The sequence below is a fragment of the Macaca fascicularis genome, chromosome 1, assembly GCF_037993035.2.
Source record: "Macaca fascicularis isolate 582-1 chromosome 1, T2T-MFA8v1.1".
NCBI lineage: Eukaryota > Metazoa > Chordata > Mammalia > Primates > Cercopithecidae > Macaca > Macaca fascicularis.
The window spans coordinates 200,129,109-200,230,255 of record NC_088375.1 but is presented as its reverse complement, the minus strand read 5'-3'; the positions used below and the strand labels follow the sequence as shown (position 1 = coordinate 200,230,255).

The 101,147-nt window shown below is 47.8% G+C and overlaps 4 protein-coding genes and 1 long non-coding RNA gene across 11 annotated transcripts; 3 read left to right on the top strand and 2 right to left on the bottom strand.

Annotated features, from left to right (window-relative positions):
* The first annotated feature begins 791 nt into the window (after positions 1–791).
* GJB4 (gap junction protein beta 4) lies at positions 792–3,373 on the top strand. Its single transcript, XM_045375105.3, has 2 exons — positions 792–839; positions 1,984–3,373. The coding sequence occupies exon 2, from the start codon at positions 2,302–2,304 to the stop codon at positions 3,100–3,102; it is 801 nt and encodes a 266-aa protein (XP_045231040.2). The 5' UTR covers positions 792–839; positions 1,984–2,301; the 3' UTR covers positions 3,103–3,373.
* An 18,863-nt stretch (positions 3,374–22,236) lies between these two features.
* GJB3 (gap junction protein beta 3) lies at positions 22,237–27,028 on the top strand. The gene is made up of 2 exons (XM_005544030.4): positions 22,237–22,448; positions 25,408–27,028. The coding sequence occupies exon 2, from the start codon at positions 25,433–25,435 to the stop codon at positions 26,243–26,245; it is 813 nt and encodes a 270-aa protein (XP_005544087.1). The 5' UTR covers positions 22,237–22,448; positions 25,408–25,432; the 3' UTR covers positions 26,246–27,028.
* A 4,286-nt stretch (positions 27,029–31,314) lies between these two features.
* Positions 31,315–84,746, bottom strand: LOC102127326 (uncharacterized). Of its 4 annotated transcripts, none has more exons than XR_006693062.3 (4): positions 84,689–84,746; positions 33,521–33,620; positions 32,934–33,041; positions 31,315–31,927 (listed from the first exon to the last, which is right to left on the bottom strand). It is a non-coding gene; the product is annotated as an uncharacterized lncRNA (long non-coding RNA). The 4 variants fall into 4 exon arrangements; XR_006693063.3 differs by lacking the exon at positions 84,689–84,746 and adding an exon at positions 66,372–66,433; XR_001486128.4 differs by lacking the exon at positions 84,689–84,746 and having other exon boundaries at positions 33,521–33,723.
* On the top strand, positions 33,841–36,564 carry GJA4 (gap junction protein alpha 4). The gene is made up of 2 exons (XM_005544029.4): positions 33,841–33,910; positions 35,043–36,564. The coding sequence occupies exon 2, from the start codon at positions 35,060–35,062 to the stop codon at positions 36,059–36,061; it is 1,002 nt and encodes a 333-aa protein (XP_005544086.1). The 5' UTR covers positions 33,841–33,910; positions 35,043–35,059; the 3' UTR covers positions 36,062–36,564.
* An 11,292-nt stretch (positions 84,747–96,038) lies between the features above and the next one.
* On the bottom strand, positions 96,039–100,756 carry SMIM12 (small integral membrane protein 12). Of its 4 annotated transcripts, none has more exons than XM_065525341.2 (3): positions 99,309–100,756; positions 99,011–99,058; positions 96,039–96,977 (listed from the first exon to the last, which is right to left on the bottom strand). In XM_065525341.2, the coding sequence occupies exon 3, from the start codon at positions 96,970–96,972 to the stop codon at positions 96,694–96,696; it is 279 nt and encodes a 92-aa protein (XP_065381413.1). In that variant the 5' UTR covers positions 96,973–96,977; positions 99,011–99,058; positions 99,309–100,756; the 3' UTR covers positions 96,039–96,693. The 4 variants fall into 4 exon arrangements, with proteins under 4 accessions (XP_065381413.1, XP_045231052.1, XP_015294206.1 ...); XM_045375117.3 differs by having other exon boundaries at positions 100,689–100,756; XM_015438720.4 differs by lacking the exon at positions 99,011–99,058 and having other exon boundaries at positions 100,689–100,756.
* Between the last annotated feature and the right edge of the window lie 391 nt (positions 100,757–101,147).

Below are 101,147 nucleotides of genomic sequence, written 5' to 3'. Positions count from 1 at the left end.
TAGGAAGTGCTCGATAATGCCTGTGGGAAATGAGGCAGAAGGCCCCTCCCTAGCTGCACATTAACCTTCATCGTCCCAGCCGGAACACAGGTCCCAGGCCCCCCACCAGCATATGTGGGGTCACACTCCAGCTTCCCTGGAGGCCTTCTCCAGGACCCACAGAGGAAGAACAGCGATGCTGTGTCTGGCCCTGTACTAACTGGGGCATTTCATGCTGCTGACCTGCATTCCTTGCCTCCACCAGGGCTGTGGGTGCCCTGGTCTAGAAAAGTCATAGTTGACCCCTCCCATCCCCTACACAATCCAAGAGCTTCCCAGGCTCCAATCCCAGAAATATCCCACCACCAGAATGGGATGCATTCCTGCACTAAATTATGGTTGCCCCTTTCCGTAGATGTCAGCTGCTGAGGACCTCAGAATCAGACTTCCCAGGAAAAGGGCAGGAGAGAGGGCAAGGAGGCAGGGCAAGGAGGCAATGGGAAGGGGACACGGTCAATCCCACTGGTGCGGTCCTAGGCCTGAGCATAATGATGTTGGGCTCCTGAACCCCACAGAGCAGTCTCACCCACATACCTGCCTGCCTGGGAGCCAGGCCCAGCCATGCCCAGCCAGGCTAGAGAGGAGGCGTGGGCCAGGAGAGAAGAGCCACAGGTGTTTGCTCTGAATATGTGCCCGGGGAAATCCAACCTCCTGCCTGCCCACCCAATCACTCTCGCTTGGCTCATTGGCCCAGAAAGCCCCACCCAGCAGGGGAGTGAGGAACAAAAGCTGCCTCCATGAGGTCCTGAGGCAGACGGACAAGCCTAAGGACAAGGGAGGAGCTACTGGACCCAAGAAGGGTGAGGACTGAATAGGGCAGGAGGCTGGCCGGAAGAAAGCAACCAGCTGAGCTGAGGATATCCAAGGGATCTCAGGCTGTGAGCTGGGCTTTAGGGAGGCAGTCAGAGGCTCAGGGTCCCTAAAGGATCCCCAGGGAAGTGCCAAGGAGGAGAAGGAATGTCCTGGCTGACCTAAGGGAGGACAGAAGATTAGGGAAGAGGGGGGATCAGGAAGTAATGGGTTTCAGTTCAGTTTAACAAACATCTATTGTGTGTCCACTGGGCCAGGCCAGTGCTGGGTGCTAGGGAGACAGAGGTGAAGAGCCTGCCCTCTAGCAGCTGACAGTATGGCAAAAAAATAAGACAGGTGAATAGACCATTTGGGTACAGGCGATACCTCTTGCTTGGAAAATGTCCCAGGCACACGATGTCTGAAGAGGCTGAGAGCAGAGTCAGTGATTGGGGACAGGGAGGGAAGAGGGTAGGAGGAGGGGAGGGTTTGGAGATGGAGCCTGATGGGGACTCCAGATAAGGGGGTGTGGAGGTCGGAGTCCACAGGACAGGGGCCTGAGAGGAAATAATGGAAATGCGGCTAGCAAACAGCCACTAAATGGACAGAGGAGGGGGTGCCCTGAGAGAAAGTAAATGGGGAGTCCAGACCATGCCAGAATCCATCCTGGGTCCTTCCTAAAGCTGGAATGGTTAGAATTCCAGAGGAACCCACTGTGGTCAAGACAGTCAGCCCTCAGGCCCCAGCATCAATACATGGGTTGGCAGGGATGATATCAAGTCCCCATGATTCCAAAGCACCTCTCTTTAGTTTGGGAGGGAATGCCAGGGCAGAGAACCTTCCTGGAGCCAGAGGCAAGGAGTAAGGTTGAAGATTGTTCTGGGATTTACCAAGGGGCTGATGTGAACATCCCCAGCACAGGGCCAGGCTCTTGTTGGTGTTCAGTAAAAATGGGATGGATCTGACAACTGATAAGGGTACGTTCCCACCCTTCCTGCCCTGGCCCAGCCCTGACAGCTGACGGGAGAGCAGATCATCCAATTCAAACCTTCCCACAATCTCTTTAGAAGTCATGGGCTGAAACATGGGGTAATAGAGGTTGGCTGGCATGTCCATGCAGGATGATTGTCTTCACATGTATCTATTACCTTGTAGAATAAAATAGATCCTGATTTTGGAACCCGAAGGCCAAAGTGCAAGACTCTGCTACTTCCATCTGTGGACCCTTGGGTGGGTATCTCTGGGCCTTCACTTACTCTTTGTGAAATGGGGACAGGGGCAATCCCTACCCTACCAAGTCATTGGGAGTGAGGACATGATGACACGGTGATTGTGAAAAGATTTTTTCCATCGCACCAGCATTAAGCGTGCCCATCTCCAGGTTCCCCCAGGCCTCAAGGCTCCCAAAGCCTGAGTGGGTGGGTAGCACCCAGGTATAGATCTTCCACGTGCAGTACCCAGGACACAGCCAGCATGAACTGGGCATTTCTGCAGGGCCTCCTGAGTGGCGTGAACAAGTACTCCACGGCTCTGAGCCGCATCTGGCTGTCTGTGGTGTTCATCTTTCGCGTGCTGGTGTACGTGGTGGCGGCGGAGGAGGTGTGGGACGATGAGCAGAAGGACTTTGTCTGCAACACCAAGCAGCCCGGCTGCCCCAACGTCTGCTATGACGAGTTCTTCCCCGTGTCCCACGTGCGCCTCTGGGCCCTGCAGCTCATCCTGGTCACGTGCCCCTCGCTGCTCGTGGTCATGCACGTGGCCTACCGTGAGGAACGGGAGCGCAAGCATCGCCTGAAACACGGGCCCAATGCCCCGTCCCTGTACAACAACCCGAGCAAGAAGCGGGGCGGGCTGTGGTGGACGTACTTGCTGAGTCTCATCTTCAAGGCCGCTGTGGATGCCGGCTTCCTCTATATCTTCCACCGCCTCTACAAGGATTACGACATGCCCCGCGTAGTGGCCTGCTCCGTGGAGCCTTGCCCCCACACTGTGGACTGCTACATCTCCCGGCCCACGGAAAAGAAAGTCTTCACCTACTTCATGGTGACCACAGCTGCCATCTGCATCCTGCTCAACCTCAGTGAGGTCTTCTACCTGGTGGGCAAGAGGTGCACGGAGATCTTCAGCCCCAGGCACCGGCGGTCTCGGCGCCGGGAACGCCTACCCGACACCTGCCCACCGTATGTCCTCTCCCAGGGAGGGCACCCTGAGGATGGGAACTCTGTCCTAATGAAGGCTGGGTCGGCCCCAGTGGATGCAGGTCGGTATCCATAATCTGCGAGGTCAGCAGATAAGATCACCAGATCCCCCCACCTGAGGCCACCCAGGAAAACAGGCAGGGGCAGGGGCATCCTTACCGTAGCAGGGTGGTGAGGACGGTGGCTGTGGGGGCTCAGGAAGCTCACCCAGGGGCCAATGTGGGAGGTGGCGGGTAGTTTGGTCCCTGGGTCCTGAGCCTCAGGGGAGGGAGGTTGATGGCTGGCGGGGATTTTGTATATGGCAATAGTGTATGTCAAACCTCTTAATAAATACGATTTTCCCAGTACTTTGCAGACCAAATGGGGAGTGGCGGATAGGAAAACGGGGGTGGGGGGATTAGGTGGACCTCAGAGAGGATGCCAAGGCAACTCGGTGAGCACCTGAGCACCAGAACCTCAGATCCAGGCTCACCCATCACCCCCCAGCACACACAGAGTGTGCCCCCAGGACATGGTGGGGAGTGCCTAAAGGCAGAAGGTACTCCAGGGGCCTCTTGGTTCTGCAACCAGCTGACCAAAGCCGGAGGAGATGAACCCCAGGGGACTCTGTGCCCAGCAGGAGCCGGTTCTCAGTGAGCGCCCATCACAGGAATGAGCGTGGGTTGGGCCTCCCTAGCCCTGCCCAGCACGGGTCCCAGATAGGTGAGTCCCCTCTGACAGTGGGAGGGGCAGGGCTGAGAGCAAGCCAGGGATGGGGGTCTGTCAAGGTGCCCAAGAGGCACATCCTACAGGCCAGGGCCCATTGAGAGTGTCTGAGCTGAAAGGTCCCTCGTGGATCCTGGAGTCTATGGAATTTCATGTTCTTTTTCACTGATACAACTTCCCCATCCCATACTCCCCCACCCCACAACCACTCAGACTTTGGCAACTCCCAGAACCACACCTCCACCCTAACATGCCTCCGAGCCCCACCAAATGCCCACTAGACAATTTCCTGGGAGGCCCCCAGCCGTCTCATGCTCGCCACTCCCAAGCTGACCTCAGCAGCTCCCCACAGACTTGCCCCCTGAAAGATGCCCCACCCCATCTCATGCAGGACACAGCTATTCACCCAACTGCCCAAGCCAGGGGAAGGGACAAGCCTGACATCCTTGTCCCTCATACCCCACATCCCCACTGGCACCAAATCCCACTGATTCCAGTCCCTAAATGTCACCTGAATCTGCTCTTCCTCTCCTTACAACAACCTAACTACCTACTGGACCTCCCCCATCTGCCTCCGCTACAGGGATGGAGTGATTTACCCGTCTATGCAACTGACCATGTCATTCCTCCTGCTTTAAAACTTCTTCCACCATCACCAGCCCCATGTCCTCAGCATGGCCCCTGCTGACCTGCCCTCCTCATCCCAGCTTCCTCCTCCTTTCTACCTGCCAGTAATACCAAAGGGCTCCTGATTCCCCAGGCAGACACGTCACATGGTGTCATTCTTCGTGCCTTTGTCATGCTATTTCCTCTGGCTAGAATGCCCTTCCCACCTTCTCTGTGACCCTACCTCAAAACTCTAGGACAGCTTTACCCATCTCTCCAAGTGCCAGCCTCACTTGTCCCTCTGCCACTCTCCCCAGATCGGAACTGTTACTTCCCCTGAGTGTCTCCCTATCAGTCTCTGAGCCCTTTACGGGCAGGTCACTGAGTCATCCAGGTCCCTGCTGCCTTCAGTAAATGCTTGTTGGATGAGTAAATAGTCTGTGAGCTGCTTGGGGGAAGGAACTAAGTCTTGTTCATCTGAATCTTCCACCACACCTAGCCTGCGGAGTTCAGCAAAGCATTTGTTTGCTTGCTTTGCTTTGTTTCTGTTGTTTAACTAGAGCCAGCATCAAGGTCTCACCTTTAGGTAAGCAAACTTGAGTCTAGAAAGGGGAAGAGGCCCTTCAAGACCACACAGATCTGCTGAGTCTGTCAGGGGCTGTGTCCTCTGTGGTCCACGGGTAGCCTCCACACCCACCCCTGATTACGGCATAAGATCAAAGTCACCCGTCTTTAGGGCAAGGCTCCCTGGGAGCAGAGCCAGAGGCAGGGGTTTGCGTGCATGTGAAGGAAGGAGCAAGGAGAGTGGGGGACGGAGGGGCCGAACTGAGCAGGGATGTAGACTCAGGAAGATGCAGCCTTGGCCCGATCCCTGTGGGATGAGGGGGCTTCAGATCATAAGTCTTGCCACATTTCAGTCAGTCATTACTTCAGGCGCCCCCAGTGGCAGGAGGGTTGGCAGGAAGGGGTAGGTGGCTCTGGCTCAGTCAAAATCAATTCTTCAGGGGTAGCCATAAGCCATCAGCAGCCAATATTCACAGCATTTGGGGAATGGATGTCCCCCAGTAAAGGGGACATGGGCAGGGCACCAATACCATCTACTAGACTCCTGACTCCAGGAAACAAGAATAACTCCCACTTCCAAGCCAGACCAGAGCTGGACCACCAGCCCGAGAGAACAGGGGGGCACTCCTGACCAGTTCAGAGCCAGATAGCCCCACACTGCTCAGACCACAGTAGCTCCCAAGTCCAGGCCAGGGGACCCCACAATAGTCAACGCCCCCAAGATTCCAGATCCATCCTCCAGGGGACAGCTGCTGGGTCCAGCTTATGGTGAGCTCACTCCAGGACCTGACAGCTCCCATGGCGACCTCTCGTTAGATGCTGTTCCCAAAGGTCTCGAGTCCTGAGCCACTGAGCCAAGTGGGGACTTTCAGAGGAGCCTGGGACTAAGGACCACTTCAACCATCAGGCCATCTTATCCTCAATCCCACTTACAATGTCAAGACTCACACTGCTCTCACCACCATTCACACCTGTCCACCTTCACCTTCTTGAAAAAAAATCCCTCTTTGCTTCCTCTTCTGCCCTCTGTCCTGCCCACATCATTGTGACCTATCTCTCCTCATTCATTGGAGACTGAGCCTATAGCCCAAGGCCTTCTCCTCCTGCTATTCTCCCATGACCCAAGGCCTCAGGGGTCACCTGTGCATCATCCTGTCCTTTCCATCCCGTGACTACCTTTGCCACAGCATTTAGCTACCCACTAGCAGGACCCCACCCAGACCTGGTCATCACCCAGAACTTTTCCACCTCTAGAGCCTTCCATTCCTGGAAATATTTGTTCTTTATTATTCACTTTTATGTGAAAGCTCCATATGAGGTGTTAAGGAGTCATCTGGGAAAAATCAGACATGGTCCCTGACCTCATGGAGCTTACATTCTAGAGAAGAGGACAGCTACCTAACTCATGGCACACTGGGGAAGCTGGGGAGAGAGGAAAGGGGATCTAACATCCAGGCATCCAGAAAAAGGCTCCCTGAGACATCTAGAGAAGGAGGATTTTGCCAAGCAAGCAGGTGGAATTCCAGACAGAGGGTACAGTTTATGCAAAGGGAGAGCATGCCGGGTGACAAAGATGGGGAGAACCCAGAAGCGCTCAGGCCGGGTGAGGGGCTCAGGTAGGAGTCAGGCTGGAGTAGACAGAGGCTGGATCCTCGTAGTGCTTTCTTTGTAAATCTCTGCTAATGACTTTGGACTTTATCCTGAGGACAACGACAAATCCCTAGAGAGATGGCCTGAACTAGGGTGTGCACCTTGGGGATGGAAAGAAGTAGATGGATTTAAGAAATGTTTACAAGATAGAATCCAAAACATGTGGTGATTTAATTGGGTGTGGGGATCAAAGTGACACCCAAGTTTCTGGCTATGAATGGTGGTACCATTTACTTGAGTGGGGAGGTGTGGATGACTTCAGTTTCAGACATGTTGAATCTGAGATACAAGTAAGATATCCTGGTTTTTCCCTCTCCTTCACGGATGACCTCAGCCCCTCAGCGCCTAGTGTCTTCCATCTGCTACTACATTTATTAGTAGTGACTCCACTTTCGACACCTTGACCTCTCAGTTCCTTGACTTCCTTGATTTCAACAATCTTTTTATCCACCCTTCCAACCCACCCACCTGCGTGTTTGCACCCTAGGCCTGTCTCCACCAAGAGCTGCATCATCTCCCATCTATGTGGCTCACCCAACCTGGTTCCCATTCCAGCAATCCTTCTGCCCCATCCACTGACCCACCACTATGTTCCCCCATCCCTTCCCATTCTCCCTGCCCTCCTTTCTCAGCTTAGACTCCACAGACCCCCAGCTAATCACCAGTTCACAAATGTCCTCCACTCCCTCACCTTCCCATGCCTCTCTAGTTCTCACCTGGCAAGACCCTAACTGCAGTTAAACCCAGACTCTCCACATGGCACCTGTTCCTGAGCACCTGGAGGATAATACAACTGGACTGACTGGTCTCCATTTAAACTTCTGACCACAAACTTCAAGTGGACACTCAGCACCTCTAAGAAATTCTATATTTTCCTAAAACTTTATCCCTACTCTCCAAAATGACTCTATCATGCCTTCTCCTCTTTCCTCAAACAGACGCCATTCTCCTAATCCTCCATTTAAGCTGATAGGCATCACAGAGTGCTGGGAATAGAAGCAACCGGCCAGCTTAGCTCAGCCCACCACCACCACATCTGCTAAACTCACAGCATGAGCGGCTGTTGGCCTTGCCTCCTCCCCTGTAACATGGACAAAGCGTCCCTGCTCCTGGGACACTCCCCTCCACTTGGACAATGGACCCCTTCACCCCTCACCTGCTCTAGACTGTGCTCCACAGTTGGTGCCTCTCTCTCCTGCGTTGCCATTTCCCTTTCTACAAATGTACTATAATAATTTCATCTCTCTCTTTTTTTGAATTCTCTCTTGACACTCCATTCTTCTCCAACTGCTACCTCATTGCCAAAACAAAAGTCTTCTATACTTGCTGCCTCCACTTCCTTGTTGCTTTAACTTGTTCCAGTCAGGACTGCTCTTGTCAATATCCCCAAGGGCCTCCAAGCTGCCACACCCAGTGGTCCATTCTTTGACCTGGCCTAACTCCCTCAGAATCATTCAGTCATGGAGAGCTCCCTCCTCAAACATTGTCTTCTCTTGGCTTCCAGGCAGCATCTCTCCTGGCTTTCCTCCCACCTCGCTGATGGGTCTTTCTTGATGTCCTTCAATGCCTCTCCTTCCTCTTCCTAAGCTCTAAATGCAAGATGCCCAGGGCCCAGTTCTCTACCTTCTTTCCTCCTCTCTATACATTTCCCCTTCACTGACCTGATCCAGTACCACCTATAAAACCATCCATAAACTGATGGCTCCCACATTGATGTGTCCAGACCTAACTGTTCCTATGAGGGTCAGACTCCTGTATTCAACTTCCTATTGGTCATCTAAAACAGAACTCCTAATTCCCCTAATCGAGAACAGATTTAAGCTTTCTCCAAGCCTTCCCCACCTTGGAAAATGTCATCCCCATCCATCCAGATGCTCAGTTCAAAAACCTGGAATCTCTTTCCTCATAATCATATTGGCACCATTAGCAAGTTGTATTGGCTATCATTCCAAAATGCCATATTCAAAATCCAATCACTTGGTGACTTCATATCCAACACCCCAGTCTTTCCAAGTGCTTCAGTCCCAGGTGAAGGCACCTTATTTCTACACCTGGACACCTACAGCAGCTGATCTCCCTGCCTCCACTCTTGTTCCCCTAAAATTCTTCTTCCACATAACAGCCTGAAATATCTTTCTAGCATGTCAGTCAGATCAGTGGAGTCACTCCCTGACTTAAAATCCTCCAAGTGGCTTCCCATCATGGCCAGAAAAATAAATTTAAGCCAAACTCTACCATCACCTGCAAGGTCTTACAGGGTCAGACACTGGCTACTGCTCCAAACCAACTTCCGTTCACTCTCCGCTCTTGCCATGCTCCACCCACACTGGCCTTCTCCCATCTTGGGGTCTTTGCACCTGCCCCGCTGACAGGGCTCTTCCCCTCCAGCTTGATATGTCTGTCTCCCTAGCATTCACATCTCAACTCAGACATCCCCTCTTCCAGGAGGTCCTTTCTGACCCACCTCTTCACCCACCACACACCATCACTCTCCATTGTGTGACCTCATTTTATCTTCTTTAGCCCTTACTAGTACATGAAATTTTTTTACATATTTATTATTTTTGTTGCCTCACTGGGATGAGCTCCTTAAGAAGTGGGACTCTGTTGTCTTCACCCTTCTATCCTCCAGCACCTAGAACAGTGCTTGACACATAGTAGGCACTCAATTAAAATGGGTTGACACTGATGATGAGCACCCAGAAGGAGACGTCTAGTAGGCTGTTGATGTAAGAGGGAAAAGGACTAGTCAGGAGATATCTATTTGGGAGTTGTCAGCATAAATGCCTGAATATAAGACACAATTTTGCTCCAAAATTACCCTTTAGGAAGGAAGCTTTTGTCTTTCATTCAAGTCCTTACAAAGTCCCCTGCATTTGGGAGGCATGCTCTCAATTATTGCATTTTGAAACAACAAAACGCTCTTTGGGGAAAACTCATTAGCCTGAAATAACCTCAATCAATGAAGTTCTGGATATTCATGGTGGTTGCTTGGCAGAATTAGAAAAAAAAAAGGTGAAGGCAAAAGCATTTCACATATATTGGATCATTATTCCCAAGGGCAGGACTTTACAATTGTAAGTATTGTCTTTGTAAGCAAACCCATTTTAAAAAATCACTTTAAAACAATAAAGGAAGTGGTTATGTTATGGAGATGACAAATACCTACTGGAAGATTTTTTTTTATTTATGCAACCTAATATTAAGCAGCCAGACTTTTATGGCAAAGAATAAAATCTCCAGCATCATACACTGATTCAAAAAGCACTATGTCTCAAATAATTTAGGCAGAAATAAAGTTTTTGTGTTTTGTAAAATGTTGATAACAACCAAAGCTCTAATGATATGGACTCAGATGTTAGAGAAAAATGTTAAGAATTTAAATAAAATTACTTCATAAAGCACGAGGAGAGAAAAACTAATACCTCTTACTACATTGTTTTATACAATTTGTGATTTTTAAAATGTATAACAAACTAAGTGAATAAAGTACATTTTATTTCAACCACACTAAGAACTTATGTATCCAAGTCAGCCCACACACATTTTTGAGGCTCTCCTCAATGGGAATATGGGGGGTTACGTTTTATCTGGAGACATATCTGGGCCTCTATGGTAGTTGGGGACTTGAGCCTTGGGAGTGGGTAAGACCATACAGAGACTGGGGGAGAGATGAGAAGATACCCTAGGATGGAGACTTAAAGGTCAAATAACATGGGGGAAGACAGCTCCAGGAAGGGTAAGTAGAGATCATCCAAGCCACGGGAGTATGATGTCGTAGAGGAGGAAGATGGTGTCGCAGAAGCCAAGAGAAGTGTTTCTAGGAGAAAGTGATCATCAGAGCCAAACGCTGACACGGGCCAAATCAAATAAGGACTGAAAAGTGTTCGTTCCATTCACAAGATGGTCATGGGTACCTGTGCAGGAGAATGGGATGTAGAAACCAGGTCCCAGGGCAGTGAAGGGACAGTGAGGGCCAGGCACATGGAAACAGGTGTGAACAACTGGCTGGTGAATGTGGCTGTGAGAAGAATAGGAAATGAGAGGGTGTTTGTTGGCAGGAGAATCAGCGGACCAGCGAAGATTTTTTTAATGATAGGAGAGGCTTGAGAATGTTTAAATAATCATGGGATGAATCCAGTAGAGGAGGGTCAAGGTCCCAAAGAGAGATGGAAGGAATGGGATCCAGAGCCAGAAGGAGGCTCAGACTTGGAGACTTGGACTAGAGAAGGAGGGTTGGCTATTGTATCAGGAGGGAAGAAGGAAATGGTGAGACGGGGGCAAGCCTTCCTATGCTCTGACCACAGCCTCCACCCCAGCCCCCTCACTTAGCTCCTCCCTCAACACCTGTTCATGACCCCATAGGCACTTCCAGAGCTGACCCTGTGTCCTTCTCCCAATCTACCAGCCTCCCTGCCCTACATTCCCTTCCTTCTGCAGCCAGCCTAGGCCTGAGGTCCACAGTGTCTTTATTATCACCCTCAGCTCACATGGGATCTGCCTTCCCTACTAGACCACAGGCTCTCTGAGGGCAGGAACAGTATCTGCCTGGTTTGGCAATGTATCCTCAGACCTCGCACCATGGCCAGTACACAGTAAAAGGGTAATGAATATTTGCTGAGATGGTGACTGGAATGAATTGCTGTCTCACAGCATCCCCGCTACCCTCTGCCCCTCCTTCCTTAGCAGAACTCCGGGCCCCGATCAATCCAACAGGGCTTCTCTATCTCTCCATCCTGTGTTGGACTCTGCTAGAGTAAACCACGCAACCAAATAGAGTGAGGCCACTGCAAATTCTTGCTCTCCAGCCTAACCTGGGCGCTCGATGCCACCTAACGAATTCTGCTTTGGTCTCTCTGCTGTTGTACATGGTGGCAGCTTCCTCAATTTCTCCATTCTCCTCAAACTTTCTAGCACATTCCATCTTATTGACATCCTATTTCTTAAAGAAAGTAGAAGCTATCTGGGAAGAATGCTCTCTTCTCGACTGCCACCAAACCTACAGACCAATGCTCATCCACCACCTCCCTCTCTCCTTTCCTACAGCACAAAGGGGTGGGCCGACTGTTAACTCTCTAAACTCTTGACCTGTGCACAGGATCCTCTTTCTCCCCCACCTCTTTGCTTTCTTCTGCATCTCTGACACCTACTTCTCTCCTGGATCTCTCAGCATTTAAGCATGCTCAGATCTTTCCCATCCAAAAGCAAAAGCAAAACCCTTCCTTGACCCCATGTTCCCTGCAGCAACCTCCTTATCTCTCTCCTGGCTTTCACAACTGTGCCTCCTGAAACTGATGTCTACACTTACTGTCTCCACTTCTTCACCTCCCACTCACCCACCCACCAGCTATGATCTGTCTCTGTCCTCACATGCCACTCAAACTGCCCTGCCTCTGCCAAGTTCACCTATGATTCGTTTGTCAGTAAGCCCAGTGGATGCTTTCCAGCCCTTGTCTGTGCGATGAGGCATTTAGCAGGGTAGATGGTCTTCCTTCTTTAGCCTCTTCCCCAGGCCATTGAGTCCTTCCCCATTCTGCCCACTCAGCACTTATCTTCCTCTAAACTGGGGTTCTAAAGGCACCTGCCAGGCTGATGCCCAGGTCCCTTGTCCTCAGGGTGTCCTCTAGGTGAAGCCAATCAGCATTCTTCTGCAGATCATTTCAATCATTTCTAAGAGAAGAGTGTCATGGCAAAACTTGGAAGGGAGGAGCTCAAGCTAAGAGTAACTTTGTGCAAAAGCCCATTAGTGCAAGGAGAGAAGAAAGCCAACAGTTAGAGAGGAGCAGAAGTGAAGTAGGCGGGAGAGCAGCTCCAGATGCACCCCAGACCTAATTCCAGGTACCCCTGGGGCCCCAAGGTCCCCCTGCCCTTCCCATGTTTCTTTAAACCAATGAATTGCCCTCTGTGCCTGGAACTAACTCAAGCTGCATTTCTGTCACTTGCAATTAAGAGTGCTGACTAATACACCCAGGCTTCTGGGACACCACTCATCTGGTTTTCCTGCCACTGCTCCGGCCGCTCCCTTTCAATCTCCTTCAGTCCACCTCTTAATTAGGAAGGTCCCTGGGGCTCTGTCCCAGGCCACCTTCTCTCCTCAGTCTCCCTGCCCTCCCTGGGCGATTGCAATTACATCCTCTCCCATGGCCTTGACCACCATCCCAACACTGTTGACTACAAAATCTGTATTTCCACCCTTCTTTTTTTTTTATTTTCATATTGTAATAGAATATCCTTAACATAAAAATTACCATTTTAACTGTTTTAAGTGTACAATTCAGTCACATTAATTACATTCACAATGTTGTGCAGCCATCACCACTACTTATTTCCAGAGCCTTTGTTGTTGTTGTTGTTGTTGTTGTTGTTGTTGTTGTTGTTTTGAGATGGATCTTGCTCTGTCACCAGGCTGGAGTGCAGTGGCATGATCTCAGCTCACTACAACCTCCGCCTACCGAGAGCTGGACTCCAGGCATGCACCACCACACCCAGCTAATGTTTTTGTATTTTTAGTAGAGACGAGGTTTCTCCATGTTTGTCAGGCTGGTCTCGAACTCCCAACCACAGAAGATCTGCCTGCCTCAGCCTCCTAAAGTGCTGGGATTACGGGTGTGAGCCACCGCGCCCAGCCTTTCAGAGGCTTTTTATCACCCTCAACAAGAGCTCTATCCATACCCATTCGACAATAACCTCCATTCACCCAGCAACCTCTGGTACCCTTGGTAACCTCTAACCTACTTCCTGTCTCTGTGGATTTGCCTATTCTCAGCATTTCAAAAAAGTGGAATCATACCATATTTTTCCTTTGGTGTGTGGCTTATTTCACTTATAATGTTTCCAAGATTCATCCATATTGCAGCATGTATCAGAACTTCATTCACTTTTCTGATTGGATAACAGTTCGCTGTGTGGATAGACCATATTTCATTTATCCATTCATCCACTGATGGACATTCGGGTTCTCTCCACCTTTTGACTGCTGAGAACAGCGCTACTAAGAACATTCGTGTACAAGTATTTGTTTAAGTTTCTGTTTTCAATCTTTTTGCGTGTATATCGAGGAGTGACTTGCTGGGTCCTACGGTAATTCTGTGTTTAAGTGCTTGAGGAACTGCCACACCGTTTCCCAAAAAGGCTGCACTGTTTTACATTTGCACCAACTCACACAAGGGTTCCAATTCCTCTTCTGTTTCCTGAGGCCCAGTCCCATTCATCCAGCTGCCTCTGGACATCCAAACACACATGTCTCTTGGGAAACTCAGACCCAACCATAGCAGGGCATCAGGAGGCAAAGGACATTTTGGCTGTGTGAAAACAATCAGTCCTGAGGCTTGGGGATGGGCTAAGTGCCGGGGATTAGGTGAAGCTTGGGGATGCATGTGGGATGGGGTGAAGCTTCTGTTGTGCACTTTTATCACAATAAGAAATCGTTTTTAAAGGCCATGTCAGAATGTTCCAATGGCCTTGTCAAAAATGGCTGCATCCACTATTTACAGTAGCAAAGACTTGGGACCAACCCAAATGCCCATCAATGACAGACTGGATAAAGAAAATGTGGCACGTATACACCATGGAATACTATGCAGCCATAAAAAAGAATGAGTTCATGTCTTTTGCAAGGACATGGATGAAGCTGGAAACTATCATTCCCAGCAAACTAACACAGGAACAGAAAACCAGACATGGCATGTTCTCACTCATAAGTGGGAGTTGAACAGTGAGAACACATGGACACAGGGAGAGGAGCATCACACAGTGGGGCCTGTCGTGGGGTGGGGGGCAAGGGAAGGGAGAGGATTAGGACAAATACCTAATGCATGCAAGGTTTAAAACCTAGATGACGGGTTGATAGGTGCAGCAAACCACCATGGCACATGCATACCTATGTAACAAACCTGCATGTTCTGCACAGGTATCCCAGAACTTAAAGTAAAATTAAATAAATTAAAAAATAAAAATAAATAGCTGCACCAGCAACTTGGATGGAGTGGAAGCCATTATTCTAAGTGAAATAACTCAGGAATGGAAAACAGAATAGTGTATGCTCTCACTTATGAGTAGAAGCTAAGCTGTGAAGAAGTAAAGGCATAAGAGTGACAGAATGGAGTTTGGGGAATTGGGGGGATGGTAGGAGGGGGTGAGGGATAAAAGACTACATATTGGCTACAGTGTACACTGCTCAGGTGATGAGTGCACCAACATCTCAGAACTCACCACTAAATAATTTATCCATGTAACCAAAAACCACCTGTTCCCCAAAAACTACTGAAATAAAATTTTAAAAAAGGAAAAAAATGGTCGCAGCAGAACACATTTACAAACATACAGATCATTTAGCAAACTCCAGGCACAAGGACCCTGTTGTTTTCTTCTGCCCCTCCCAATATGCTCCTTTCCTAATCCTTAACAGCTCAGGTAATGGCAAACTATCTTATCAGGTGCTTATGTCAGGATGTCTCTAATTTGTAGAGACAGTGAGGCCGGGAACAATATGGCCCTACAGCTCAGATACAATCTAAGCTCTATGCCCTGAAATCTATTGCCGTCACCTCTGCAGCCCAGGATCAAGGCACCAAAAGCTCCCACATGTCAGGCGGCAGACTGATTTCAGGGCCTATTGCACACATCTCACCTTAAGCTGGCTTCCCCAGACATCCTGATGCCCTACACTCTTGCAGCTCGAACCGCAGTCCAAGCAAGGAGCCTCCTCCCATCCAGAAGGAGGGAAGGAGCTGGGTGAAGACAGACAGACTACAGCCAGCCACGCAGCCCACTTGACCCCTGAGCACCGGGGATTCTGACCTGGTGGCAGGAAGGAAAGGGGAAAAATGAGGCTCAGCCAAAAAGGGCTTCCTGGAGGAGGGCAGCTGATCAGGGAGGAACTTCTGGCAAGTAGGAGGTGGCAATGCTGAGCTAGAAGGAAACTGATGACACGGCTGCCATGCACTGGCCTGGGACAGGAGCTTACCATGCTTTGGGGGTCTTATTCACTCGTGTGACAAGTATTCTTTGTCTACTAAGTGCCAGGCACTGTTTTAGGCACCGGGAATATAGCAGCAAACACAACAGAAAGAAAATGGCTGCCCCACAGATTTCTAGTGATATGAGAGACAATAAACAAAAACTGAGAAGGGAATTACGATTTTAGATGGGGAGGCCAGGGAAGGTCAGTAAGTTTATTTCAGAGAGAAGAAAGAGCAAGTGCAGGGACACTGAGACCTGGAAACGCCTGGCACATACCCAGGATACAAGGAAGCCAATGAGGCAGCACAGCCAGTGAGCCGAGAGACGTGGAAATGAGGACGGAGCCTACGGGTGAGGCCTGAGAAGGACTCGGTCGTGTAGGGTCTTACAGGCCATCCTGGTGCCGTCGGCTGTCAGTCTGAGTGAGTCGGAAGCCAGTGCAACATTTTTAAGCAAACAGGAGCAAGATCCCTCTGGCAGCTCTGTTAGCAGCAAATGGATGGGGCAAAGGCTAAAGCAGGAAGACCAGTTACAAGGCTACTGCAATCATCCAGGAAAGAAATGGTTCTTGATTTCATTTTACCCCAGTAGTATCAATGGAGTCAGCGAGAAGTGGCCAGATCCTGTAAATATTTTGAAAGTAGCACCAAAATGATTCACCGACATTGGATGTGGGATATGGGAAAAGAGGATCAACGAAGACTCTAAGGTTTGGGACCTGAGCAAGTCAATGAGTAAAACTGCCATTTAGTAGAATAAGTGAGAGAAAAGGTCAGAGAGGAAGAAAAGGGGTAGGTTGCCAGATGAGCAAATTTCAGATAAACAATTTTTTTTTTTTTTTTTTTTTTTTTTTTTTTTTTTTTTTTTTTTGAGACAGAGTCTCACTCTTCACTAGGCTGGACTGCAGTGGTGCAATCTCGGCTCACTGCAACCTCCACCTCCCTGGTCCAAGCGATTATCCTGCCTTGGCTTCCCGAGTAGCTGGGACTACTGGTGCACACCACCACACCCAGCTATTTTTTTGTATTTTTAGTAAAGATGAGGTTTCACCATGTTGGCCAGGATAGTCTCAATCTCTTGACCTCGTGATCCACCCGCCTCAGCATCCCAAAGTGCTGGGATTACAGGCATCAGCCACCGTGCACAGCCAACAATTTTTTAATGTGTGTACTAGCTGAAATTCAGAATTAACTGGGTGTCATGGTTGTGTTTTTGCGTTGTTCCCAAATCTGGCATCCCTAGTAAATAAGGAGCTTACCTACTAAACATCCTAGGAGAAAGCTGACTAACAGCTGGACATAAGAGTGCCGAATTTAGAGGAACGGTCTGGGCTGGGGATACATATTTAGGGTTTGTCAGCTGAATTTTCATATTTTAAACCCTGAGACTGGATGATGTTGCCATGTGAGTGAGGGAGGACAGAGAAGAGAAAGAGCACAAGGACTGAGCCCCAAGGCAGCCCAGTACTTAAAAGTCAGGAAGATCTGGAGGAACCAGCAAAGGAGACTGAGAAAGAAAGCACAGGAAGGAAGGAGAAAAGTCAGGAGAGTGTGACGTCTCCGAAGCCAAATGAAGAGTGTCAAGGCAAGAGGAATCAACTTCATTCAACGCTGCTGAGGGTTCAGGGAAAGATGAGGACTGAAACTTGGCCATGGGGTTTAGCTATAGGGACTTTGACAAGAGCAGTTTTGGTGTCATATAGGAAGCAAAAGCCTGATTAGAATAAGCTCAAGAGAAGATGAAAGAGAAAAAATGGAGATCATGAATCGGTACAAGTCTTTTGATAGATTTTGCTGTAAAGGAGTGGAAAGAAATGAGGCAGACGCTGGAAGGAGAAGTGGAGTTCAGGTTAAGGTGTTTTTTTGTTTTGTTGTTAAGATGGAGAAATACCTACATGGTTATTATAACAGGAAAGATCCAGTAAAGAGCAAAAAGTCAGTGATGGAGGAGAAAGAGAGGGGGTGGAGGGAGGTGCCTGGTGGGTAAGAAGGGGTGTGTGCACATTAGAATGGTTGGCTCCTGACAGCTGCTCAACGAAGTCACGTATTACCTCCATTCGAGGAGCAAGGTGTGTGGGCAGAAGTTTCGAGCAACTCTAGGTGACTTGGAAAATAAGCAACACTCCAGCCCAGGCCCCGGAAGACCGTCTCCTCCCTGCCTGCAGCCCCAGACATGCCTGAGCAGGGCTCGAAAGCCCCCATCCCTCTGCCTGACCTGTTTCCCATGGCTTCTGCCTGCCCCACCTCTCCGCTCATGGGAGGAAAGGGCTTACGCCTCTGCTGCAGACACACAAAGACAAGGAAAACTCCAGTCTGAGAGGTAGGGGGCGGGGGTCTTCCCATCCCAGGAAGCACCTGCCTGAGGCCTGGGCAAGAGCTCTAGGTGGAGAGGGTGGCCTGGGAGCAACACCACCTGGGCCAGGGCCAGGGCCAGAAGAGGTACAGGCTCAGGCCCTGCCACCTCCACAGAGCAGGTGTAGGCCCTGAGGGCAGCTGCCAAGCCCTGGTGCAACACAGCTTTGTCCTGAGGCAGGGGGATGGCCTAGATGGCCTCCTACACATTCCCCTACTCAGGGAGCAGAAATTTAGGGTGGGACCACAAGGCATTAAGGTCCTCAGAGCCATTCTCTCTGGAATGGGGAACTCTTCCAGCTCACTCCAGAAAAAGCAAAGGCCAATTGTTGGGGGCACTACCTCATGTCAAGAGTGAAGAGCCGGCATCTGGCAGGGTCAGAATGACAGGACCTAGGTGATAAAATCACCTGGTCACCAGAGCAGAATAACCCAACCACACATATAGACACCACTACACTCCACCACCTGACACACAACCACACACGCACACAGTCTCCCACAGCAGCCCAGCCATCTCCACCATCACACACATTCACAACCACGCAGGCACACAGCCTCCCACACCACCCCAGCCATCTCTGCCATCACACACATTCACAACCACGCACACACACAGCCTCCCACACCACCCCAGCCATCTCCACCATCACACACATTCACAACCACATGTGTGCACAGCCTCCCACACCACCCCAGCCATCTCCACCATCACACACATTCACAACCACATGTGTGCACAGCTTCCCACACCACCCCAGCCATCTCCACCATCACACACATTCACAACCACAAATGCACACGGCCTCCCACACCACCCCAGCCATCTCCGCCATCACACACATTCACAACCATGCACATCAAAGCCTACACACACGGCCCACATACCACCCTTAACACACAGATCTCCAGGCTCACACACACAGAAACAGAACTCGCACATAATCTTATGTGCACCCAGTGTTTACGAATAGTGACTGAGAATCTGTACATTCCTGGCCCTGGTAATGTGGCAGGAACATGACCAGCAAGCTCCCTGCTCTCCTGGAGATAATTTCAGAGACGGCTGTGAAGAGTGTCTGCTGAGGAAGTGGGGCAAGGAACCTTTGGGGCAGGGGTAGGGGAACCAGGGAACACCTCTATAAGAAGGTGAGACCTGAATAAGGAGGAGGAAGCTTCCAGGTAAAGAGCCAGCAGAAGGCAGTCCAGGCAGAGGGAACAGCAAAGGCGAAAACCAGAAGGCTACCCTGAATGTGGCTTGTTCAAGAACCAGAAAGAAGACCACTACAGCGCCCAAGGGGATGAGAGATAGGGGGAGACGCAGGACTAGGTCGCCTGGTGTCTGGGGGTTCAACGTCGGGTGGATATCAGTCTAAAGTTAATGATAAGTCACTATAAGATTTTAAGAGGGAAGTGGCATGATCTATTAGGTTGGTGCAAAAGTAACTGCCGTTTTTACCATTACTTTCAATGGCAAAAACCACAATTACTTTTGCACCAATCTAATAGATCATTAAAACACTACTTCGGCTAGAAGCAACCATGGGAAAAGATGTTATTGCAATCCTCAGAGTGGTGAAGGCATTTCTAGTGACAACAAAACCCAAAGGCCATAAAAGATGATTTTAATACACTGGACTACATAAAACATGTTTAATTCTGTATGGCAAAACCGCGCCATCTATAAAGTCAAATTACAGGTGCCAAACAGTAGAGGCGGAAGGAATCCTTTCTATTTGTATCACAGACAGAGGGCTTGTTTCTTTAGTGTGTAAAGAGCTCCTGAGCAAAAAATAATAAAAGTCAACCATCCAATAGAAAAATGGGCAAAGGCAAAGGACTGTTCACAGGATGACAAAAAAAGCGGCTCTTAAATATACGAAAAGATGCTCAATCTCACTCATCCCAAGAGACATGCACAATAAAGGATAATGAGCTATCACTGACAAAGATCATAAAGTTTGATAACACTCTCTATTGGTAAGGATATGGGGATACAGGCACTCCCTTGTCTCTTGGAGTGCAAACTGAAACACCTGTGAAGACGATTAGGCAACATCTATCAAAATTTTAAATCCACATACAACTTTAAGGCAAAAATTCCACTTGTAGGAATATACCCTATAAATACAATTTTCAAATGTGTTAAATAATGATTATCCAAGGATATTCACTGCAATTGTGTTTGTAATAGAGTGAAACAAAAGACTAGAAACAGCCTTAATTTTCATCAGAGTAAGACTGATTAAATATATTGTAGTACATATACTATTCAGCTGTTTTTAGAATGAGAGAGCAATATCAACTGATGGGAGAAACGTCTCATATTTTGTTAAATGAAAAAAGCAAAGTGCAGAAGAGTGCAGATAGCATAGCATACTTCCATAGGTTAAATGTGAAAAGAATATATAGTTGAATATGAACGGGCGATTTGAAAATGAAAACAAGAAACTAGGGACCCTGGTGTTCAGGTAAGCAGCTCCAGTTACAGTCTGGTGTTCAGGGAGAAGTCACGTCTGCTGTTGGAAATGTGTGAATCATCAGTGAGTGGGATGGTGTCTAGATCCCCAGGACTGGGTGAGCTCATCTGGAAAGGAAGAGACTGGTCCCTGGGACATGCCCACCTTAGAGGCCAGGATGTGAGGCCTGTGGTATCAAGAAAGCACAGGGAAGAAAGTGTTTCTAGAAGGAAGGAGTGGCACATTGTCCCAGGTGCTTCTGAAGGTCAAGGGGCATGGGGACAGAGGTGTGATTGCTGGATTTAGCATTACAGAGATGCGTGGAGACCTTGACAGGCCGTTTTTAGTGACATGGTAGGGACAGGAACATTGCTCAAATGAGTCAAAAAATGACTAGGAGGGGAGGCAGAGGGGAGCAAGTCTTGCTCTGACAGGGAGCAGAGCAGCAGGCGGCAGAGTCTGGGGCCCCACACCATCATGCTCACTCCCACACCGCCCATGCACAGAACACGGCACACGCACCTGGGCCACCTGGCACTCCTCAATCTCAGCAAAGATTTTCAAGGACCACAACCCCAGTGAGTACAAAGGGAGCCTCTGCTCTGTGACTTTTCTGTATCTGGAAGCAACACTGCTGAGGCCTCCAGAGCTGGGCCTACTGCTTATTATCTGTGTGACCCTGAGCAAGTCACCTCACCTGTGTGTGCTTCAGCTGTCTCCTTCATAAAAGCAGGAAGGATTGGACCTTCCTCATCTGGATGCTGCGAGCATGTGGGACAGTGTCAGGTACAAAGATGCCGCTGGGCTCCCAACTCAGTGCTCATTCCCTACCAAAATGAGTAGGAGGAGGGTGACCATAATTGATGCTCCTAACTTTGGGGCATTTTTTAAAGTAAAAGGGGACATTGTTAATGATGCCAGCACTGCAGGCATAAACCAATACAGTCCTGGGCAAACGCCGTGTGGAGCCACCATAGTGCCAGCAATATCACCTCTGTGGAGGCAGGACTCGGGCCTCACCCTAAGATCCAGGGACTCCCAGGGAGGCTGGCAACCCTGGGGTTTTCCAGAAAAGGCTGAAGCGCTGCAGGCTCTTATTAGTTCCCAGTCATGACACGCTAGTGAATAAGACAACGCATCCTTATCCCCAGGGCACAGCCCAGCCCCACCCCAGCCGCAGACCCACCTGCTTTGGCAGGGGCTAGTTATTGCAATGGCATTTGTAATAGAATGAAATAAAAGACTAGAAACAGCCTTAATTTTTATCAGAGTAGAACTGATTAAATATATGACAGTACATATACTATTCAGCTGTTTTTAAAATGAGAGAGCAAGGCAGCTCTATATCAACTGATGGGACAAATGTCATATTTTGCTAAATGAAAAAAAGCAAAGTGCAGAAGAGTGTTGATAGCATACTTCCATAGGTTCAATGTAAAAAAGAGGACTATATAGTTGAATATGAACCGGCGATTCGTGAATGAAAACAAGAAACTAGGGACCCTGGTGTTCAGGTAGGCAGCTCCGGTTGCAGTCTGCCCTTCTGAGTCACTCCAGGCGGTGACCTCCCCCACTCCGCCCTCATTCCTGCACGTCTTTCCTGGCACAGGACTCACTGTGCCCCTTCCCGCTGTGGGTACAAGGTCTGCCCCCGACCCCGGCTCTCCAAAGCGCACCGACCTCCCTGGAGGCCGAGGTGGAGGGCCCGTCGCACCGGGGGACCGGGCTGGGCCGGAAGCGGGCAGGGTACCCGCGGCAAACTAGCGTGGGCGAGTCCTGATTGCGGTCGGACCTGCAGCCGCGGCACTTAACAGTTTGCAGAGTGCTTCCCGCCCCTGATCTCATTGGAGCCTTCGGATGGCCCTGCCCACGATCACCGATGCCCCCATTTCACGCCTGAGGAAGCGGAGGCTCAGACGGGCCACCAGCCCCTCCGGAGGCTGGCCCGGGAGCACCTGGCAGCGTGCGGTCTAGGAGCCGGCTCCCTCCTGCTCCCTCCTCCGCACCGCCCGAGGTGTGCCCGCCGTCCGTGTGCACCACTGCTGAGCCCTGCCCCGGCGCCCTCGCCTCTGCCGTGGGCCCCGGGGACGCGGGCTCAGGCCTTCGCGTTGGCCAAGCCGCTGCAGGTAAGTGCTGGACCGGGCGGGGCCAGGCGGGGCGGGACCCTCAGGGGCGTCGAGCGCTCCCGGTGACCCCCTGCGGCAGGGCTGGGGCTTGAGCCTGCCAGTGCGCTGGGATGGGGCGCGAAGACGGGATGCGGGGACTCCTCTCCCGTGCCTCCCAATCTGCCCTCTCACCTCTCAATTCTGGGCCCATTAGGGGCCCCGGCTGCGGGAAGGTTCCGAGACACCCCCTCGCCAAGTCCGCAAGCTCCCAAGCTGCCTGGGATGGAGGGAAACTGGGGAGGAAAGGGAGCTTTATCCTTAGGGGACATTGTGGGGTGGGAGGCAAGGCTGGGCACAGTACAGTCTGGGGGTCTGGGAAAAAACGGTTGCGCTGGGAGCTGGCTTTGTAGGGCAGCTGGGGGAACCAGAACTGGCTCCACCAGTCCCCAGCCTAGACTTGGGAAGGAAATTCTTTGCCTGTGAGGCTCCTCCCTGGGGTGTGTCAAGAGGGACTGGGCAGACAGCGCCCAAGGGTGGAAGGTGGGGGCCCAGGAGGGAGCTGCACCCCGGTGGGCAGCCATGGGAGGGTGTCAGGTGGAAGCAGCCGTCAGGGTCCCTCTCCTCTCTCCATCCCGACAGACGGGGCTCCAGCCTCCACTTCAGTTCCTGTGAACTCCCACCACGTGAGTGGCAGACCTGGGAGGGAACAGTCTCAGGATTCTCACCACAGCCCGGGAAAGTAGGAATTATTTCCCTTTAGAGATAAGTAAATAGGGTCAATGAGATTAGGAAATTCTTGGAAGTCGCCCAGCTACTAAGTGGCCCAGCCGAGGTTTGAATCCAGGTGGAACTCGGTGTTCAGTGCTATCCCACTGCCTTCCCGCACCACCAGGGCTTGGAAGGAGCAGAATAGGGGAGAAGAGGAGGCTTTCCAGGAATGAGGTCTTCCCAATCGCCCCATCCTGCCCAGACTGTGATTCCCAGAGGAAACACAGCCAGGAGAGCCAGGTGCTGAGAAGGAACTCCCTCTCTCCTTCTCTCCAGTGTAGGGAAGTCTTTCCCCCAATCCCCCGACCAGGCTGCCCCCAACCAGGATCCTGCCCACCCTCCTGTCCCCTCCCTCCAAGTTGCCTAGCTGAGAACTCAGCATCCATTTGTTTACCCATTCAGCATTGAGTGCCTACTATGTGCCAAGCACTGGGCACTAAATATAAAGCAAGTCCAAGTTGACATTCTAGAGGGGGAGCCAGATAATAAATAAGACCAAAAAAAAGGACAAAGTATTTAATTTCAGATAGTGACTAAGTGCTATAAAGAAAACAAAGAGGGCTGGAAAAATTAGCCGGGCATGGTGGTGCACACCTGTGGCCCCAGCTACTCAGGGGGCTGAGGTAGGAGGATCCCTTGAGCCTGGGAAGCAGAGGTTGCAGTGAGCCAAGGTTGCACCACTGCACTCCAGCCTGGGTGACAGAGCAAGACCTTGTCTCAAAAGAAAGAAAGGGGACAGGAACAGAGAGACAGAAGCAGGGGCTCTTCAGACCCAGGGTAATCTGGAGAGGCCTCTAAAGAGATGAGGTTTGAGCAGAGGCCTGTGTGATGAGAAAGGTCTACCCATGTGAGGTTCTGGAGGAAGAGCATTCCAGACAGAAGGAATCAATAAAAAGCCCCCAAGGCTCTTATTCCAGTGTGGCAGGGTGAAAATGTCGAATCTGGGGTTTTGCTAAGCCTAGCAAGAAGCTAGTAGAGTCTTAAACAAGGGAGTGGCATGAACTGATTTAATGGACTCTAGGGGCACAGGGGGAAGGTGAAAAGCTAGTAAAGAGGTCATAATACAGGCCAGAGTAATGGTGGTTTGGGGCAGGGTGGTGGCCTCGCAGGCATCACACTTGCTCAGAGGTGCAAATCCGCTCCAGGGGGAGTCACACGCACACAGGCCCACACACAGGCAGGTGGGGGCTCTCACACCCACAGCAGCGCAGAAACAAGGCATGCTCAGGCAGACCCACCCATTCACACCCTCTGAGTCACTCCAGGACTGGGAGGAAGATATGTGAATTGAGGCCTGAACAAAGCACATCTTTCCACCACAAGGCCCTGGCAACCAGCGTGGCTGGGGGTGGCTGGGCTTCCCCAGGCCCAGCGCAGGGAGCAGGGAGCTGCCTCTAGATACTCCCTGGATCCAGTGTCCTCCCAGGAGTCATATAAGCCTCCATATAAGGAGTCATAAGCCTCCATGCATCCCCCACCTGAACTGGTCTCCCCTCTTCACCACCCAGCAGCTATGAGACCTTGGGCTCGTTATTTCTCCTCTCTGAGCCTCAGTTTCCCCTCTGTAGAATGGGACTCATAACCGCAACTTCACAGTATAGTAGTGAGGCATCCACAAAGTAAGCGTTTCAAGAATCTGGTCTGGGGCAGGAGTCCATCGGAGAAGAGAAGAGGAGGTGGTGGAGAGCACAGGCTCTGGCACCCAACAGCCGGCCTTGAATCCACCTCTTATTTTAAGTGAGTTACTTGACCTCTCTAAATTTCACAGTAATGAGTAGCCAGCATTTATGGGGCACTTACTACGTACTACTTGTTTTGCAATCGTTCAATGATCAGTTTCATCTGTAAGTGAGGAGCACTGTAATAACCACCTTATGAGGTCATTCTAAGAGATTAAATGAGATTCTGCTCATAAAGTGTTTAGCTTCGTGCCTGGCTCAGAGTAAACACTCAACAAATGGTGATTGTTATTATCAGCAAAAGCACATTTGCTTCCTTCCAGCATACTAGTTCTGTTGCCTTTGGGTAAGTTATGTAACCTTGCTGTGCCTCAGTTTCCTATCTGCAGCTTGGGAGGAATAATAGTTCTGAACTCAGAGGGTCGTTCTGAGGATTGAACAAGTCAGAACTCAGAACACTGCCTGGTACATAGTAAATGCTCAATTAAGTCACCTATTCATTCACACGATGGTTTTTCCTCTAATTCTCTCAGGTAGGCACAGCCCCCACCAGACGCCATGGACTGGAAGACACTCCAAGCCCTACTGAGCGGCGTGAACAAGTACTCCACAGCGTTCGGGCGCATCTGGCTGTCAGTGGTGTTCGTCTTCCGGGTGCTGGTGTACGTGGTGGCTGCAGAGCGCGTGTGGGGGGACGAGCAGAAGGACTTTGACTGCAACACCAAGCAGCCCGGCTGCACCAACGTCTGCTACGACAACTACTTCCCCATCTCCAACATCCGCCTCTGGGCCCTGCAGCTCATCTTCGTCACGTGCCCCTCGCTGCTGGTCATCCTGCACGTGGCCTACCGTGAGGAGCGGGAGCGTCGGCACCGCCAGAAGCACGGGGACCAGTGCACCAAGCTGTACGACAACACAGGCAAGAAGCACGGAGGCCTGTGGTGGACCTACCTGTTCAGCCTCATCTTCAAGCTCATCATCGAGTTCCTCTTCCTCTACCTGCTGCACACTCTCTGGCATGGCTTCAACATGCCGCGCCTGGTGCAGTGCGCCAACGTGGCCCCCTGCCCCAATATCGTGGACTGCTACATCGCCCGACCCACCGAGAAGAAAATCTTCACCTACTTCATGGTGGGCGCCTCCGCCATCTGTATCGTACTCACCATCTGCGAGCTCTGCTACCTCATCTGCCACAGGGTCCTGCAAGGCCTGCACAAGGACAAGCCTCGAGGGGGCCGTGGCCGCTCATCCTCCACCAGCCGAGCTTCCACCTGCCGCTGCCACCACAAGCTGGTGGAGGCTGGGGAGCTGGATCCAGATCCAGGCAATAACAAGCTGCAGGCCTCAGCACCCAACCTGACCCCCATCTGACAACAGGGCAGGGGGTAGGGCAACATGGGGGCTGCCAATGGGACAGGCAGGGCGGTGTGGCAGGGTGGAGAGGTCCTACAGAGGCTGAGTGACCCCACTTTGAGTTCACTAAGCTATGCAACTTTCCTTTTGGCAGATATTTTTTGACACTGGGCACTGGGCTGTCTACCCGGGTATAGGTAACCCACAGGCCCAGTGCCAACCCTCAAAGGACACAGACTTTGAAACAAGCGAATTAACTATCTATGCCTGCAAGGGGCCACTTAGGGCGCTGCTGGCAGGGCTTCTAGCTAACCCAGGAAGGGGTCATCAGGAGAGGCTTCCCTGAGGACACAATGTGTAAGAGAGGTGAGAAGAGCTCCCAAGCAGAGACAACGGCAGCACAGAGGTCTGGAGGCCATACAAAAAGAGATGCTCGCCCTGGGCTAGCCTCAGCGGACCTAAGGCATCTCCACTCCTTCCGGAGGAGCCGCCCAGATTCCTGCAGTGGAGAGGAGGTCTTCTCCCAGCAGCAGCAGGTCTGGAGACCTGAGAGTGAGTCTGACAAGAGGTTCTGGAGACACCCAGGGGTCCTCCAGGTCATCACTTGGCTCAATGGAAGCCCTCTTCCCCCAAATCCTACTCCCTCAGCCTCAGGCAGTGGTGCTCCCATCTTCCTCCCCACAACTGTGCTCTGCCTGGTGCCAGCCTTTCAGACCCTGATCCTAGGGACTCGGGTGGATGCGCTGATAGCACATGCTCAAGACAGTTTCCTTGAAATCAATAAAGCCTGTGTTTTCTACAGGTTGGCTCTGCCCCTGGTTCTCCCACACTCCCACCCACTCACAGGACCCTGAAGGTAGGGAAGGTAAACCCTCAGAAAGGGAAAGAGTTCCACGGCTGGGGGTGGAGCTAGGGTGAGAGCTGTGGCAGTGGCTGCAGCTGGGGCTGGAGCTAGAGCTGGGTTAGGCTGGGGCTGAGGTTGACAGCGGGAAGCTGGGTTTGTATTAGAGGAGGAGGCTGGAGTGGAACCTACTGATATATATGTTGGGATTCTAGTTGTGGCCACAAGAGTGCGCTGTGCTCCCTCTGCAATAGCGCTTCCAGCCTTCGTAATTAGACTTCGCCCTGAGTACACACACAATCACTGCCACTCACTATAAATAAACCACACTCCCTCCTCTGTCATCCAGTCACTGCCATCACAACACACATCCCCACCCTGTGTACACACAATCCTTGCTATTCATACTGTCACTCCTTATGTGCACTCTCAACAGGGCATGTCGTCTGCACTCAAGCATGCCATCCCAGCCTCACCCCGCATTTTATTCGGCTCATTCCATTTTCCCCGAGCATTTTCGCTGAACCAGGGCCCTGGCAGGATGCTGGGACTGTACAAGGAGGTAGGACCTGTGCCCACAGAGCTAAGAGACAGGAACACAGGCTCATCTCCCGCTCTAACCAACCCCTGGGGTGACTCACGGTCCTGCTCCCGGTGCTGTGTCATAACCTGAAATTTAGGGAACACCAATACCCAAGGCCAGATGAGAATGGAAAGCAAAAGGGGGTGCAAGCCTATATTAACCCAGAGGAACACTTAGTGGCTATCAGAGTCAGGGCCGGGAGCCAGAAATTCAGGAGCCAGTGAGCCAAGTGCCACAGCCAGCAAAGAGAGGGAGGTCATGACGGAGACAGAACAGCCAGTGGTTCACCTGTGCTCTCACAAGTGTCCATCAGAGAGTGAATAAGCCAGCCAAGTTTAAAGGGCCCAGGGCTGGCTGACACTGTTCCTGCACCCCCATGACTGATTCATAGCTTGACCATTCCCTGAGCACAGCTTCACCACGCTACATCTTGGGCAGGCCTTCAGTACAATCAGGGCTTGCCATCAGTACAATGGGAATTTTATCAATCAGGGTCCTAGCAAAAAACAGATGGCACATTCAAACCAAGTAACTTTAAAAGGAGTTTCCTAGAGAGACTATTTTCAAAGGTATGGCTACTGCAATACTCCGGGGCTAGTACCAGGGTAACAATGGACAGGATGCATCCAATCCCAGCAACCAAGTAAATCCCCCAACTTCACTTTCCCATCTGCTTGCCTGCCGGTGGCTCCCACTGACCTAACCCAACCGGAAGTCAGAGGGCAAGTCAGCCTCCCACTGCACAGGGCAGCGTGTAGAGTAGACCTGAGGGACACAGGGAATAGAGTCAGCATGACACCCAGTTGTTCCTACACAGAGGATTGTTGTAGAGGTAGGAGACACTGGAGGTAAAACATTAGCACAGCACTAATGTATCTGATAAATTCCCAGGTATGACTGTGCTCAGGAAAGCCTCTGCCTGATGCACTGGAGGTCAGCCTCTGCTCGGGCTGGAGGGTTGCAAAGGTCTCAGGGAGGGGTGATCTCCACCTACTTGCCGACATGCATTCCAGCATCTTCCTGAGTGGTTCTGGCTGCCTGGCCAAGGGTGGCTTGGAGGTCAGAGTAACCAGAGAACATCACTGGCTATTACTGCAGAGAATTAACACTCAGCAAGGACTGAGCTTCTAGTCAGTCCACAGAGCTGAGACAGGAACACAGGCTCATCTCCCGCTCTAACCAACCCCTGGGGTGACTCACGGTCCTGCTCCCGGTGCTGTGTCATGACCTGAAATTTAGGGAACACCAATACCCAAGGCCAGATGAGAATGGAAAGCAAAAGGGGGTGCAAGCCTATACTAACCCAGAGGAACACTTAGTGGCTATCAGAGCCAGGGCCAGGAGCCAGAAATTCAGGAGCCAGTGAGCATGTCTCTGAGCATTCCGGCCCTGCACAGCCTGCCTTTGACCTGGAGTTGTTCTGAGCAGTGCAGTTCACTGATCTCATCCAGTATGTGTTGGGTGACTACTGTTCACCACCAAGTCCCAGGGCACATCATGTCACCACAAGGTGGACCTCACGTCCCCTTGACCTTCTCAGGGTACGTGCCTCTACCTCCTCCTTCCCCACCCAGAGGATTCACTGCAAACTCCCTCCAATCACGCATATGAGGGATTAGGATTTCATATAGTCTTCAAATCTACATCTACTGTGTAAGGTCACAGACACCCTGCAGCCCAAGATAAACAGGACATTCTTTTGTATTCATTCACCCTAGTCCAAGTTCCCATGTGGACTGAATGTTTGTGTCTTCCCAAAATTCATATGCTGAATTTCTACCCCCCAGTGTGATGGTATTAGGAGCTGGGGTCTTCAGGGGTCATTAGGTCATGGGATGGACCCTCCTGAATGGGATTAGTGCCCTTATAAGAAGAGATAGGAAAGAGATTATTTCTCTCTCTCTCTCTTCTCCATGTGAGGATACAAAGAGAAAATGGCCCTCACCAAGAACTTGACCATGCTGGCACCTGAATCTCGGACTTCTGTGCTCCCCAGCTGTGAGAAATGAATGTTTGTTGTTTAAACTACTCAGTCTTATAGCAGCCCAAACTGGCAGTACATCATCTCTCCCCGGGATGACTGCTTCCATCTCTTGCTTCCTGCCTCTGACTCTGGGAAGTGGACTCTGAGGAAGGGTTAAGAGGGTGCACTGGGGAGTGACTCCTATAAGTGGAAAAGGGGAGGAAGAAGGATTGAGCAGCAAGATGTGTCCCAGGGAGCTCAGAAGCAGAGACTGTCCGTGCGGGCAATTCTGCACCGGACAGCAATGGCGAGGCCTTTACCACCTCCTGGCTCAGTCATGGCCTGAGGTCACCCCAAGAAGAACATGGCCACCTAGACAGCAGCAGCACACCTGGAAGTGCTGATAGGTGGAGGCAGTCAGCTGTCCAGGCTCCACACCGCTAGACAGCAAGTCCTACATTGAAGGGGGATGTCTGTCTGTCATCCACCCCCATAGTCTATTCCCAGCACAGCAGCTGGGGTGATCCTGTCAAAACCTAAGTCAGGCCATGTAACTCCTCTGTCTCAAACCTCCAAAGGCATCTTACACAGGCCTTCAAGGGCCCTTAAGATCTACCCCATCCGCATCTCACCTGTTGCCTTTCTAAACTCACCTCTCTTTGCTCACCTGCTGCAACCACACTGACCTCCTGCTGTCCCCTAAGCCAGGAAACACCAGGCACCCTCCTTCCCCAGGGCCTTTGCATCCTAGGTGCCCTCTGTCTGAAATGCTGTGCCTCCAGATAGCCACGGGACTCCCTCCCTGCCTTCGGGGCTTGCATCAAATGTCAGCTGCTTAGTGAGGCGTTCTCTCCTCTTCTACTAGAAATTGAGGCCGCCCGCAGTGACTCACTCCTGTAATCCCAGCACTTTGGGAGGCCGAGGCGGGTGGATTACGAGGTCAAGAGATCGAGACCATCCTGGCCAACATAGTGAAACCCCATCTCTACTAAAAATACAAAAATTAGCTGGGCGTGGTGGCATGTGCCTGTAGTGCCAGCTACTTGAGAGGCTGAGGCAGCAGAATCGCTTGAACCTGGGAGGTGGAGGTTGCAGTGAGCTAAGATCACACCACTGTACTCCAGCCTGGCAACAGAGCAAGACTCCATCTCAAAAAAGAAAAAGAGAGAGAAATTGAAACTTGCCACCCCTGCACTCTCACTCTTCCCTACTTCATTTCCCCCAGAGCATTCATCACCATCTAACATGTTCTACATTTTATTATCTGTCTTCTGGCCAGCTAGAATGTAAAACCTCTGAGGACAAGAATTTTGTTGTTGTTGTTCCCTGGTTATCTCCACTGTCTAGGATAGCACCACAGCACACAGGAGGTGCTCAGTAACTATTAGTTTTAATAGCAAAAACCACAATTACTTTTGCACCAAACTAAATACTTGTTGAGTTAACAAATTTATATATATATGGATCTGGTGCTCTGCTAGGTGGTGGAGATATAAAGACCCAGCTGCCTGCCCTCAAGGGGTTCACAGTCTAATGCAGGAGGGGAATAAACATAAGTAGACCATGCACCAGGGTATAGGGAAAGGGGGGAAGGGAAGTGGTTTACCAGAGACAGAGTTTCAGTTTTGCAAGAGGACAAAGTTCTGGAGATCTGTTGCACAACAATGTGAATATACTCAACACTACTGAACTGTACACTTAAAATCCTTAAGATGATACATTTTATGGTAGTTGCTTTTTAACACAATTAAAAATTTTTAAATAACAAAAAAACAAAGCACCATGGGTAGTAGCTGAGCTTCTGAGAGCACAAAGGCACACCTAGCACAGAGCGGGCCGCAAGGGGACTTCTGGGAGAAGGCAACAACTGAGAAAAGTCCTGATTCACAGCATTTAGCACGGGAGGGTGCTCCATGCAGAGGGAGCAGCATGGACAAAGGCAAGAACGCACAGAGAACCCCATCAGTGAGATCTGGTTGGGTCATGGCAAGAAGTGGCCATGAACTGGAGGTTGGGGAGTCTAGGGCTTACCCAGAAGGTGACAGGGAGCCATAGATGGTTTTTCAGCAGAGTGATGTTGGTCAGATTTCTAGGGAAGTATGGAGGCTGGGCTGGAGGGGTGGGGCTAGAGGCCAGGAGACCAGCTGGGATGGCAGCAGCCTGAACAGCACCAGGGCAATGGGAATGCAGGGAAGTGTGCGGTTCCAGGGACATTTCCAGGTGGAATGGCCAAGTTGTGGTAACTGTTGTCTTGGTGGCTCCCAATTTCTTCATCCTCTGGGGAAGAGCCGAGTTATTCAAACCTCTAAAGCCCTTGAGGAAGGAGTCAGAGCAGGGTGAGGGCAGCCTTGACGTCACTCCCGGCCCTCCACTGGTTCTTCCCTCCTTCCCAGTAGACGGAATCAGAAAGGCTTTGGGAGAGCTGGGCCCAGCCCCAAGAGAGGAAAACTTGGGAGTGAGCAGAGGCTGCAGTGGGGGCGTGGTGAGAACCAGCCTCCAGGGGCCTCGGTTCTCATGCCCTCAAGGGTCAGAACTAAGTGGGGCAGTTGTTAGCTTCAGAGATCCAGGAGACTCAGTTCAGCCTGGCCCTGATGGAGAGACCTAGAGGGGAAGCCAGCTCAGCCAGATCACCCAGGGCAGCTAGCCCTGAAGTTCTCAGGTCTGTGTGTCCCCAAAGATGTCCTCCTGCTGGTCCCGAAGACAGACCAGGGACCCAGCCCTGGGGCCCAGGGAATCCAAGGACTAAATCTTGCTGTGGAGGAAAAGGGACTTCTGTGTCATCAGCCCCAGGCCTCAACAGCCCCCTGCCAACTTCCCTTTCCTCAGCTGTGCCCGCCCCTACCACCGTCCAAGAACAACCCACAGACCCTTTTTGTTACAGTATCACAATGTTTTTAGCCACCACTCACTTGAAAAACTTTAGGTACCACTATTACACTATGTGCTTTGATCACACTGTATGCTGTCAACCCCACAAAGTAGGTATTATCACTATCCTCATTCTGCAGAGGAAGAAATTGAGGCACAGGGATTTGAGTAACTTGCCTAAGGGTGCAGGAGTCAACAGCAAAGTCTCAACTCTTAGGCTCAGCCACCAAGAAAGTCTCAGCACTCTGAGGGCGGTGTCCAGTCTCAGAACCCCACAGCTCCAGGCCCTCAAGCCACACTCATGCCGCCCCTCTACCTAGAATGTTCTTCCCCTCCACTTGGTTAATGGAGGGGGAAAAGCATTTCCTCTCCTCCAGGAAATGTTCCTAACCAAGTCCCCTGGGAATCACCCAGTACCTCCCAGGAGAACTTTCCACATTTATTATCTTACCGTTATCCAAGGGCTGATATGCTCAATCCCTGCACCAGCCAGTGAGGGAGGAGGCCAGAGATCACGTTTGGCTGGTTCCTCATGGTATCCCAGGTCCCCAAGCAGCGGCTGCAGAACAGCAGACACTCATTGATATTCATCCACCTGTGATGCCTGAATGCATGACAGCAGGCTCTGCATAGCCCTTTCACTCCTATGAATGTCCCCCGCACCACCCGGCCACCATTTAGAGGCATACCAATGGGTCCAAGCTAAAGGTCAGGTGGTTCCCCTACCCCCAGTCTCAAGGAGTCCATGGGACTTGCTTAATAGCCTCGATTGTGTAGCCTGCCCAGGCATGGGGATGTTTGAGAATTCTGGAAGAACGTGGGCTGGGTGTGGGTAGAGACCCCAGCTCCACCACGTATGCGGGAAGCGTGGATTACAACCCCTGTCCCCCATTGGAGCTTCCCGCGCCGTAATTAGCCTTGAACGCCTCATCCTGGCACACTAGGGCCACCTAGCAAATGAGTGGTTCCCACACCCCGTCCCCATCCGCCCACCCCTCACAGCACCCCAGGCCAGTTGCCCAGATCAACAGCTCTTACTGCAACCCTTTCAAATCCAGATCCCCTAAGAGATCCTGGCCTGGGAGAACTCCTCTTCCCTGGCCAAAGAAACGACAGGAGAGTTTACCATCTGGAATACCTGGTGGAAAGAGAACAGGAGAGGAAGGGTAGGTCAGCCCCTCTTGCCCCTCCCCACCGCAAATCACAGGCCCACCTCCCCGGAGTGGGTTTAGGGAGTCTGCACCTCCCAGTCCCCGCCCCCGCCCTCTCTCCGGCCCCCGCCGCCCTCCCCGTCGCGTTTCCTGCCCCCACCCCGCCCCTCTGCGCTATTTAAGGCGCCCCCGCCGCCCGTGCGGTCCAGCAGGGCTCCCGCGGGCGTCGCTCCGGCCATCGTCCCCACCTCCACCTGGGCCACCCGGCAGGCAGGCGGTGAGTCGGGGGCTAGGAGGGGACCGGGGGTGCCACCTGCTCGCGGGAGGCCGGGCGGAGTCTTGGGTCCTCCGAGGCCAGGACGGGGGTTGCTGCGGAACGCCCGCCGCGACAGAGCCGCGCTCACCCAGGTGGCCTTGGCCAGGCTCCCACCCTCTTTCCATGGAATCCTTATAACAACCCGAGGCGGTAGGAATACTATTGTTTCCACTCTACCATGGAGGAGACTGAGGCGCCCAGAGGTTGTTCCTTATCCAAGGGGCGGCAGTTTCTAAAAGCCAAGATTTGAACCCAGGGCCACTTCCAGAGCCTGGCTCTAAACAGCTTTGCACTTGGGAAGAGGCACCTCCCTCTTGGGAACTTTGTGGCCTGTGCCTCACTCACCCTGCAATAACAATTCCTTTCAAGAGTCTAGAATTTGCCAGCATCAGCTTTGGAGATGGAAGGGGGTGGGAGTGGAGGTGGACGAAGAAGACAGGACCAAGTGTCCCTCCTCAAGTGGCAGGTGGTCATTATTGCTGACCGGTGGAGCTAAAGGATGATGCTGCCTTCAGCTCCTAAAACCCCTCCCGCCTCCCAGCCCCTGCAGGCTCAAAGATTAGAGTGAAGTCAGCTGGGTAAGATATGAAGCAGGGAGCAGGGACCGGAGGCTTTGAGCCCCCTAAGAAGCAGAAGATAACACCTCTACCATCAGCACCAGCCCCCACTGTCTGGGGGCAGCCAGCCTTGGCTAAAAGGGAGGAAGGGCTTAGCCCAGCTGCACAACCTGGGATATATTCCTCAAATTCTGTTCCCACAGGCAAAGGAGCCTCAATTCCACCCAGATTTCCTTGGTCTGTGTCCATCCTAGGGCAGTGGCTTGGGGACAAGAGGGATATCGATGTCTGATTAGGCAGGGACCTTAGCCAAAGCAGAATGAGACCATACAAAGAGGTTGACAGCCATCATCCAAAGATCTGCTTTGGGTCCTGCCTGCACTGCTGAGTGGGAGCCTCCAGGCCAGTCCTTCCCCTTCCTGAGCCTGGGTTTCTATGTAGGTAGAACGGGCATGGCAGACCTCCCTGCAGGCTTGTTGCTGGGCGAACGAGAAGGATGCCATGCTAACATGCTGATGTGCTCTGTCTCCTTGCAGACGGAGGCCCGGGAGCCATGGGTGACTGGGGCTTCCTGGAGAAGCTGCTGGACCAGGTCCAGGAGCACTCGACCGTGGTGGGCAAGATCTGGCTGACGGTGCTCTTCATCTTCCGCATCCTCATCCTAGGCCTAGCCGGCGAGTCAGTGTGGGGTGACGAGCAGTCAGATTTCGAGTGTAACACGGCCCAGCCAGGCTGCACCAACGTCTGCTATGACCAGGCCTTCCCCATCTCCCACATCCGCTACTGGGTGCTGCAGTTCCTCTTCGTCAGCACGCCCACCCTGGTCTACCTGGGCCATGTCATTTACCTGTCTCGGCGAGAAGAGCGGCTACGGCAGAAGGAGGGGGAGCTGCGGGCACTGCCAGCCAAGGACCCACAGGTGGAGCGGGCACTGGCGGCCGTAGAGCGTCAGATGGCCAAGATCTCGGTGGCGGAAGATGGTCGCCTGCGCATCCGCGGAGCGCTGATGGGCACCTATGTGGCCAGCGTGCTCTGCAAGAGCGTGCTAGAGGCAGGCTTCCTCTATGGCCAGTGGCGCCTGTACGGCTGGACCATGGAGCCCGTGTTTGTGTGCCAGCGAGCACCCTGCCCCTACCTCGTGGACTGCTTTGTCTCTCGCCCCACGGAGAAAACCATCTTCATCATCTTCATGTTGGTGGTTGGACTCATCTCCCTGGTGCTTAACCTGCTGGAGTTGGTGCACCTGCTGTGTCGCTGCCTCAGCCGGGGAATGAGGGCACGGCAGGGCCAAGACGCACCCCCGACCCAGGGTACCTCCTCAGACCCTTACACGGACCAGGTCTTCTTCTACCTCCCCATGGGCCAGGGCCCCTCATCCCCGCCATGCCCCACCTACAATGGGCTCTCATCCAGCGAGCAGAACTGGGCCAACCTGACCACGGAGGAGAGGCTGGCTTCTTCCAGGCCCCCTCTCTTCCTGGACCCACCCCCTCAGAATGACCGAAAATCCCCCAGTCGCCCCAGCAGCTCTGCTTCTAAGAAGCAGTATGTATAGAGGCCTGGGGCTTATGTCACCCAACAGAGGGGTCCTGAGAAGTCTGGCTGCCTGGGATGCCCCCTGCCCCCTCCTGGAAGGCTCTGCAGAGATGACTGGGCTGGGGAAGCAGATGCTTGCTGGCCATGGAGCCTCATTGCAAGTTGTTCTTGAACACCTGAGGCCTTCCTGGTGCCACCAGGCACTATGGCTTCCTCTCCAGAACGTGGCTTTGCCTGAGCACAGACAGAGTCAGCATGGGATGCTCTGGCCTTTCGCAGCTGATCCAGAGGGACCCAGAGCCAACTTACCCCAACCTCACCCTATGGAACAGTTGCCTGTGTGCAGGTTGTCCTCAAACCCTCCCCTCACAGGAAAAGGCGGACTGAGGCTGCTGGGTCAGCCTGGATCGCACAGACAGAGCTTGTGCCGGATTTGGCCCTGTCTAGGGGACTGGTGCCTTGTTTTCATCACTCCTTCCTAGTTCTGTTCATGCTTCTAAAATAAACAGGACTGGATCACAAGCTAGGTGTGTATTGATGCTATCACGATGTGCTAGGGGTTGGGGGATAGAGTTATTTTGCCCAGGCTTCCTTTTCTTTTTGGTCCTGTATAATCTCTTTGGTCTCTGTAACCCCCAACTCCAGCCAGCACCTTCACCCCTCAAACTCATACCTTCTGCCTCCAACAGCCCTGATTCCTAAATGTTCTGCCTTTTGAAATGCCTCAGACACTATCTTCTTCTCATCCCCACTGCTCCAGCCCATTAATGAGTGGCCAAAGCATAAGTGTCCTTGCCCTGCCTCCCCCATGCCCATCATCGCCCTGGCCACACTGCCCCCTGCAAAATGCTTCCTTACTGGATGGTTTGCTCCTCAAGCATGCCTGCCAGCCAAGCCCTTCACAGTCCAGTTCAGATGGGCCCTGCACTCATCCCACCTCATCCTCATCCTTGGTATTTGGAAAGGGAGGTTTAGGTCACTAGTCTTTCCTACCTTGGCCCTTTCTAGTCTGCCCACCAGGAGGAGCAACTTAAGGATCTGCTTCATATCTGCTTTCCAGGCACCCAGACCTCAATGAGGACAATGGCAATGTACAGAAGTAGAAGAAACTGAATCTTGCCAATGACTCACAAAGGCTGCAGAAACAAAATGAACAATTGAACTGGGTCTTGACTAGGAGTTCACCGGGGAGGGAAAGAGAACACTGAGCATTCAAGAGGAGAAAACTGCTTGTGCAAAGTCAGAGGAGGGACTGACAGGCTGAGGGGGCACTTAGGTCCTGATGAGCCATCGAGACACAGGAGGTGTGGCTGAGGATGGGCCCACTGCTGGCAGAATTGACCTATGTGGAGGCGACCCAGGTAGGGGAGAGCACTAGGTATTGACCCTCAGAGGCAAGCTGGTTGTCCTCCCTTCCCAGGGATATCTGGGGCTAGGGTTAAAGAAGGAAAGGGGATCTATCTGATGTGACCACATGCTTCTTGTCACGATGCCTTTACAGCAGGTTGGCAAGTTGGCCCCTCACCCATCAGGATAGGTGTTGAAAATACCAGCTCTGTACCCCTCACCCAGAGCTCACTGGCTCACTCGCTGCTTACCCAGCGAGTCTGAACACTCAGCCTCATAAATGACGACCCTCTTCCTCTTCCAGCTGTGGTTCCCATTGTTCCTTCTGAACTGCTGAAATGGATCAGGCCAGCTTCCTCATGGCTCCCAGATTGACCCAGTATGTTCCCACCCTGCCCTGTGTCAGCATGCAGTGTCCCTGCCCCCACACTTCAAAATTCCACAAATCTTTTAAATACTACTGGACCCTGGAAAAGGCCACAGTGCAGAAGAGTAAGATGAGCTTTAGCACCAGAGGTCCCTGAATTTAAATGCTGTGATCTGAAGTCAATCATTTCACTTCTCTGAGTCTCAGTTTTCTAATCTCTAAAATGTAAGTAGCATCACCTGCCTCACAACTGACAGGAAACCAAGTAAGTGAAAGTATGTGACTGTACCTGGCTCAGTAGCCATGCAGTAAAATTAACCTCACACCTTTCAGCCAGGCTAACATAGGTTCTTCCTCCAGGAAGCGCTCCCTGACTTCTCCAGCTAGTCTCCAGCAATGACCTCTGCCTCTCAGGGATCTGAACCACTGCTTGATTGAGTGAGGCTGGGCTCAATCCTGAAAGCCTCAAAAAGGAGGCTGTTCACATACTGGAAGTCCATGACCACTGGAAGCTGAGGTCCTCGTCTAAGAGATTCTCTTCCAGCCAGGGTGAGAGGCCAGAGGCTGCAGGTTAGAAGCCAGCGTTAGAGCCAGCGTTACCAGAGGGGCCTGAGAGCCCTGATTTGGTGTTTCTGTTATCCCCAACCTTTCCTACTTTGGAAAGGTAGGAGAAGAAAGGTTTCAGTGAGCAGAGATGGCATCCTTCCCCTCCCTCAAAGCTCACCCACTCTGAGCTTGGTGTCAGAGCTGGGGTCAGGCTGGGGCTCAGGAACTTGGACCTTTGGCAAGACAAGTTGGGTCCTAGACCAGTGGCCACACAAACACAAGCACATATGGGCTGGGGGTTTAAGAGTGAGGATAGTGTTGTGGGGCGGGGATCACACCGTTTAGGGTTGGGGGTATGGTGAAGACCATGCAGGAAGAGTGGCTGTAAGCCCCGTCCCACCTGTATTCCCTTGCCAGGGCTACTGTACTAAAGTACCACAGACTACACGGCTTAAGCAACAGAAACTGATTCTCAGTTCTGGAGGCCAGAAGTCTGAGATCAAGATATCCGAAGGGCTAGTTCCTTCCAAGGGCTGTGAGGGAGACTGTTCCAGGCCTCTCTCCTAGTTCTGGTGTGTTGCTGGCAATCTTTGGTGCTCCTTGGCTTTTAGACACATCACTCCCATCTCTGCCTTCATCTTCACCTGGTGTTCTCCCTTGTCTCTCTGTCTAAATTTCCCCTCTTTATAAGGACATCACTCATATTGGATTAGGACCCACCCTGATGACTTTGATTTAACTTGATTACCTCTGAAAAGACCTTATTTCCACATAAGGTTACATTCTGACGTATTAGGGGTTAAAACTTCAATATATCTGGCATACGACCATCCTCAGGGCCCCACTTCACCTCCAAGCACCGGTCAGGCAGGGGGCTCTGGAGAATGCTAGGTTTGTTGGACGCAGGCATCTCCTTGGTGATGTCACTAGGATGAAACACAGCAGGTTCACACCTTTCTTTTCCTTTGCTTCCTTCTTCCTCTCACCAGCCTATTCCTTGCTGCCACCAACCAAAATCTAAGTTGATAGCTGGTGACTCTCAGTTAGAGAAAGGGCCACCGTTTGGAGTCAGGAGACTTGGCTCCTACCTCGCACCTCTCAAACGTGCTTGACTGTGGCTCTTTCCCTTCTCTAGGCCTCAATTTCCCCATTGTGAAATGAAAGAGTTGGATGAGAAACACGTATGTGACAATTAGGTATGAGGAGCGTTGCACGTGGTAACCTGTCACTGATCATTGATCTGAAAACTCATGAGTGATGTGCTATTTTACACGAATCAGAAAAAAGTCAAGGTTGTTTCTACAATAAGATTAATTCCAGTTGCTTAAATTCACATTGCCTTCCTGAGTAGGAAAGACAGGGATGGGGTTATGTGGAGTGCGCTGGGAATTTTGCATAACCCAAGGTCATCTTATCTATGACCGATGGGAGCATGAGAACATCACAGGCTGCACATAAACAAGGCTGTCAAGCTGGGTGATGCCAAAACTTCTTCCCAATCTAACATGCCGGCTCACTGGCCACTGGCTTGCCAGCCTCATGGTTCTATCACCTCCAGTTCCTTGACTAGGGACTCTTCCTTTTCACACCAACCTCAGCATGACTATTGGCATTTGCAGGAAGAGGTATCCATCACAGCATTGTCAGAACATCTCTCTCCACCTTTAAGAATCTCTTTCCAGTCTTGGCTCTGATCCCAGAGCCACAGGACACTCAGTTCTGTCCTTCCCAAACAGTACTGCAGCCACATACAGACAGCCACCAGGTCCAGCCTGAGCCTGCTCTCCTCCCATTCCTCCAGATAATCCTGATTTCCAGAATTCTCTGGCCAACCTGCAATTTGTTTAATTTCCTCTTTTTTTTTTTTTTTTTTTTTTTGAGATGAAGTCTCCCTCTGTTGCCCAGGCTGGAGTGCAGTGCCATGATCTCAGCTCACTGTAACCTCTGCCTCCTGGGTTCAAGCAATTCTTGTGCCTCAGCCTCCCCAGTAGCTAGGATTACAGGTGTGCACCACCACGCCCGGCTAATTTTTGTATTTTTAGTAAAGATGGGGTTTCACCATGTTGGCAAGGCTGGTCTTGAACTCCTGACCTCAGGTGATCCACCCGCCTTGGCCTCCCAAAGTGCTGGGATTACAGGCGTGAGCCACCGTGCCCAGCCTACTTTCCTCTTAACATGTTCCACCCTCCCTGTATGCTGGACGTGACACTCCAGTTGGTCTGAATCCAGATTATTGCCTCTTTTGCCCCAAAACTTCTGCCTCTCTTAATGCAACTTAAGATTATAATTTTTTAAATTTTCTCCTCCTTTACATATGTTTAACTTCTTTTGAATTATAAAGATAATGCATGATAATTGTAGACAGTGAATGAGAGCCCACCATCCAGAGGTAACAACTGTTAATATTCAGAAGTAATTCCCTCCAGCCTTCTTCCATGCATATTTTAAAATAAAATCTTAGTAAAGATATACCTACAATTTTATATTATGCTTTTTTCATCTTACGACAAATCATAAGTTTTTTCCCATGTCGTTAAGAACATATTTTTGGAAATACCACTTAAAGGCTTTATCAGTGCCTACTTAAACCATGACCCTGATATTGGATTTTTAGGATGTTTGTAACTAATCCTCCTCTATTATAAATTGTACTGTGATGCAGATGTCTGTACCTAAATGTTTTACAAATTTCTATTTCCTTAAAAGAAAGAGATATTCCAAAAGTAAAATTACTGGGTCACAAGGTAGGAAATTTTAAATAAAGAAAATTTAGGGGCTTTTTTCTGCTTGTGAAAGTGATTCGTTGTGGGTGACTCAGAAACACAGAAAAGCACAAATTACAAGAAATGAAAGCACAAACTGCCTCTGAGTGGGAATGTGGCTGGAGCTGAAAACAGGAGAGCTCATTGAAAGCACCTAGGCCCCGGGGATTCCGTCCCGGCACTGAGCAGCTAGGTGACCACACCTTCCCAACTCTGTGAAGAGGTGGAGGTTTATTCTTTGGAGAGGATAAAACAGAGAAATGCAACGGGTGCGGTGGCTCATGCCTGTAATCCTAGGAGGGAGGCGGAGGCGGGAGGATCTCTTGAGGTCAGGAGTTCAAGACCAGCCTGGCCAACATGGTGAAACCCCATCACTACTAAAAATAAAAAAACTAGCCAGGCGTGGTGGTGCACGCCTATGTTCCCAGTTACTCGCACTCCAGCCTGGGTAACAGAGCAAGACCCTGTCTCAAAAAAAAAAAAAAAATAGAGAAATGCCAGGCATAATTGAGGGTAGGAGCACCATAAATAAAACAGAGGAATTAAGTGGAAGTTTACTGAACAGTGGGTCCTTCTGCCTTCTCCCCGAAATAGGCTCCCAAAACACTGGTTGATGGAGCACACTTTAAAAAAAAAAAAAGAATCTGATCTAGCCTGAGGTCATGGAAGCCTGCCTGCAGGAGGTGGCCTTCAGAGCCTGAAAGGTGAGAAGGAATGATCTAGGAAGAGATGGGGAAGAGCATTCCAGGTAGGCGGAATAGCACTTTCAAGGCTCTGAAGAAGGAGGAAGCGGCTTGATATATTTGTTGTTCAGGTTTGCTTTTGATACAGACTGTAAAGCTGCTTTCCAGAAAAAAATTACTCATTCGTTCAATAGCATTGTATGAAAGTGCTCATTTCATGGCCGGGCGCGGTGGCTCAAGCCTGTAATCCCAGCACTTTGGGAGGCCGAGACGGGCGGATCACGAGGTCAGGAGATCGAGACCATCCTGGCCAACACGGTGAAACCCCGTCTCTACTAAAAAATACAAAAAAAAAAAACTAGCCGGGCCAGGTGGCGGGCGCCTGTAATCCCAGCTACTCGGGAGGCTGAGGCAGGAGAATGGTGTAAACCTAGGAGGTGGAGCTTGCAGTGAGCTGAGATCTGGCCACCGCACTCCAGCCTGGGTGACAGAGCGAGACTCCGTCTCAAAAAAAAAAAAAAAAAAGAAAGTGCTCATTTCAAGGTTTACCTACGAGCCTGATTGTAATTTTTAAATTCTTTTGCTTATTATTAATTATTAAACAGGGAAAAAATGGTATCACCTTTCAATGCGTGAGGCCTGATTACTAGTGAGTGTAGACTTCTATGTGTGTGTGTGTGGCACAGTCTCACTCCGTTTCCTAGGCTGGAGTGCAGTGGTACAATCTCAACTCACTACAACCTCCATCTCCCAGGCTTAAGCAATTTTTGTGCCTCAGCATCCCTAGTAGCTGGGATTACAGGTGTGTGCCACCATGCGGGCTAATTTTTGCATTTTCTTGTAGAGATGGGGTTTCACCATGTAGCCTAGGCTGGTCTCAAACTCCTGGACTCAAGCAATCCACCTGCCCCAGCCTCCCAAAGTGCTGGGATTACAGGCATAAGCCACCATGCCTGGCTAGTTAGACTTTTTAACATATACTTCTTCAACACTTATGTTTCTTCTATGAATGCTTTTTGCCCATTTTTCTATCAGGTTTTACTATTTTCTCGTCAATTTGTATAAGCTCTTTATAGATAGAGGGTATCAACCCTTTATCTGGCATATGTTATAAAAAAATTTTCTGTATTATTTTGTTCCTTTGTCTGCAGATGTTTTCAATTTCTATGTAGTCAAATTTATGGATTTTTTTCCTTTCCAGTAACTTTAGGCTTACACTGTTATCCCCTTTTCAATATTATTTTTAATTTTATACTTTAACCTGCCTTGAACATAATAGGGAACAAATAACTATTGAACAAAAGACAAAGCATGAACAAACAACCTAATTCTAGCATATAAGGTGAAGTGCTAACTTTTCCCCCCAAATAATCAATGGTTTTGGCAGCACTTATTGGATAATCCTTCCTGTACTAATTTGTGATAACAGCTTCACTATACTACGTGTAATAGGCTATGTTTTATAGACTACCTATAATTCTGTTCCATTAATCTGTCAATTTATGTGATACTACCACTCTTTTCATTAGTGGAGCTTTCTAACACAATCTTTTTGGTGTTTCGTTTGGTTTGGTTTGGTTTTGAGATAGGATCTAGCTCTGTTGCCCAGGCTGGAGTGCAGTGGTGCGATCTTGGCTCACTGCAGTCTCCACCTCCTGTACTCAAGCCATCCTCCCACCTCAACCTCCTCAGGAGCTGGCACACACCACCATGCCTGGCTAATTTTTGTATTTTTGTGTGGAGACGGGGGTCTCACTATGCTGCCCAGGCTGGTCTCGAACAGCTGAGCTCAAGAAATGCACCCATCTCAGCTTCCCAAAGTGCTGGGATTACAGCGTAGCCACCACACCCTGCATGTAAAACAGTCTTAATATCTAGTAGAATCCATTTTCCTTTTGTTACTTTTACTTTTCTTGAGAATCCTGGAAGCCAGGCATATATTTTCTATGCAAGTGTTTGGAAGAGTCTTGTCAGTGGATCTGACAGATCCGAAAGAAAAAACCTAAAGATATGGGCACCAGGGGCTCTCCAAGGAAATAGACAGCTAGATGGCCACACAATGAAAATCACAGTCATGAATCCTAACCATGCCCACAGATCGTCCAAACAGCTTTTTTTTCCCATTAAGTTAGGTTTTTATTTGCCTACTACAATGGTTAGAGTGTCCAAAACAAATGTTTTGTTTTTGTTTGTTGAACAGACTTTATCTTCTAAATATTCAAAAATGCTCCTCTAGAATATTTTTAGGTTCACAGCAAAACTGAGCGGAAGATAAAGAGATTTTCCTTGTATCCTCTGCCCACTTTCCACATGCACAGCCTCCTCACTGTCAACATCCCCCACCAGAGAGGTACATTTGTTACACTTGATGAACCTACATTGATACATCATTATCACCCAAAGTCCATAGTCTGCAGTAGGATTCTCTTTTGGTCAGACAGCGTTTTAGTGACCCTCTTTTAAATACGAGCACATGGGTAAGGATCCCAGGCTTGTGAGAAGATCATCTTATATGAAAGAGTCTAAAATAATCAGAATAAAGCTTTCCAGAGAAAAGAGAGATTATGCATGGATAATAAAAACATTTTTTAAACTATTATTACTTTATTCAGAAAGATTTTATCATATCTTTCTGATATGATAAAGAGGGTATTGCAGCCACGAAATAAGATAATACTTTAAGGAGCCACGAAATAAGATAATACTTTAAGGAACAGCTACATAGAGAACAGCAATGACAAAACCAAGGTATTGGAAAGTAAAAGTATGATAGCAGAATTGAAAACTTCAATAAAAAGGCTGGAAGACAGTGAATCAATTCCCCAGAAACTAGAATAAAAGACAAAGATACAAACACTAGAAAATATAAAAAATGATTTGAGGACAAGTCCAGAAGGTCTAACAAAAGCTTCAGAAAAGAAGAGTAGAAAAAATAGGAACGTAAGTAATCAAAGAAAATTCAATAATCTCTAGATTGAGAGAGACACTGAGTGCCCAGCCCAATGGATGAGTATAGGTACACTCTACTGAAAATGTTCAGAACACTAGAGACAAAGGGATGAGCCTACAAGTTTCCAGAGAACACAGTTTCACACATAGGCTCAAGAATCACAGTAACATCAGACTTTGCAGTAACAATACTGGAAGCTACTAGACAGTGAAACACTGCCTTCAAAATCCTGAGGAACACAATTTCAACCTGGAATCCTATACTCAGGTCTGCAATAATTTTAATAGCATAATTCCTTGAAAGTTTAGATATGTTACTTGCCTATAAAGCCAACTGGATTCAGTGTCTTTTTTATATGTCATTCTTCAAAAACTTCTTCACTGTCTTCAGCAACTAGTTGTCTATTCAAATTCTCTTTGTCATAAATCTCTCTTAGTAATTTATACTTCTTCACCAAAACAATGCCCATGTGAATTAAGTATTCAGGCATCCTTATCTCATCACACCACATAGTCTCATTTGATTTAAATTTTTACCAAAAGCCCTAAGTAAAATTGTTCTTTGACATCTGTGTGTGCCATGTGAAGATGTTTTATAACTAGGGTTATGCTAGTTTTATAGTAAATTGGAAATATTTCCAACTAAAACCCCTGAGCCTTTTATAAGTGGGATGCCACTAAGCTATTACTAAATACGAGTTTATGTAATTGGGAATTTGGGCAATGAAAGTGACAAATACGACATCTGTACCAATTAAATATCATATCCACTTTAGCTCATTGATCCAACTAACAAGAACTATCCTCTTAAATCTGGATTTTGTCAACCAGAATATCAGCCACTCCTGGTTTTGATATAAATCAGGTTTATCCTTCATCTGATAAATCTAAGAAGCTTAACGCAATTAAGTGGCATTCCCTGGTGGAGATTATGCTTATTCCTGGGTTTGAGGTCTTCATTAAGTGAAAAATACTATTTCTAAAAGACCATATCCCTTGCTCCACCCAACCCCACAGAATGGGAAATGGAAAAGCAAAGTATCACAGAAGGCTGAGGTTAGGGGCCTGATTATCCAGGCTATTTGCCGATTTCAAGGAACCTCTATCAGTTTAGCTCAGCGATGACCCAGAGCAATCTCTAAAACCGCAAATAAGAACTCTTGTGTAAAGGGAGGGTGAATTCCCATGAAAGGCAGACAAAGGAAGTCAAGTCCAGCACAGGGTCCATAATGCTTTCCAAGAGGTGATGTCCAGGCATTAGGTTAGGATAACAGGTGGAAAAGCCAAGCTTTAGCTGTGGGAAGAACCAGCCTTATCCTATGGTGGTCAGTCTTGCCAAGGACAGAACCAGGGATAGGGAGCCCAGATGGTTTGCCATCTCTAGAGACCAGCTTTGTCCTGTGGTGGTCAGTCTTGCCAAGGACAGAACCAAGGATAGGGAGCCCAGATGGTTTGCCATCTCTAGAGAGGCCTCCAGAAGGACTGAGCAGATGACAAAAAGGTGTATCAGAGCCAGGCACACCTAGAATAGAGATAACAAGGGACAGGCCAAGACCAAGAACTTTACCAACCCAATAGCAACATCAATGGTATTTTTGACATTATTTACAAATAAGGTTATACATACAATGGTGTTTTAGCATGTCTGTTTACAAAACAACGTTCACATATTTGAAACATTCCACAATGTTTGTAACTCTATCTATACAATCCTTTAATATTTACTATGGTGGCCAGGTGCGGCAGCTCACACCTATAATCCCAGCATTTTGGCAGGCCAAGGCAAGTGCATCACTTGAGGTCAGAAGAGACCAGCCTGGCCAACAAGGTGAAACCCCGTCTCTACTAAAAATACAAAAATTAATTGGGCATGGCAGCTCACACCTGTAATCCTAGTGACTCGGAGGCTGAGGCAGGAGAATCACTTGAACCCAGAGGTTGCAGTGAACTGAGATCACACCACTGCACTCCAGCTTGGGCAACAGAGACAGACTCTGTCTTAAAAATACATAATAATAATAATATTTACTATGCCAAAAAGTGAAAATGCCCCAAGCTTCTCAACATCTGAAAGGCTTTAAAAAGAGTAAAAAAAAACTGGACAAAGGAATTTTATATTATGAGTTTCTAGGTCTTTTAGGGTCTGAACTATGCATCCCCAGTGCTCAGAATCAGGGAATTCCTACAAAGAGCAACTATTTTCTGAATCAGGGAAATGAGTTCATTAAAGTTTATAGAATTTAATCAAACTGAATTCAGAGATTCTGACAGGACTCAGCCGGAAGCTCTTTCAAGACAGTAAAGTCTATGAGATTTTTGCTTTTGTTTTTGTTTTTCAAAGAATATGAAGAAGTAAAGAACACAGGAGATCTACCCTATCCACAGCCACATTAGAAATGAATTCTAACAGACTGCATGAGAGGCAGGCAAGGAACACAAAAGGAAAGGAAAGTATACATCCCTGGACCTGGAGTGGGGACAGGCTGGCAGCAGCGGGGGAGATGTTGGGTGTTATAATAAAATGGGGCAAATGGGGATCCAGCTCAATAAGAGAATTGTCTTCCTTGGGGTTAGCAGCTATCTCTGAACAGACATATGAATCCCTTCCTATTGAGGAGAGCATCCTAAGATCAATTGAAGGCAGATTCTGTCTTCCATTATGGCAGCCAAAGTGAAGAGACAGTACCTTTGTACCAAAACCTAACAAGCAGGGCAAGCCCATGACTTAAGTTCAGCCAACCAGATGCTTCCACCCAGGACCCTCCAGAAAGTGCTGCAAAGACACGAGGAAGGTAAAGATAAGCCCAGTAGTATGATAGTGAGTGAGCAGGGACTACAGAATCTGAGAACAGAGCAGGACATGTCCAGTGACAGCATCATCAGATAAGGAATTCTAAGCAAACTGTGTCCATGATAGTATGAATCTTGGCTGATGTCTTAGCCAGTTTGTGCTGCTATAATAAAATACCTGCAAGTGGGTAATTTATTTAAAAAAAAATTATTTCTCATAGTTTGGGAGGCTGGGAAGGCAAGATCAAGGCACCGACAAGTTCAATGTCTGGTGAGGGCCTGGTCTCTGCTTCCAAGATGATTCCTTGCTGCTCTATCCTCCAGAGAGGATGAATGCTGTATCATCTCATGGTGGGAGGGACAGAATGGCAAAAAGGAGGGCCTAGCTAGTCCATCCAGCCCTTTATAAGGTCACTAATCCCATATATGAGGGCCCTGCTCTCATGACTGAATTACCTCCGAAAGGCCCTACCCCACATCTTAATACAACTCTGGCAATTAAGTTCTGACATGAATTTTAGAGGGGACACAAACATTCAAACCACAGCATTCTGCCCCTGACTCCCAAAATTCATGTCCTTCTCACATGTAAAATATTTGCCATTAAAAGTAATAGCAAAAACCGTAATTACTTTTGCACCAACCTAATACATTCCTTCCATTCCAGTAGCCCCAAAAGTCTTAACTCATTTCAGCATCAAATCAAGAGTCTAAAGTCTAAATCAGATATAGGTGAGACTTAAAGAAATGACTCATCCTTAGGCAAATTCTCCTCTAGCTGTGAGCCTGTGAAATCGAACAAGTTATGTGCTTCCAAAATACAAAGGTATAACGGGCACAGGACAGACTTTCCCATTCCAAAAGGGAGCAACAGAAAAGAAGAAAAGGGTAACAGGTCCCAGGTAAGTCCAAAAGCCAGCAAGGCAAACAGCATTAAATCTTGGGGCTTAAGAATAATCTTCTTAGCCAGGCACAGTGGCTCATGCCTGTAAACCCAGCACTTTGGGAGGCTGAGGCAGGTGAATCATGAGGTCAGGAGTTTGAGACCAGCCTGACCAATATGATGAAATCCCGTCTCTACTAAATGTACAAAAATTAGCCAGGCATGGTGGCGCGCATCTATAATTCAAAATGGAACACAAAAGGAAAGAAAAGTAGGCTACATCCCTGGACCTGGAGTGGGGACAGGCTGGCAGCTGCAGGGGAGGTGTTGGGTGTTTTAATAAAATGGGGCAAATGGGGATCCAGCTCAATAAGAGAATCATCTTCCTCAGGAGGCTGAGGCAGGAGAATCACTTGAAACCGGGAGGCGAAGATTGCAGTGAGCCAAGATTGTGCCACTGCACTCCAGCCTGGGTGACAGAGCGAGACTCCATCTCAAGAAAAAAGAAAACGAATAATATTCTTTGACTCCACGCCTGTGCCACCTTCTGGACACAGTAAGATGAAGGTTGAATCCCCAAGGCTCCAGCCAGCCCCACCCCCATGGCTTCTCTGAGCATAGCCCACACAGCAGCTCCGAAGGGTTGGAGTTAGGTGTCTGTGGCTCTCCCTGGCTGACGTTACATGCTGGTGGCTGGTGGCTGGTGGCTCTACAGGTCTGGGATCTTCGGGGGCAGCCCTGCCTCCAAAGCTCTACTAAGCATTGCCCAAGTTGGGGCTGTCTGCAATCTCTCTGACCTCACAGCTCTGCTGGGTATTACCCTAGTGGGGACTCTGGGGTGGCCCCACTCCCATGGTCGCTAGGCATTGGCAAGGCTGTTTGAAGCACCCTTTGCAATGTAGGTGGAAGTAGCCGTGCCTCCACAGCTTGCGCACTCTGTGCACCTCCAGAGTTAGCACCACAGGAACGTTGCCAAGTTTTGCCATTTGTGCCCTCCAGAGCACAAGCCATACCCGGGCCCACTTGAGCCACAGCTCGGGTGGTTAAGGAGCACTGTACCAGAATTTGGGGAGCAGAAACTGAAGGCAGAACTGGGCAGTGAGTCCTGAGGTATCGTGGGTGCCCTGGGCCCTTCCCTTGAAACCATTCAGTTCTCAAGGCCCTGGCACTCTGGAACTATAATGGGAGTGGCAGCCTCAAAAATCTCCAAAATGCCTTTGGGGTCATTCTTTCTTTATCCTGATGAATAGCATCTGGCTCCCTTTCATCTGTGCTAATCTCCTTATCAAACATTCACTTGACTACCCCCTTGGTATTCTCTCCTGAACATGCTTTTTTATTCTGTACATAGCAAGGCTGAAAATTTTCCAAAGGCTTAAATTCTGCTTCCCTTTTGATTATAAATTCCATCTTTAATTCATTTCTCTCTTCTTACATTTTACTATAAGCATTCAAGATAAATCATCCAGCACCCTGAACACTTAGATTTCTTCTGCCAAATATCCTAGGTCATGGCTCCTAAGTTCTGCCTTCTACAAAGCAGTGGGGCATGAATACAGTTCAGCTAAATTCTTTGCCACTTTGTAACAAGAATGGTCTTTCCTCCAGTTTCCAATGACATATTTCCTCATTCCCATCTGAGACCTCATCAGGATTGCCTTTACCACTCATATTTTACTTTATTTTTTATATACAGAGTCCTGCTCTGTTACCCAGGCTGGAGTGCAGTGGTGCAATCCTGGCTTACTGCAGCCTTGACCTCCCGGGCCCAAGTGATCCTCCCACCTCAGCCTCCCAAGTAGCTAGGACCACGGGCATGCGCCATCAAGCTTGGCACATTTTTTTTTTATTTTTGCAGAGATAGGGTCTCCCTATGTTGCTTAGGCTGGTCTCAAACTCCTGAGCTCAAGTGAGCCTCCCAAAGTGCTGAGATTACAGGCGTGAGCCACAGCACCCAGCATACTACTCATATTTTTACCAACATTCTGCTCACAACAACTCAGTCTCTAAGAAGATTTAGGCTTTCTCTACAGCTCTCTTCTTCTGAGCCCTCACCAGAATCACTATTCATGGTGATTAATGCTCTGTTCAGGATCATCTAGGCTTTTTCTGGCATACACCTCCAATCTTTTCCTTCCAGCCTCTACCCATTTCTAAATTCCAAAGCTGCTTCCACACTTTTAGGTGTTTGTTACCATAATGCCCCACTTCTCATACCAACTTCTGTCGTAGTCCATTTGTGTTGCCATAACAAAATATTTGAGAGTAGGTAATTTACAAGGAACAGAAATTTATTGCTCAGAGTTCTGGAGGATGAGAAGTCTAACACCAAATCCTGGCAGGTTTGGTGTCTGGCAAGGCCCTGTCTCTGCTTTGAAGGTGGTACCTTGCTGTTGCACCCTTCAGAGAGGACAAACACTGTGTCTTCACATGGCAGAAGGGATAGAAGGGCAAAAGTTGGGGGGCACTGTTTCCCTCCAGCCCTGTATAAGGTTTCTAATCCCATTCATGAGGGCTCTGCTTTCATGACTTAATTACCTTAGTTACCACCTCTTAATATTAGCACATTGACAATTAAGTTTCAACACAAACTTTAGAGGGGACACAAACATTCAAACTATAACAACTGGGCTTTTCCTTTCTTGGATCCTGTTCAAACCTAATTCCGGCCGGGTGCGGTGGCTCACGCCCATAATCCCAGCACTTTGGGAGGCTGAAGCGGGTGGATCACGAGGTCAGGAGATCGAGACCATCCTGGCTAACACGGTGAAACCCCGTCTCTACTAAAAATACAAAAAAATTAGCCGGGCTTGGTGGCGGGCGCCTGTAGTCCCAGCTACTCAGGAGGCTGAGGCAGGAGAATGGTGTGAACCCGGGAGGCAGAGCTTGCAGTGAGCTGAGATCTAGCCTAGGCAACAGAGCGAGACTCCATCTCAAAAAAAAAAAATTTAAAAAAACAAACAAAAAACCTACTTCCATCTTCCCATCAGTTGTACAAGTTAAATAATACCTTTTCAATTAAATTCATTTTCTTTTTAAATTAATCAGAGTCCATTTCTTGCTTTTAACCAAGAATCTTGAGTGGTAAAAAGCTTGTATAGTTCTCTGACACAGTCCATAAATGTCATTATCCAATCATTCATTAAAAGGTTGACTAGAACAGACTAGAACAGTCTTAATGCAGGCAACCAGCAAGCTTTTGGAAACCACACTTGAAAGTACTTTGACTAACTAATATCACATACACGACTGTAATGACATGTGGTAAATATCATGACTATTCATTCAACAAACACTTACAGAGGGCCTGCTATATTCTAAGCATTGTACTAAGCTCTGGGAATTAGTAGAAAACAAAAAGATCTGATCTCTGTTTATGAGGAGCTGAGAGTCTAACGGGAAAAGCAGAAGTTAAATAAGCATGTAAGATCACAAAATATAAAAATACTATGAAGGAAAATAATTTCCCCATGAGAAAGAATAAGAAGAATATCTAATTTACCAGAGGATTCAGAAGAAATGGAGTCTAAAGTATAAGTGGATATTGGGAATAATCCAGGAAAAGAGAAGAGCGTATACAAAATAGCAAAATAGCTAATGAGAGAACCTGAGAAACCTCACTATACAAAACAGATAGAGACACCGGGTAAACAGCAATCCTATTACTGGGTATATACCCAAAGGAATATACATCGTTCTATTATAAAGATACGTGTATGTTCACTGCAGCACTATTCAAAATAGCAAAGACATGGAATCAACCTAAACGCCACTCAATGATAGACTGAATAAAGAAAATGTGGAACATATACACCATGGAATACTATGCAGCCATAAAAAGAAATGAGATCATGTCCTTTGCAGGGACATGGACGGAGTTGGAAGCCATTATCTTCAGCAAACTAACACAGGAACAGAAAACCAAACACCGTATATTCTCGCTTATAAGTGGGAGGTGAATGATGAGAACACACGGACACCCAAGGAAGGACCGACACACACTGCGGCCTGTGAGGGGTGCTGGGGAGGGAGAGCATCAGGAAAAATAGCTAATGAATGCTAATGAATGCTATCACCTAGGTGACAGGATGATCTGTGCAGCAAACCACCATGGCACATGTTCACCTATGTAGCAAACCACACACTGTGCAGGTACCACTGAACTTAAAATAAAAGCTGAAGAAAAAAACAAAGAAATGTTGGGTAAATTTTTACAAGCAACTTTTCAAGTGTAGCACTGAGCTAAAAATAAAGACAACAAAACTAAAGAGGAAATTAAAACTAAAATGAGTATGTGGGTACCAATGCTTTTGTTGTTGTTGTTGTTGTTGTATTTGTTTTTGTTTGAGACAGAGTCTCACTCTGTCGCCCAGGCTGGTGTGCAGTGGTGCAATCTTGGCTCACTGCAACCTCCACCTCCCAAGTTCAAGCAATTCTCGTGCCTCAGCCTCCCAAGTAGCTAGGATTACAGGTATGCACCACACTCGGCTAATTTTTTGTATTTTTAGTAGAGATGGGGTTTCACCACGTGGGCCAGGCTGGTCTCAAATTCCTGGCCTCAAGTGATCTACCCACCTCAGCCTCCCAGAGTGCTGGGATTACAGGCGTGAACCACCGTGCCTGGCCTACCAATGCTTTTTGTTGTCCTGCTTTTGGTAACAAGGGGTTGGCTTCCAATGATGATGTAGGAATAAGGCACAAGGCTTTGGGCCCACTTGAGGAGGTTAAACTGAGTCTCCTGCATAAAGCCAGTACACAATCTGTCTCTCTCAGCCCTGGTTCTAGTAAGAGGAAAAATGCCTCACCAGAGATTTGGTAACCACTGCTCTACATGATATAGAGTTCAATTTTCTTTTTTTTTTTTTTTTTTTTTTGAGACAGAGTCTTGCTCTGTCGCCCAGGCTGGAGTGCAATGGTGTGATCTCAGCTCACTGCAACCTCTTCCTCCTGGGTTCAAGCTATTCTCCTACCTCAGTCTCCCAAATAGCTGGGATTACAGGCACCCGCCATCATGCCCAGCTAATTTTTGTATTTTTGTAGAGACGAGATTTCACTATGTTGTCCAGGCTGGTGTTAAACTCCTGACCTCAGGTGATCTACCCACCTCAGCCTCCCAAAGTGCTGGGATTACAGGCGTGAGCCACTGCTCCCAGTCTAGGGTTCAATTTTCTACTCCTTGCAAAGTTCACATACCTCCAATCTGAGAAATTAACATAATAAAGAGTCCTTGTCTAATGTGAACCTTAGGGTACCTAGAAGAAACTGACAGAAAATTATTCTTGAGAGATGTTTCCTCAAGCCAGGCCACATGGAAGTTCCATTTCTAAAAGCCCTACCATGTCTGAACACCAATCCAAAATGACAAGATACACCAGAAAATAATGCACCATGAATGGGAGTATGCAAAAACAATATACAGAAGAATTTCACTTCCAAACACTTCAAATCATTGAACCATTGGTCAGGATTTTAAATTCATGTAATAAACCAGGTGCAGTGGCTCACACCTGTAATCCCAGCACTTTGGGAGGCTGAGGTGGTCAGATCATTTAAGGTCAGGAGTTTGAGACCAGCCTGGCCAATATGGTGAAACCCCGTCTCTACTAAAAATACAAAAATTAGCAGGCGTGGTGGTGCACACCTGTACTCCCAGCTACTTGGGAGGCTGAAACACGAGAATCGCTTGAACATGAGAGGCAGAGGTTGCAGTGAGCCAAGATTGTGCCATTGTACTCTAGCCTGGGCAAGAGAAAGAGACTCTGTCTCTAAATAAATAAATAAATATAAAATTTATGTAATAGTTTGAATTACTGGCTTCAATACTTTATCCTTCCCTGCATCCACACCCTTGCCCTGGCCCCACTGTAGGCAGAGTATACTTTTACACCTTTCAGCTTAGAGCTTGGCTAGGTGCCTTGTTTTGGCAAATGACTTGAGGAGGAAGTAGCCATGGATGATTCCCGGACTCAGCTTTAAGAAGCCTGAATGCTTCTGCTTGTTCTTTTGTGCCTCTGCGATCAACACAAGAACTTCCTCGGGGTGGCTGCTGCCTTTCAGCCAGGGCCCTGAATGAACACTAGAAGCAGAACTGCCCCAACTGACCACAGATCTACAGTAAAAAGTGGAGCCACATCGGCTGCCCCAGTTTTAGGCAGAGGCCCCCAGCTGAGCCCAGCCTAGTTCCAGCCAGTCAACAGACTCATAAAAATATGTGATTTTTGTTTTAGGCCAGTGAGTTTTGGGGTGATGTGTTATATAATATTATTATGAAAATATTCATGTAATATGAATAAGTATGCTTTATATTATTGAGAAAAAAACAAAAAGGCACCAAAAGTGAGGAAAAAAAGGTGTTTTTCTAAGTCCATGGAGAAAAAAATCTAAATCAAACACAGAAATAATTTTAGAAGTTATTGAATTTAAAAGCTAATGGAGAATTCTGCTTCTACTCACAAATGACACTTATATGCAAACTTTCTTCCAACCATAAACAACTAGAAAACCAGGCAAAATATATGAAGCAACTCCTTTTGGACATTGAACAATAGGCAGTGAAGAACTCTGAGAAAAGGGAAATAAAGTGAGCCGTACCATTGCCCCAGTTACTTGTGAAAACAGTTTCCAGGCTGCAGAGCAGGGAGAGAAACCCAAACAGAGACCCACAGTCTTGCTGAATTGAAGAGAAAGAGCTCAGAATTCAGGGAGGCAAAAATGTCCAGACTTTCTAGGACAGAATACCACAGAAGATGGAGCTGCACAGAGAAAGAGAGTTCCAGAGATCTTCAGAAGGGTACCCTTGAGTGTTTTCCTAAGTAGCAATCACTACATGTATAAGGTGAAACTCCTAAGGCAATCATCAATAAAAAACTATAAGCTGAACAAATCCTGGAGCTCCACAAGGCTAATAGTTCATGTTTGCATCTTCCAGAGTGGAAAAACCACAGAATACACGGGGCATTGGATAAAGTCCTGACATTAGCATCACATAGGAGCAGGCTAAATTAGCCCCACACGAAATGATCCTCTTGACTCACCCTAACAAAACTAAAAAGCAAACCTCAAGAAGATCTAATATCCCAAGTGGCTCAACTGCATGGCAGAGCAATTCCAATATTTTATAAAGGAATACAACAAAACCCAGCATCCAAAAATTATAACTTACAATGTCCAACACTCAATAAAAAATTACCAGGCATGCAAAGAAGCAGGAAAAAGTGACCCAAAACCAAGAAACTATTTAATAAATAGAAACAGGCCCCTAAATAACAGAAATGATGGAATTAGCAGAAAATGAATTAAAAGAGTCACTTTATAAATATAAAAATATATTCTCAATGATATAAACGAAAACATGAACATGCTGAAGAAAAAAAGGAAAATAAATTTTAAAGACCAAAATGGGATTTGTAGAGAGAATAAAATGCAATATCAGAAGAAAAAAAGTACATTGGATGAGATTTACATTAGAATAGACACTACAGTAAACATGAAGACACACCAGCAGAAACTACTAGAAATGAAGTGTAGAAAGAAAGTCATTCAAAAAGATTGAGCAGAGCATCAGTGACCTATGAGACAGTATCAAGTAGTCTAACAAAGAGAAAGTCTGAGAAGTGAAGAGAAAAGAGGGATTAGGAACAGCATTTAAAGAAAAAAAATGACCAAAAAATTCAAATTTGATGAAAATAATAAACTCACAGAATCTCAACTAAGAAGCTCAATGGAGACCAAGCAAAATAAATATAAAGAAAACCACACCACGACACATCATAATCAAAACTTGAAAATCAGAAATCTTAAAAGCATCCAAAGAAAAAATATGACACACAGAGGAACAAAAATAAGAATGAAAGAAAACTTCTCATCAGAAACTAAGCAAGCCAAAATCAAGAGCAACATTTTTAAAGCTAAAAATAAAAAGAAAAACAAACAACTATCAGGCTAGAACGCTAAACCCAGAGAAAATATATTCTAAAAATAAAGGTGAGTGATATATGCTACAACATGTATAAAAACATTATGCTAAATGAAGGAAGCCAGTCACAAGGACAACAGATTGTGTGATTTTATTTATATTAAATGTCCAGATAGACAAATCTATAGAGACAGAAAGTAGGTTAGTGATTGCCTAGTGCTGGGAGCTTGAGGAGCAATGGGAAGTGACTGCTAATGGGTACAAAGTTTCTTTCTAGTATTAAAAAAATGTTTTAAAATCATGCTGATGGGTTACACGGCTCTGTGACTATACTACGGACCACTGAATTTGCATACTTTAAATTAGTGAATTGTATGTTATGTGAATTATATCTCATCAAAGCTGTTATTTTTTTAAATGAAAGCTAAACAAAGACATTTTCAAACAAGAAAAAAACTAAGGGAATTCATGCCAGCAGATATGTACTACAAGACATGTTAAATGAAGTTCTTCAGGAAGAAGCAAAATAATACAGATGGAAATTTGGATCTACATAAATGAATGAAGGAGAAAATATTGTAAATATGTAGGTAAACATAAAAGACACTTTTTAAAATCTCATTAAAAGATAACTGTGGCTGGGCACTGTGGCTCATGCCTGTAATCCCAGCACTTTGGGAGGACAAGGCAAGAGGATTCCTGAGTTCCAGACTAGCATTGGCAACATAGGAAGACTGCATCTGTACACACAAAAAAAATTAGTCCAGCGTGGTGGCATACACCTGTAGTCGCAGCTACTCAGGAGGCTGAGGCAGTAAGATCGCGCAAGCCCAGGCCTTTGTGGCTGCAGAAAGCCATATACGCACCATTGCACTCCAGTCTGGGTGACAGAGTGAGACCTTGTCTCAAAAAAACAATAAAAATAAAAAAGATAATTGACTGTTTGAAGCAAAAAATAATGTTATATTATGATGTTTATAGCATATGTAGGAATAAAACATGATAGTAATAGCTCATAGGCCAGGAGAAGAAAAAAAATAGAAATATACTATTATATGGTTCTTGTATGGGAAGCAGTATAATATTGCTTGAAGGTAGAATGTGATAATAAGTTAAAGATTAATATTGTAAGCCCTATGGAAATCACATTAAAAATATTTTTTAAAAGAGGTATAACTCATAAGCTAGTAGTAGAACTAAAACATAACCATGTAGCTTCCACTTCCATAAAGATGACCTAGGGACCTTAGGACCAGAGGAATGACATGAGATGACAGAGTTCACTGGATTTTCTTTTGGCCTCAAAAATCCCAAATTTGGAGGTGAAGAAGCTGGCAACCTTTAAATGCCAACAGGCACAGACCAAAAAAAAAGCTCCAACAAAAGCCTACTCTCTTTAGCCAAAGGACAAGAAAATGGCAGCACAGAAAGAAAGAAAACCTTTAGACAATAACCAGTCTACTCCAGGAAAACACCAAGAAAAAACCGTATAACTCACAATGTTGTATATGTGTACATTTGTACATAACGTTGTACAGTGTAGCCACACTCCTATCTATACCAGCAAATATTGAGTGAGGAGCCTAGACGTTCACCTTCATTAGGCTATAACAAGGTGCTTCCAACACCCCTGCCAGTGTGATGTAGAGAAAGCCAAATAGGGAGCCAGGAAATAAAAGATATACATATTTGAAAGGAAAAAATAAAATGTCCCTATTTGCAGATGACATAATTGTATATGTAGACAACCATCTCTATTTCTATACAATAGCACTGAACTTAACATTAAAGTTAAAAATACAATACCACTTACAATCACCCAAAAAAATTGAGGTGTAAATCTAACAAAACAGGTGCAGGACTTGTTTCCTTAAAACTACACAATGCTGCCAGGTGCAGTGGCTCGTGCCTATAATCCCAGCACTTTGGGAGACCAATACAGGCAGGTGAACTGAGGTCAGGAGTTCGAGACCAGCCTGTCCAAAATGGTAAAACTGTCTCTACTAAAAATACAAAAATTAGCCGGGCATCGTGGCGCATGCCTGTAATCCCAGCTACTTGAGAAGCTGAGACAGGAGAATCACTTGAACCCGGGAGGCAGAGGTTGCAGTGAGCCAAGATCACACCACTGCACTCCAGCCTGGGTGACACAGCGGGACTCCATCTCAAAAAAAAAAAAAGAAAAAGAAAAAGAAAATACACAATGCTTATGAAAAAATTTTAAAAAGAGCTAAATAAGTGGAGAGATATGCTATACTCATGGATTGGAAGATTCAACAGAGTAAAGATGATAATTTTCCCCAAATTACAGAATTAATGCAATTCCTTTCAAAACCCCAGCAAGTCTTTCTATACATAGAGACAAGGTCATCCTAAAATTATATGGAAAGGCAAAGGAACTAGAATAGCTAATAAAAACATTGGGGGAAAAAGAATATAGTGGGAGAAACCAGTCAACCCAATTTCAAGACTTATCACATAGCTATATAATCCGAGCCACATGGTGCCATGCAGGGACAGACACATCAGTGGAGCAGAATAGACACTTCAGAAATAGACACACACAAATATTCCCAACTAATTTTTGAGAAAAGCAATTCAATGAGGAAAGATAGTCTTTTCAACAAGCAGTGCTGTAGCAATTGAGCATTCATAGGCAAATAATAATAACAGTAATAATGCACTTCAACCTAAGTCTCACACCTTATACACATGGATCATGGACTTAAATGTAAAATCATAAAATTTTAGAAATGAAATCAAGGGCTAGGCAAAAAACATTCTTAGGCTTGACACCAAAAGCATGATCTGCAAAGGGAAAAACTGATGAATCAGACTTCATCAAAATTAAAAAACGTGTGCTTTGTGAAAGACCCTGTTAAGAGGATAAAAAGACAAGCTGCGGAGAGAACAAAATATTTGCAAACCATATATCCAACAAAGGATAAGTATCTAGAATATATAAAGAACCCTCAAAACTCAACAGTAGGCCAGGTGCAGTGGTTCATGCCTGTAATCACTGCACTTGGGAGGCTGAGGTGGGAGGATCACTCAAGCCCAGGACTTCGAGGCTGCAGTGAGCCATGATCACCCTACTGCACTCCAGCCTAGGCAACAGAGATCCTGTCTCAAAAAAGAAAAAAACTCAACAGTAAAAAAAAAAAAAAACCCAAACAATCCAATTAAAACGTGGGCAAAAGATGTGAAGAGACATTTTACTGAAGAAGATATACAGATGGCAAATAAGAACTTGAGAATGTACCCAACATCATAAGCCATCAGGAAAACGCAAAGTAAAATCACAATGAGGCCGGGCACAGTGGATCACACCTGTAAGCCCAACACTTTGGGAGGCTGAGGCGGGTGGATCACCTGAAGTCAGGAGTTCAAGACCAGCCTGGCCAATATGGTGAAACCCCATCTCTACTAAAAATACAAAAATAAATTAGCTGGACGTGGTGGCGTGTGCTTATAACCCCAGTTACTCGGGAGGCTGAGGCAGGAGAATCACTTACACCCAGGAGGTGGAGGTTGCAGTGAGCTGAGATTGTGCCACTGTCCTCTAGCCTGGGCAACCTAGCAAGTCTCCATCTCTAAGTAAATAAATAAATAAATAAATATAAATGTAAATGTAAATAAAATCACAATGAAATATCACTATACACCTATGAGAGTGGCTAAAATAAAAAATAGTGTCAACACTAAATGCTGGGAATGATGCAGAGAAACTGGATTCCTCATACACTGCTGGTTGGAATGTAAAATGGTACAATGTTTCTAGAAAATAGTTTGTCAGTTTCTTTAAAAAGTAAATACACAACTATTACATGACCCAGAAATTACACTCCTGACATTTATCCCAGAGAAATGAAAACTTTTGTTTACCAAAAAAAAAATCTGTAGACAAAAGTTTGTAACAGCTTTACTCATAATAGCCAACAATTGGAAACAACTTTAATGAGGGAATGGTTAAACAAACAACAGTATATCCATACTGTGGAATACTACTCAGTAATAGAAAAGGAACAAACCATTGATACATACAACAACCTCGATAAATTTCCAGAGAATTATGCTGAGTGAAGTAAGCCACTCCCAAAAGATTAAATACTACATAATGTCATTCATATAACATCTTCAAATTAAGAAAATTATAGAAATGGAAAAAAAGTAGTAGTTACCAGGGGTTATGGAGAAGGTATAAGTAGAAGGTAGGCAGGTATGGCTATAAAACGGCAACATGAGGGTGCTTGTGGTAGTAGAAATATTCTATATCTTGACTATATCAAAGTCAATAACTTGGTTGCAATATTATGCCATAGTTTTGCAAGATGTTACCACTGGGAGAAATTAGATAAGGATTCATGAAATCTCTCTGTATTATTTCTTACAGTTGCATGTGAATCCACAGTTATCTCAAAATAAAAGTTTAATTTAAAAATGTAATCATACAAAATAATTAATTCAAAAGGAGGCCAAAAAAAGGAAAAAATAAAGGACATATAGGACAAAGAGAAAAAAAATAACAAGATGATAGATTTAAATCCAACTATATCAGTGCTTACATTAAATGCAAATGATCTAAGCATTCCAATTAAAAGAAAGAAATTACAAAATTGGATAAGAAAGCAAGAGCCCACTATATGCTGTCTACAAGATACTCACTTCAAACATAAAGACATAAATAAATTAAAAATAAAAAGAATGGAGAAAAATATACCACACAAATACTAATAGATAACTATATTAGTGGCTATATTAATACCGGACCAGCTAGACTTTAGAACAAGGCATATGACTAGGGATAAGCGGGGCATCTCATAATATAAAGGGATAAGTTCAAGAAGATGTAGCAATCCTAAATCAGTATGCACCTAGTTACAGAGTCTCAAAAATACATGAAGCAAAAACTCATAAAATTGAAAGGAGAAACAGATCTACAATTATAGCTGGAGATTTTAGCCCTCGCTTTTCAGTGATTGATACAAGTAGACCAAAAAAAAAAAAAAATAGTGAAGATTTAAAAGCCTCAAAGAATACTATGAAGCAACTCAACCCAACTGACATTTTTACAATTCTCCACTTATTAAGCACAGGGTATACATTTTTTTTAATTCACATGAAACATCACCAAGATAGACCAAATATTAGACCATAAAACCAGTCTCAACAAATTATAAAGATTTGGATCATGCAAATTATGTTCTTTGACCACAATTAAATTGAATTTAAAACTAAGAAAGGTACCTGGGAAAAACAAAACATTTGGAACATAACACAAAGAAATAAATCAAGGGTCAAAGAAGTTACAAGAAAAATTAGGAAATATTTTAAACTAAATGAAAATGAAAACACACACAAAATTTGTAGAATGCAGCTCAAGCAGTGTTTAGAGGAAAATTTGTAGCTTTAAATGCTTATATTAGAAAAAAAGAAAATACCAAAATCAATAATCTAAGTTTCTACTTTTAGAAGCAAAAAAAAAAACTGATCCCAAAATAAGAGAAAAAAATAATAAAGATAAGAACAGATGGCTTATGCCTGTAACCCCCGCAATTTGGGAGACCAAGGCAAGTGGATTGCCTGAGTCCAGGAGTTTGAAACCAGCCTAGGCAACATAGTAAGACTCTGTATCTATGAAAAATTTAAAAATTAGGTGGGCATGATGGTGTGTGCCTGTAGTCCCAGCTAATCAAGAGGCTGAGGTAGGAGGATCTCTTGAGTCAGGGAGGTCAAGGCTACATTAAGCTGTGATCATACTATTGCACTCCAGCCCGGGTGACAAAGAAAGACCCTGTCTCAAAAAAAAAAAACAAAAAAAGAACAGAAGTCCTTATGAACAATAGAGAAAATCAAACCAAGCTGACTTTTTAAAAATAAATATAAAGATAAATAAAGTGGATAATCCACCAGCCAGATTGATCAAGACAAACAGAAAAAGACACAAATTACCAATATCAAGTATAAAAGAGTACAGATCCCATAGGTATTAAAGGAATAATGATATATCATGAATAACTTCATGCCAACAAATTCAACAATGTAGATAAAATGGGCACATTATTTGAAAATACAAACAATCAAAGCTCGCTCAAGAAGACATAGATAACCTGGACAGTCTTAAATAAAGTTCATAGTTTAAAACCTTCCCACAAAGAGAACTCCAGGCCTACACGACATCACTGATGAATGCTATCAATCATAAAGAAAAAGCATTAACACTTCTACACAAACTCTTCTAGAAAACAGAAAAAGAAGGAACGTATCCCAACTTAATTTGCAAGCAAGCATCTGCCTGAGTAAAATAACAGATACTCACAAAAAAGAAAGAAATTACAGACTACAGCCAGACATGGTGGCACACGCCTGCAATCCCAGCTACTTGGGAGGCTGCTGCAGAGAACTGCTTAAACCCAGGAGGCGGAAGTTCCAGTGAGCCAAGATCATACCACTGCACTCCAGCCTGGGTGACACAGCGAGATTCCATCACCGCACCCCCAATACACCAAAAAAAAAAGAAATTACAGATTAATACCCTTTGTGAACACAGACACATAATATTCTTATAAAAGTGTAGTGATATATAGAAAAGATAATACAGTATGAATAAGTGGGCTGATTCTTGGAATGCAGGATTGGTGTAACATTATAATATCTGAAACACATGATCATCTCAAAGGATGCAAGAAAAGCATTTGACAGAATTCAACACTTGATGATTATAAACTCAGTTTTCTAAGAATAGACTTCCTCTATCTGGTAAAGAGTGTCTATAAAAAACCTACAACTAACATCATACTTAGTGGTAAATTAGGCAAGGATGTCTGACCACACCACTTCTGTTTAATATTTTACTGTCCAGTGCAGTGAGACAAGGAAAAGGAAATAAAGTGATATATCTTGTAAAGGAAAAAGTCAAATTATTTTTATTCTCAGATGACATCATTATTTAGAAAATCCTAAGGAATATACAAGAAGATACTAGAAATAATAAGTGAATTTAGCAGGATCTCAATTTATAAGGCCAATATACAAAAATTAACTATATTTTTATATACCACAAAGGATCATTGGAATCAGAATTTTTAAAAACACTATTTGCAATAGCATTGAAATCATTTTTTAAAAAACTAGGCATCAATTTAACAATATGTACAAGACCTTTACTCGGAAAACTATGACAAATGGTGAAGAAAATTAAAGATCTAAATAAATAAGATAGATACCATGTTCATGGATAACAAGACTCCATGTTTTAAGATGCTGGTTCCTCTGAAATTGATTTACAAATTAAATACAACCTCAATGAAAATCTTAGCACGCTTTTGGATAAAAACTGGCCTAGAAAAAGAACAAGATTGGTGTATATACCTTACCTATTTTCAAGATTTACTGTAAAACTACTATGATCAAAAGGGTGTGGTATCAACATAAGGATAAACATATAGAGAAATAAAACAGAATAGAATCCAAAAATAGACATATACATATATAGTCAGTTGATTTTTGACAAATATTCCAAAGTAAATCAGTGAGGTCAGGATTTTTTTTTTTCATTAAATGGTGCTGGAACAATTGGATATGGAGAAAAAAATTAATGTCAGCCTATACTTCACACCATGCATAAAAATTAACTTAAAATAGATTTAAAAGCCTAAACGAAAGAGCTAATAATATAAAACTTCCAGAGAAATTCTTGATTTAGGTAAAGATTTGTGACATTGAATTCTTAACAACACAACAAGCACAAACCATAAAAGAAAATAATGATAAATGGAACTCCATAAAAAGTATTAACTAAAAGACATGAAATGATGCTCAATACTAGTTGTTAAGGAAATGCAAGTTAAAACCACAATAAAATGCCACCACAAAACCCTGTAGACAACCTAAAATGAAAAAAACTGATCACACCAATAACATGGGTGAATCTCAAGAGCATGCTCAATGAAACAAGCCAAACACAAAAGATACCATGTAATTACATTTATATGAAATTCTACAAAAACAAAACTTTAGTGAGAGAAAGCAGATGAATAGTTACCAGTTTCCTGATCTATAAAGTGGAGGAATCATCTCCGTAAGTACCTACCTTCTTCACAGGGTTGTTGCAAGTATTAAATGGGAATTAAATGAAATAACCTCTACAGAGCATAGTATCATACACATAAGAGTTCAATAATTGTTAGCTGTATTTTTAAATGATTATTATTGTGGTAGAGCCTGCTAGGATTCACTTATGTCATGTTGCCCTCTTCTTCCTGATAATGCTGCTGGACCTCATTTCTAGACTCCTTGAATCTAGGAGAACTACACAACTAGTTCTCACCAATAGAATTAGAGTAAAAATGATGTGTGTTACCTCTTAATAAGGTAGTTAAGGCTGCGGTGCCTTCTCTATGCTCTGTTTGCTGGAGGATAAAGAGGATCCAATGGAGGACTCAGACCCTAGAAGACAATGGAACCACAGCATGACAGGGGCCTGAGTCCCTGAATGACTGCCTGGAGCAGAGCTGTCCCCATTGCACTGGACTCTGAAATAAGCAAAAACCAAACCTTTATTGTGTTAAGCAATAGAGAGCTGGGTTTTTGTTTTTGTTGTTGTTACAGTATTAGTCTAACTAACCCATTATACCCAGATATATGTATAACCATATACAATACTGCTCTATCCTTATCCTTCCTACTTTGAACACAACTCCTCAAAAGCCGTAGTTCATACTGAGCTCAGCCTCTCACTCTTCAGTTTCCATTCCTGGCCCTATACTTGAACCTACATTTTTACTTCCTGTTACAACCTGAGTCTACAATCATTGATGAGCCAAATCTCCACCAACAGTCCAGGATGTTAAGTAGCACATCTTTATCGCTAGGCAGGGAGGCACAATCAAATGAACATGGCTTGGTGTTTCAAAGACCCAGACTGAAATCTCTGCTCTACAAATTACCAGTCACATGGCCTTGGCCATGTGATATCATGTCTCTGAGCCTCAGTGTCACTATTTATAAGATTGGGATAATAATGTCCTCTTCACAGAGTTGTTGTGAAGATTAAACTAGGTAATGGATGTGTAAGGACCCAGCACAGCCTCTGACACACATGAGTCTCTTGGTAGACCCAGAATTACTTTCCCAATTCCCAAAGACTACTAGAGCTGACCAGGCTCCCAGGGGCCAGCATACCATACAGAGAAGCCTGTGGATTAGTAGAGAGATGCACTCTCAGCCCCAGTAGAAGTGGCATCTGCTCAGCTCTCTTTCCTGTACCCATGGAAACAAAAGTAAGTACAGACCTCTTACTGGAAATATTGTAACAACCTCCTCTCAATCACACACTGACAATACCACCACCAACAGCAACAGTCTGATGATAGGTAAAATCTATTGGGTTTATTGTGTTGTACACTCCCCATAAGAAAGTTGAGATGCTAGAAGCACATTTAATTTTCACAATAATTCTATAAGGTACATATTCTACAGATGAGGAAAATAGGGCCCAGAGAAGTTATGTAACCTGCTGGAAGTCACACAGCCACCAGGTAGCAGAGCTAGAAATTAAATGTATTCATATGTTCAATCTTTCATTGATTGGGTCAAGAAATTGTTTCTGCCATGTGCCCTGTGCCAGGTCATACACCGGGCCTGAAGACACAAAGATGCAGAGACACAAAATCCTCAAGGTGTCCCAGGGGAAACAGATCACGACTCATTAGCGACAGTCCCATGCAGAATGCAGCCTGTGCCGTGGCAGTCCCACTCTGGCCCCTTCCCCCAGCCCTGCTGCCTCCAAAAGCTGTGGAACCCCAGCAGCAGCCCAGAGATGTTTCCTGAGGCTGCTGTTTTCCTTGGCCCTGAGGTGGGAGACGGTGTGCCCAACAAGGTGGAAAACAAGACAGAGGGTGGGGGAAGTAAGAGGACAGCAAATCTCCCCACCCCATCAACCTGTCTCTGTCACTGGTGGAAGCAGGGATCAGAGGGGGCTGCCTTTCCACCCACCCACCCACCAGCCCGTCCAAGCCATTGTTCCCTTGTTGTGACAGGGGGTTCAACTGGGGCCCACGGACTGGGGGCTTCCTCCCCAGCTCACCGTGCTTGGACAGCTGGAGGAAACAGGCGGCTGGCCGGCCAGCTCTCCACTCCAACAACAACAGGCTGCCCGCCCACTGGCAGCCTCGCTGGGGGCCCAGCCTGGAGCCAGAGAGGCCACCCCACTCCACCCCGTCACTGGCAAAACATGTTTTCTTGTTTTCCAAAGGGGAGGAGGAGGAGTGTACCCACGCTGAGCAAACACAGACACTGATAAGCATGGACAGGCCTGGCTGCCAGGTGGGGCTGCAGAGGCAGGGCCAGGACCAGGCTGGCCCTGGAGGTCATTCTGGCCAGCCTGCCAGGTTCGGAGTCAGGTCGGGGGGACAGAAAGCGCCTGCCACGCCAGGAATAAAGCACCCAACCACAAGCCTTTCAGAGAAAGAGAAGAGACTGCTAGGCCACAGATATAATCACTGACCTCAGAAGCACAGCAGGCTAGCCTTCAAGAGCTGGAATGCTCTACCGGGTGCCTGCTCCTCGGCCAGTCTCTATGCCAGTCCCTTTGCCAGCAATATGCTTTTCAGTGCTTGTAGAGACCATGAGAAGTATGGATTGATGCCCATGGCCTTCTTCAGATAAGGAAATAGAGGTTTAAAGAGGCTGAGTGACTTGTTCAAAGTCACGCAGCAATTGGTATCCCATTGGGATATTAATTTTTATCTGTCTGACCACAGAGTTCATGTGCTTTTCACCATGCCCTGACCAGTCCCAGAGCCCTTTATATTTGTAGGAGTCTTTAGTTTACAAAGCACTTACCAGGTTATTGTATTAGTTTCCTAGAGAGCAGCTGCAGAAACCATCATCAACCTGCCAGAGCTGTGTCTCTTATCAGAAAGCTCACAACAGACCAGTTAGGTTAATGTCTTAGTTTGGGATCCCCCCTCCTTCACCCAAAGCAGGAGGTAAGGATTTGAGTGCAAAATGGTTTATTTGGGGGTTGATCCCAGAAAGCTACCATAAAAGAGATAAAGAAAGGAGGAAGCCAATATAGGGTGAACAGGGACTGCTGTGGACAACTGGGGCTCAGTCCCATTAGGGACATCGTGGAGACAGCACAGAATAAAATTGTCCCCCAGAGATACCATCCAAGCCATTGTTCCCCTGTTGTGACAGGGGGTTCAGCTGCGGCCCATGGACTGGGGGCTCCCTCCCCAGCTTTCCGTGCAGGAAGCTGGAATATTTATCCACCACTCCTACACATCATTGGTTGAGAGCTGTCCCCCGCATCTAAACTCTCTAAGCTTCCAGACTGCTCCATGATTAAGCTGAGTATGCTCCTGTATCCAGAGAATGTCCTCAGGCAGAGAAATGCAAGTTGACAGCTGTGCAAGGATGGTCAGTACCGAGAGAGTATAGGTAGGACACTGACAGCCCTGCCACTGTTGGTAAAGCAGGGAGCATCACCCCAATTTGTAGATGTAACCCTTGCTCCCCCAGGCCGCACCATCTCCATACCCTGTACACACAGAGACTCTGGCCCCATTGATCCCTCTTTAGCTCAAAGGAAAAGAATGACCTCTCTCCAAAGGTCATGGCTCCTGTAGCCAACCTCACAGCTCTGAACACCACCAAGGGATTACGTCTTGCTATCCTTGCCAATTCCGACCCTGCCCAGAGAGAGTCCATGTCCTTTAACTCCACTTCACCTCTGTCTTCCATTCCTATCCATGACCTTCCCCTTCAAAAGGCTGAGGCAGTATTTATTTTCCCTCTATTTGGGGGAGGGTCTTAATAGTACTGTCCAGGAAGCAAATAATCAACTCTCAAACACCTTTCAATCATTTCTCCAACTAGGCCCAAGGGCTCTTGTACAAACAAAACCCCTGGTGTCCACCAGCTCAGGGCCAGAGTGTTCCATGTATACCAGAGTGCTAGAATGAGGCCACACCAAGTGTTTCACTGCACAGATGAAAAAAAGCTCTTGGCCGGGCGCGGTGGCTCACGCCTGTAATCCCAGCACTTTGGGAGGCCGAGGCGGGCGGATCACAAGGTCAGGAGATCGAGACCACGGTGAAACCCCGTCTCTACTAAAAATACAAAAAATTAGCCGGGCGCGGTTGTGGGCGCCTGTAGTCCCAGCTACTCGGGAGGCTGAGGCAGGAGAATGGCGTGAACCCGGGAGGCGGAGCTTGCAGTGAGCCGAGATCGCGCCACTGCACTCCAGCCTGGGCGACAGAGCCAGACTCCGTCTCGAAAAAAAAAAAAAAAAAAAGCTCTAAAAGCCAAGTGATTTGACCAACGCAACACAGAAAGCTATCCTTCGAGTCCAGGTCTTCGGAAAAAAGGCAGGGTGCGTCCTGCCCCTGGAGGTTTATAACAGATGCTAGAAAGGGGTGCTTTGCTTTTGCTCTACCATCTGCATGTGTACAGGGGTGTGCCAAAGTGGGGGATGGGAGTGGTCAACCCGAGGTATGGGCAGTAAGGGGGTGCACTGTCTCTAGCACATTTAAAAAGAACAATAAAGCTGCCTAAAACTCAGCCAGCTTTTTATTTTCACCATGCACTGGCAATTCTAGAGGATATTAGTGATAAAATACCCCCCAAAGGTGGGCTGCTCCTCCCACCAATCCCCCAGTGCACTGCTGTACTGTGCTCCTCCTCTCCCTTACATGACCATGGCAGACATTACCAATCAATAAGGTCTTTCTCTCCCACTGAAGTGGGAGGCTGCCTCAAAATCCATCTTCCATGCATTACTTTAAGCAACTGCATTCTGAGCTGGCATTGGAACTGATCTCTGGTACCTAAGATCCCTAGAAGCTAAGGGTCGCCCAGGCCCTGTTCCACAGGCTGTTCTCTAACTAGACCCCATCCTGTCAAACTTAACCCAACTCCCCATCCCCACCTTTCTGACTTCACAGTCCTCCCTCATCTTTCCTTACTATCCTCAGCTCTATTTTTGCTCTGTCCTTATCCAACTCCACACCTGCTTCCTGCCCCAGGACACCTAAGGCCTTGGCCTGAGAATTCAATCCAAAAAGGCTTGGCCTCCTGCCGGTCTACCTCTGGGCTGTGCTCTTCCTCTGGCCAGACAGCACAGCCCCACAGGGACCATTGGAAGGTGACTCCTTGCCTGTGTATTCTGTCATCAATCCAACCTTGAACCCACCGGGGAATCCCCTTCAGGGAGACCAGGCCTTCAGTTCTTATGACTGTCTGAAGTTATATTATGGATTTGCCTATAGGTTTACTGTCTGTCTCCCTCCATTGGGAAGTAAATTTCAAACGAGCAGTAACCTAGTGTGTCTTATTCCCCAGTACCTACAGCAGTGCCTGGAACATGGTAGGCACTCGATAGTCCTCAGTTGAATGAGGAAGTAAATGAGTTTTTGGCCCAGATTCACCTGGGAGAGCCCCCACACTCAGGATGGCTCTGCCTCAGGATGTAACCCCTATAACAGGCACACCTGCTCTTCACCCCATGTAAAACCTCAATCCCTTCTGCCACCCCATCCTCTGCCCATCAGCCACTCCTGTGCTCTCCTGCCTTCCCTCTGTGCTCTCCCCTGTCCTCTGGTTCCCTGCAGTCTGGGTCTCTCCCCAGTACCTGTCAAACCAATTGGCAGCCCCAAGAATGGAAAGACAGGAGGTGGAAGAGCAGAGTATTTGAGGGCTAGGACGCTCAGATCAGACAGGCCAAACCAGCCATGTGACTCTGGGCTGGTTACTCAACCTTTTTAAGGTTCAGTGTATCTTCATCAACAAAATGACAAAAGTAGTAATACCCATTTCAAGAGTTCTTAAGGGATTAAAGAGGGAGCTAAAATATACCAGATGTGTAGTGAGTACTCAGTAATGTGTACCATTATTCGTACTAAGTTAAAAGGCTTTTACAGCAGTCCGGAGGAAAACTTCCAACCCACTCAGCTTCCCCCACAGCTTATAGGGATCTCTGAGAAAAATGTGCACAGCTTAGGCTTGCATAGAACACAGGTTGAAAAACACTGGTCTAACTGCCACTTATTTTGCATTGCATTAATGTCCCTAATTCTTCATCCCTCCCTCTGCCCACAGGTTTTGTGCTAATGCTTTGCAGTTTATCTCACTGAAGAGGTAGAGTTTATTTCCTCACCTTTGAATGTGGCCTGGCCTGTGGCCTACTCTGACCAACAAAATGCAGTAGAAGTGACAATACCAGTCCTGAGTCTGGGCCTCTAGAGGCCTTGCATATTTGTATCTGCTCTCTTGTGCCTCCACCACAGCCAAGAGAACAAGCCTGGGTGAGCCTGAGAGAGAATGAGGGACATGTGGAGCACAGCAAAGCCATCCTGGTCATGCCAGCCACGGCAGTGTAGACCAGCCAACACCAGCTAACCCCCAGACATGTGAATGAGCCCATCTAAGATCAGCAAACCTGCCTGCCCTGTGAGCCATAAGCCCTTACTGTTGTATAGCGCTGAGGTTTTATGGTTCTTACACAGAAAAAGCTGACTGATACATCATCCAGCCAGGTATTGGACCCCATTGTGATCTAGCCTCTCTACCAAAAGCTGACCAGCTTCTGCTCATGCAACCTCCACCAACAGGAATCAGATTACCTTTAGAGGCAGCCTACTCCAAAACTTTGTCTATATTTTGACCTAAAATCTCTCTATTTGTACTTGAAGCCTTGAAACAAACTCCTAGATCCACACAAAAGAAGCCCAGTCTCTCTCCTAGGCCCATCTGTGTGTTCATTTAGAATCCATGCAGAATGCTACTGTAGGTGCCCATTCCTGCCTGTGGGGACGGCCTCTCTGAATCCTCCACTGTCCCTTTGTCTCTAGGCCATCGTCTCTGGATCCTAAGTCTGGAGCCAAGATCACATACCCCTACCCAGCAGCCAGAAACAGGAGGAAATATCTTGCTCCCTGTGACCTCCATAGTGAGAGATGGAGCTCTGCTTCCCTCCAAGGATCATGAGATCCCTTTAAATCAAGGAGGGGGCTTTGGGTGCTGGGCAGGCAAAGTCAGGGGACAAGTGTCAACAACAGTGCCTAGCCTCAAAGACCTTACATTTTGGAGTAGAGGTGAGGAGGGACCTTAGAGATCATCTATTCAACATTTTCCAAAGTGTTATTGTAACCACAGCAGACAATTCCTGTTCAACTTTTTTTTTTTTTTTTTTTTTTGAGACAGCGTTTTGCTCTGTCCCCCAGGCTGGAGTGCAGTGGCACGATCTCAGCACACTGCAACCTCTACCTCCTGGGTTCAAGCGATTCTCCTGCCTCAGCCTCCAGAGTAGCTGGGATTACAGGCACCTGCCACCACACCTAATTTTTACACTTTTAGTAGAGACTGTTGGCCAGGCTGGTCTCGAACTCCAGACCTCAAGTGATCCGCCTACCTTGGCCTCCCAAAGTGCTGGGATTACAGGTGTGAGCCACCAAGCCAGGTCTGGTTCAACTTGCATGTAAGAAAGTTGTGAGTTGGTTTTGAGTCTGCCAGGGACCCTCAGGTCACATAACCAGAGCAGGCCCAGATGAACCAAGCGTGCAACCACAGGGGGATCCTAAGGGCTCAGTCCGAGGAGTGGGGACTGAATTCAGAAGCTGATGCTGGCCGGGCGCAATGGCTAACGCCTGTAATCCCAGCACTTTGGGAGGCTGAGGTGGGCGGATCACAAGGTCAGGAGATGGAGAACAGCCTGGCTAACACGGTGAAACCCCATCTCTACTAAAAATACAAAAAAATTAGCCGGGCGTGGTGGCGGGCACCTATAGTCCCAGCTACTCAGGAGGCTGAGGCAGGAGAACAGTGTGAACCCGGGAAGCAGAGGTTGCAGTGACCCGAGATGGCGCTACTGCACTCCAGCCTGGGTGACAGAGCAAGACTCTGTCTCAAAAAAAAAGAAAAAGAGGAAAAAAAAAAGAAGCTGATACTACATGGCAGGGTCCAGTCAGATCGTGTGTCCCAACATCACCTCATTGCAAGATCCAATAAGATCACGCCTCATTATCCTAGGCTTATAAAACCTGACTCAGTCCCAGCTCAGGGAGACACTGCTTTGGAAACTACCCCTGGCGTTCTCCTTATTTGTTACATGTAATAAAATCCCCTTGCTAAATCTTTCTTGGTTGTGGTCACTGGGTTGATACCCACCAAGAGACCGAACCCATCCGTGATGTGATGAACGTTATCAACAGAACACTGTAAGGAGGATGAGAAAGGTTCTGCAGTCAAATAAGTCACATGAGAAACTGGTGAGCTTGGGTTCCTTCATTTCCGGACAGCTCAGAGTCTTTACTATGCCAATGTGCACTGGAACATCTAGAAGAAATCAACAGCTTTTCCCTGGTTTATTTGACCATGCAACTCGATTCTCGTGGAGTATCTTGTAGGACTCATGTTCAGCAGATCACACTTAGGCAAACTGATCTAACCTAACCCCCTGATATTCAGACAGGGAAACTGAGGGACTTTCCTGGTCTCACCAGGTCCCTGGCCTCATAAGAGTCAGCTCAGGACTCAAGGAAGGGACCAGTTCCCAGAAAGAGGAAGCAAAGATGGAGGTAGGGACCTGGGCCAAGGAAACTGCTCAGGCGGTGTCCAATCCCTGGTCTGGTGCTGCCTTCCCTGTTCTGTCTGCTGACATGAGCTCACCACCAGGTGCAGCTGAACAATGCACACTCTCTATGCCTTCAGGTCTCACTTCCACCTTCAGGAAACTCCTTCCGGGAAAGAGGGGGAAACATCATGGGCTGCACCAGGCGACTCAGCCCTGCTCCCCAGCTGCCTCCACAGCCAGAGGGAAGGGGCAGGACACTCGGTAATCAGCAGGTGCCAGGGCCTGGTTGTGAAGCACGGATGCTGGAGTCCAGGCCCGGATCTGCCACATGGCTGTGTGACCTTCAGAAACAATAGTTAATTCTCTGAGCCTCAGTTTCTACAGCGGAAAAAGAAAACACTGATCAGTTGAGACATTTCAAATGAAAGTATCCAGCAAAGTGTAAAGGATTCTGCAAATGTGGAGAGTTATTGTCACATTGGACATCAGATATGAAACAAACTTTCCTCTTTTTCCTAACGAGAGATCCTGAAAAAAGATTTATCAGATGGGTTACAGTAACCCTAGGGGCTTCCCTAAAAGGAGGTGTCTCCTATTTGGTTTAGTTTGACAGGGCTGTGATCTGCCAAGAAACAGAGATAAGACAGCATAACACTGAAGTGTTTATTCTAGAAATATTCACTGAGTGCTGCTATTGTGCCAGAACTTTGCTTATAGTCTCTCTCTCTCTCTCTCTCACACACACACACACACACACAATGTACACACGCACACACCATGTCAGCTTGCACCTTCATCTCCAAACCCTTTCTCTGATGGTCCAGGCTGCCTAGAATGTGCTGCCCTCGCTTCACCTGGTGAATTGCTCTTCATCCTTCTCAGTTCAGCTGAGGCATCACTTCCTCAGGGAAGTCTGCCCAGCCTCTCCTCCCTCCAGGCTAAGGTGGGTGCCTCCTTTGTCCTGCAACCATGTAGACTGCCATCACTCATCCTCCTATCCCAGAGTGACTCCTACCTGTTTGTACACCTGTCCCCTCTAATAGGTTGTGAATGATTTGAAGGCGATGACCCTTGAGCCCAGCCTGGCTCATACAGGTTGACTGAATGAATATGTGACCCAGCTTTCAGTTCTCCCTGTTGAGGGAAGCCTCAGATTTTGCCTCCTGCCCATCCTTGAGCCAAGATTCCACATGTCTTCATATGTCCCCCCAAGAAAATGCATACCCCAAAGCACCTGAGCACTGAAGGTTTTGTAAGGAAGTCAGAGGTGATGCACACACCACAGCAAAGCCCCCCAGTACTCAACAGACACGTGTATCCCCCAGTCTCCTTCCTATCAGCAGTAGTCCTTGGTGGAAGACAAAATGAGGCCCTCACCCCCAAGATGTCCATGTCTTAATCCCAGAACCTGTGAATATGTTAGGTTACATGGCAAAGTGGAATTAAGGCTGTAGATGGAATTAAGGTTGTTAATCAGCTGACCTTAAGACAGGGAGTTTATCCTGGTTTATCAAGAGAGTCAGTAAAAGTATAAGAGAAGGCCGGGTATGGTGGCTCACGACTGTAATCTCAGCACTTTGGGAGGCCAAGGAGGGCAGATCGCTTGAACCCAGGAGTTCGAGACTAGGCTGGGCAACATGATGAAACCCCGTCTCTATAAAAAATATAAAAATTAGCCAGGCATGGTGACACATGCCTGTAGTTCTGGCTACTTAGGAGGCTGAGGAGAAAGGATCGCTTGAGCCCAGGGGGTGGAGGTTGCAGTGAGCTGAGACGGCACCACTGCACACCAGCCTGGGCAGCAGATTGAGTGTCTCAAGACAAAAAAAAAAGTGCAAGAGGAAGGCAGAAGTGGAGGTCAGAGTAATGTGATGTCACTTGAGCTGGCTTAAAGATGGTGGAAGGGAGCCATGTGCCAAGGAATGTGCGTGGCCTCTAGAAGCTAGAAAGGATAAGAAAACAGGTTCTCCCTTAGAGCCTAAAGAAAGGATGCAGCCTGCTGACACCTGGATTTTAGCCCAGTAAGATCCACTTCAGAATTCTGGCCTCCAGAACTGTCGGATAATAAATTTCTGTTGCCTGAGGCCACCACATTTGTGGTCATTTGTTTCAGCAACAATAGGAAACTAATACATCCTCTTTCTTGCCCTTGCCCCATGCCACGCCCAGACTCTCCTGTCTCAAACAATTCAGTTCTGGCCCAAAACCTGCAGCACATCTCACTCAGTTAAACAAAAGCCCTGCAGTTGCCCAATCTATCATTTTTTTTTTCTTTTTTTTTAGACACAGAGTCTCACTTTGTTGCCCAGGCTGCAGTGCAGTGGCACAATCATAGCTCACTGCAGCCTCGAACTCCTGTGCTCAAGGGATCCTCACACCTCAGCCTCTCAAAGTGCTGAGATTATAGACATGTGACATGGCACCTGGCTTACCCTCTTTATTTCATTTATTTATTTATTTATTTATTTATTTATTTATTTTGAGATGGAGTCTCACTCTGTCGCCCTGGCTAGAGTGCAGTGGTACGATCTTGGCCTCCGCCTCCCAGGTTCGACTGACTCCCCTGCCTCAGCCTCCCGAGTAGCTGGGATTACAGGCATGTGTCACTATGCTCTGCTAATTTGTGTATTTTTAGTGGAAGGAGGTTTCACCATGTTGGCCAGGCTGGTCTCGAACTCCTGACCTCGAGTTATCTGCCCACCTCGGCCTCCCAAAGTGCTGGCATAACAGGCGTGAACCACCGCATTCAGCCTACCCTCTTTAAATAAAGAGTTCAGCAACCATTTGTTGTTACTCAAGCATATATCCTTTGACAAGCAACTAGTCAAAGCATCCTTCCCAAGCAGACAGTGTGCTCCCTGAGGGAAGTACTGGTAAATGCAATTTTCTCCATCTTATCACTTGTGAAATAAGAACACAGCTAACATGTGGGAGTACCTGCAGTGGGCCAGGGACTATTGTTAGTGCTTCACATGTATTAATTTGCTTCACCCTCCCAACAACTCAGTGCAGTAGATACTGGTATCATCCCCACTATATAGTAGAGGAAACTGAGACACAAGGAGTTTAAACAACTTGCCCAAGGTCACACAGCTGAGATGGTAATTCAGGCAGTCTGACTCCAGAGTCTGGGCTTTTAATCATCACAGTAGAGTCTTCCAGTATACAAGTAAATGAATAAATGAAGTGAACGTGGATGCAGGTATGAACGTATACCTATGTGTACAGATGCTGACAAATAGTCATTACGACAGGTCACCTGTGCTTATAATCTCAGCACTCTGAGAGACTGAGGCAGGAAGATGTGCTTAAGCTCAGGAGTTTTAGAGCAGCCTGGGCAACATAGCAAGACCCCATCTCTAAAATAATTTAAAATTTAACTGGTCATGGTGGCATGTGCCTGTGGTCCCAACTACTTGGGAAGCTGAGGTGGGAGAATGGCTTGAACCCAGGAGATCAAGGATGCAGTGAGCCATAATCATACCACAGAACTCCAGCATGGACAACACAGCGAGACCCTGTCTCAAAAAACAACGAAGAAAAAGACAGGGCACCTCCCCTCAAGTTTCTCACAGTCCACCTGGGGAAGCAGGGGCGAACTGCATCCGCAACCACCCAGAGCTCAGAGAGCTTTTCTGCGCAGAGCTCTGGGAGCAAAGGGAAAGGGCATCCAAATTGGACTGGAGTGAGGGGTCAGAGAGAGCTTTCTGGAAGAGGTGGCACTGAACCGAGTTTTATGGGGTACATAGATGATCACTGGGTGAAATGCAGCAAAGGCACTGGGTCAAAAGACCCTGAGGCCTAAAGGAAAAATACAGGGACAGGACAGGGACACAGAGAGACAGAGAAACACTGACTGCAAATGGTAGAGGCAGAGAAAAAGCTACAGAGAAAGAGGCAGAAAATAGCTGATTGTGTCGTGAGTGGCTGCTCCCGGCCCAACCTCCCTCCAGTCCTGGGACAGAAAATAGCCTGGCTGACCCGTAGTGTGCAAAGCATTTCCTGTGCAGCCCTGGGGACCCCTGAGCTGTACTTTCTCAGGGGTGGGGCTGGCTGGAGTCTGGGTGTGAGGACAGAGAAGGAGGGGTCAAGCAGTCCTGGGCCTGGATGAATTCTCCAGAGCGAGAGTGGCTGAAGATGGGAAGGCGCTGGTGTGCATATGTCAGGGTCCGTTTCTGCATACGGGTGTGCGTGTGCCCTTGTCCGTGCCCATGTGGACAACTGCACCTCAACTCACCCATGTGGCTAATCCTGGGTTTCCATGTGTCTCTACATGGGCATTGAAGGCCGGACGGGCACAGCAGGGCACAGTGGCCACCTCCCTATCTTAGGTACTCAGGCAAAGGGCAGCTATGAGCCTTCTTGAGGTTACAAGCCACCTCCTCTGGGAAGCTACCAGCTTCAGTGTTCCTGGAGCAGTTTCCACTTGATTCCTTATCCCGCCTGGTCCCCAAGGACACCACCTCCATGTATCCCTTTATGGGTCAATGAACTAGTCCCAACTTTTACTGGGGACTGAGTGATCCAGAAAGAACTTTCTCTGGAGGCCTTTCCTAAGGAACGGGGGAGGGGTTGGGGGACAGTTAGGCCTGGTTCCCAGAACCGAGAACATCTCACTGAGGAGGACACCTCCTTTCAGGAAGCTCTCACACTTCCCAAGTGACTGCTCAATGACTTCAGCCTAGTCCTTTTCCCCTGCCCCCTTGTGGAGTCCCTGTCCCCACCCCTGAGCCTCCGCCAAGGTTGCTTTTTTTTTTTTTTTTTTTTTTTTTTTTTGAGACAGAGTCTCACTTTGTCACCCAGGCTGGAATTCAGTGGTGCAATCTTGGCTCACTGCAAACTCTGCCTCCTAGGTTCAAGCATTTCTCCTGCCTCAGCCTCCTGAGCAGCTGGGATTACAGGCACACACCACCATCCCCAGCTAATTTTTGTATTTTTTGTAGAAATGAGGTTTCACCATGTTGGCCAGGCTGGTCTTCAACTCCTGACCTCAAGTGATCCACCCACCTGGGCCTCCCAAAGTGCTGGGATTACAGGGCTCACAAAGTGCCAGCCCCCAAGGTTGCTTTTTAGATTAACTATCTTTAAACCAGCTCTCCCCATCCTGTCTTTATGCAGTTTGTTATTTTACCCTCTACCCCTGTTAGACTTTTCTCATTCCAACACATGGAGATGGCTTTGAATCTAGAGCACAGGTCATTCCTATTCGATGGACCTGATTTCAGAAGCATCCTAGCAGTAGCTGAGTGACCACCAACGGGGCTGCCGCAGAAGGACTCCTGCCCGGGAGGGAAGCTGGGCTTTCATCTGCAGCAGGGCAGATGCACCTGCTGCAGGGGCAGTCCAGGTGAAACACCGGTTTTCAGGGTGCCCAAAATGTACATTCTTGGGCTGGGCACAGTGGCTCACGCCTATAATTCCAACACTTTGAGAGGCCAAGGTGGTGGATCACTTGAAGTCAGGAGTTCGAGACCAGCCTGGCAAACATGGTGAAATCCCATCTCTTCTAAAAATACAAAAATTAGCCGGGCATGGTGGCAGGCACTATAATCCCACCTACTCAGGAGGCTGAGGCAGAATTGCTTGAACCCGGGAGGCAGAGGTTGCAGTTAGCCGAGATCACGCCACTGCACTCCAAGCCTGGGCGACAGAGCAAGACTCCATCTCAAAAAAAAAAAAAAAAAAAAAAAGGGGGCCGGGCGCGGTGGCTTAAGCCTGTAATCCCAGCACTTTGGGAGGCCGAGACGGGTGGATCACGAGGTCAGGAGATCGAGACCATCCTGGCTAACACGGTGAAACCCCGTCTCTCCTAAAAAATACAAAAAAACTAGCCGGGCGAGGTGGTGGGCGCCTGTAGTCCCAGCTACTCCGGAGGCTGAGGCTGGAGAATGGCATGAACCCGGGAGGCAGAGCTTGCAGTGAGCTGAGATCTGGCCACTGCACTCCAGCCTGGGCGACAGAGCGAGACTCCATCTCAAAAAAAAAAAAAGAAAAGAAAAAGAAAAAAAGATGTATATTCTCTTGCTCGCCTCCTATGTTGGAGGTTTCCAGCCCACATCTCAGCCAGGATTACCTCTCCATGACCTTTGGTCTCATACCCTGGCCCATCTAACCACCAGTTAGGATCTTTGATTCCACCACATTTGGACCCGTGGAGCTCCTGTGAAAAGTCCATAGAAGAGTTGCTGGGCTGGATGAATGCCAGCTTCATTGGCCAAGCCATGCCAGGCCTTCCTGGCCTTCAGGGTCTGCTCCCCTACTCCCCTGGTTTCCAAGCAGCTGCACAGATAAGGGGTGCTAGCATCCCCGCCTTCCTAATAGGAGAGCAATGGAACTAACATTTGTTGAGCACATATCCTGTGTCTCCCTTAATCCACACAACAATCCTTCTAAAAGGACACTGTAATTCTGATGAAGAAGGGCTTTCCAGATATGGCAAGTCAGGATTCAGAGCCGGGTATATCTGATATGTGGAAAGGCCAGCATCTGCTCCTCCCAGCATATATTTACAAGGGAAGGGTCTGATATGGAAGGAGTGTGCAGGAGGCAGGCCTCTGGAGGAGGTCAGGGCCAGATGACCCTTCTCTGGCCCAGCTCCTAGGACTAGGGCAGCACCTCAGGAAGAGACAGGGGATCTTCTGGCAGAGGCCAAATAACTTTCTTTCCTGGGGGATTTTGTGAGAGAATGCTCACCAGCTGAGCTGCTTTGGGGGCCAGTGACAAGGTATGATCTGGATGTGGTAAAAGGAACCTTCTCCCGCCGCCTTCATGGAGCTTCAAATGGCTCCAGTTCAATAAAGACCAATGGAAATATGGTGCCACCTGGAACCCGGGCTGTCTGCAAGTTTGAGGGCACCAGGACAGCACTGGACACAGATGGAGTAACAATTCCTCCAGGGGCCCTACAGCCCTTCTGTAGCTTGCAAGCCAGGGCCAGTCATGAACTAGCAGCCTGTGCGCACATGAGAGGTAGCCCGGGGTCTCTCTGAGTAGGCAGTAGTCTGGGGTTCTAGAAATGGGGAGGAATATGAGGCAGAAAAAGTAGAACATTAAAGCCAGTGTGATTTCATTTGAATCCACAGGTTGATGAGGTCAGGGAAACTCACATCTCGTGCACTTTTAGAGATGGGATCAGAAAGGCCAAGTCACTTGCGGGGGTGGAGCTAATGCCTAGCCTTGGTCTCTCGAGCCTGGCTCTACAGCCACATACTTTCCAAGACACCAGGCTACTTGGGCCACTCTTAACACCCGTTTCCAGACCTCACCTCAGTTCCATTTTTAAGGTTAGTGCACTTCTAAGAAATGACCAGCCGGGTGCGGTGGCTTACAGCTGTAATCCCAGCACTTTGGGAGGCCGAGGTGGGTGGATCACTAGGTCAGGAGTTTGAGACCAACCTGACCAACATGATGAAACCCCATCTCTATTAAAAATACAAAAATTAGCCAGGCATGGTGGCACGCGCCTGTAATCTCAGCTACTCAGGAGGCTAAGGCAGGGGAATCGCTTGAACCCAGGAGGCGGAGGTTGCAGTGAGCCGAGATCACACCACATGTTCTCCAGCCTGGGCAACAGAGCAAGACTCCATCTCAAAAAGAAAAGAAAAGAAAAGAAAGAAATCACCAAAGCAGAGAAGGCTGAGTCCATCCCTGCAAACCCCTGCCCTGCCCAAGAGCAACTGTCACACCTGTTCCTTCTTGGAACATCATCTGAGGAACCATGTGCCTTCTCTGGGAACTGTGACCCCAACCACAGGCCATTGCAGAAGCTGCCTCGTCTTACCTAACACGTCTTCTTCCCAGACACTATTTAGTAGTCAAGGGACACAAGTACCTGGGCTAGTGTGTCCCTTCTTTAGGATTTTTGGATTTAGAAACCAAATTTGATAGTCAGCCCTCTCCTGTGACTGACAGAACCTGGAACACAGACGACCTGGGGGTTATCAGTGGCCCTGCTTTCCTCCACCTGGAAGAAATAGGTCTGCCGGGAGAGGTTGGGGCCACCCCAGAGAGAGATGCGGAGGTGAGGGGCAGGGAGACAGTACTAGGGAATCTCACGTCTGTTGCCAAAGCTGCCCTGGGAACTAGTAAGGTCTTTTTGCCTGAACGAGTTGGATTTTGGTCACTTGCCTAAAGCCCTATCCAGCCCCCATATGCCCTTTCCCATCCATCCCAAGATAGGAAGGACAAAGGGCAGCAGCACCAGGGAAAAGAAAAGCCCTGGGGGGTGGGGAGGTAGAGGGAGGCCCCCGTTAGACTGTCCCTTGGGTTTCTCCCAACAATGGCACGGGCAGTGACATTGTTTGTTTCTGGGATCGAGATCCCTCCCCGGATACCACCACCCCTTGGCTGGCAGTCAGGTGGGGTGGAGGTAAGAATTGGTGGTGAGGCAATTGCCAGTGTCTTTGGAAACCTGGTGCCCGTGGACCACCTTTCTCACACAACTTCACATGGGTAGGGAGGGAAAGAGGAAGAGATCAGATGGGGACAAGAGAACAGCTTGTTCTATGCTACAGAGCAAGACAGTGACCCAGGCTTGAATGAAAAGGGCTAGCAGACTTCAGAAACAACCTGGATGCTTGATCACTACTCAGACACCCCAGGGTGGCCTTGTGCAACCAGTTCTCTTTTCTTTGCCTCAAGATCTACAACTATGAAATGAGCAATGGGAGCAGAACATACTCTGGGCTAGAGACACTGATCCCTCCCACGTTTGGGGGAAACTTGGCCTCACATGTGATCCCAGATAGGCTCCTAACCGTGTCACCTGCCAAGCTCCTATGAATTCTAACTGCTGTGACTGTCTGGGAACCTACCATAGTAGACCAGCCCACAGGGCCTTCCTAGACCTGTCCAACACCCATGGCCTCAGGTGCCAGGCTTGCTGAGCCTCCACTGTTGGTACAGCTGATGGGAAAGGACAGGAAGGTGGGACGGGGCAGGGAGGGTGAGTTATTCCAAAGGCAAGATCCAGCCCAATGCTGATATCTTGAGGCCATTTTGATGTTCACAGCAGACAGATTTCAGAATTAGGGTTTCAGGAAACAGGCGTGTTCAGAGCAGGATCCCAGTCCAGAGCTTAGGAGTACAGACACCCGACCCCGCTCCTCCGAGGGGAGCAGAGAGGGACGCTGACAAGGCTAATCAGTGTCAGGAAGCAAAGCAGGGCTGATAAACTGTATAAACTGGGAATGTGCAGCTGAGGTTAGATGGCTTTGGTCTGGGGGTGCCCAGGACTTATGCACACCAGGATGTTGGCAACAAAGCTAATAATTCCAGAGCCCGCAGCCCATGGAGGCTCAGGGAGCAGCCTGGCTAAGAGTGGTAAGATCGGTGCCTATAGCAGAGGAGGGAGAGACTTCGAGCCACATGCTGGAACTACAATCGACGATTGGGGGATGAGTCTGTCATTGACATTAGGGAAAAGCCATGTGATTGTCTATGGTTTCTGTGCCAAGGATGGGGGACAAAGGGAAGAATCCAGAGTGGCAGGTGTTGGGATAAAGAGTCCTAGGGCAGTTGTGTCTTCCCTGGGCCTAAGCAGTCACAATTTACACCTGTATGGGGGCCATAGAACACAAGGCAAACTCTGTTAGTCAGTAAGGCCTGGCCATGACCCATCCATGGAGCACAGGGCCTGCTTGGGCAGCTTTCTCCGTCCAGCCCCAGAAGTTCCTGGCATTTGAGTGTTAGACCAAGTGTGCACTGGATTAACTCCACCAATGGAAAAAAAGAACCAATATCAAGAATCCAAACCCCATAGACGCTCCAAATAGTAGAGGGATACTATGTCACTCAGTTCTCAGTCACCCAAATCCTTTTTCCTCATTAATTTATTTCCTTCCACTTATCAGGTTCCACGGTTATATCACACCCTCTCACTCAGCACCATTCAATAGGACATTCTGCAGTGATAGAAATGTCGGTCCCCACCGTCCAATACACTAGCCACTAGCCACGTGTGGCCAGTTAGGAGCTAATTTTTCATTTGTGTTCATATTACTTTAAATAGTCACATGTGGCTAATGGCTACCACATTGAACACAGGCCTGGTTCTCCTATGCTGTAGGGCAGTAGGATCCTCAAGTCCAAACACTTAACTATATCTGTACACCAGCAATGATTAGAAAGGGATCTCTGCTCAGGGTAGGGCTGAGTGACAGAGACAAGAGGAGAAGGGAAAGAAATGGAAGGAAAACATGACTAGGTGAGGAGCATGTGCATTACCTTATTTTATCTTCACAGAGACCTGCAAAGTAAATATGATTAAGCTCAGATTATAAGTAAAGAGACAGAGACTCAAAGAAGTCAAATAACTTTCCTTGTCACACCATTAGTTAGGGCCAGAGTCAAGATCTGAACCCAAGTGTCTGCCTCCAAAGTCCATGGTTTTCCACCTATCAGACAGCTGAGAAAGAGAGTGGCCTCTTCCTGGCAGCGATGGGTCTCAGAGTTGAGCAGGTCAAATTCATGGGCTGCTAGACAGTTCCCTAACTCGCCTCCTCCAGAGCAGGTCTGCCCTGTTACAACTGCATTGATGTGAACTTCCAGAAATCAGACACACCCAGACTCACACACAAGGCCAAAGGCACATGGCCAGAAAAAATTATCTGTGACTGTGCCATCCATTAGTGCAGATAATTAATGGTCTATTTGATATTCTTGGCATAAAAAAAGGCAGAAATAATGCTTTGTTTGGGCTGATATTAAAATATCTCTTCATAGCCCTGCTGTCACTAATTCACTTGCTCACTGGCAGACCAGGCAGTAGGGTCAGAAGTGAGCTACAAGGGAAGGAGATGAGGGTGGAGAAGGAACTCACATTTCTTAGACATCTAATAAGTACCAGGTACCAAGTGAAAGACTTCAACTGATTATTTCAAGCAATGATCATCCCTATGAGTCAGCTCTTACTATCCTCATCTCACAGGAGCAGGACTAAAGCTCAGAGGGGTAGGGTGGTATATGCGCAAAGCTGCACCGCTGATAGCAGTGAGGGACGACTTCAAAATCTAGGTCTGCCTGACTCCAAACCCATGCTATGTCACACTGACCATTGGCAGAGATCTAGAAAGCCCATCGCTGCTAATAAAGTGATGGACCTCCTTTCCACCTCACTCTGGTATCATGCCTAAAGCCAGGCTTCTGTGTAGCCATCTCATCTCCCAGAAGTTCAGGCTCCCATGAGCAGGAGAGGACCCAACCCCCAACCCCATTGTGCAACCAATGACAATGAGAGCCAGGCGTCCCCTTTCTTACCCACCACTTTCCTCCCCACCCCATGGGGTGCTGCCAGTTCAGCACAATAGTGTATTCTGTGTCCAAAAGCCTCTGCTGGCGGCCCCTAGTCTTTTGCAGTCCCTCCAGACAATGGCAGAGCCCAAAAGGCCTGATAGCCAGTGACAAATATATGTGAATGACCAGCTCACAGGAAGTGGCCTTCAATAGTCCGATAGTTTCCTGTATCCTGACATTGTGAAGGCCCACTTCCTGTGCTGTCTCTGAAAATACAGCAAGGCAAAGCTGGGGGTGGGTGCAGAGGCAGGGTTTCCCTGTCTACCCCCTAGCCCAGGCTCCCCTATAATATGCAACTCTGCTTGCCTAAGGATGCCACCAGCCAGTCTCACCTGACTTCTGATTCAAGGGTGAATTCCTGGCTGGTCTCTGACCTGTCCCTTCTCCTCTTAACCAAACCCCACCCAAGCCCGGTCAGAACAAAATGACCTATTTTTAAAGATTTTACAGGCTTCCTCAGTCTCACCCCCAACCCCCCTTCCAAGTTCCCAGGCCTTCTCCTGCTGGGAAAGGCTTTCTCATGTCTACTCACATACCTTTGCTGCATACTAAACCCATTTCCGCGTGTCCGCTGGTCACTCTGCCCTGAATGATAACCTTGATAGGTTTACAAATGCTCATTAAGTCACCCTTCAAGTTTATCTTCCCGGAGCCAATAATCACAATGCCTTCAGCTTCCTCCGTGTTACAAAAAGCAAAGCGAAGCAAGAGAGCTGGGGAAACAGGGAGGCCTCCTTTATCTCTGGCTCCAGCTGGACTCAGGAAAGGCTCTCCCAGGTTGTGCCTCCCCGCAGCACCTTGCCTCCCAGCAGAAGCTGGCCCAAAAGATCAAGCGCACCTGCCAGTTACCAGGAAAGCAGGGGCAAGAGGGAGAACGGATGTCTTCTATGGAATGAGGCATTATGCTAAGAGCTTTCTCCTCAGTTACTTGGTGAAGGAGGTAGTAAATCCCTATATTAAAGACTAGGACACAGAGAAGCTAAGTGGCTTTGCCCAGGGTCCCACAGCTAGTGAGAGGGGGAGCCATGTGACCCACAGCCTAGTAAGAGGAAGCCGACAGTACCCATAGCCTTGCTTGGCACTGGAAAATGGTTTGGATACGGGGGAATGGGGAGGTTACTGTTTGCTCCCTCCTCTCACACCTGCTCTCAGGACCCTCATATCTCATACATGGAAAGTCATCTCCCAACTTCCTAGCACAGGAGAAACAGTGCTGGAGGTGGGCAGGTGGCTGCACCAGTCCCGCCAGCAGCCTGTCTCTGAGCATTGTTCTCCACGGTCAACAATGACGGCACTGAATTAGCCTCGGGCCATTGTGGTCACTGGGGTAGGAGACGTAGTGGGGGTGGGGGTACAGGTCAAGAGGTGACAACCCATTCATTCCCTCCTAGTCATTGGAGATCTGAGAGCTGCAGCCCAGTCAGTCAGGAGCCCTGAGCCCAGTGTGTCCAGGAATCAGGGAAAACAAAGAGGTCTCTGGAGATGAAAGGAAAGAGGAGGGGAGGAAGCCCCCACTGACTTTCCCACCCTCCACCCTCCACTGTCCAAGGGGAAGAAAGGCCAAGGGCACAAGCACAGTGAAGCTGGGGGGAACAGCCAGCTTCACTGGAGGTAGAACAGAGCTCCAAAGCCCGCAGACCTAGGCTTCGCTTCCAGCACAACCACTCGCTCAACATGCGATTCAGTTACTTAGCCCCTGAGTCTCAGTTTCCCCATCTAAAAAATGGAGAAAACAACCCCTGCTTTGCAGGGCTCCTGAGAGGATTAAATGAGATATCAAAAGCATCCAGCCCAACACTTAGCCTAAAGGAGCTCAGTGGGCACAGTTTTCCTTCTCCTTCTTTTCCGGGATTCGTCTGCCTTGGGTTCCCAAGACTAATGAAGTCCACAGGAAAAGCAGGATGGCTGCCTTCTAGCCCTTTTCCAAGAAGCCAGGGAACCTCTGCAATCCTAGGAGTCTGTGGACCTGGCTGGGCAGAAGGCAGCGGGCAGCTGGACCTAAAGCATCCATCCTTCTTGCCCCTCCAATGCTGGCTTCTGGGCCTGGGGGGACAAGAGGGCGTGAGAGACCTAGAACTGCTGACCCCAGAGGAAGATGCAGGATGCTGGGTGAGGGCAGTGCACCATCATAGGACCCTGAGATGATCTCAAGACCACCTAATAGGGCTGCATGAAAGACTGACGGGGAGGTGGGCTTCAGGGCCAGGCAAAGCGCTTACTTGTCATCTATGGCCAATTCTGATTCCCAGAAAGTTTCTGAGCCACTTCCCAACCCGCCCTCAGCTTTTATCAGAAAACACATGCACTCAGAGAGGAAAGTCTTTACTAGAATATCAGCCTAAACCAACTCAGTCAGACAAGAAAATCTCCTGGAAAAAATAATAGAAGTGATGTTTGAACTCTCAGTGCTTTTTCTAAACCACTCCCTGCCAGGTGGGGTATGTAGAGAGCTGCAGAGCTCAGCTAAAACAAAGGTGGTGGTGTTACCCCCTTCAAAGTCACTGCTCATGGGGACAGCCTGGGTCACAGCCTGGAGGCGGAAGGGAGTCGAGGCTCTGATAAGGCAGGGGAAGGATGGGACAATGCCTGGGACCTGCTGACTGTTCCTTCACCCCAGAGACCACAGGGATAATCAGCTCACAGAGCCTTCCGGCCTCAGGCATTTAGTTCTGACTCTAAGGCCTCTTGTGGGAGAGAGGGAGGACCCAACACCAGCCTCTCCCCAGGGTGGGCTGAGCGCCTCCCCATTAAAGGCTCTGGCTGCAGCCACTCTCCTATGCAGAGGGTTCCCCAGCGGCAGCAGCCCGCTTCATGCTGCTGTCGTCTGTCTGTTACTGCTGAAATGTGTCCCCACAAGATTCATATGTTGAAGTCCTAAACTTCATATTTCTTCATAATATGACTGTATTTGGAGATAGGCTTTTAAAGACAAGATTAAGTTAAATGTGGCCATTAGGGTGGGCCCTAATCTAACCCGATGGTGTCTTTTTAAGAGGAAATTTGGACATACCAGGAGTGCACAGGCACAGAGAGATGCCCATGTAAACAGGCAGCGAAAGGGTGCCCACCTGCAAGCCCGAGAGAGAGGCCTCAGAAAAACCCAATCAAGTTGGCCCCTTGATCTTTGACTTCCAGCCTCCAGAACGGTGAGAAAATAAGTCTCTGTGCTTGGTGAGCCACTCTGCGGTGTTTCATTACGGCAGCCCTGACAAACTAACATGCTTCCCCTGTCTGGGGGTCATGAGCAACAGTCTGGGGGACCCCCTCCGCATACACTCCCAAGAGCCACAGTAGCCCGAGCAGGGTCCCCTCAGCTCAGTGCCACCCTCAGCCAACCCTCAGCTTCTCCAGCCTCCTCCAGAAATCTCTCGCTGCCTGAAGGCCAATCAGTGAGCCAGCCAAGGCTGTGTGCAGGTTGGGATTGCTGCAAGACACCAAGGCAGTCCAGGAAGGGCCTGGGGACTCGGAGGGGGGCAGTGAAACGGGCAGAGAAGCAACAAACAGCACAGCCAACAGGCCTCAGGACTGAGGATCAGGGTACCCTCATGGTTCCCCAGCTGTTGGCCACAGGGTTACTGTAGGCCTGTTTCCCCACTACACTCCAGCACCCCTCTTAGAGCCCAGAGGGAAATCAGGGTCCTAAAGTGTGGCTCAATGTATGAAATGGAAAAAATACTCCTAATCACAATAACCAACTTTTCCTAGTGCTAACTATATGTGAGCCACTGTTCCAGATGCTTTGGTGTGTTTTCCTTGAATCCTCGCAATAACCCTGTAAGTCATACATTAGCCCCATTTGACACAGGAGACACTGAGAAGCAGCTTGCAAAGGACTGCAGCTGTGAGAGGCAGTGCTGGGCTTTGAATAGCAGTCTAGCTCCAGAGCTGAGCTTCTTGAGGAGAGTGGATTGCAGGGTGCGAAGTGGGGTGGGGTGGGGTCTGAGCCCATCAAGGCCCCAGCATATATCAGCGAGGTGAGAGCCAGCCAAGGACAGGGCTTTAGGGACAACAGCAGCTGAACAATCCACCTTGTCATCAATCAACCAAATTATAAACACACAGGACTCGCATCTGTGGGAAAGACTGTGACCTCCTACCCTCCCGCACGTGGAGAAAACAGCTTGGAGAGGATCAAAGGGGCAGAGGTACCCTAAGAGTTGATCTTTAGTCTGTGTGCTGGGAAAACAAAACTGGGAGGGGGCAGGAAAAGCAGGCTGCAGCCTTCATCAGAGGTAAGTCACATGAGCCACCAGAGGGGCTGTGACTATGCCCTACAGCCAGCAGGCACCCAAGAGGGTTTCCCCTCATCGTCAAGTCAAGCAAACTGCAGGCCAGAAGCTGACCTTGGTTTGGCATGATGACAAGGTGGAAGCTGGAAAAGGGAGGGGGCATGGGGCGGCCACAGGGCCAGCTCTGCTAAGAATCCCATTATCTTGGGGGAGCCATTTCCCACTCCAGGGGTAGAAGGCGAATCGGTGATTTTCTCTTTTAATTGAATCCTTAAGAATGACAGACAAGTGGAAAGAGGGTTTCATATAAATACAAGATTTATAGTCTGCTTCTTGAGGAGGTGGGGAAACCAGAGCCTTCTCCATCTCTATTTTCAGTGCTTACAGGCTTCACCTGCCAGCCCACCCCACCCTCTTAGGCACGTGGCTAGAGGGAAGGCATGAAGGGGAAGATGGAGATAAAACGGAGACACTCCAGAAGCAGTGGCTCCCACAGGATCTCCAGGAAGTCATTCTCACCCCTTCCCAGGATTCCTCAAACCAAAGGGTTGGTCCAAGGGTCCACCGAGAGGCTGGAGAGCACCACCTGGTAAGTGCATTAAGAGGATCCCTGGGCTCAGACCCAGGGCCTCGCTGGATTCCTTGGAGTTTTCCCATCCACCCTGCTGAGCTGCTGCAGAGCTTTGATCACTACTACACGAAGGGTTTCCTGAATGCTTTCCTGAGGACATTGTTCCCCACCATAGAGTCATCAGGGTCAAATTCATCACGGGCTATCCTGGTCCAGGTCCTACCCAGGAGGGAAATGCAGTCTTCTGCCCAAGTCCCCATCCCCTAGAAAATTAAGCCAGCAGTTTCTTTTGGTTCATCCCATTACCAGCCTTGGGGAAGGTAACACTGTAGCATAACACAGCTGCCATTAGCTCTAAGCTGCCAGGCACCTCAAAGCACACACCTGGCGGCCCTCCTCCTTAGCCTTCTGAGACCTGTCCCCACACCCAGCCCCAGTATCTGCTCCATCCCAGAATCACACTCCAGGGCCTCTTAATTCATTCAACATTTATTGACAATGATCATTTGTGAGGCACTCTGCAAGGGGCAGAGGAGTAAGAATTGGTCCCTGCCCTCAAGGAACTCACAGTCTAGGGGGGATACAGACACACACCAATCCCAGTGCCTTGTAACGACATTCTTACAGTAGAACGAACACAGGGCTAAAGAAGCAGAGCAGGAATGACAATCTGTGCTTGGGAAAACTGCATGTGGCCCTGCATGCTAAATCCTGTAGTGTAACTAGGAGTTTACCAGTTACCAGGCAGCCAGTGAGGGAAGTACCAGGCAGGCACAATGTGTAGGGCACATGGAGGTCTCAAAGTTTAAATGGGCATAACATATTCAAGATGTGGCAAAAACTAGGTCCCATCATGGGGAACAATGGGAGATGAAGCTAAGGAGGTGGGCGGGGGCACGATGGTGAAAGAGCTTGCATGACATGCAAGGGCCTTTCATTTGTTTCCTGTAGGCGAGGAGCCAGGAAGGTCTTTAGAAAGAAAATGCTGGTAGAAATGGGGAGAATTTTCAGGAAGAGACCAAAAGCTCAGGCAAGAAATGAAGAGGACCAAAAGCAGGGGAGTAAGGGGGAAAACAAAGGATGGATTTCAGATGCAGAAGTGGCCACCACGGTGGGTGATGGAATCCATGGGAAGGAGGAGGGGCAAGATCAAAAACAACCTGAACAACAGGACAGAGGGAAGAGACTCTGCCCGACACTGCACTAGGTGTCTTATAAACATAAACATTATGTCAATGTCACCACTCTGTGAAGCGGGCAGAATTCACCCCATTTTACAGATGATGTTCATAAACTTTAAATAACTTCTCTAGTCACACAGCTAGATTACAGAGTTAGGCTTCAAACCCAGGTCAACATTTCAACCATTATACTATATGGTAAATCTAGACGGAGATGGGTGGTATGCTGTTTTGGATAATGATCTAGAATTTAAGGGAAAATTCAGAACTAGAGATATACATTTGAGAGTCATCGCCACTGGGGTGGGTGAAGCCACAGATGAGGCTAAGACTGTCCAGCAAGAAAACAGAGGCAAGAACAAAGCTGGAAGAACATTCACATTAGAACAGGAGGGAGCAGGGGCAGGAGAGCTGAAAAAGGAAACTGAGATGTGGTGATGTCAAGGGAGAATCCTATGAAGAGAACGTTGTGTACTTCAAAAAGCTAGAATATGACCAGTATAACAAGATTTGCAATTACAAAGGCTTTGAACCAAAATGCCCTCACCGCTGTATTGGTGGAGGCAGACAGCAAGCAGTAAAGAGCAACAAAGGGCACGGGGATGGGGTTGAGATCCTCGAGGAGCTTGGATTTAAAAAAGATTACCTTGGCCAGGCGCAGTGGCTCACGCCTGTAATACCAGCACTTTGGGAGGACGAGGCGGGTGGATCACGAGGTCAGGAGATCAAGACCATCCTGGCTAACACGGTGAAACTCCGTCTCTACTAAAAATACAAAAAATTAGCCGGGCTTGGTGGCGGGCGCCTGTAGTCCCAGCTACTTGGGAGGCTGAGGCAGGAGAATGGTGTGAACCCGGGAGGCAGAGCTTGCAGTGAGCCGAGATCGCGCCACTGTACTCCAGCCTGGGTGACAAAGTGAGACTCCATCTCAAAAAATAAAAGATTACCTTGAAGTGTTGCAGACTCTGTTGCCATCCACAACCCATGAAGGAAGAGGGCCAGGCAAGATGGTTATACAAATTACTCCAGCTGCACTTAGCAGCTTAGGCTCAGAGAAGGAGAAATGGACATTGGAGCGGGGATTGGAAGTGAAGAAACTGGGCACTGAGAGAGGGAATAAGGGCCCTAAGGACTTTGGATTCTTCTAGATGGAAAAGCTGCCCTTGCTGGGGCGCTAGTAAAGATTTTTTTAAATCTCAGTAATTAGAAGGGCCCATTCGGCATTTTTAACAAAAAACAAAGCCAGGGTTTACTTTTGTATTATGTAAAAAGGATCTGATTAACAGATAATTGATGTTAACAAGTTTAATTCAAAAAGAATAAACTGTTTTTCAAGTACCACAGGCACTGCTGGAACAGGATGAAAACGGATACACCATTTACTAATTACTCCTCACTCTTCAAATTGATTCCCGTAAAGACTTCTACTTCGCAAATACTTTAAAATAGGCTGTGTACAGGAAAGAAATAATAGCACGTGTATTTGTATTTTATTATTCAGACTGGCTGCCATCCCAACTAGATAAAGGAGGTTTTACTGGGCTGTAATATCTAGCACTTGCATGTTTTCAGAGCACTCTAAACTGGTTTTCTCCCTCTTCACAGGATCAGCAGGGAACACGTTCCCCATTTTGCAGGGAAACCAAGGCCAGGAGAGGTGAAGCGGCATACCCCAGGTCACCACTCAGACCTCTTGCCTCCAAGTCCAAGGCTCTTTCCTCTCCCAATTATCCTGATCTGTGACCTCCTGGGCATTCTGGCCAATCTGCTTCCCTCTGACTTTGCAGACTGCCCTGATGGAGCTACCACAAAGGCAGGTGGGAAGCCTGCAGTCTCCTGACCAGCCTGTGCTTCTTGGTTCTTACGCAAGCCAGTTCTTTCTGTGAAATATTTATCAGCAGCTCTCAACCACCAGGTCTATGAGGGTCCCTATTGTCCTTCAGCCAAGGCTGCTCTCTCCCCGAGACCCCCGCCTCACCAGGAGCACAAGGATACACGCAACTATTGCAGGAAACGTAGGTTCTTCCTGCAATACAATTAAAGCTGCTAACATTTACTGAGTACCCACTGGTGGTTGTGAGGATGAGGTAATGTATGTAAAGTTTTAGCATAGTCTGTGACAATGTATGTAAAGTTCTTAGCATAGTCACTATGTTAAGAGGTAATTATGTAAAGTTCTTAGTCACTATGCTAAGAACTTTACGTAATTACCTCATCCTCACAACAACCCAACAAAAATTCTCACCCCTATTTTACAGGTGAGGATATTGAGGTTCAGAAGGGCTAAGTGACTTGCCCAAGGTCATCCAGTTAATTGTTGAGGTAGTATTCATAATTCAAGTCTGTCAGACTCGAGAATCCACTTTATTTTTCCTCTGCTACACTGCCCTCGCTCCCTACTTTACAAGTACTTAAGAGATCTAAAGCAAAGTGGAAAAGAAAAAGTGAGGCAAGACGGAGGGGCTTTTACATTTTCACCGCCTGGCTCCCAACCCAGACTCTGGCAAGGCTAATTCCATGATGTTTCACTCAGCAACAGTCCCACCAACCAGGAGCCCTGGGGAGCTGACCAGAGTCAAAAGGCTCCCTGGCAGGCTTGTTCTGGCAGCTGCCCAGTCGACTTGTGCTAACACAGCAACAGGCACAGGAAAGGGTCTAGAAAGAGTGGAAAAGCACCAGACACTGAACCGCTGCAGGGAGAGAAGTGATTCCTGCCATGCTCGGACAGCATAACCCTATACTAAAGCCAACACCATCACAGGGCTGGGAAGAGATGGGGAGAAGTGGTGGGAGCAAAAAGCCCCAAGCACGTCCACTCACTCATGTGTTTCAGTGAACTGTGACTGGAAGGCCAGTCAAAAAGAGGGTGACTGCCTCCAAGGTGAATCAGCAAGCATGGAAGAAAACCAGTCTGTACCTTGGTTCATTCCAGCAACCCTGACCTGGCTATACCCACATCCACATAAACCTTGCTACCTAATGTCACCTGAGCAGAGGCAAGAGCACATATACTATCTTACAGCCACTGCAACGACCGATTTCAGCCAGCCTGTGGGAAAGAAAGATCTAGCTGAGAATACTAATAGACTTGCTAGAGGAAGAAATTCAGTGACGACGTGCTCTTGGAAAGAAAAGTATTTAAAAGGGGGCACAATCAAAGTGAGACTGGAAGAAGGGAGCCACTTGGATTCCGAAAGATAGGGCTCTCTCGACCAGACACCGAGTGCAGGCCAATGGGTGGTGGCATGGATATTTTAAAAGATCTGAAAATCCAAAAATGTCCATGGGAAAATGTGTTTGCTATTATTTCTGTAGGCTTTCCATCCTCACATTTTTCTTAGGTTATTAAGCTGTCTTTGTACAGGATGCCCAAAAGGGTTTTGAGGGAAACCAATTCTGGAATCTAATATTTGTCACAAGTTGATAGATCGAAAAAAAAGCATATTTCTTAGGTGTCATCAGAAGGAGGAGGCAGTTTGAGAGGTCACAAATTGGCAGCCACTGGGTCAAATTAACCCCACAGGTAGGTTAGCATGCTTAGAATTTTGTAAAATGAACTATCAACACTTAAAAATCAGAAGGTTACACACACCAGACAACCCTGAATTTCTAGCATCTTTTCTTTTTTTTTCTTTTTTTTTTTTTTTTTAACACTCTCTGGAACTCTTAGAACATCTTTTAGAAAAATTCAAAAATCTGGTACCACTGGATGAGCAGCAGATTGGAAGGTGAGTCGCCACTGCCCCCTTTCGGCAGGTCTGTACTTTCTGCCAGCGTGGTGGCGCATTTGTCACCTGACCTCTGCCGGCACCAGTGTTTGGTTTAGCCCAGGGAAGCGATTGCAGGCTTGGTAATGCCCAGGACTGCCATAGGGTGGCAGCACTGGTGTGCCAATGAGGCCTGCTCATCAGCCAGAACCAGAAATCTCCTTACTTGGTAGCTGACAGCCTCTCCCCAAGCTCTATCGGATTTGTTCCCTGCGAAGCAACAGCAGCTCATTTCCACATTCCCACTAGGCCTCAGTGACCTAGAAGAAGCCAACGACTCAACCTGCTCCCTCCTCTCAGGCCACCACCAGGTCCTGGAAGGTACCTCCAGCTGGCACCTCTTCACAGCTGGCACCTCTAACTGTTCAGGAACTCCACCCTCACCCACCTGTGAACATCATCAGGCCTCAGGAGAGACAGTCTAAGAAGCAGGGCCAATACCCACTCCCTTTTAGAGGCAGATTAATTCACGAAATGCTCAGTACTGCCCTTTGCTGACTTAAACATCAGACGGCTTCAAGAGGCAACAGCTTCTTATGCTTCTTCCTGCCGTCTGCTTTTACTCCCCTCACAGCCTTACCAGCAACATCTTAAGTGGTAACATTTAGTAGAAACTCCTAGAGCCCTTTAGGAAAGACATTTGGTGTTATGCATGAGATCCTCAAAACTGCTCATTTATCCCATTTCATCCAAAGTGACATTTACTATTTTTACTGTTTATTCCAAAATGCAGGAAAAGCTTCATATAAGATATTCATTGCAGTATCTAAACAAGTGAACCACCAGAAACAATTGAAATGTCTGGCAATATGGAAACTGTCCAGAATAAACTTATGCCATACTCCCACTTGATAGACAATTATGTTGCTATTAAAAACAACTACAGCCGGGTGCGGTGGCTCATGCCTGTAATCCCAGCACTTTAGGAGGCCAAGACAGGCGGATCACAACGTCAGAAGTTCGAGACCAGCCTGACCAACATGGTGAAACCCTGTCTCTACTGAAAATACAAAGATCAGCCAGGTGTGGTGGCGCGCACCTGTAATCCCAGCTACTCAGGAGGTTGAGGCAGGAGAATCGCTTGAACCCGGGAGGCAGAGGTTGCAGTGAGCCGAGATCACGTCACTACACTCCAGACTGGGCAATACAGCGAGACTCCATATTAAAAAAAAAAAAAAAAAAAACTACAGGCCGCCAGGCACGGTGCCTCACACCTGTAATCCCAGCACTTTGGGGAAGTTGAGGCAGGCGGGATCACTTGAGGTCAGGAGTTTGAGACCAGCCTGGCCAACATGGTGAAACCCCCATCTTTACTAAAAACACAAACACTAGCCAGGCGTGATGGTGCACACCTGTAATCCCAGCTACTTAGGGAGCTGAGGCGGGAGAATCACTTGAACCCAGGAGGCAGAGGTTGCCTTGAGCCAAGATCACACCACTGCACTCCAGCCTGGGTGACAGAATGAGACTCCATCTCAAAAAAAAAAAAAAACAAAAAACTACAGGCCAAGGCCGGAGGATCGTTTGAGACCAGCCTGGGAAACATAGTGAGACCTGGTTCTACAAAAAATAAAAAAATTAGTTGGGCGTAGTGGCATACTCCTGTAGTCCCAGCTATTTGGGGGGCTGAAGTGGGAGGATCACTTGAGCCCAGGAGGTCAAGGTTGCACTGAGCCGTGAATGATGACCACACAAAATGGAAAAATGATAATGTGAGAAAAGTATATAAAATTAAATGTACACTAATAACTATCTTTAAAACCTATGCAGAGAATTAGTAAAAGACAACAAAATGTTAATGGTTGTTATTAACGAGCTGGGAACATGGGTGCCCTTTTTAAAATCCCTACCAAATTTTCTTGAATGTGCGTATATACTTTTATAGGGAAAGGCGTGTGCGTGTGTGTGTGTGTGGTCTACTTCCATTTAGACTTGAAGCTGCTAAGGCCAATTGTAATGATGGTAAAAAGGTTCCTAGGAATCTGTGCCTCCAGGGTTCAATGCAACCGCACTAGTAAAGCAGTTTCCAGGGCTCCTTGGCACCCTTTAATACCAATGTTATCCTGCTCTAAAACACCTGTACTTGCCTAACTCCTAAGAAGACTCCCAAATACCATCTAGATGATAAGATTCGATCATTATGGTTCTCAGATACCACTTTAATCAAGTTTTGCACTCTACAGTGATGGGGGTAGATGATGGGGACTGTTTTCAAGCAAATTCACGAGGCACATGTTCGTCCCTGCCCCAAAGTGAACAGTCTGGGCTTCCCAGAACAGAAAAATGCTTTCCTTCCCGGGGGAATCCCATTCCTGAGCTGACAAGACAGATTTCAGTAAGAATGAGCACAAAGGATAGGGCAAAACAGTGAAGGGAGCCAGGTGCATATTTGAATTCTTCCCAGTGCAGACTGGAACTAGACATGCAGGTATCCCTCCTAAAGGCAACACCCAAATCCCAGCCATTCCCACTCGAGGCCAAACCGCCTGCCCACAGAGATTGACAGCCAACGTTCATCTCATAACACTCCTCCCAGCAGTGCACCAGTAAACTCAGATGCCTGAGTGCTTGTGGCCACCACACAACAGATGCGGCCTTCCTCTTCACTGGCCCTTTGGCTGCCGCTGGGTCTGCCTGGACATGAAGGAGCAGCCAGTATTTGTGTGGCTGTGTGGTGTGGGAGGGGCCAGAATAAGCAACAAAGCCAATTAGATGTGGGTTCTGGGGCTCTGTCAACATGGTAGCAGGACAAGTCACCGCCCACAGTAGGACCGTAGGGCCCTGTGTCCTCCATCAATTCTTCTCTGGGCGGTTTCTGTTCAGCACAGCTTTCGGGGCAAATTCTAGCTTGTCCTTAAGGCTCACCACCTGCGTGTGGTCCTTGCCTAGAAGCTCATCCAGCTTGCGATCCTCTCGGCGCTCTGAGATGCTCTTTTCCTCCTCCACGGGCTGGGGGTCCTTTCCCCTGATGAACCATTCCAGGTGGTAGCCCACAGCCCCGACCACGAAGGCAACAGGAAATGTGACATAAGGAGCATAGGTACGAACCACGGTCCAAAACACAGGCCACATGACATCTGTGGAAGAGCACAAGGCAGCATTAGAGAGAACGCAGCATCACCTCCCACCAAATAAGAGCAACCCACTAGGGCTCTCCACTTACCAGGCAGCCTGGCACAATGTTTTTTACTTTTTGTTTTGTTTTTTTTGTTTTTTTTGTTTTTGAGACGGAGTCTTGCTCTGTCACCCAGGCTGGAGTACAGTGGTGCGATCTCGGCTCACTGCAACTTCCACCTCCCAGGTTCAAGCAATTATCTGCCCTAGCGTCTCAAGTAGCTGGGATTACAGCTAATTTTTGTATTTGTTTAGTAGAGACAGGGTTTCACCGTGTTGGTCAGGCTGGTCTTGAACTCCTGACCTCATGATTTGCCCACCTCGGCCTCCCAAAGTGCTGGGATTACAGGCATGAGTCACCGTGCCTGGCCAGCCTGGCACAACTTACTGAGCACCCACCCCCATGCAGAGCAATGCGAGAGGTGGGTCCCTGAAATAATCTAGGAAATTTCAAAAGATTCCATTGTTAGGGAAGAAGGAGGGATCTCCAGTTTACAGACTGTAATCTTTGACAAGTGTGCACCAATATATGACAATGTTCCCCACAAGGGGACCTCTGAGCCTTACCTAATAGAGCTTCAAGCCCATTGACCCCAGGCCCTAGTTTGCCAACATTTCAAGAAGGGAAAAAGACACCTTTCTCTGCTCTATGAAATTTCTCCATGAGCGCAGCCAGCCACCTTTTCCCCATGACACACAATTCTACAATTCTCCACCATATGAAAAGTCGTTCCTTTTCCTCATGTAAAGCATAAGGAGTATATTTAAACAGTCAAATACATACTGTGTTACCTAATTATTCTGGATTTTAGGTAAATAGATAATGGTTTTATCCTATTTTGAAACCTGGCTTTTCTAACAAGGGGACAAACCTATACTTTACAAATCTGCTGACTAAACCACTTTCAAAGTATCCTATCTTAGCTAAAGACGGTGGCTCACACCTGTAATCCCTGTTACTCAGGAGGCTGAGGCAGGAGAAATCACTTGAACCTGGGAGGCGGAGGTTGCAGTGAGCTGAGATTACGCCACTGCACTCCAGCCTGGGCGGCAGAACGAAACTCCGTCTCAAGAAGAAAAAAAAAATTCCTGTCTTCAATGAAACCCATACCATCGTATTTACATAAAAAGCTCCTGAAAATATCACAAATCATTATACATACTCTGGATATCGCAGGACTTGAAGATTTACTGTGAAAAACCACTGTACAAGCCCTGGCCGGGAGCTGGGGCGGGGGTAGGAGGGCAGGGAGAGGAGTGGAATTGTCTCAGGGCCTCCTGAAATGAAGTAGGGCAATGCCAAAGTAATGTAAAAACACACAAATTGGGTCACTCTAATGGCCATTCTGTCTCAAATGATTATTACATCATCAATTATCAAAGATCATTCACAGTTATAATAACACAGCTACCATGTATTGAGCACTTATTACATGCTAGGCCTTGGGCTAGCCACATCGTATGCACTCTCTCTCTTAATCCTCATGTCCACCACGTAAGCTAGATACATAACCCACTATCAGAGGGTTAAGAGACTTGCCCAAAAGTATCCACTAAAAGATCTTTCTGTTTATGCCCCTGTAGGTACTTCTCCAACACTGCTATCTCTGATCTAAAGTGAACAATCAAAACCTCACCAAGGATAAGATGATTCTCCCCCTCTCTCTTTGGTTCCCAATTCTCTTTGAAGGAATCCCATTGTTCTCTGGACGTTAACACTATAAGGCAGCGGTCCGCAACCTATATTTGGCACCAGGGACCAGTTTCGTGGAAGACAATTTTTCCACAGATGGGGTTTGGAGAGGGATGGTTTCGGGATGAAACTGTTCCAGCTCAGATCATCAGGCATTAGATTCTCATAAGGAGCACACACCCGGATTCCTCGCATGCGCAGTTCACAATAGGGTTTGCACTCCTGTAGGAATCTAATGCCGCTGCTGATCTATCAGAAGGTGGAGCTCAGGCGGTAATGCTTCCCAGCTGGCCCACCACTCACCTCCTGCTGTGCAGCCCAGTTCCTAATGGGCTGAAAACCACCACCGGTCTGTGGCCCAGGAGGTTGAGGATCCCCCCAGTAAGGGAGCATCATGAAATTAAAAATAATAAATAAAATAAAAAAATAAATAAAACTGCAGCATCTCCAAGACTCCCCTCCTTATTGTCTTAGCACCAGGCACTATGATGACAATTTACACACGAACCATCACCTGATCCTCATAACACCTCTATGATGTAGGAATGATTAGCCCAGGCTCTTGCTGACACAAAGGCTCACAGACATTATGTTAACTTACCCAAAATCACCAGAAGTGATAGAGCCACTGATTTTGAACCCAGGCCTCTCCAACTTCAAAGTCTACACTCTTTCTAGAGGGAAGAACACACTGCAGAGGTATACGATTTCTGTTCAAATCCTGGATTTGGAGAGAGCTTCCTACAGTTCTTTTCCCATCAGCCTGGCATTTCATTACCTAGAAGAGCTTCCCCTTTCCCAAACCCTGAGATTATACTCAGGGATTTGTGAAATTCAGAGATATAACAATAGTTCAAAGAGGCATCTCTGAAGAATCCCAAACCTAATACTTCTTCATTTTCCTTCCATCTTTAAAGCAAGTCCTCTGTAGAAGTAAATGCTTCCCTAAATAGCAACTGTCCAGACTTTCAAATCTGTCTTAAAACATATCGAGCCTGAGTTCACAACGATCTCTCACAGGCAGCATAAAGTCTCTCTCTACCGTCCTGCTCACATTCTAATCATTCCCAAATAAGTCAATTCATTCCTTTATTCAACACTTATAACCACTTGCGCTGTGTCAGGCACGGTGCTGGCTTACCCTGTTTGCATTTCTCAAGACACTTTAAGCTCCAAAAGGCTAAGCACCATGTCCGTCTGGCCCCATTGTGCCCTATCCATCCAGGCACCTCTCCCACCCTGCCTGGCAGAGTGCCCAAAAAAGGTCTGCTGAACGAATGAATGACAGCCCAAACAACTCCCTAGTGTAAAATCACAACATTCTCCACCCACTCTCCTCCAGAAGGTGGCAGGAACATAACAGAAGCCTTTGCTGATTACAGAAACCTAAAGACTCCATCATAGTCATCCCCAGACAAGGTATCACAATGAAAGAGGCAAAAGTGTCTGAAAAACACTGTGACGCATATTTCCAGCCCGGCACGGAGGACGTCTGCCAAAAGCATCCGGTAAAAGTCAACTGAGTTGCTGGGAAACCTGCCCCAGTGCGGGGGCCCGGAGGCCCAACGAGGCCAGAAGCCGTAGTCCTAAATTCAAGAACTGCTAACAAGGACAGAGGAGGCCTGAGAAGGTGAAAGAATTAAACCTGACAGTCACTCAAGCGCAGTCCAGGAATGGGAGCGCAAGTGAGGTCAGGGTCCATCCAAATGGCTACCCTTCTCCCTTCTGTGGGGCTCCCGGTCCACTGCCCCTAGCCCACCTCATTCGTGGCCTCATCAACGTCCGTCCTCACTGAGGTGCCGATAAGCCCTGTCTGCGGAGGGCTACTTGGGCTCCCAGACTGGGCACCAGAGCACCCACCAGAGAAGGGGGCTGGCAGGTCTGGCCGGGACCGGGGTGGACCCCAGCGATCACTCCTCCCGTAACTCAGAGGTTACGGGCCTGGACTGACCGGACCTGCTCGCCCGGACCGCGCGCTCACCTGCGGCCCAGCCCACACTCCCCAGTGTGGCCCCCGCTCTCCGCCCGCTCGCCGGGAGCACGGAAGTCGCCGCTCCCAGCGGCCCGCGGGACCTTGCCCTGTGACCCTGCCCACTAGCCGCCGGCTCTCGGAGCGCAGGGATTGGCTGAACTTTAGCCAAAGGAGGGAAGGAAGCTAGGCGTCCGCAACCGGGCCCCACTGCGCTGAAATGGACGTCGCGCCCCCTGGTGGCCTGGAGGTTTCTCAGTGCTGTCGCCACGTGCTTTCTACGTGGAAAAAGTGAAAGATCGATCATCCAGTCATCTTTTTCAACTGATGTTTATTAGGTGTCTTCTAAGACCTAGGTCTTGGCACGCAAAAACAAAAGACATGATCCCTGACCTCAAGAAGCTCTTCTTAGGAAAGTATAATTTAGTGCTTTAAGACCTCTTGGGATCCAGGCTAGCTTTCTAGTGACCC

What these genes read in the sequence shown, in the direction of transcription:
- GJB4 (XM_045375105.3), top strand. Translation starts at nt 2,302, where the DNA reads ATGAACTGGGCATTTCTGCAGGGCCTCCTGAGTGGCGTGAACAAGTAC.
- GJB3 (XM_005544030.4), top strand. Translation starts at nt 25,433, where the DNA reads ATGGACTGGAAGACACTCCAAGCCCTACTGAGCGGCGTGAACAAGTAC.
- GJA4 (XM_005544029.4), top strand. Translation starts at nt 35,060, where the DNA reads ATGGGTGACTGGGGCTTCCTGGAGAAGCTGCTGGACCAGGTCCAGGAG.
- SMIM12 (XM_065525341.2), bottom strand. Translation starts at nt 96,972, where the DNA reads ATGTGGCCTGTGTTTTGGACCGTGGTTCGTACCTATGCTCCTTATGTC.